The sequence below is a fragment of the Neopsephotus bourkii genome, unplaced genomic scaffold, assembly GCF_033783945.1.
Source record: "Neopsephotus bourkii isolate Nb327-2 ecotype Australia unplaced genomic scaffold, CSIRO-AGI_Nbou_v1 NB_1488, whole genome shotgun sequence".
Taxonomy (NCBI): domain Eukaryota; kingdom Metazoa; phylum Chordata; class Aves; order Psittaciformes; family Psittacidae; genus Neopsephotus; species Neopsephotus bourkii.
The window spans coordinates 562294-706472 of NW_026901964.1; the positions used below are offsets into that span (position 1 = coordinate 562294).

General features: G+C 42.7%; 2 protein-coding genes and 2 long non-coding RNA genes across 5 annotated transcripts; 2 read left to right on the forward strand and 2 right to left on the reverse strand.

The window, feature by feature from the left end:
• Positions 1-1428: 1428 nt before the first annotated feature.
• On the reverse strand, positions 1429-43917 carry UGT8 (UDP glycosyltransferase 8). 2 transcript variants are annotated; one of them, XM_061369264.1, is made up of 6 exons: positions 43810-43917; positions 24063-24886; positions 9098-9240; positions 6551-6627; positions 5357-5576; positions 1429-3770 (listed from the first exon to the last, which is right to left on the reverse strand). In XM_061369264.1, the coding sequence occupies exons 2-6, from the start codon at positions 24882-24884 to the stop codon at positions 3407-3409; spliced, it is 1626 nt and encodes a 541-aa protein (XP_061225248.1). In that variant the 5' UTR covers positions 24885-24886; positions 43810-43917; the 3' UTR covers positions 1429-3406. The 2 variants fall into 2 exon arrangements, with proteins under 2 accessions (XP_061225248.1, XP_061225246.1); XM_061369262.1 differs by lacking the exon at positions 43810-43917 and adding an exon at positions 42894-42992.
• On the forward strand, positions 43154-44965 carry LOC133220860 (uncharacterized). The gene is made up of 2 exons (XR_009727795.1): positions 43154-43242; positions 44839-44965. It is a non-coding gene; the product is annotated as an uncharacterized LOC133220860 (long non-coding RNA).
• Positions 44966-59595: 14630 nt separating this feature from the next.
• On the reverse strand, positions 59596-94384 carry LOC133220857 (uncharacterized). The gene is made up of 3 exons (XM_061369261.1): positions 94296-94384; positions 68310-69416; positions 59596-59672 (listed from the first exon to the last, which is right to left on the reverse strand). Exons 2-3 carry the CDS (start codon positions 69139-69141, stop codon positions 59596-59598), a joined length of 909 nt encoding a protein of 302 aa, XP_061225245.1. The 5' UTR covers positions 69142-69416; positions 94296-94384.
• Positions 94385-98610: 4226 nt separating this feature from the next.
• On the forward strand, positions 98611-112522 carry LOC133220861 (uncharacterized). The gene is made up of 2 exons (XR_009727796.1): positions 98611-100032; positions 112172-112522. It is a non-coding gene; the product is annotated as an uncharacterized LOC133220861 (long non-coding RNA).
• The last annotated feature ends 31657 nt before the right edge of the window (positions 112523-144179 follow it).

Sequence of the window (144179 nt, forward strand, 5' to 3'; positions counted from 1 at the left end):
TGTTCTATATACACCCTAAACATTTAGTAATATCTACACTTTTAATATAAAGAGTGGCAACATGACTTCAGAGACTCTTCTATCATATTTACATAACTGAACCTTAAAGAATGGCTGAGCTTCAGAAGGAATCAAATGCCTTCTGCATGCATACACTATTTTGTGTCTCTTCACTACAGGTGTACAGAACTGCAGAAAATACCACATATTTGCCATGCCATAGAATAAAATCAAAACATAATCAGCTTGATGAAAAGTGGTATCTTTCAAGAACATAAAAAAGATTAACACAGAATAGTAGTAAAAATCTGATTTTGCAAGTAATCTGGCGAATATAAAAAAAACGGCTAGCACATTTGCTGATTTCCTTAAACTCCAAACTCTTGATAACCATTTCCAAAACTTATTTCTGTAGGTGATAATTAAGCAGCTTTCTTCTTGAATCATTGAGCTACTCAAAGGAAATCAGAACACCAAAACCTATGGCAAGTGCCCAACTGTCTCAACTCCCTGAAAATCTTTATTCAAGTGGCAGTTCTTTTCTCCTGTGGGTATTTCCTGTCTGTTAATTTTGCCCAGAGAGTGTTTGATCAAAGTTGCTCCCATTACCTTTCCTCTTATAGTTGGGAGAGTGGTGAAGCCCGTTCACAAAGCTGTGTGAGGGCTGCAGGTTCCGCAGCTGGGCTGCGCTGCCCAGGGAGTTGTGCACACCTGCCCAGGAGCAGCTAAGAAGTGACTAATTTTGTACCAGTTTTGCTCTCTTCCTGTCAGACATGTTTTGTGGAAATGTTCCCCCACACAAACCATTATCCACCCACTTAGTCTAAGACAGGTTTCTTTATTACTGCAGGGGGGCTAAAATGAAAAGTAACTACATTATCAGATCATATCTGAACTTACAAGAAAGAAACTTTGAACACAACAGACATTTCTATAGATTTAGTGGATCAGGCCCATCTGGAAGTTTGGTAATACAATTAAGTAACAGCAACTTCCTCTTTTTGCAGCTGAATTGCAGCATGTTTATATCTACAGAGACTACTGAGAAATCAATCATCCCATCTAATATCAATGTGAAAAGTCTTTTAAGTTTTGCTTTCAAAGAAACAGGTATAAATCAACACATAAGAGATAAAACACACTTTACCAGGAATGTTCATGCAAAGTTCCCAATATTTAAAGTGATGTTAAGAAAGAACTCAGGTTAAGCATTCCGTCTTTCAATTGATTCAACTGATGTGGAAAACAGATCCCCATTCACAAAATATATTCATTTTAATTTCAAGTATATTGTGCATCATGGTATACACAGAGAAGAAAGAATCTGTATATCCTAGTAAGTATCCACGCTTACGTACACTCTCACACACTGGGCACCTGAAAATAAACAGCATTCATTTGAACAAAAATATACTTCCAACAACAGAATTTCTCTATTAAATCCATGTTTATTGCTTAGATTTTATCACAGTGGAGATTAAATTATGCTTAATCATCCGGTCAGTGCTTTTTTACCTTCTTCAATGCCAAAAAAAAAAAACATTTAAACCAAGTCATTCATACACTCTAAGTCTTATTACCATCCCACCATTCATTGCCTCTGTGTGCTCCTTTAGTTGCCACAGACTTCAAGATTGTAAAAAGGTATAGCTAATAGGCTTATTTATAATACCATTTTCTTCAAGTATTCAGAAAGCAGTACAAGTAGCTGTACTGTATATAAGAAACATATCTGTACTGTTATTTATTGCTATAGGATAGAGGCTCCTGATGGAATGATAGTGAAATACTGCATCACTGTGTATGAAGATGATCTCAGCATCCTGTAATCATCACAACTCCTCCCATGTTAGTGAACAACACTAGATAGATGGATTTCTTTCCTTTCTCCTTCAGGCACGGGATTTCAAACTACAAATAAATAAAGCATACACTCACAACATGTGTAGTGCAAATTCCAAGTAAACAGAATGACATGGAAATAAACTCATAGTTGCCAACTTTAGTACAGCAGGGCAGTGATTATTTTACACTCAGTGCCCTGTATCTCCGCCCTTGGTGCACACCACCACCAGCATCCTGTGTCGGCAACAGTGGTTGAAAGAGATTGTTGCAGGGGAAGGAGGAGATGACCACTTCTGCAAACCTTGTTCTGGGGCAGCCAGGCTTCACCCCACGTGTTCCACCAGCCCTTGGAAGGAAGGTGAGCAGGCAGGCTAGTCAACCACACAGCAAGCAGCCCCACATCAAAGAATGTGGATTGGCAACTATGTGAAACATGGATTGCGTGGCCCAGACTAATAGAAGGTAGTATTTTTCCAGATACAACCATTGAAAGAGAACATCTACAACACTGTGATTTAGAAAGAACTTAATAATAATAATGAGAATTAAAAAGAAGAGGCATTCAGCTCTGGGGTGGGGGGATGTTTGTTGGTTTTTTAAACAAATCCCAAGTATCAGTTTGATTCTTCAGAGCTCTGGGCCATTACAAAACTATCTGCATTAAGCACAGGGATAGCTTTCTTTTTGTTGTTGTTTCATTTATTTGTCTTAACTATGCAAATCTACTTCCCACACAGCCATATTTTAAACTGAAATAAAACTCCCTAATATTTTGATGGCATAAATTATATATGCAGAGAAAGGCAACAAATATTTTTGTTTTATAAATTTAAAATTAGGACATATTGTAGACTCGCTCAAGACCCTTTTCTCCAAAGTACTAGTAGTGAGCAGAAGAGTCATGCAGTTTATCAGTAAACAGAGTACCTATTTTTGCCATTTTTCTTCCGTGCTCATTTTAAGTTTGTTGGCTTTTTGGTTGATTGTTGGGTTTTTTTAAATGTCTGTGTTTTCAGTCCAGAACTTGCTATTGCTTGCACAAAGACTGGAAAAAAAATGGGGTTTTTAAACAGCATTTTTACATAACACATTGAGCTTTCAACAAAGGAAACACAGAACTAGCACTAAAGTTCTGTCAACTAAAAGATGGATATCTTAGAATAATAATAAAAAAAAAAACCAAACAGAAAACACCTCTGCAAATAAAAAGAACCCTCTCCTCATTTTGGACACACACATTTAGCTTTTAAAAACTGAAAATTCATAAATACGGTCACTATTATAACTGTAGAGAATTAAGGCTTCTAAAAACTTCAGTGCCAAAATAACTTCTCTGCATCAGCATTAAGAATAAAATAATTTTCCATTTTAAGTTGTGCTTGCCTTTGTTGTTCTTTTTAAAGCCTTTTCTTAGTTCCATTGAATTTTGTCACATAGTATTACATACCAAAGGGGAGTGTTAGAATTGCTTACTGAGGTTTTAAGTATTTGTTAGACTAAGTTACAGCGATAAAATTTGATTACCAATCTGACTCATTACTACTTGACATGGGCAGTTGGCTCATTTCACCTTTTTTTCATGCCTAATGTGGCCATTTCTTCTATACTTGCCATTTGGTATCCCATTTTGGTAATGTCCATTAACAGTACTATGTTCACCATTTGACCAAAGAAGTTTGCTGTGTTTGCACATAAATTTTGTTATCCTGGCCAAAATGTAATAAAGTAAGGCAGCACTCACTAGTACAACAAAGGCAATATCCAGTAAGAAATACTGATAGAAAGAGATGCTGTAAACAGCGGCACGTAGATGCTGGGCTCCGTTGTGACGGAGGATGTAATTAATCCAGTATACAGTCCGGTTAACAGGATGACCAGGTTGGTCTTTGTGAATCTCAGACAGCCTCTGGGCCCGCTGTCGGTAGCTGCGGGGAAGAAAAAAGACAGACAAGGGAAGAAAGGAAAAAACATCGTCAGCACTTTGAGCAATGCAAGCCCGGGAACACTTGAAGATACTTAAAGCCTCTTCAGATCAAACCGCCCATTACCATGGGACTCCTGCAACCACCAGCATACAGAAGGCTAGACACAGCAGATAAACTGCCTTTAAATCAGTCCTTGTAGCTTCTTGATGAAGAAAGACTAGAAAAGCAGACCGATGTGTGATGAAAGGCAGAAATCCACCCTCCAGCAAAGCGATAAAGAGCCAAGCTGCCAGAGGGAACTCTTATCTAATCCAAAATGAATCCTATCAAGTGAGACACATTTGTCCTTCCCACTGTAAACTGACAACGTACCCTGCCTAATACACCACTCATTTATGTTATTGTGCAACTGAATTACTACAGAAAGGCAAGAAATTTGGTTTTGACTGCAACAGACTACTTCCACTTGGGGCTAGAGCTCAGCCTAAAACTGCTTGTTCTTCTAAACCAGCTCACCCAGCAGCTGATCACATCAAATTACTTCTCTTTTCCCTCATTGAAGCTGCACGGTCGACAGGTTATTTATGCAGGACTTGCCTTTAAACCAAGGGTAATTGCACAAGGGAAAGGTGATGCAACTGCTGTTACCGAGATCTCTTTAACGACATTCCCTCTTGCTGCAGTTTTGCTGCTTGCTCCTTACAGGTTTCTCTTTTGCCAAGGCAAACACCACTTCCAATACTTTGCTCCCATGAAAGCAAGAGACACTGTCAGCACCATACTCCAAATCTACGGCTAGCTGGACACAATAAACCACCAGCTAAGGGGTCATTATTTTTAATCTGGAGGTGGTCTGAACATCACAGATGCTTAAAACAGAGCAGTTTGGAACAAACTTCAGATTACTCTCCTTACACTTCAATATCCCTGAGCAAATTTGTTGGCTGGAATTAGAAGGAGTTATGAAAGCCAGCTCATGGGCTTTTACTTATTCCACCTGAGTAACAAAAATAATTTTACAAAAACCAGACTGGACTTCTCATAATCATAATAATTTATTAGAATACGGTCATTGCAACAAATGACCTTCTTGACCTTAACAGAGGTATTACTGCCCAACAGGAAATACTTTTTAAATGGGACTTTGGAAGAGTCACACTTTTTGAATACCTCTGTATTTTTAGTTACATTGCAAACATGCCACCCTACCATCATGTAAGTCTAGTTTGCTCCAGCCCCCACAGGCAGCACACCAGACTGCTAGATATGGAGAAACTTTAGTCTGCAATAAGGAATAAAGCAGGATAGGTTTGTTTCTGTAACCTTTCTGCCCTTAACAAGGCAACTGCACAAACAGCAAATAAGACAATTGGGTTTTGGTACACTGAACAATAAGCTTAGTATCTACACAGAAACCTGATCAAGTGAGTGAAACTGTGAAGTGGCACAATCATCCAAAGACTTGCCCCCACTATATAGACAATTAGATCTCAACATGCATTTTTTTCCCCTTGCACGAAGGCTCTGTACATGTATATTTAGCCCATAGCAATAGCAAAAGCATGAAACAAGCACTCATTCCATACCTGGGATCATTAATAACTTTTACTAGAGCTTCATACAATTCATTCTCAGTGACAGTCTTCCAGTTCAACAATATTCCCATGCCTTTGGCCTGCACACGAGTCATAGTATCATAATGGTCTCCAAAAAGTGGAATCCCCACCACCGGAACCCCATGGTACATGGTTTCAAAAATGCTGTTCAAACCTCCATGACTAAGAAAAGCTTTAATGTTAGAGTGACCTGAAAACAGAAGAGGCATGAAGATTAAAGAAAAGATTTAAATCTCCTTAAAGTTACTGAATGTTGCTTCAACTGTGTACAACACATTCATCATCACGTTTCTATGTCTGCAACTGAGGAAGGAAAAATGAATGCAACTTGTTCTAAAGTTCTCCTTAAACTCACTCCACTGACCTATCACATGCATTCGGTGATTTCATCAATGGGGTAATTAATTTACATTGTTTACTCCTGAGTAGCTGCAGGTGGTGACTACAACCAGTGTGACAGTACAAATGAGGCAGGGTGAGAGCATTTTTCCTCATTATTCATATGAAATACATGCCATTTAATAACAGAAGAACTGATGTTACATTCTCTAAAGCTTCACGTGCTTTACTTCAGGCTAGCAAGATCTGACAATAATGATAAAACCTTATGTAATGGAAAAATGAGACTGCCTCAGAGCAATTCAGTAACCAAAACAAATCTACCTGCTCTAGAAGTCATTTGCCTAATAACTACACGATGACAAATACTCCAGCTGAAATGCACCCTCAATGATGCATATGCATGCTTAACACATCCAACAGCACCCACTGTAGTGCTGGAACTGGCTTGTGAACACACAAACATCCAGATATCCCAGAGACAACCATATATATTCTCTGGCTCCTCAGATCTGCAGTGTGTTCAACTAGCCTCTAACATAGAAGGAAGGAAAATAAAATTCACAGACTCTTAATACTGCCTTCACCAAAAGATGGAAGAATATAAAATTTTGTCTATGCACCTGAGAACATGGAGTAACTTAGGTTAGTTACACAGAAAGGTTATTATCAGCTTGCAATACATGCCAAAGTTCTGTTAGAGCTTTCTTTGGAGAAAAATAAATAAATGTGTATATATACAGCCAGTATTCAGTAGAATATAGCTGGAAAAGCAACCTGAACGGGAGCGAGAATAAGCAACATATGATCAAAATAGATACCCACCAAGGAGATCGTTTTGTGGTAACCATTCTATAAGCTTCGTATTGTTGCCTAAATTCCTTGGTTTGTTTCCTGAAAACCTAGAACAATAAATCAAATGGAAGCTGAGTTAAAAAACTCCAAAAGCAATAAACCAGAGAATTGAACCAAACGATCCATGAGCCCTGAGCAGACATAACATGGGGATACTCTTTACTCAGTATTACAAGAAAACAAAATAAGCTCAAATAAAATGCTATAAATAGCTAGTAACTTCCAACTTTATGTTTTCATCCTTCATTTTCCTTGTGCTCTGGCTTGAAATGCAATGTTTTCTGTTAACATAATGACACTGTAGCTCCTTCTCAAAGCATATAAAACTTTCACTACGGCAACCACAAGGAGGTTTTATAACCTCTCTATGGTTTTAAGTTCATTGCTTTATTAAAAACCGTAGCTGGTAGTAGCTGAGAACAACCCATTGGCACAAAAATAATAATCCCTTACCATCAACACAACTGGCCAGTTTCCTGTAGCTTCTGATAATTGACACAGTCTTATTTTAAAAGGAGTTACTAATACCAGGAAAGGAAAGGCTGATATCTCATCTTACAAGTTTGGAATGAAAAGTTTGGGATCAAGCTATGAGAAAAGCGTGGTTTTCTTACTTTCTCAACTGCCTGAAACCCAACAGCAACATCCTGCTCACTTGAAGTTGCTGGACAAGTTTAGCCCATAAAATATGGGCTCAAAGTACAAACTGACTTACATATTAATCTTATGTACAATTAATAAAGAAAGCTAAATATATTCTAAACAGAAAAGAGAGAAGAAGCTATTACTAAGTACTAGAAGATAAAGCTGTTTTGTGACAGCTCCATTAAACAACTTAAAAATACTCTCGTTATTACGAGAGCTTTAGAACTGTAGCTTCACAAAAATACACCTGCATATTCCCAATGAAGCAAGCCTAGATCTTTACAACTATCTTATACAATCTGCATGTTGAGAAAAGCCTGTTATTTAGGCTCAGTTACATAAAAGAAAATGTTACTGGGTTTGGCTCTAACTAGTATTCCATCATCAGAAGTGGAGAAAGAACTACAAAGATTTCCTTGATTTGCCATTCTAACATAAGACTGCCAAGCAGTACTACCAACTTTCTCATTTTCAGAAAAGTCTAGCATAAAAACCACCTGTGTCTAACACAGGACACAGGTCTGAAGAATATCAACAACAAAAACAAAAAACAAAGTTGGACTTTTAATTTCGTTTTAGGATTTAATTATGGATCTCAGATTCCCACTTGACTCCAAGCCACTTGCTCAGCCCTCCCAAAGACTATGTCATACAGCTCATCACACCAACATCTTCCCATTCCACAAATAATGATGGAAAAAAACAGCAGGTGAGTTCCCTTATCCAAAAAGCTATTCAGCATTGCAGATAAAATCAGAACAAACCAACAGAAAAAAGAATTACAAAAAAACATCAGTAAGGAAATACTAATGAGGAAGGGCTTCAACTGAAATTGTTGCTTTTGCATTAATTAGCTATCCCAAGTAAAAATAATTTACTGATTACAGAAAAATAGATACTTCCTACAGAAAAAAATGTTTCAGGGACAACATTTTAAAGGGTAAAACAATAGCCAAACAGTAAGATCAACAGGGATTAATAACTAATTACAAGCCAAGCAGCACTGCAGGTTTCATTAAAGGCAAACGTAAAGCCTTGCCTCTACCTCAAAGAAAACCTGATGAGATCTTTACTACAACTACCAAAGGTTCTGTGCCGTGAAGAATTCCCATTTTCCTGTTCATTAGTGGGATTCACTTTTTCAATTATACACAGCACTGAAAATGGTCTCTAAGAGATGGCAGGGTATAGGCTGCTAAATGAACTGCTAATCCAACTCTGAGTGCAGCAAGGACAGCAGTCATAAATTTTAAGACACTAATTATTACTTGGAAACCAATGGTTCATATGAATTCCTATGAATCATATTCCAGAGCAACACACCATGTGAAGCAGAGCTGACTAAACAAGTTCTTGAATTTTTACAGTAAGTTGACTAGGCAACTTAAGATGTTTTTAGAGCAGAGAAAGTTTATTACTGATTTTTATACTCCTGCAGATTTTTCCTCTTCTAATTTCCTCACAAAAAAAAAAAAAAGACAAGTGAGAAGAGCAATTATGAAAGTCTATGTTTACAGATAAAGAGAAGGGTCCCCAAAACACAAGAAAAGAGAACAGAAAGAAGAAAATTAAGGATTAAATCAGCACAATGCCATTCTTGCTTCCTAAGGTGGCTTCTTCATCAGGAATTATGACAGTATGCCACAAATGTTATAACCTCAGACTCTCTTTTCACTGTCCCCAGTCCTTCTAGGATATGAATTCATCACAGAAACATAACCTAAGCCTTATTCTGCCATACAATCATTGTATCTTTCAAAAGCATCAGGTTCCCTGTGCCACCCAGACGATCTCTATTTCAGCTTCTACAACTCAAGATCAAGATGGCACAACAGGCAATAAGCGTGCACGTACATCTACCATCGCACTTACCTCCAAATAACTCTCTGAGGCAGTCTTGCCAGAGCATGTGCCAACTTATTCGCTATATCTTCAGACAGATATTTCACTCCAGCTCCAAAGGAGACAAGGACAAAGCCATTTTCACTAGCACCATTCACCCATGTCTGGAGATCCTGTTAAAGTAAAAATTTATACTGAGCAACACAGAAGCACAGGTAAGCCACAACAGGTTAAATAAACATTGCTTAGGAAGAACAGTTGTTGGTCCCTATGTTACATCACAAGCCACAATTCCAAAGTCATACACGTTTTAGAAATCACTGAGCATGATGACTCAATGATACAGAATCCACAGTACAGGCTATGAACAGCCAAATTATTCCAGATTTGTTTTAGCTTCTGTATTAACAAGCAGTTTCACAAGACAAGTTTTCCTTTCCTAACTGACACACAGTCACAAGTTAACACATTATATTTTAACTCAGCAAAATGTAACTAGATCTCGTAGTATCAGCGTGGAAGTACAACACAGGAAATACATGAATGAAGCCTGGGACTGTGGTTTAAAGAAAGTGAAAGTACTTCCAAAGGGTTGGTTCTGGGGCTTTGCTGGGGTTTTATTTTTTCATTCATATAAAAATAATAAACCTGAAAAAAAGTCAGAGCTTTAAAAAACACCAACAGTTCCCACTGCTCTAGTATTTTAAGGAGTAAGGAACAGTATCACACAGAATCATACAATCATAGAATAGTTAGGGTGGAAAGAACCTTAAGATCAGTACAGGGGTGGATGTCCCTTTTTCTTGAACCTACATCCTTTATCTTACTTGGACCTGCATGCCTTTTCCACAGCAAATTACCAATATTATATTAAACACACACAAGTATAACACAGGCAAAGCCCTTTATACCCTTAAGCTCGTCCATCTCTTGTAATTATTCTAAAATTGAGTTTCTTGCAACCCATTTTTTGATGACTCTCTTGATTCAAGGGCTGCCTCAACTTACGCAAGGAAGGCAACAGTGCAGAAAGCAGTATTGCACTGCTCAGAAGCACTCCAAAAAGCAGAACCAACATCAATCAACATGAGGGCCACACCATGAGATTCAAGTTCAGAGGTAGCAGCTTTTACAGCAGGACACCCTGTGATGCAGGTATTTCTTTCCAAGTTGATGCTTCAAGCAAGTCACAGTGAAGTTGTGAAGACGACTACATCATCCAAAGGCTGGGGCTGACTTGGTGTAAGTGGGATCTGTATCACTGATGACAAGGCAAGCCAGCAGATACCACTACCCACCGCCATATGATGTTCATTGACTTGGAGGGGGAAGGAGGCTGGGAAAGCGATGGAAAAAGTAAAAGTTGCAATGCACCCTCTGCTTTTGGAAGTATATATGTAAATTCTATTTTTTTCCAAAGCAACTGTTGGCAGTGGGGACTAAAAAACTGTACCACTGAAATACAGGTATATCAGTCTGCCAAAGAATATCTTGTTTCCCAGGATATGGCTTAATTCTGGTCTCACCAAATTTAAGTATAAGCCTGCTCAACACCTGTACAGCAATACAAAATGAGTAAAAGGAATATTCAGAGCCCTGTTCACAATCTGCATCTTGTCCTGGCAATAAATATCAGGCCAGACAGTAATAGAACAATGTTGTTCTATCCTGTCCGAGCACAAAACCACACAAGTTACCACAAAAACCAGCAGGTGTAACACAGACCTGCACATTAGACTTGAGGTTGTATGCTAGTCTCTGTTACACAGTGAAACAGGGATTTCCATTTTCTCTAGAATCCACACTTTCTCATTTTTCTTCATCCTTTTCCAGCACACTTTCTTATCCTTTCTTTTCCCCCCAACATCCACGGAGAGGGAAGAAAGATTAAGGGGGAGAAGTGCCTACAATATGCCTCAAAGCTGAATCATTTATTATGGGCTGAGCTTCTGACATAAAAGTCTCCAAGTGGTTTTGTGATTTATTTAAAGCTTGTGCTTGAATTTTACTTAAGGACCTAAGGCGTGCTACAAGTGGAATCATATTATAGTCACTTAGTGGTTCAGCTAGTCACATCTTGAACTATTTTCTATGTGTTATTTAAAGCTAACCAGAAAATAACCTTTTGTAGTTTCTAGGACAAACGATTCTGGAAAGCAATCAAGTGCCATGCTGTAAAAGACAGCTCTCTGCCCATTTGTGACATCCGATCAAGTTAGATTCTGAAAGCTGCAATCACCCATTACAAGGTGGTTTTCTTCTGACAACCAGAAGCAGCCCAGCATTCACAGGCTCTGGTCTTCATAGGGCACTCTTCCATCGCTGCAGTAACCTGGATGCTTCTGGAGTGTCTTCTTGATGACAACTCCATGACAGAGATGCTCAAGAAGCCAACAAGAGGCGAGACTCTGCTGGACCTCAAATGTAGAAACAAGGAAGACCTTGTCTGGAATGCCAATGTCGAGAGCAGCCTTGGCTACAGTGACCATGAGGAGTTCAAGATACTAAGAGTATAAGGAAGACAACAGCAGCATCTCTTGGACTTAAAGAGAACCAAGTCTGGCCTCTTTAGATACCTGCTTAGAAGATGCCCTTGGAATACAGCCCTGGAGAGAAGAGGGGGTCAGGAGAGGCAGCAGATATTCAGCAAATCACCTGCTCGAAGCTCAGGCACAGTACATGCTGATGAGCAGGAAGTTAAGCAAAAGTGACAGGACGATGAATAAAGGACTCCTGTCAAGGCTCACAGGCAAAAAGGAAGCATATATGAAGTAGAAACAGGGACAGGCTGCCTGGGAGGAATATACAGAAACATGGATGAGGTACTAGCTACACAAATAGGAAGTGAGATAGAACTGATAACTAGTAAAACTGTGGGGCCCCAACAGTTGTTATCAGTGGCACAAAGTCAGTGGAGGCATGTTTGCTTTTTAATAAGAAAGAAAACTGGACAGCTGTCACTACTGCTGAAATTCTCTCATTCAGCATCAGGAAGTTCTACCTGTGACTACTTAATATTTGGTCAGACATGTGGTTTCTGCTGCTAGAGATCATTCTGTTCTAGCTGTGGAACAGCTCCCAAAGCTACTGCTCTTCCTCTGTGCTTCATTACAGATTCGGTAAAACTCCACAAATCTGATGTATTCATTATGGGTCCTGCACTTGGGCCACAACAACCTCATGCAATGCTTCTGTCATGGGGAAGCATGCCTGGAAAGATTCTCAGGGGAAAAGCACCTGCGGGTGCTGACTAACGGCTGAACATGAGCAGCTTGTGCCCAGGCAGCTAAGAAGGCCAATGGCATCCTGGCTTGTATCAGCACCAGTGTGGCAGCTGCTGGCAGTGACTCTCCTGCCGTACTTGGCATGGGTGAGGCCATACCTCAAATCCTGTGTTCAGTTCTGGGCCCCTCACTACAGGAAAGACACTGAGGGTCCAGAGAAGGGCAATGGAGCTGGTGGAAGGGCCTGGAGCACAAGTCTGGTGGGGAATGGCTGAGGGAACTGGGGTGGGGGGGGGTTTAGACTGGAGAAGAGAAGGCTCAAGGGGGACCTTATCGCTCTATACAACTAGCTGAAAGGAGGTCATCATGAAGTGAGGTCAGTTTCTTCTCCCCAAAAACAAGAGGAAATGGCCTCAAGCTGCACCAGGAAAGGTTTAGATTGGATATTGGGAACAATTTCTTCACTAAGAGGGTGATGAGGCATTGGAACAAGCTGCCCAGGGCAGTGTGGAATCACCATCCCTGGAAGTGTTCACAAACCATGAAGATGAGGCCCTCAGTGACATAGTTTAGTGCTGGCCTTGGAAGTGCTGGGGTCATGGTTGGGCTTGATGATCTTATAGCTCTTTTCTAATCTAGTTGATTCTACGATTCAATGTAGTAAGAATTATACATCATTAGGTAAACATAGAGGAGGCATAAAATATTTCCTATCAGTGGAACTGCCATGAATAATAACAAATAGCTATTGAGCACTTAGAAATTTATTTATTTTTTTCTTTTGGGGAGGTGGGGGTGAGGGGAAAGAAAGGAACTTCACTACATACCACAGAATTAAGAATCACCCTAGAAACAGGCTTTTGAATTTTATTGTTGTGCAACAGCAAAGCAACCTGCTTTGTGTTTTTATAGCTGATTTCACACCCAAAGCTTCGTAACCCTAATCCCAGTGCTTCACTGGAACACAGCACATACAACAGGAAGCATAAAATCCTGTCAGGCCAGACAAAATCCTGCCCACAGGTTCAAAAGATGGATTTTTTTTTTCTTTTTCCATTCACACATATACATTCCTAATATTTACTTTAGGAAGTGCACCACAGAAACTGTGACACAGGACAAGCTATGAAAAAACACAAGCTCTGAGTGATTCTGAACACCTGAATTGTGTCACAGCACACACTGATGCTACAGGACAATTTTGTTTGCCTACAATTTTAGCATATCTAGCCACTGTAGCCTTTACTCACCTTCCTACATTCATTAAGGCAATACAGGTATTAGCCCCAACACCCTGAGTACCAGTCTAAATGAAATCGCCACTCCAACACCATACACTAAAAAGTTTCAGACACCTTGGCCTCACCCCCTGTAAATTCACCCGTTATTTTCCTTAGTTTCACTTACACTTTTGACCTCCATCGTTTTGTCTTCCCCTTCTAATGACACACCATATAAAAACGCTCTGAGTCACTACGAGTCATTAGAGCTGCCTTCATTAGAAGCAGAGTTCCCTGTTTAGGAAGCATTTTACAGCTCCTTCCTCACAACAGTAAAGTGACCTCCTTTCGTCCACTTTAAATGATGTTCAGGTACACTGTAAATTCAGTGCCTTTTTTTTAATGCAAGACAATGATGTTTATTAGTTGAAATTACACTTTCTAAACTCTAAACCTACAATAAAGGTCTGTTACATGACAGGTTGCATTACTGAGCCTTTCTCAAATTTCAAACGAATGCAGAAGTGAAATGGAAACAGCACTGACTTTTGCAGTTAATTCAACTTTAACATACATAACCATTTTAAAAAGTGCTTGACTTCGCAATATCTCTTTCAGTGACTGTAACTGATCACCTGATCACTTCCCCCCACCCCAATGTAAGTATTTTCAGGTTTTGGTGTGCAGAAAGAAAAACTCTTGCCTCATTTACTTGAAGTCCTAGCATAGCAGATGAAAACTGGCAGAACTGTGAACTACATTTACTAACTGAATATCATCTAATACATATAGTAATTAATTATCATTTTCACTGAAATGATTTTAAAGTTATGCATGCTAAGGTATAAAATGCTTAAAAGGAGTCCCAGTTACAGCATTGTGCCAAAACCATTTTCATGTTAACTTCTGTGCAAATGACTGTTCTTGGGCAAAGACTGAAATGATAAACTTTGTTTTGAAGCTCCCTACCTGTCCATTCAGATATCCAGTTTCACTTATGCTAACTGACTGATCTCAGCACAGAGTTCCAAAGAAAGTACCAATTCTTCTTTGACAATATTCCACAATAGATGTGCTTTCCAATCCCTTTTAATAAGTGATAATTAAACACACATACAGGTCTCACAGAGAGGTATGGGACTTGCACAGACCAGACAAAGGCACTCAGCAGCTCCTATTCCCTTCCTTCCCTAGGCAGGGAGCCTTCATACGGTAGCAGACTGGCTTTGTGACCATTTCGTCTCTCTCAGAAGTTGCATGCTTGCCTTTAAAACACTGCCTCAGGTCTGTCACATACACTGTCTACAGACTGCCTAAGCAAGCTTCTCTTTTTTCGATCTGGGTAATATTTATTGCAGTCAGAGCTTTGCCCTTGCACAAGAACAGTCACTACAACCTTGCCTTCTCTTCTCTGAGTTTGATTTGTAAAAGTAATGATTTGTGTGCAACACTGTTACTGAGAAGTGAAGGTTTTTCAGTATGTACTGTCCTCTTACAGAGGCTTGTATAGGAAGAATAAGCACTTACTGATCTATGCTGTACTACAGACACGAGGGGGGAGCAGAAGAAATAAAATAAAAAAATAAAGTAAAATAACTCTTTTGACTATTCTCAGACAGGAATGCTATTGTGTTAACCCTACTATGCGAGCTTTGTTCTGTTTGATTTTCTAATTAGCTATTCATAGCAGGCTTAGATGCTAAATGCACAGCTGTGACTATAGAGTGAGGACCCAGCTGGCAGTAACCAGTGGTGCCTAATACTGAGCTTTGTTTCAGATAAACAAAGTATACAAATACAAACATAACTTGGTTTAATATCCGAAGCTTTCCCTGTTCAGCTGCTGGATTCAAATGCGCACAAGTGTCTGTTCTTTGAATATGGTTGCAAACCTCCATTCCCCGATGGACAGCACAGGCATACTATGAAACTTTTACAAAATGCTACTTAGACAAAACCAGACCTATTTCAAAATAAATAAATTAGAAACCATATGAAGTGATCTACAGAAATAAGATACCCACTGATAAATAAACTGAAAAGTACACAGACCATTTGTATTAGAGTCCTAACTTCTCTGGCATCTTCTAAACAGTACTTCTCTCATGTGAAATACTTAGATGCTATATTAACACATTTTTTAACTTCATTTCAAATTCTACTAAAAAAACAATCTTGCAGCACAGGCGGTTGAAGGTCATATAAATGCCATTATACCTTTACTATCACTGAACAGAGACCTATCTTACAATCTGAAAGTTGTAAAGTATCATCTTATAAACCCAGAGAAACTCCATTACTCAAGGCAAGGCTGTCTATATTTACTTGCCATGAATTTGTAAATCAGTGTACAATCAAAGACAGGCTTTTTTTAACTTGCTCTAAGGAGCACAGGACATACGACACCGCAACAAACACCCGACTGCACCTAGCAGATGACTCACCTCTCCTGACTCAATACATCCAGCTGCCTTCTGCTAGCTCAGCTCAACATCTCTGCATCAGCCAGTGCATATGTCACACTCTGAAGGTTATTTTTCCACTAAGTCAAGTCCTGCCTTTTAAAAGCAATGGCCATAAGGCTAATGTGTTCAGCCCATTTTCTCAGGGTTTGTTCCTTTCCATAACATCAGGCTCAGTCAGTTCAATTAAGAGCAGTCACACTGCCCCCAACCAGGACAAGAAACTTCCCCACACCATTTCCCTCTGGAGTAATTGCAAGTTGATTTTCCTCTTTCGCCAAGTACAAGCTGCTGTCACGCACCAGCCTCCTTTCTTTTGCAAGCTTATAACTAAAGATATTTTCTTCTAGTTTCTCCCCTTCTCCTCTCCATTTTTTCTGCTGTCTTAAGTCAAAATGAAACTTCTAAAAATGAAACAGAAAAGGTGGGATATTTGTAAAGTCTCAGTAAGTTTGTATCTTTTCTTCCCTGGATACACTGATGTTGGCTGAGCTGCACCATACACTATTAAGATGCTGATAAATCTCACTGTTTTAGTAAGATCTACCATATATGAAGTCCACAGAGTTAATATTGAATCATAGGATCAACTAGGTTGGAAAAGACCTTTAAGATCAAGTCCAATCATAATACTGATGTTATTACTTCTTATTTTATTGTTCATATTAGCAGAGTGAGCTAATTCCAAAACCAATACTTTATAGACATTAAAAAAGCATACTCAGATTATAGCATTAGACTAAATTTCTCTATTTTCTTGCCAGATAAAGTCATGCTAACAGTCTTGGTTGGGAAACAAACTAAAATCTGAGCTGTTTTCTCCCTGGATCCCAAGCCCTGAACTGTCAACACATATCCACCTCCCAATGCTGTTGTTAAAGTCCTTCTTCAATAATATTACACACAGATTCAGCCCTGCTGAAATACAGACTTTTTCCTTTTATGTTACTCACTGATTATTTAGTATATTGATACTGCATATTTATCAAAATGCACTGGTGGGGAAGGTGTCTTTAAAGCTTTTTTCAGTGTTTAAAATGCATTTTCTCATGCCTGAACTCTGCTGCGTTTTCCTATTTAAGAACCAACACTGACAGAATTTAACTGCATTTAACTTTAAAGAAAAATAAAATTCAGACTCAAAAACACAGGTAAGAAACAGTACCACATGCCTTTGTCTTTTCTCCTGTATCTCAGGCCTCTCTAGAGTTACAGATATAACCAATGATGCCTCTGAGAACACGGACTACAAAAAACTAGAGGTCAACCAGAAAGCTGCCATGCAAGTATTTCCCTGATGCAACACACTCCATCAAAAAATTCATTACTCACTGGACCTTTGGCAAGCATCCTGGGAAAGCAGCCTTGCCTTCGAAATGAATGGGAGGTACTCAAAGAAGCTTGCCCTTCAAGAGAGGTTATTAAAATCACTGCATTAAGGAGCAAGTGCAGCAGAGGTATCCTCAAAACCAGGATTTAATAAAAACATTGTTGATGATACCCCAGAGGCAATATTCTGTTAAAAATATCTAAAACCCATTAACTTTCCTAAACATAAAGCCCTGTCATGTAATTTGCAAGCATACACAGAACAAGTTTCCAATTATTACATGTAAATGCAAATCAAGGTTTTGACAATCTTCCCACAATATCAATAGCTGCTTATGTAGTAGAAAAGCTGTGCAAGTAACAGTAAGGAAAAGACAGTTTTAAGTATGGAGGCTGCTTTTACTTACTCCTTCTATAGAACACTGGGCCAAATTAAATTTCAGCAAATACAGCAGAAAGGAAACTGCAAAGAAGTTGAATTTTACATTCAAACCTCAACATTACAGATACCAACATACAGCCCCACCCATAAATCCCCATTATAAACTAATTTAGGTGGAAAATTGTGTCTTTGATTGTTACAGTACAATGTCTGTGCTCTGTGGATTGTAGGAGAAATGGTAGGTAGCTCTCAGCTGAAGCTTGGATTCAATAACAGCAAGTTTTCTTAATTTCCTCTTCAGATTAAATAGCTTTTCTTTCTCCCTGGAGTTTACCTCCCCCCTTCTCTCTTAAGTTCTTATTAATATATATATGCACACACACATATATATGCCAGTGCAAATGTATAAACACACAAGTAGCTATAGACACAAGATACATATATTTTATTCTAATATTTATATATTTTAAACAGTCTGCCAGTCACCACCCATTCTTTAACAAACTTAGTTGGCTTCTAAGCCTGTGTTTAAGCAAGATGATCTCACATAATTCAATCAGACTGCCCTGATCTCTTCTGTTCCTCCACATAGTCAGGGTGGCCAAAACTGCACTCTAAGGGGGGGCCCTTGTGAGGCCCCACTTGGAGTACTGTGTGCAGTTCTGGGTGTCCTCAGCGTAGGAAGGACACGAAGCTTTTGGAGCAAGTCCAGAGCAGGCCACAAGGATGATGAGGGCCTGGAGCACCTCCCATATGAAGGCAAGCTAAGAAAACTGTTTAGCCTGGAGAAGGGAAGCTGTGTGGAGACCTCATAGCAGCCTTCCAATATCTGAAGTGGGCCTACAAGGATGCTGGAGGGGCACTCTTCATCACAGACTGTAGTGATAGAACAAGGGGTGATGGGTTTAAACTGAAACAGGGGAAGTTTACGTTAGATATAAGGAAGAAGTTCTTTACTGTGAGAGTGGTGAGGTACTGGCACAGGCTGCCCAAAGAAGTGGTGAATGCTTCATCCCTGGCAGTGTTCGAGAGCAGGCTGGACAGAACCTAGCATGACATGGTCTACTGTAGGGTGTCCCTGCCCACAGCAGGGGTGTTGGAACTAGATGATGTTAAGGTCCTTTCCAACCTGAATCATTCTATGATTCTATGAATAAAAGATCAATTTTTGAGGGGGGAAGAAGCTTTATGTGGAAATAATTTGCACCAAAATACATGATCATATGGTTCAGCACAGAATTTACACAGTACTCAAACTCTTTTCATCCTTAAAGGAGTTTTTGCCTCCTCAGCCTATGATCACATGCATTTTAAAACAGCTCTAGAATTGCTTCACATCACCAGAAATTTTCTGTAAGAAGTAGCTCTATAATACCTATTTCCCAGACTTTAAAAAAAAAAAAAAAAAAAAAAATTAGCAAAATGATGGTGTTATGACACACACAGAAAACATGCTGCTACAGCCTGCAAGAGCTTAGAGACAGCATCCTTGAATTGGACTGAAAGAGAAAAATCTGATCTAAGGAGTAAAACATCACTACATTCTTCCACTTTATTTTAAATAATAAATACTGTTACCAGCTAACACACTCCTAGTGAACACAACTGTCTGCAAGACTCAGGAAAAAAAAACAAACACAACTTCTTAGTGAAGGTATTTCAAAGCCACCAACTTCTTACATAGATCCAGACCTATGTAGTAACAAGGTTAGATAGGAGATCTACAGGGAGGAGAGACTATGTTACTGTAATTACTATTTGTTGACAGCGATGGTTGAAAGGACAGCTTCTAATTCTGCAACATGAACACCCTTCTTGGAGGCACAGAATTAGTTTATTCAAGTATGGAAGAATTTAAAATAATAAAGCTGTCATTGGCTTCTCTCTTCCTGTGAATGACAAAGGGTATTCAGTCCTAAATACCACCTCAAAATCAGCGAGGAAAAGTGCAGTGTTACACAGAGGTAGTTACAAGAACAACTTTATGAACTGTGCAGATGTGTAAAAGGAGTGGCTCAACTTAAACTACAGGGTATGGGGCATTTTAGTTTGTGATTAACTGGAGGTTTTTTTAAACTGACACAGATAGTTCAAGTACAACCATATCCAAAATGCAGGATCCAACTTATGTCCAAATATGTCTACATCATCAACTAGTTGATGAAAAGAAGTCCTTATGAAACACTTTACACTTGCATTTTGCAGCAAAGATAATTTCCAGTGCCCTCTGTCCCCTTCTCACCAGGGGCCAGGTATTTCCCAAGGTAGCTGCTCATAGTACCTGTTGGGTTTCTAACCCAATTCAAGGACATATCAGACTTATCATTGCCCAACTACTTATCAACTAAGACGCAAGATATAAATGCCATTGCAGAGGGTTTCCCCATTGTCTAAGATGTATGTTACTTGAAAAAGCCAGCTTTGTTCAGCTTTGCAAGATCCCTCTGAAGAAATATAGTAAGGAAGGGAGAGGAGCCCTTTGTTTCCTAATGGTCACTGCCAGTTATCTGGGAAATATGACAGGTAGCATCACATATGTAAGTCAGTGATGACCTTAATGGCTTGATATTCGGCCTGCCTTTAACTTTTGATCTTTTAAGGCTAATTCTGCTCACACTGTCCTCTATGCAATTCAAAACCTACTCTTTTTGGAGTTAACTGTACAAACCCTGGGGCCTTTCTCACAGCCATGTAAGATTTTATTCACTTATGGGTGATGGGTGCAGCCACATTAACCATCTCCTCGTCTTTCACACAGCACACTATGCAAGAAGCACCTTCCAAATACACATTCTTTAACCAGTGAAAATAGCACACTAACTACCACAGAAGATTAACTGTGCAGTGTCCATTGCCTACGCTACTAACTGTGCTGAGCTTTGTGAAGCTATCATCAGCCCTCCCACCACTATGAAATAAAGTTCCTCAGGTAACACTCAGCTTCATCCACCTGCAGCAGGGATTAGAAGAGCACAGGAGGAAACGTGACACCATTGTGAATTTCAGTCACTGCCTCTCTGTAAAGGGCAAGACTAACCCTGCTAAAGCGAGAAGAAACCTCCCGGCTGCCCACACCATGCTGTGCTGCATGGTGCCGCAGGGAGCCAGGCAGAGCCGTTATCTCCAAAGGAGCTGCTGCTTTCCTCATTGGCTCTTGGCTCCCGCTCCTCAGCATGCTGATCACTGCAACCGCACTGAAGGACACTACACCAAGCACAGCCAACATAAGGCCAGTGCCACAGAGGGATAGTAGAAAGGACTGCAGCCTGGCAAAGGCTTCCCAAGGCAACTGTTCCTAAACACATTTGCAGTTTGCGTACTGCAGCTGGGAGCTGCAGCTAAAACTGCCACAGAGTTGAGCAGCTGCTAAAAATCATGCATGCCACACGAGCTACTGCTGTTTCCTAGCCTATGCAGGGCAGTAAAGATACATCCCAGTAAAACCAGTTCACAGGTGATATGCAAGTTGCACAGCCAACATATAGGCCCCCGGGGCCTGCAGCCTGTTCCTACCACAGCATCATGCTAGCACAGCAGAGGCTCTGCACATACACTGTGCACACTCCAGCAGCTTAACTTTGACTACATCTACTGTGAACCCTGATCAGCGCATTCCTTCCCTCCCCCCCCCCCCCCCAAACACATCACTTAAACCATCCAAAAAGCCAAATGCTGCTACAGACCTCAACTTGAAAATAACAAACTTCCTCTGCTGATGAGGCATCAGTGGCACTGCTGAAGTACCTGGGTATTTTGTGTTTCAGCAAGTATTCTGACTTGAAAATAAAAAAAAACCCACAGATTTTTCTCCTAATCCTTCTCTACCAAAAAAGTAGACTAGGCTACTCAGAAGCAGTTTTAGAGAATGTAAGAGACGTGAAGGGCTTGTACTAGTAGCTTAAATTCACCTGTTAATTTCCAGGTAATCACCTGGCTGTTAATTTCCAGCCACATGCCCCTCTTCTTTGATGATCATCTCTAGACAGGAAGAACACTTTTGTTTACAAGACCAAGCACCTGAAGAGTCGCCATTTCCAGGCTAAAAGCTGCAAAAATAAATTAGCAAAGGATCCTACCTCAGAGATGCAGCACTAGCTGTCTAATTTTAACCTGTCACAATAAAATGACAGTTAGGAATTTTATCTAACTGTTCAGTAAAAGCAAACTGATTGCCTAACAATTTACCTACAATATATATTGTAGTGGATTATGCATAACAGTTTCAGCATGGACAAATTCTGTGCTAAAAGATGAACACACACACTTTGTCTCTTCTGCATTCAATCAAACCCCACACTTGGAACAGTGTAAGAATGAATTGCCCAATAAAACTGAAGAGAAGGTAAATAATGTCTTAGTTCACAATTATAGGTTGGGTTCCCCCCCACACTGTAAAAAGTGCTTGCCAGCATGTATTCTACCTGCAGGTCTATTTCAAGGTCACTGTCAGTCTGGTTATATTAAACATTTTACTAACTCTTCAACCTTCTTAAGTAGTAAGATATTTTAACAGGTTAACATCTGTGGTTCCAGAGTAAATTTAGAAAGTACACAGAAGTATATTCTTAAAAGGCTCCAAATATACATATGTGTGTACAAATATCTATCTATATACACACACCCCTTATCACAACACTGAGAGAAAACTGCTCCTTTTGTTCTGTCCACTCCATTTTATAAGAAGAAAGTACCTACTTTGAGGACAGGTAATTTTTTACCCTGTCTACAGAGAGAATCATAGCCAATATTAACAGAGTGACCAAATTTATCAGGTAACGAAGACATTTTTCTTCTCACTCAACAAAACATTGTTTTGGAAAACAAAGAGCTGAAATTCAATCCAACCTACAAGGTTTTGCTGAAGAGAACAGGCTTGTATTTTGTTTAGACAGCACAAGGCTACCTTTAGTCTGTTTACTTAGGGTATCTGTGCAGCCTGACACTTTCTAAACACAATCACATTAACATACACACAGGAAAAACATGTTACAAGCAATACTGTTATGGTCATCTCTGATGGCACCTTGGAGAACAGACAATAGTGTGTATTGGGATATAAGCCACTTGCATGTTCAGAGTGCAATGCAAGTGCCTGGTCCCACTCAGCTCAGATGCATTTCAAGTTGAGAAGGGAATTGGCTCAGTGCTCCACATCCTGCAGCCTGAATCAGAGAATCGTCTGATGTGTGCTGAACTGGTGACAAAAGGTACTGCTAAGTCAAGACTACCAACAGTGCAAAGAAGAAAAAAAAAACAAAAACAAACAAACAAAAAAAACCCACACACAAGCATACAAAGAAAAAAACCCACAAAAAACATCCACCCAAAAAAAACACATCCCAAACAAAATAAAATCAAACCACCAAAAACCTCAACCTTCTATGACCATTTTTCAAGCCAAAACAGATAAAAAGTAGGCCTGGCAGTTCCCATACAAAAAGCAAAGGGTGAACAAGGCATTTTTACAAGCAAATTGTTGAGTACTGCAGGTCTAGCTATCTATTTATTGCCCAGCCAGAAGTGTCCTTTAATAATCACCTCAAGATTTCTGTATGTGCACATAAACAAAAGTGTGACATGGTTTCTGTGAAATTTTTTTCTGCCTGTCACTCACCACTGTGCTGCTCTACAGAGACTTTCTTCCATATCAGGTACCAAAGATCACATGGTATATTGAAGTAATCACATGGTATATTGAATTAATTATTAATCTCCATCCAGAATTTCTGGAATCAATCCAGTCACTATCACTATTTCAGTCTGAAGTTTGGTACGTGATGCCAGTAAGTGCACAGTAGAACTCAAGTACAGAAGTGGTGCCATTTGTGCCAACTCACATAATCTCCATTTCCTGGCCTATACAGTTTCTTTCTGCTTATGTACACCTAGTTTAAAAGACATTTTTACATATCAAACTAAGGGAAGCAAACTCTGTATAAAAACACTAAGAGCAACAAATTATAGTGTAACATATCTGCAGGCTTCTTTAAGCCTAAGCAGTATTCATCCTATTCTTCCTTCTTCCCATTTGAACCCACACTTGGTTAGAAGCTACAGATGTAATTTTTAAGACAGCATGCACTTGTTTTCCTCTACTGTATCATTAAGACCTTACTTATGAGCAAAATACTTCCTGCAACCACAATAAGATCACATGGTGATCTTTCTGATGACATCATTCATTATGATGAGTTTGTGTCTGATAGCTCCCTTCACCACCACGCCAAGATCCCTCCAATGACTTCAAGGGGATATTTCACCAAGCAACAGTAAGAAAAACTAGATCCCATTTGAAATTCACTGTTTAAAAACTGACACTCATCATATGAGGTTAAATAAGATACCACAGAAATTACTGTAAAGCTCAGCAAACCTTACTTCTGGCAGAGGGCTGGCTGGTTTGGTTAGGATTCCTCCCACATAAACAACATTGGGTAGCGTAGGTCTTGGAAACTCCAGTGCTACATCAGTGCAAAGCATCCACAGGCTGGATCCATGAACCAAGTCATACATGGACCGCTCTGGCAGAACCTTGTATTTCTGCATTATTCTTTCATATTTTGGCAGAACCAAAAAACTGACTCCAAATCTTGAAATAAGATAAACGACAGTATTTTTAATCCTCTCAAACAGGTTCATGTGATCTGTAAGCAGCGAGTTAAATTCGGGGACGTAAGACAGGGGAGCTGGAGCACCCACTTCTGCTGGATACCAGAGGCCAGTGGAAAAAACAGCATATTTAACTCCTAAAAGATGAGCTATAACAAATCCACACATCTCATTGGGATCTACCAGCAGCAGGTCAAATTTTTCCTGTTTCAGAGCATGCATGAGGTTTTGGTTGCCAACAATCATGTCGCAGTTCTTGGAATAGTGGTCCAGGATGTCAAAGAGTTCAAGGGCTGTCAGTCTGCCAGAGAAGATACTCCTCATCTTGGACTGGAGAAAATCATCTGAGGTGCTGCTGTTAAAGATCCCTGGATAGCGCTGAAGTCTATAGTGATTAGATGGAGGAATCTCTCTGCCCTCAGAGAGGAGAAACACTGTCTGGTGACCTTGGTCATGCAAGGCTGATGCGAGAGTCTTGAAAATATAAAGATGGCTTTCAAACATAATTGGCGGCACAACCACAATTTTGGCAGCCCTTGCTATCCCAACAGCGCTCCACAGGAGAATGAAAGCTGGAGCGTACGGCTTCATAGCTGAAATGAGAAATCAAAGCATTACATCAACAGGAAACACATCTGTTTGCTACCTGGGAATTTCAAACAAGTTATTATGTGGCTGTCCCATGAAAGCTAATCACATCTCCACATTTCAAAGTGGTCAGGGGGTAGCAACAGAGCCATTGTGCTTCAGAACACAATTGGTATTTCTCAGTTTCCAGCAAGATCTGTGTTTTCTCCTCCTCTCCCTTTCCATCTGGCATTAAGGGTAAAGAAGAGACTTCTTTCTGCACAGATACCAATATGGTACCTGCATTACAAGGCAGGAAAAGCAACTGAGACAATGAAGTTGGTACTCTCCATGGTGACACTACATGCACCACTTCAGGATAATATATGCCATCCAACAGCTGTAAGGTTTTTAAGGCAGTTCTCAAAGTTAGATCCTGCTACATTTGGGATATATTTAAAAGGACAAGTGCATTACTGTTGCAATTTATTAAGCAATTAAGAAACTTGCTAAGTTCACCAATGCAAAAGCTGAAATCCTGTGTTCACATATAGAGCCAAAGGATGTACTGGTGATTTTCAGTGCATAGGATATGACTGTCTTAGAAAAACAATTCAGTCTTGTTCCCTTAACTGGAACTTCTAATACATCCATTCCAATTTTATAGTTTGGGAGTACCACACTTCACACTACTGTTAACATGGTTATGACTGTTTCTATCACAAGGTCTTGTTTGATAGTCACCCTCAGCTTTTGAGCTGTGGGTGACTCCTTCAAGCTGCAACTCTCAACTCTAAGAGTGACATTCTCCCCTGTTTTGTTTTCACAGAAGCCAGTGGCAATAGAAAAACACAAATTCATGCAATATTTTTCTTTAGTATCAACACTTATCAGAGACATGGGGTAGAAAGTCAGTCTGGCAGGAAGACGTTACTTTGAGCTTTCAGAAACTACGCTTTGTGTATGAGAACAAGTGAAATAACAGGAGTTAGAACTACATACATGAACATCACAACTTCTACTGAAGCACTTTTAGAAGTATTTACTTACATCAGTACTCTAGCACAAACTAATCTACGTTGGAAACCTCACTGCCATCCTAAATACGCACAGTTCCTGACAGTAGCAGGCTGCTGCAGAAAGGGAAGATACTTTCCCCTCACTCCTGTGTTTTAGTAAGTAAAGCCTGCAAAATTCTGTATGCACCAGATTAAAGTACATTAGAAGCATGAAGAAGGGATGGCAAAAAGCTCCTCAGTCACATTAACCCTCCTAGGACAGATAAACAAGCAGAAGACAAATTAAACAATCTGCTCTTTCCTCATACCAAAACAATCCATGTGGAAACTCGAGTTTGTTGCACTGTCCTTTTTAAGTAAGCACAACAGAAATGGGTAACACTGCTACTCAGTGCTTGTTATCTCCTTACAGTGTAGTCTTATAACCCTCCTTCAACAGATTGCTCAGGAGTTTATTTTTTTTAATGTTATATGGGTTACTAGCTCACGGACAGAGCATCTCGTATTTTTACTGTTAATACGTAATATTGAGCCTTCTGAAAGATTCTCCAGCTTCTGGAATTGGTTTGACTTGGAAACACTTACACTTGTGTTTGGTGCATACTTAAAGCTGAAACATCACCACAAGATGCACTGACTATTTAAAACAAGTTTCCCATGTGGAAAGTTTCTTTACTGAATTTGAAGCCGCCTTCACACTTGCCTTCAGAAGCATTAGCCACTGCCTAGGAGATTACCAACCATCATATAGAGAACTCTATCAGTTTTAAATTATCACCGTCAGCAGTGTGTACAGACACACATATGTACACATAAAAAAGTTCATTTAGGCAGATGCACCGGTGTTGGTGGGTTTTGGTTTTTCACTTTCCCAAGACAAAGCCCACAGCATGAAGATGCACAAGAAAACCTCCCAGTACCCATGAAACACAGAATGTATTGAGATCTCCACACCACTGCCACATTCACAGGCTGACATAGCATTCTGGGAAGTACTCAGAGATTTCACTGTTTCTAGGCACAAAGCTCTATTTTACAGAGATAACACTTCAAGGAAAGAGGCAGGTAATTACTTGCTGCAAATATCACCAGATATTTGAGATGTTCTCTATACCGCACCACTGCCATGGACATCAGGAGAGATATATTTGGGGTTTTTTAAGTTGCTTCAATTACGGTGTTGGAGCTTACCCTAAAATATGTCCTCCTTGGCAAACAGTAGTAAATTCAAACTAAACAGCAATCTTATTCGCTCTCCAGTGAAGCTGGAAAAAGCATTCTTACTGCATTAGAAACAGCCTACCTGCCAGCATGAAGGCCTGACCTGCCATAGAGCTTAAGGTATTAAAAATTGCCTTTTTAGTTTCAGCCTTGGATTTCACTGGAGGCTTTCTTGAAAACCACAGGATCCCACAGAGCTCAGCTGCCCTTCCAAGAGCTCCTGTTTGAAGGATGCGCCAGCACTGAACCCCGCTCACCATCCCACTTCATTCCCTCCCATCCAACTCGCAGGCTTCAAGCCACAGCAAAAGGCTGTGCAAGTGCAGAAGTCCATAGGCTTGGCAGAATGCTCAATGTAAATCCCAGCAAGCCATGCTCAGCTGTCCTCAACAGGGCCCCAGTGGAGGGTAACACTCAAAAGAGAAGTGTGGTCTTAAAATAATTAAGTAATGGTTGATCAGTGAAATATCCAAGAAAAATGATTCATCAAACCTGGAAAAAAAACCCTTACTGATTACATTCCCCATGCTATAAGCATTCCCACGGTATTAAGTTACTGCTCTTGTCAACAATAGCAATATTACAAAACCATGACTGGAGGTGTAGGATTGGGAAACTCAGAAACATTAACTGTTTCTACTAGCAGCATAAATCAAAGGTACCAGAAGCCTAAGGGCTAGTCATGATCCAGCAGGTTGCCAGATGCAGACATGCTGTACTTTGATCTCCTGACCCAACACAGGCCTGGAGCACAGCACAGGAAGATACAGTCCTCAGCCCTAAGGCATTATTTTGCACAGCCAGGGTTACGCACATACCACCAAGAGCCATGGGAACTACAGCTGTACTGCCATGCAATTATGACACTCCAGCTCTACTGTTTTCTATCCCCTCCCTCCCAAAGCAGCAACATTTTACGTAGAAATACCATTGGACATTTTACTTTTTATGAAGGTGGTATCAAGCACTATCCAACATGAAAATCTGTCACTAAAGCTACAAGCAATTTACCAAACATTAGTTTTTCTCCTACTCCTAGCTATCAGCACCAAGAGATGACCCATTATGCTGCCCCAAGAGTCTGTAGCTTGCACTATCTTCAGAACTGAGAAAAAAAATAATCCTGTCTCAAAAACATATTATTCAACTTTCCTTTTCAATGCAAGCATCTTAAACAGAGACAAGACAATGTATGTACAGGACCTGACAAGCCATGAAGATATTAAACACATAGTGCATTTAGAGAAATGCCAATTAAATGACATTTTTACTGGAAAAATAGCATTGGCCTTATACTGAACTTTTGGCAGAAACCTGCAGCCTCATCACTTCATCCCCTGGCTCAACAGAAGCAGGGAGCTTGGAAGGTTTGTATTTAGCAGGAATGAGGGCAATAAATAACAGCACTTTGCAAGCCAAATAATCTCAAACATAATTCCCACTGGGAGTGGGGAAGAGGTAGGTTCTTAGTGCCATCAGCAGGGTGACAACATGCAACAATGCAAGCTCAGGCTCAGGCTCCATCCCAGACACTCCTTCACTCCAAGGGTCCTCAGCAGTGAGCTCCTCCAGCACATCAGATATTTCCACCAAGACAGGGATTGCTGCAGAGGCTTGCCTGTTTCTGTGGGAATTTCTGATTCCGCTTATCTCCAAAAGCAATAAGCAGTGCCTAGGCAGAGGAAGCTATACAGGGGTCAGGAGACCTGAGGTGGTGCTCAGCTGTTAAGTCAGATAATCACAATCAGAGTACAGGGACTTCCCACTAACTTCCAGTCATATTACAACAATGAACTCCCAGAATCACTTGCCAAAATAAAAAGTATTAACATGCAATGCAACTGCTTCCTGTTTCTGAATACCAGGAGCATGAAAAATTGCCAAGCATGCTGCCAGAAAAAAGGAAAGAACACCCAGAGCCAGAGAATGGTGCATTTCTCCAAGATAGCTGACAGCATAAACAGTTTCTTCCCTCTATTTTAAGCCCTTCTACTTAGGATTTAATGGAGATTAAGACAGATTATTTTGGTGTCTTACCTGGTATACAACATCCTTTTATAAGACAGGGTGAAAAGAAAAATCCAAATTTTCCAACGTTTATTAAAAATCCAAAACCAAAGACAACCCACCAACACCCGACAAAAATATCACCAATTTGAAGCCATTACTACTTTCAGCCAAAGCCCTATAAGGAATGGTATAGAGGGACTAAAAGTGATGCAGAGTGACTTTATATGAGTGAAACCAATCACCAAGTGTAAAGAGCTCACGTACTGGAGTACAGCAAGAAAGAGTTAAATATTAAAGAAATACCAAGAGGTTAAACATTAAACCTATTCCAACAGCTTCTCCTAAAGTTAATGACCTACATGTGGGTTTTACTCAAATGAAAGAAATTCCAAGTTTGAAAGTGCATTACAGAAAACCAAGCACACCCACAGCAAACGGCTGAAGGGATTTTTTTAGCTGACCAGGACAGTTCTAAAATCCTGATTTTATTTTTTAATTTTAAAGAAGTATTTTTCCGTTCACCCAGAAAGACTAAGCAGGATCTAGAACCATAAGTGTGACTATACAGAAACTGGTGACTTCCAGAGGAAAATACAATGCAAAGGATCCTCCCCTCATTCACAAAGCCTGATACTTCAAAATTTGGCAATGTGGGAAGAAACAGAATGAGATTAATAGAAATTATATATAAACTTCTTAATATTTAATTATTACAATACTAATAGTACAGTAATATTCCAATCTAAAAATAGTTTTTAAATCATTCTAATTTATAATTTACATTAACAGTCAACTACAGTACTGGAATACATACTGAAGGTTTCATTCACTGCCAATCCTTAATAATAAGCAAATCACCCTGTAATTAAAACTTACAGGCATATTTCAGGGTTTCTTTTGTACTTTATACTACTCTGCCTACCTACTAATTTTTATTCTCACAGAAATAATCATTTTCAAGCCAGCCGTACCACTGTCAGTGTTTTCCTCTACTGTAACAAGATCTAGAAGCAAAAGCTCTTATGCACCTCCATACACAGCACATCTTGAATTCAAACTGCACAAATGTTTATCACTACTCAAAAAAAGTAAACAGCTCTTATGCACTTACACATACCATAACAATACAAAGAGTCCTTTTTATTCACTAGCAACACAACGCTCCTGACTTCTAAAACAGCAAATGGAAGTTTCACAGAGACCAAGTCCAGTGATGCTATTAGCTTTCTCAGATTCTTCCCTTCCTTCCAGCCTTTCTTAAGATTTGCTACTGCTGGTTGAGTTTACCTGGGCAACTTGGTGAGAAGACCACGACCTCTTCCTCAAAGGGTGCCATTCATACTGAACAGCAGCCTGCACTGACAGCAGAAGAGCAATCTTTCTAGCTGCTGCTCACTCTCACCTTACACAACAAGCTCAAATTACTTATTACAATTTAACAGATACCAGTACACATTAAAAAGGGCAGGGTTACCAACTAGACTTCTACCTCTGCAAACCCAAGAGTGGATGCTAGCTAACACTGAATGTTCAAACACAAAGATAATGATATATATCATGAGTACAATTATTCAAAAAGGGGGAAAATTTGAGATTTGTGCACATTTCAGCAAATCCAGCCTACCCAAGTTTGGGTAACATGCAGATTTATTACTTAACCTTGCTCACAGTATTATCCTCTCTTCATTGTCAGTTCATTACACAAAACTGAGTATTTTAGAAGGGAGAAGGCAAACCCTGCTTTTAAGGGCTTCAAACTCTCCAACATTTTATGTGATCTGAGTCAACTGCAATCAAAGGCAAAAAAACAACAGAAAATTGAGAGGGTGTGGAGGGAAGGAAGGAGAAGGAAGGAGAGAGAGAAGGTGTATTTTACCATCAATGAAACTGTTAATACAAGTTGCAAATCTGATGCAGTTTCTGCATAGGGAGAGCGAATCTACCACGCTGCCCACGGCAGGCTCCAGGCCAAGCTGCTGCAGTCGTCTCCTTCTCTTTCTCCAAATCCAACTCCAGAACAGTAATCCCAGCCACTCCTATCTTTGTGTAAGGCCAAAATCCAGAACCGTAAGTAGTGCAGAGTCACCTCAACAGCCAATCCCACCTTACCATGCCCAAAAGGAGCATTTACCACTGGTAAACATATATAGCACATTTCTTTCTTTTAAGATAGTATGTATTGTAGCCCTAAGAGACATAGAATCATAGAACAGTTAGGGTTGGAAAGGTCCTTAAGACCACCTAGTTCCAACACCCCTGGCATGGGCAGGGACACCTCCCACTAAACCGTGGCACCCAAGGCTCTATCCAGCCTGGCCTTGGACACTGACAGGGACTGGAGCATTCACAACTTACCTAGGTAACTCATTTCCAGTGCCTCACCACCCTAACAGGAAAGAATTTCTTCCTTATATCCAATCTAAACTTCCCTTGTTTAAGTTTTAACCAGTTACCTCCTTGTCCTATCAATACAGTCCCTAATGAATAGTCTATCCCCAGCATCCCCATAGCCCCTCTTCAGACACTGGTTGAAAGCTTGATCAGAAAACGCTAAGTTGTGACTGAAAGACCACTGGTTACTGAGAGCACTGACAACTCCCTCTGAAGAGCACATAAGCAGCTGCTGGCTGTGGTTTACTACTGCTTTTAATAAAAAAAGGAAGCATTGATGAGGAGAAAGAAAAGAGCACAGATCTCTGATTGTTACCTGATGGGTTACCTGTTTTACTGAAGCTCCACTTCTACCCTGCATATCCAAAATCCCATTAACTTATTTTACATGCAAATCTGTTTGCTTTAGCTGTTATTAAACAGTTTTACAGATAAATCATGGTATCCAGCCTTCACAGACCTGTAAACATTTCAGTTAAACAAATACAGAACCAAGCCCTACAATGCTAGTTGCATGATAGTTTGCCCTGTAAGCAAAGTATTTTATCAAGCCTAAGATAGCAAGGAATGACTAACAAAGAGCACTTACAGCTAAGTATAAAGCTAAAAGAGGAAGAAAATATTCCAAGACAAATAAAAGGTCCTCTAACGCTAATTATGGGGAGACTGAGTTCTTAAAAAAAGAAAAAACAGCTAAGATTTGGTTTGGGTATATGCATCAGCCACATGCAAGCAGCTGATATTAAAGACAAATATATATACGTACACACAAGCATGAATACATTGCATTGATTCAAAACTGGGGAAGGATGAACAGAGAAAAGAAGAGGTCTTTCTTTCTATCTGTGACATCCTCCAAGACATCTCCTGAAACAGTATCAAGCCACATCAGTTTGGGTTCTTTTTTTCCCAAGCACCAGAGTAAGGAATGCTACCCATGTGAGGAAAAGCACTGACCAAATTATGTGTAACAGCAAGTCTCAGAAGATGATCAAATTACAATAGACACAGGAAGATTTTAATTAGTGGCTTAACAAACAGTAAGACCATGTTCTTCAAGCTGGAAGTACAGCTTGACTCCTAAACCCTTTAATCTGGCAACTGTAAAATATGTTCCTAACTTACAGTATCACTTACTGTACTGTGCATATTCTGTAGGTAATAGGAAATATTACTACATAATCCTTTAGGAGCATTAAAGTAAATCAGGGCATAAGATGACTTCAGGCAGCAAACTGCAGTTTAAGAAGCAATTGCTACTAAGCAACCCTTGTGCTGTGAAGCAGAGGAGAGCATCAGAAATGTGTGAAAACACAGAGCCTTGTAGGGGCAAACCATTATATTATCTCGGAAGAGTCTCTGATAGAAGGCACTGCACAACCTTTGATTTGTCTAAGTTTTTCCTATCACACATCTTGTTACCAATTCTGAGGTAGTGCATGCTGTGATTGATGTGCTGCAATGTTTTAGATAAGTGGTAAGATTTGGCTTCTAATCACATGCTCTCATTTCATTCGAATGAATAAATTAACAAATTAGTAGAAATGATTAGTCAAATGTGCGTAAGCAAGGGTTGGTTTTGCATTTATTTTGTAGTTTCTTGAACTACAACTACATCATTCTATTCAACGACTAAAAAATTTCAGTGAGTCCCATCTACAGATAAAAGAGAGAGCAAGATTTACAGGCATTGCCATGTCATCTGTGAGAGTTATTCTGTGTCAGTTATTCAAACATCAAAAGAGTTAAGAGAGAATCAAAAGGATATGCAATTTATTAAACCCCTTCTAGTCAAAACCTCTTATGTGTGCAACAGGTTTTATCACACACTGATGGATTTTACCTAAGCCTTTGTACTTGAGAGTTGCAGAAAAATGATTTTCAAAGTCCTCACTCAAAAGGTAGCAAGGTAGACAGAGGAGGTAGTTCTCTTTAGAAGTACAGGTTTTACAGTTAGTACATGACATATATTCAATAGACAAGCTAGCAGACAGATCTTTCAAGAGGTTACATGGAAACAGAAAAGAGTTGTGCAAGGAATAATGTCCTATTAAGATGAATTTGTAGCAAATGACCAAGTTGTAACATTTTCTGTGGCACTTTGCCCCTGGCTTTCTGAAAGAACAGCTTTAACTTGATGATCTTAAGGTCCTTTCCAACCCTAACTATTCTATGATTCTATAAATGAGTCCTCAGAAGTTTCGGATTGTTTCCCGTAAGTATGAAAAGACTGATCATATCTAGAAAGATTAAAGATCTACAAAAGTTATCTGTATTAGTCTATGAATCTAGAACTAGATTCTAAAGTTATAACATTAATACATTCAACCTTTTCAACAAAGGTCACTTATAAGCCATAGCAAGGCCCACATACTTTCAGATGATAGTAATGCAGTACTAACAGCATCAGTCAAGAAGAGACTTACCTAAGAATAAAAGATTAAAGTCTAATTAAATGTTTTCATAATGTGAAGTATGCTACAACAGGGCCAAGGTACATCCCCCTTCACAGGACTTGCATTTCTACATACTTTATGCACTAGAACTAAGCAAACATTATTCAATTGAAAATCCAATAAATACTTCACTGAACGACACTATTATACCGGTATCCATTTTCAAAACTGAGCCCAACTAACTGCATGAAACTAAATTTCATGAAGATTTTACGCCCTGTGAAACACTGAGGTTCACAGACCTACCAGACAGGCATGTGAAAACAATTCAAAATGCCTCAAGAATACGTTTTCATAAGGCAAACCAAGAGAGCAAGAAGAGCAAGTTCTCTTCTATCCTGCTGTGCATTAGGCAATTTAAACAGGGTATTTTAAAATCCTTATAATCTATAAATCTTTTACTTTACATAGCTAAGCATTTGCAAATACTGTATCCACCTGTCAATGTTTTGTTAAAACTGAGAGCTACTGCAAATTCTTCTGTGAGGCTTAGCCAGAAGCACTGCATGAAGAAAAAAAACTATCCTTTCTGCTACTGGCCTAGGTCCAAAGCAGTACAGTGAGACCAGAGCAGGCTCCTAGCCCTAGCACCTCTGCAGCTGCACTGCATCCCCAGAACCAGAAGGGATGAAGGCAGAGAGATATACATCAGCAGGGCAGCTCAAATTGGGCTGTGCTTACTGCTTCAGGCCCTGCACCATAGCAAACTTCACCATGTATACACATGGTGCTGTGACTGAGCTGATGTGCTGTCCTGGACCTCAGGAGGCACAGTGCAGCAACCTGAGAAACAAAAAGCCTTCTCCAAAACCTATGTGGCCTTCAACCAAATGTAATTTTACTCAGTGTGCGACTCATATTCCTCTGCATTGGCATTATTATGCAGTTTCTTCCTTGCTGTCCATGGTTACTCCACCCCCAGCACCTTGGAAATATAAATGCTGACTACATATAGTGAAAAAGCCAGCTATTTGAAAGCAAAACACGTTTATTCCTTGTGGAGAGATTTATCTACTTCATCCAAAACAATGCAAATATTTTTTCTGACTAATTATGCATCCTCTTCACTTCTACTGTGGTTTCAGAGAAGATGCAGTATTTTGGCACCAACATACAAGCCCCTTGAGAGCGAGTCCCCTCAACATCTGGAGACCTTTCCTCCAAGTACCAAGAGCTAAAAGCAGTGTTTCACAACCTGCTGCAGCCATGCTGCACCAGAAAGAAACCAACCAGAAATATTGTTGTGGCATCAAGGGGTCAGGGTATTAACACAGAGAAGTCCATAAGCCTGCACCACATTCCTTACAGACACCAACGTTATACAACATGTCATTCACTGGCTCACGAACTGCAGCACTACCCTTGCTGTGTGACAGTGCACTGCGCAGAAGAGTCCAGTAACAGTAACTTCCTCCAATGTGTTTCATGCTGCAGGGTCACGAACAACAGAAGTTAAGTGCACACAGAAAAACTTCACCTGAAGAGAGCGGGGGGCATTGAGTACCACAGCAACTGATGGAGACAAAGATGTCTGCACTGAGGGGTCAAAGCTGCCCAGGAATCCTTCTCTTTCAAAGTGGCATCAAAAAACAGGTTGAAATACTGGCTGAATGAAGAATCAAAGAGGAAAAAAGGAAAAAGAAAACCAACCTGACTCTGCCTGATTTTAAACCAATTTTTAAACATCAGTGTCAGATTCTCCTTTGATAAAGGATTCCAAAGAAGGGGCTGGAAGAGCTTTGTTGTAGTCTTAATTTGCTGGTGCAACAAATACAGCATAATAGTTTGTCCTGGGTTTAGCAGCAGCATTCCTCCCCCCAGTTTCCCCCTCGGCATGACGTGCTGTGGTATGGAATACCTCTTTGGTCAGTTTGGGTCAGGTGTCCTGTCTCTGCTTCCTCCCGGCCTCCCCTCCTCCCTGGCAGAGCATGAGACTCACAAAGTCCTTGGCCAAACCAAAACATCACCTCTATCAGCTTTGTTCCCAGCCCGAAAGTCAAAACACAGCACTGCACCAGCTACCAAGAAGGAGAAAAAATGACTGCTGCTGCTAAACCCAGGACATAGTTCTATGCTACCATCACACAAGCATGAATTTTGCCTTATGAACAAGCCTCAGGATCTTAAATGACATGAGTTTTAAGCTTAAAAACATTTTACTGGGATTTTATTTGAACTTTAGTAATTGTTTGGAGGGATGCTTCATTTTCCACTACTAGCTTCAGCTTGGTACAAGCTCTCCCTGGTCACACCATCAGATGACACCTACAAGCACTGAATGAATTTCTTTGTTCGGTTTCTGACTTCATCTTATAGCAAATAACTACAAGCCACACAAACAGAATCACAAGGGAAACTATAAGAGGCTTGCTTCTGCAATGGGAAACGCAACTTTAAATAAAGTTACAATACTTGATTTAATAGTGTTTTTTGCGCTTATTCAGCTCAATTAAAATACTGAATTGCTCAAGACCGTATGCAGCAACCACACTCACCAACAACATTCAGCTTCTTCAGCCTGGTTTTGAAATTTACAGGTAGGGTTTTCTTGAAGCTAATTATTGTCCTTGGCTTTCAGATGTGTTTCATAGCATCTGCTTCAAACTACCTCCTAGAAGAACTCAATTGTCAGATTAAGGGTAAGACTAATGTATGTAGCAACTTTACCATGTAGTTTATTCCTCAGACACAGATTTTAAGAGCAAAACCACGTAAGAGTCATAGGGGACAGAAATCAACTCACAAACCTTCCAGAACTTGCAGATTGCTCTCCAGTAAAGGGTAAGAAAGATGGGGTTTGCAGTACCTGAATAAAGATTATTAAATACACAGAAACTTCCTGTCAGTTTCCACAATCAGTAGTTGACTACGACTGGATTACAACTTCAGAAAGGGTCTAAAGATAGGTCTGGAGATTTTCAAAGACAATATGAGACTCAGGTACTACCTGTTAATTTACAAATATTAAAAAAGAGACAAATCAAGAGTTGCAGAGGGTCAAGATAAAGATGATTCACAGCTCAAGACTACAATTCATGGAGGATGATCTGGGTGTTATCAAAACAAATCCACAATAAACCATCCAAATGCACATCAAGTACTGTTTCTACATGTGCACACTGTGTCTGTTCCTACCCACCGAAACCGCACTTCCTAAGAAATGAGAATATCTTCCCCCCCACTTCTGGAAAGCAACCAGAACTTTTTGAACACTATCACTACATAATAACAAATATCCGATGGGGTTTTATAACAGAAACGTGTTCTCTCAATTACAGCCCTGCTATAGGCTAGCAAGTTATTTCACTAGTGAATAGTTTAATGCAAGACTGCCTGTTTAATAACAACTGTAGTCTGACATTAATTTGAAGTACTCTAATCTTCTTGAGTATACTTTCACGAAAATAAGCTAACTGATAATAAACAAAAAACCAAAGTATCACAAAGCAGATTACTTAAAGGTTCATCACTACGAATGGTTAAAGAAATATTGCAGCTTTAAGTTACACTCCTAAAACAGACATGGTGTACACAAGATTCTCAGCTCGTGAAAGAAAAATTTGCATAGTCAACTATCCTTGGGTGGGTTTCCCTGCAAGTCTTCACAAGATTTACCCAAGAGCTCAATTTACAAACTTCCAGTCCCCACAGGCAATGGATGCCCCAGTCATTAGAATGACCCATCTAGTCATGTTACAAAAACACACCTGAAATTTTCCACTTTAGCATTCTGGGAATAAAAACATGTAATCAAAGCTTCCCACAAGCATTTCATGCTCCATTTCTTGTGAGAGACTTCTGTGCCCGAACACCATACATACCAAAACACACCTCTTGAAGTTCAGCTTCTTTGAACCCAGGGACAGAATGTAACATTCTTCCACAGACCAGTAAAACTTAATCAAGGGTGTAAGTTGCAAACAAACCTGTCTCAGTATCTACAGTACACTGGCATATAAGTTTTATTTAGACTACCATGACAATCTTCTCCAAGCTCACTCAGGTGTAAGAGGCTTAGTGGAAGAGAACCCTAGAAGAAAGCAGAAGAGATTGAGATCTTTTTTGCCTGCAAGGTATGGAGCAGCAGCAGGATTCCCATGGCCCGTAGCTCACTTCAAGGAATATCAGCACAGTAGGCTTCCTGTATAAAACTGACCCACCTCATACACCACAAAAGCATTTGCAGCCAACACAACCTATGGCTTACAAACAGTAAACACCTTTTCAGCTAGTGGCCTGAGGACCATCAGGAACAGATGCAAGCCTGACTTGGCAACCAGGCAGCAACCTGATCAAAACAACAGTTTTTAGAAAAAGTATTTGTTTCCAGTTTAGCCAATCCACCTTGTCAGATCTTCACATAAAAGCCAAATTCCCTGGTTATCAGTGTGCCATTACTGGAGGCAATGGTAATCGCAGCTTAAAAAGTCTGGACTGGCACTATAAAATCTTTTCCTTTGGAAGAGCTGTGTGGCACTAGAAGAGGTTACCGGAGAGGATGGGGAACCTCTGTTCAGTACTTGGATGAAAAGGAGCCACAGATAACCAGCTCTTATGTTGCCAAGAATTCTGTATTGAGCAGAAAGTTTTACAAGACCTTCCAGAGACCCTTCAAGCCAACATTTCTGAGTCAGTTAACCCTTTCATTCTGCCAAGGGCAACCTCTGCAGAGGCAGCACTGCCTGCAGCACATGCTCTATCCCGAGTACTGCCAATGCCAGACCTCATCTGCAAGCTCATCACTGGCAGCAACCTTCTAGTCAAGAATGCTGCAGTCAACATACTGCTACCAAAGTCCAAGCTTAACATCCAGCACATCCATGCTATAAAAAAAAAAAAAAGTACTTTTCAGCACTTGTTTGCGTTATGATAAATTGGCAGAACTGGCTTCCCAAGCAAACTTACAAAATAAACATCTAACTACTCACATACAGTGTCTACATTCTCTAACTACTCCATTTTAAAAGCACAAAAGCACTGCATCTTATCTGAAACAAATACCTAGGAAACTACTATGACAGCTTCCTAACAGCTATTAAAGTGAGAAGGGAGAAACCAAGTTAAGTGCTCACTTGAAAAAAATAATTTATTACTGAATAACCAAGAGTATGAGAAGTTTCATGTATTTGGCACGATAACTCTGATGTTGCATTCTTATTCCTACATATATTTCACATTTCATCTTAAATAAAAATGTTTAGTCATAGAAACATAGCATAGAATATTAGAATGGTCTGGGTTGGAAAGGACCTTAAAACCACCTAGTTCCAGCCCCCCTGCCATGGGTAAGGACACCTCACACTACACCATGTCACCCAAGGCTCTGTCCAACCTGGCCTTAATCACTGCCAGGGATTAAGCATTTACTGCTCCTTTGGGCAACCTATGCCAGTGCCTCACCACCCTCACAGTAAAGAACTTCCTTCTTATATCTAACCTGAACTTCCTCTTTTTCAGTTTAAACCCATCACCCTTTGTCCTATCACTACAGTCCCTGATGAAGAACCTCTCTCTGGCATCCTTGTAGGCCCCCTTCAAATACTGGAAGGTTGTAGAGGACTCAGTAGAGGCTGAGGTCTCCACACAGCTTCTCTTCTCCAGGCTAAACAGCCCAAATTTTCTCAGCCTATCCTTATTACGAGAGGTACTCCAGCCCCGGATCATCCTCATGGCTTCCTCTGGACTTCCTCCAACAGCTCCATGTCCTTCTTATGCTGAGGACACCAGAACTGCAGCAAGTACTCGAAGTGGGGTCTCACAAGAGCAGAGTAGTGGGGCAGGATCACCTCCTTCAACCTGCTGGGAAAAGAGAGACCATTTTCCACAAAACAAACCAAATTAATGTTAACTAAATCTGCATTCTCAATTGGTTCATGGTCAGATGTAGCCAAGAGGAGATGTACAACTGCATTCAGATGAGTAGATTCCCCCTCCAAGCACTGCATGTTGCAAAAAGTACATCCCAGTATGCTGCCGAGTTTGTCAGCTGCAGTGGGCCCCTCAGCTGTACTTCCCGCCTCATCTCAAAGCTGCACATCTACATGCCATTTAAATTATTCTAATGTTTAGAGCAATATTCTGGCCAGGAGTCCTGTTCCTAAGATAGGTTTCATTCAGAGAGAGATGTGCTTCTTTGTTCCCATTAATAGCATATGCTAGAAAATACACAACTTTGCTCTGAAGCAGGAAGCTTCTCATTTTAAATGTGAAACTGGGAGGACAACAATGATGTCCTGAGAAGTAACAATATGCGAGTACCTGCCATGGGCTTTTTAATTGTAGTACCTCACTTCTGTTGAAAGTTTTTACAATTCCTTTTTCTAATCCTTTATTTTATGAATTGGTGCTCTTACCATTATATTATAAAGCCTTATTCATTTGACTTATATCAAGTAACTTACAAAGGAGGTGGAGGGAGGCTCAGAGCCAAATCAAATTTACTGTATGTAACTGCGTATGAATAAAACACTTCAACTGAAACCCTGAATGTCATATTTTAATGTTTGAAGTTTGTAGGACAGCTACACACTCAATTCTTATGTGTAAGAAGTATATAAAATAACTTCTTAGAGACTGGTGTTGATGCATGCATGGAAAAATTTCTATAACGAAATAGAGTCTTAATTTAATTAACTCAGTCCTCCACCTTTTATGTTCACACTATTGTGTTCAGCTCTGGGTACCTCACTACAAGAAAGACATTTTGGTGCCAGAGAAGGTCCAGAGAAGGGCAATGGAGCTGAGAATGGGTCTGAAGCACAAGTCTGATGGGGGGGAATGGCTGAGGGAACTAGGAGGGTTTAGTCTGGAGAAGAAAAGGCTCATGGTGGACCTTATCGCACTCCATAATTACCTGAAAGGTGGTTGTCATGAGGTGGGGGTCAGTCTCTTCTTCCAAGTAACAAGCAACAGGACAAGAAAAAACGGCCACAAGCTGCACCAGGGGAGGTTTAGGCTGGGTATTAGGAAAAATTTCTTCCCCAAGAGCATGATCAGGCATTGGAATAGGCTGCCCATGGCAGCCGTGAAGTCACCATCCCTGAAGTGTTCACAGACTGTGTAGATGAGGCCCCCAGTGATGTGGTTTAGTGATGGCCCTAGCAGTGCTGGGGCAAAAGCTGGACTTTGATGACCTTTTCCAATCTAGTTGATTCTATGATTCTATTACTCTACCAGCTCCTCTTAAATACACAGAGGGAACCTTCATAATTTTCTGTTTCTTTTTTTAAAAAGGAAATTGTTTCACCAGAGCATAATGGCTCATTTTCAATTCAGTTCAGAATCTGACCCAAGACTGCCCATTAACTCTCCCTTTAGCAATTAATATGATTTTCACTTACTACTAATGTCACTTATTTTCCATGAAGCTAAACCATCAATTCAGAGGAGTAAACAACAGCACAGAGCAAGGAAGAATGCTATACCTACTCCCTTATACAAATTATGTTCATGACAATTGTGCTACTTCAGCTAACTGCCTTTCACAACCCTGAACTTTATAATTTAGAAATTACCTACATTGTCTTCCAACATCCTTAAATCATACGTGTTATCTACAGTTTATAAAAATGCAAAATTTGGTGGTATTTTTTCCATTTACCATCACTACTTCTCAAAAGCCCAAACTGTAGCTGCAATGACTGTCAACAAACTATAACAGCTAGTAGCCACTTGCCAAGCTGAAGTTGTCACATCAGAGTATAAAACCAACCCACTGCTCCATGACCACTTCCTTAGCAAGTCAGCTGCCCTCCACTCACAGGTAAGGAGAGGACTCTCACAAAGCCCAGGTGACACTGCCCTGCGCAGAACAACAATGTACAGATTGTCTGACACCCTCTCTTCAAGCCCTGATTAGTTGCAGAGGCTTCTCCATCCAGATCCAGCTTCAAAAAAAACCCCACTGCTTAGAGCACTCTAAGAATATAAAATAAAGTTTGCAAGAATATAAAAAATACAAGAACATAAAAATGTTTGTAAAGTACCATGACTCTCACCAACATACTTAAGACACACATGACTAAAGAAGTACATCATTTTCTTTTCTTGCTTCTTGCAAACAGCTGCTGTTTATGGCAAATATAGTGCAAAATTAAAAAACAAAATGCAAGCATTTCAGGCCAAGTACACATTTCCTCCTATTTCAACAAAAATATTTTCAGAATGGCACGAAAGCCGCCTGAAAAAGTCTAAGACTTCAGCATGAACTGATTAGTAGTTTTGGAAGAGCAGGCACTGCAGTGGTGTTCAGCCTAGACTGATGACTGAAACAAAAGAACAAAAAAAAAAGAAAGTGTGAAGTAAAGGTTAATTGTACACTATGTTGTGTTGGTGCTATAAAACTAGCTCAGCTAAAATATGTAAGTGACCTTGTGTGAGAACTGCTTGGAGAAGCAGGCAGCTTCAGATGGGAGACTCAACCAAGACAATTTTAGAATAAATATCTACAAACTGGTAAGTATGGGAATTATTCCCAAAACAAAAATACTACTTTCAAAGTGTCTGCTTTAGGGAGGGTGCCTACTATTAAAGTTACCCACTGTTGCTCACCCTGGCAATTCTGATAGGCATGCTAAACAGGTTATTTTTTAATGATTTCTTATCATTCCAGGGCTTACATACTCGCTTTAGTACTGGTAAGTCATAAAAGAGATAGATAGTCAATGGTATCCTCTAAATACCACAACCTTATTGACATATTGCTAGAGAAGTTTGTGCTTAACCATTTTACATCTTTTAAAACCCACAAGGGAGGCACGGCACTAGTTATGCCATGTCCTTCCTTCAAAAGCAAGGAAGTTTTGACCAAACCTAAGGTAATATTCACAGAAAGCACAGCACACTCCAGAGGCGTCCCAGACAAAATACAGGGAGGTCCCTCACACCAACGCCTTCAAGTTCGCACCCGGGTGATAAAACCTTTCCTAAAGACCCACAACAAAATGTGGCTGCTCGATTTAACATCACTTCGGGGCGACTGTCGGCCACAGCCCCTCATGGCGATACCAAGGGTCAGGTGGCCACGCAGACGGGGCGCGGCGCATCTCCCGGCTGAGGTAAAGCCGCAGCCGGTGATCCCACACACCGCCCCCCCTGCCGGCTCCTTGAGACCGCCAGGTAACGCGCGCGCGCCAACGGCTCCTCTTTGCCATCAACTTCCTCAAGGAGCAGAGCGGGCACCTTGTATCCCCCCCCTCCCCGGCGTCTCTCCCCGCTGCGGCACTGGAGGGCGGCCGGCCAAAGAGACCGCCTGACTGCCGCTCACCCCGCACAGGTGCCGTGCTGGTACGATGAAACCCACTACAAGGGGCCCCCCGCCAGCCCCGACCCCCCTCAGCAGCAGCCCAAGCTTACCTCAGGGGAAGGCGCTTTTTTCTGGCGTCCCTTAGCACCCAGGCAAGGACACGGACCTCCCCCTCCCGCACTCTCAGTTCACGCCGTCCCCTTGCTCAGGGACACCGCATCGCCACGTCCTCCCGCTCCCCTGCGGCTTCTTTCTGATCAGTTTACAGCTCTTCCCGCTTCCCTCCTCCTCCCTGCTATTGCTCTTCCTCCTCCCACACACACACCCCCCCTTTCTTCCAGACCCTCCGGCACGGGGTGATGCAGGGCTCCCCGGGCTTCCTCTTGCATTACGGGAGGGAGGAAAGGAGGAAGGAAAGAAAGCAGAAGGGGGAACTCAACAAAGCATCAAGGTGAAACGAGAGCCGACCTCCATCCCGCCCTGACAGGGGCCCTCCGTCCCCCGCCAGCGTCGCCACTTCAGAGCGCGGCGCCGGAGCCAGGACCCTCTGGCCCTCCTTCCTCACCGTCCTCCCGCTGCCCCCGAGGGATACTCCCCGCCTCCCTCACCGCTCTCACTTCAGCGCCGTTTCTCCGAGCCTCTGCCTTTGGTAACGAGCCGAAGACCGGAGGTAGCCTCTCGCAGGCGCTCGGAGCTCCGCTTGCCGGGCTTTTCCTTAAGTCGAGTGGACGCGAGGGGTGCGTGGCTCCGTCTGGCCCGGCCAGAGGCCCTGCTTCTGCCGAAGCCCCACCGCTGCGGCGCCGGGTCCGCCTGTCGCCTCCGCCCGGGCTCTGCTTCACCTGCTGCGGGGCTGGGCCGAGGAGGGGGCACCTTCGCTCCTTCCTCCCTCAACTTCTCATCACTTTGCCCCCGCGCCTCTCCGCTGTGCTGCCGCGCCGGCACCTGGCCGCCCGCATACACCGGCACTGCTGTCGTTCCCCCTCAGCAGCGATGCTGCCCTAAGGTCCCTCGGCTAGACGAGGAAAGGCTCCCCTAGTCCCTTCCCCCTTGTCGGCGCGGATTGTTGCCGTCCTGGTTCCCAGGTACCCTCCAGTCCCATGCACCGCCTCACCTCCCAAGACGCTGAGAAGCTGCCGTCGGGGCAGGTTCCCTGTGCCCGCCTCTGTACGCGCTCCGCCAATTAGTCCGGGCCCGGCCGCGGGAGGCTCCGCCAGAGGGGCAGGCCCTGCCTCCGAGGGAGCGGCCGTACCTAACACGACCACGGCCGCTCCCTATCGCTGGGTTTCTGCCTGGCTTCGCGAACCGTTTACCGTGCTCTACCGCAGCTGAGCACGCTGTTAACTCGTGCCTTGAAGTGAGCTCTGAAAAGCGCGGAGGATTGACGAGGGGCAAGCCGGCACCCTGGGTAAATCGTAATCACAGCTTGTCGTAACCACGAGGAGTATCTCGACAGAAGCCTGCCCTAATGTTGGTCGTATTTTTTTAATTTTCAGTTGGTTTGGTTAAAAAGAAAACATACGATAAAAGCTTCCTAAGCCTTTTCTTCCCCACATCCCTTTCATTAGACCTAAGTGCAGTTGTCTAATTAGTGCTGGGTACTTGAGCGGTACACCATCCTTTATTTTCTCCTTCTGCAGGAAACGGTGCTTGAGGAAGGCTGACTGAAAGGGATGTAATGCTCCTGTATTTCCAGACCTCTGTGATCTTGGGAAAGACCTACAGTAACCTTCTAAGCCATTCGCTGAGGAAACTTAGATACTAACGGTAATTCTTCAATTAGTTTTGTGTGTGTGGTTTGGATGTGGGGTGGGTTTGTTTTTTTTTTTGTTTTGTTTTGTTTTGTTCCCCCCCCCTTTGTTATATAATAAAAATGTAATTTCATAGCTGGCAGGTTATTAATAAAGTCATTTGAAAGAACAAGATTTGTCCCACTGTCTGCCACACACTTTTCGAAATTGAAACACTTGGGCTGCTTGTTTTAAGTTATAAATTTTCCAAGGTTAATGCTTTTTTTCATTGAACTTTAAGGAAAAAGAAGTTTTGGATAGCCTTCATGTTGCTCCTTCAATAAAAGTGAAGGTTTAGGTTTCATCAGACAAAACAAGAAAGGTAATGAAATGCATAATAAGAAAACTGAACGTAAGCTTCAAACTGATCTCCATTCTAGTAAAGATGGCTTGAAAAAATATGAAACTTTACTTTCATTCAAGCTAATCAAATTTATTTGGAATACAGAATTTCTCATGATATTCATTATAGAGCCTTTTAAAAGCTCTTCTGTTTCTTGCATATAAAACAAATCATTAAAGTTCCTCAAATCATGTGACCTGTATGAGATCTAGTTAACATTAAATGAGGTGTTAAGGTTTAATGAGTGATACTCAAATCCCATGAAGTAATAGTGGCCTCTGGCTTTGAGGTAAGTATTGAGCTTCTAAAAATGAGGTTCTGAGCTTAAATGTCCCAGAATCAAGCATACAGAGCCACTGTTGTGTTGAAAGTTTTAGTTACTTTCAGGCAAAAGAAATTTTAAACTGTAATGCCAATTGAAGACAGTACGTTGGATAAATCTGTCTCCTTTGCATATCTAAAGTACCCGCTGCTAACTGTTTTAGTAAATTCCAAATAAACCAGAGGCGTTCTTAGGTTCACAGTGGGCTTAAGTCTAATTTGAACCAAATGTAGATTTTGTTCACGTTTCTCTGAGGTATGTTGGAATCCCCTCCATATTTATGAGGATTGTTTTTGTTTCTTGGGTAGCAGCTTTAGTAAAGCTATTCTTACTGTGGAAGTAGCAGAGCTTAAAGTAGCAACTGGTGCAATGACCTGGAGAATTTTATTAAAATTACTTAGAAGACCTTGGTAAAAAATTGATTTGATAGTTTTCATGGAATGTTGTCCTGAAAAATGTCTCATGGTGAGACATTTTCATACGGTGGTAGTATTTTAAATTTAATTACTGTATACTATTTAATAGCAATGCAGGAGAGATTTTTACTTCCAGACAATTTAATTCATCCCCACGCCTTCTACCTCTCTAGTCAGCAAGTGAAAGTTACTGGATTTTATAAACCTTCTCCTTTTCTGGTTTCCTCTCTTCTGCAGGCTGGCATGGGTCAAATAATTTTATTCAAAAATTAGTGTATTCAAAGTTAGTGATTGCATTGCAGCGTGATGCAGTGATCTTTCTTTGGTGAAAATATTTCAACACAAAGTACATGGTATTGTACTGTCTTCACCTGTTATGGTTACATGCTATTGCAAATTTGTTTGTATTTCAAGCTCCGGATATTATGCATATAAATTTGTATTTAAAAATTCTGGTTTCCTTTCAAAGATGATCTTTTCTTCATTTGAGGGTAATACTGATATACATGGTATCTACTGTTACCATAGCACCTGTTCTCTGAGTGACTGACTTTTGGATTGGAAGAGAATCTTCAAACGTGAACATTGACTATAATCTCAGTTTACTATTTCCTAAACTAATCCTGTAATGATTTTCTTTTCTTTGACTAGTCCAAATAGTCCAAATAGCAACTTCAAATAGTGACAGTACTTGGATATCTCTTCAGTGGTTTCCTGGTATAGAAGACTCCAAATATACTAAATGTTGATTATCTTTCCTTCAGTGTAGATTTTAATCATAGAATCATAGAATAGTTAGGGTTGGAAAGGACATTAAGATCATCCACTTCCAACCGCCCTGCCATGGGCAGGGACACCTCACACTAAACCATGCCACCCAAGGCTCTGTCCAGCCTGGCCTTTAACTCTGCCAGGGATGGAGCATTCACAGCTTCCCTGGGCAACCTATTCCAGTGCCTCAACACCCTAACAGGGAAGAATTTCCTCCTTAGATACAATCTAAACTTCCCCTGCTTAAGTTTGAACCCATTGCCCCTTGTCCTATCACTACAGTCCCTAATGAAGAGTCCATCCCCAGCATCCCTATAGGCCCCCTTCAGATACTGGAAGGCTGCTATGGGGTCTCCACGCAGCCTTCTCTTCTCCAGGCTGAACAGCCCCAACTTTCTCAGCCTATCTTCATACGGGAGGTGCTCCAGTCCCCTGACCATCCTTGTGGCCCTCCTCTGGACTTGTTCCAACAGTTCCATGTACTTCTTATGTTGAGGACACCAGAACTGCACACAATACTCCAAGTGAGGTCTCACAAGAGCAGAGTAGAGGGGCAGGATGATCTCCTTCAACCTGCTGGTCACGCTCCTTTTGATGCAGCCCAGGATACGGTTGGCTTTCTGGGCTGCAAGCGCACACTGAAGCAAGCTCATGTTCATTTTCTCATTGACCAGCACCCCCAAGTCCTTTTCCACAGGGCTTCCCTGAATCTCTTCTTTTCCCCAACCTGTAACTGTGCCTGGGATTGCTCTGACCCAGGTGTAGGAACTTGTGCTTGTCATGGTTAAACTTCATAAGGTTGACATCAGCCCACCTCACAGGCGTGTCAAGGTCCCTCTGGATGGCATTCCTTCCCTCAAGCGTATCAACCGAACCACACAGCTTGGTGTCATCGGCAAACTTGCTGAGGGCGCACTCAATCCCACTGTCCATGTCACCAACAAACATGTTGAACAAGACCAGTCCCAACACCGATCCCTGAGGGACACCACTCATTACTGGTCTCCAACCAGACTGAGCCATTGACCACAACTCTTTGTGTGCGGCCATCAAGCCAGTTCTTTATCCACAGAGTGGTCCACCCATCAAATTGATGTCTCTCCAATTCAGAGACAAGGATGTTGTGTGGGACAGTGTCAAACACTTTGCACAAGTCCAGGTTGATGATCTCTACTGCTCTACCCCGTCCATCAGTTCTATAGCCACATCCTGGTCAGGCAGGATTTCCCCTTAGTGAAGCCATGCTTGCTGTCACCAATCACCTTGTTGTATTTCATGTGCCTTAGCATGTCTTCCAGGAGAATCTGCTCCAAGATTTTGCCAGGCACAGAGGTGAGACTGACTTGTCTGTAGTTCCCTGGGTCATCCATTTTCCCCTTCTTGAAAATGGGGGTTATATTTCCCTTTTTCCAGTCATCAGTAACTTCACTGACTGCCAATTTACCAGCTCCTTAGGACCCACAGATGGATTTCATCAGGTCCTGTGGACTTGTGTACATTCAGGTTCGAATGGTCTCAGATCAGATCCTCTCCTACAGTGGGCCTAGGATATTCATTCTCACAGTCCCTGCATCTGCCTTCCGAGGCTCGGGTGGTGTGATCAGAGCCTTTGCCAGTGAAGACCGAGGCAAAGAAGCCATTAAGAACCTCAGCCTTCTCCAAATCCAGGGTAGCCAGTTCTCCTGGTAGCTTCCAGAGGTGGCCTGCGCTGTCCCTAGTCTGTCCATCCAAGGAGGTCTCATGGCCCTCTTGCTGCACTTCCTTCTAGTTGGGATGCAACACTCCTGAGCTTGTAGCAGGTGATCCTTGAATATCAACCAACAGTCTTGGGCCTCCCTGCCCTCTAGGGCTATATCCCATGGAGCCTTACTAAGCAGATTCCTGAACAGGCCAAAGTCTGCTCTCTTGAAGTCCAGGTCAGTGAGCTTGCTGCATGCTCTTCTCACTGTCCTGAGGATCTCAAATTCGACCACCTCACAATCGCTACAACCAAGGCTGCACTGGAGCGCCCCATTTCCAACAAGCCCTTCCCTGTTGGTGAGCACACGGTCAAGCATGGCACCTCTCCTCGTCGGCTCCTCTATTACATGCAGAAGGAAATTGTCTTCCACACAATCGAGGAACCTCCTGGATTGCTTGTGCCAGGCCATACCATTGCTCCAGCAGATGTCAGGGTGCTTGAAGTCACCCGTGAGAACAAGGGCCTGCGATCATGAGGCTGTTCCTATCTGTCTGTAGAGTGCTTCATCCACAGATTCCTCTTAATCAGGTGGTCTGTAACAGATCCCCACAATAATGTCTCCCATCTCTGTTCTCCCTTTAACCCTGACCCACAAACTCTCTGTTGACTGCTCACCTGTCCCCAGATAGGGGGGGATAGTCTCCAGCCTATCCCTAACATAAACAGCAACTCCCCCTCCCCACCTGCCAGGCCTGTCTTTTCTAAAGAGCCCGTAACTTTCCATTCCAACACTCCAGTCATAGGAACCATCCCACCGTGTTTCTATGATGCCTATTATATCATACCCCTGTAGATATGCACACATCTAATTCCTTGTTTGTTCCCCATGCTACAGGCTTTTGTATAGAGGCATCTGAGCCGAGCTCCAAATGAAGACAGCTCATTGGCTGGAGCAGCTGAAATATCTCTACATTGCTCCAAGCATTTATTATAGGTGCTGGCAACTGACTGGGTGTGTTGGGATGGGATGATGCCCCCTCTCCCCCAACACATCTAGTTTAAAGCGTCTTTGACCAGTCTGGCAAGCCTCCTACCAATATGGAGATAAAGCGCAGTTGGGGTGAAACCTTCAAGCGTTCCCTATCACAATAATTTTCCAAAGTAATTCAAACCATTATTAACTTGTGTGATGTGGTTATTAGTTTGTAATACCAAGTTTCAACTTGTCACAGTTTAACATCTCTCAGAAATACTAGGCACTCCTGGAGACTCAAATTAGTGTCTTGGCACATAAAAGTAGTGTTTACTCTGAAATATCAGTGTCTTGTACATGACAGCTCCGATATTTTATTGCCTTTTTATTTCGATAAACAATATAGTGATGTTCATATACTTCATCATTGAAGAGAAGCAAGTAACCTCTAGATTGTTTTCAGAACAAAAAGTGTGCTTAATGCACCCTTGATTTGGGGTTTTTTCTGTGTTTAACTCTTTGTTCTGTTTGTTACTGACATACTTACAGCTATCAGAATAAATGTAAGGTATCAATTATTAATTAAGCTATTATTATAAGTCTAAGGTATAAGGTATATAGCACAATACTGAAACATGAGATTTTTGTACTCCCGTAAATTCCAAAATGTAACACAGAAGTTCTGCATTGCAAAAATTCCAGAATCTTGGAATTCAAACTTGTGATATGGAAATTAGATTAAAATAAAATAATAAAAAGTCACAAAATGCTATAAATATGATGTCGACACGGGAGTCATGGACAACGCAGGAACGATCAATGTGATCAGCGAATGCCAATTTATTACAAAGCTTTAACTCCTTATATACCATTTCTTACAGGCACAGTGATTTGGCATATTATGTTTGGATACATGTCTTGAAGACCCTTAGCGACTAACACACAATCGGTTAAGCACAGGTGTGAGAACTTAACCTCGAAAGCTTGCCAACAGTCCACAGTTCTCATTAACTCAGTGAATTACAGCTTCTTATCTTGCTTGCTTAAGCTTCCTCGGGCCTCTCACGGCCTTGCTGTATCTTTCAGGATTATTCAGTTTTTGCACCAATTATGTGTTCTCCTGTGAGAAAACTGTCTCCACATCTCCCCCTTTTTTGTTTTATGTATCTTTTGGATGACACTACTTGAGCAGGGGATTTGGGCTAGATCATATTTTCAACATATGCCAACTACAGGTTGTTGGGCCTGCCCCTTTTTTCTGCTGTGTGGTTCTCTGGTAACAGGGGAGGCCATCCTTCACATCAAGGTCTGGCATGGCATGTGTCCTCACCACTCCACGCCTGCTGGGTTGCAGCCAGCAGCGGAGCTAAAGGTTCTTCTTGGTGGCAAACACAGAGGCCAACCCAGTCTTGCCCTTGATTGTGGTAGCAGGCATTTGGTCAGTCTCAGTCCTTGCACCTTGTTGTCAGTGCAGTTTCACCTGCTTCATCCAATAACAAGCTGTTATTATGGCAAGGCACACACACAGATTTACATTAGCAGAGTAACTATTACAGGGTGCAGCAGCATGTTGAAGATGCTGATGCCAGCAAGGGACTAGCCAAAGAAATTTCTTACCAGTGGAATTCTCTCACCCTCTTAATTTGTTCCATTACCTGCTTTATAACACTACCATTGTATTAGAATATTTCTATCTTTTGCTTTAGCATTTTCTAGCAGCTACTACAAATTTGCATACTCTAACATTTCTTTTACAGGTGACAAATCCGTATAATACAAGGTGTAGTTTCTTATCAGCAACTGGCTAGTAAATACAGGTGGTTTCATACACAAAATCAAAGCTTCCAACAATAGCTACTTTACAAACACACATATTCAAGCTGTTACTTTTCAGTTGCTCCCAAATGATGTTTAGCAATCATTGTTTTTTTTCTCTTCCTCTATCTCATTCTGCTTGGGGTATTCACATTCAGCTCCTGCAGCTGAGGCATCAGGTTCCTCCATTTGTCTGTCCAGCTCACGGCAAGGCTTGACAAACTTTGCAGGCATTCGCCATGGACCTGTAGGCAGGAGGACACAAATATACCCCCTCCTCCAGGTTATCAGTTCTTGAGAAGTAGATAGGTTCTGTATCTGCCACCCTGATGCTGCTTAGGTGACGGCTCGTAAGGCTTGTGGTTGCACTACCCCTCTCGCCTTTTCAGTTAGCAGTTCTTGTTTCAACCGATCTATCTGTTCCTCCAAGTCTTGGATTCATCCCCAGGTTACTTTAAACATATTAAGCTTGGCTTTGCTTTATTTTGTTTTGTTTTGTTTTTTCTCTCCTCGGCTCTGGTGTCCATCCTGGTCCTTCCACCGGTGGAGCACCGGGAGCCGAATCGGAGGGCAGCTTTTCAAAACCTTTTTTTTTTTTTTTATTGCTCACCCCACACAAATACAGCTGCCTGCCTGCTTCAGCAGCAACCATAAATATCTGCCGGCAACCGCACTTTTGCATTAACCCTTTCTTGTCTGAAATGTTAAACTACTATCTATTAGAAACTTTTACATGAACCCAACAACAAAAAATACACAGAACACCGTCTGCCCTCAACACACACACACACACGTATGGGATCCCACAAGCACACTCCACACAACTACAATATTTGAAGCACAAAATCCCAACAATCATTACTTCCACTACACAATCCCACGTACAGAACGTGGCACAAGGACCCTGTGGAGACTAACAAGAAACCAGCTCCGAGAAGCATCATCGCAGTGCGAGGTGGCAGGCTTAACCCTGGCGGGCGTCCCCGCAGAGGCTCTGCCTCCCCCACATCGCATGAGGCTTGGGCTTTTATACTGACAAAAATGCACACTCATTCCAACACAGGTGGCCAGCCTATGTTGGAAGAAGTAGCCAGCAGTATTTATAAAGGTCTCCAAAGGTCGATAGAAACCTGGACATACTTATTTTTACCAGCTTCTAGTACATGAGTATCACAGAGAGAATGTATTAAATGAGTTGTATATAAGTCCACAGTCCATCACAGACCTTTCCACTGCAGGTCTTGATGCAGAACTTTTACTTTAACGTAAAAAAGGTTGCTCCCTTCACCTTAAGAAGGACTGAAAACATCCATAAAACGGATGTCCTAAGCTCAAATTTCAATTCATTCAATCACTGACAAGGGGGGTGTCCTGGGGCAGTGCTGACTCTTTCCAGTGTTTCACCCATCGAGCTGGCACCCACTGCAGACCAGAATCTGTAATTACACACATATTACCTTGACCAGTTAGTTTTACTTCCGCAGGACCTTTCCAAATGCCAGTTTCCAAATCCTTGTACTGGACCAGAATACCCAGAGTTTTAGTCATATAACCTGAACCTAATGCCTGACCATGTATTATAGCAGGGGGGGTCATTAAAGTCTCCTGTCAATCGCAAAAAATTCATAACATATACAGCTTTCTGTATCCTTGCTATTGGTGTAAGTCCTTCTTCCCTCATTTTTTGTTTTTCCAAAAACTGTTTCAAAGTTTGATGTGTTCGTTCAATAATAGCTTGTCCTGTAGGAGAATGAGGAATACCAGTGATATGAGAAATACCCCAAGTATTCAAAAATCTAGAAAGTGTAGCTAGATGCATTGTCTGTTTTTAGCTGTAAAGGTACTCCCATAGCTGCAAAACAACCATGTAGATGTATGATTACATGGCGCACAGTCTCACCAGCCAGGGGAGTGGCCCAGACAAAGTGAGAAAAAGTGTCAATAGTAGACAATACTAAGAGGGGTGTCAGGCCATCGTTGAAATACTGCAATAACAGCACTTAGCTCTAGTGTTTGTAGCAAATTGCAAAAATGACCAAATATCTTCTGCTCTTTCCAACCATCGTCTGTTTGTCAAACATATCCAGCTGTGTGATTGATTTTGCTTGCATCTGTAAAGACAGTTAATCCTACAACAGGTTTACTAGGATAAAAGGTAACATCTTGAAACTGATTATTCCTTAGCATTGTAAACATATTATGAGGTGGAAAATGTATATTAAGAGGACCAACAAAACCTTTCAGAGCAAACTGAACAGCAGAGCTAGATTGTTGTGCCCAGTCTAACCATACCCTGGTAAGTGTCAAACAAATTTGTGATGGATCACAGCCCATAATTTCCTGACAACATGAACAACCTCGTATAATCAAAAGAGCAAATACTACTAACCGAGTAGTTACAGTAGTTACAGTTTTACGTAGGAAAATCCATTCTAAAATGCATAAAGAATCAGTCTTTTGAAGATCCCACTGTACTAGTAGACTAAATGGATAATACTGAATAACCTGTAAATCTGGATTCCATTGAGCAGCCTAAGAGGCGGTGATTTTTGTCATGATGTGATCTAAGGCCTCATTCTGAGCTTTTAATAGAACTTTGGTGGGGTTTTTTTTGTTTTTTGTTTTTTTTGACTCACCCTTTAGAAGGGGCATGAGATCAGTCAGATCATCATTTGTGATTCCACACAAAGGGCAGATCTATTGAATATCATCCATCAATTTCTGTACATCAGACAAAGTTTCTACCTGTGTGGTAATTTTAACTTTTTGAGGCCTAATTTCAGTTCTGGAAATGATCCACCCGAGATATTTCCAAGGCCTTCACACTGCTCTGTCTGGTGCAATTACCAGTCCTGCTTTCGCTAATTCTGATTGTAGCAGGTAGAGCAGATGGTCCTTGTTTAAATCTTTGCCTGTAATTAGGATATCATACATATAGTGATAACACGTTTTTGCAGTTTTTATCGGATCGGTTGCAATACTCAGGCAACATACAGTTGACAAAGAACAGGAGAATTTTTCATACCTTGAAGCAAAACAACCCATTCACATCTCTTAGCAGGCTCTCCTTTGTTAATTGCTGGGACAGAGAAACCAAATTTTTCACAATCGCTTGGGTGTAGAGGAATTGTGAAAAAACAGTCTTTTAAATCAATTACTATTAAATCCCAACCCTGAGGTATCATTAAAGGGCTAGGCAAGCTAGGTTGCAAAGCAACGACATTCAATTGTCTTGTGTCCAAATTTGTCATATCTAATACATTTATCTGCAAAACCAGTAACACTACTGGGGGGGGGAGGGGGGGTGGCGGCGGGCTGCTGGACTAATTGTCTTTACAGTACACTGTTTCTTTTTACAATGCCCTGTCCGTCCACAATTATAACATCTCATACCTTTAGCACCCCCACGATTGCCCTAACCTGATTGTAAAAGGGGTTTAACAGCAGCAGAAAAGGCAGTAGCCTTGTATCCAGCCTTTTCCTCTGCTGTGCTCACTTTAAATCATATCTGAAGGTGGGGAGTAAGCAACAGTTGAGCTATCATACAGATATCATATGGTGCTAAGATATATGCAGAAAAAAGATGTGCAATAATTGCCTGAGTATACGATGATTTTAACCTGTAGGATGTTACCGGTTGACGTGCCTCCTTTACTGCCTTTAAATTCAATGCCTCCCACTCCTTTCCCCCCTGTGGAGTGTTAAACACCAGGAATGCCAAGGGACCCATAGCCGAAAATTCCCCCATAACAATTGCATCTTTGACCATCCCTCGCCAACCTTTAGCAGGGTGATTACAGTAATCCCCTACCCTGTGCCCAACACCCCCCTCCCACTCCCCTCTCTTTACTACTGGATTGTAGGAGGGTGGGGCAGAGGGTTCGGAGGTTTCTTTTGTCTCCAATACTTTAATTTCTTCAGCAGCTGTCGCAGTTGACCATCACTGAGGCTGGTTCGCATCTGCTGACGAGCCGAACTGTCTGAACCGTCTGAGTCTGTGTCAGGATCAGGAAGGGGAGGGTACAAGTCCGGTTCTGCCGGAGACTCTGGGTCTGGTTCCAGTTCTGATCTGGGGTCTTCTTCCTCTAGGTCGAAGGTGACCGGATTTGCATTTTCTGCTAGCACTCTTCTCTACCTCTGACTGACTTTGTGAAGGAGCAGTGGCCAGGAAAACAGATGCCTGTTCTGATTTCATTTCCTTTAAAGTTTCAATTATCAATCTCTATAACGAATACTTCAGGGCTTCCTTTGTCCCTTTACTAATCTCATCCCACAACGCCTGACCTATACGTTCCCATTCAGAAACTTCAAAGGTGGCTTGCTCTGTGGGGATAAAGCCACTATCCCGGTCCCACTTTAACAGCCTCTGTAAGGCAGCACTATCATGTTGCAGTCCTCTCTTAGAGAGAATTATGTGGAGGAGCTCCATCACTGCCTGTTCCTCTTTGGAAGGCGAGTGCCCCATGTCCTCCCCAGCCGCTCACCTAATCAGGGCGAGATCCCACAGTTACTCCACTGTTTGCAGACGTCTGACTTTCACAGCGCCGGGGCAGCGCTGACTTTCGGCCGGCTCTCCGCCCCCTCTTCTTTTGATCGGACCTTCAAACTTGATGCCACAAGTTACCGATCTGAGGGTCCCTGTTCGGGTGCCATTTGTCGACACGGGAGTCACGGACAGCGCAGGAATGATCAATGTGATCAGTGAATGCCAATTTATTACAAAGCTTTAACTCCTTATATACCATTTCTTACAGGCACAGTGATTTGGCATATTATGATTGGATACATGTCTTGAAGACCCTTAGCGACTAACACACAATTGGTTAAGCACAGGTGTGAGAACTTGACCTCAAAAGCTTGCCAACAGTCCACAGTTCTCATTAACTCAGTGAATTACAGCTTCTTCTTATCTTGCTTGCTTAAGCTTCCTCGGGCCTCTCACGGCCTTGCTGTATCTTTCAGGATTATTCAGTTTATGTACCAATTATGCGTTCTCCTGTGAGAACACTGTCTCCACATTCTTTTATCATTATTATTATTGCTGATAGCAGTAGTGATTTGTGTTATACCTTATTTACTAAACTGTTCTTATCTCAACCCATGGGAGTTGCCTTCTTTGGGTTCTCCTCCCCATCCCTCCGGGAGCAGGGGAAGGGCAAGAAGGGGGGGGGGGGGGTGTGTGAGATAGAGACTGTGTGGTTGATTTATGGCTGACTGCGTTTAAACCACGATAGGCTCCTTGGCCCAAATATCTATAAGGTTGTTCTAGAAATGAATCTCATTGTCTGACTCAGTTCTCTCTGGGGTGCCATGTCACCACAAGACTTGTTTTCAAGGCCCAGGACAGTGATCTGATCAGTGGCGTGGGGCACAGCGTATATTTCCAGCCATCTGGTGCTTGCTTTCACCATGGCAAGCACATAGTGCTTGCCTTGGCAGGTTGGCGGGAGTGTGATATAGCCAATCTATCAGGCCTGCCCATATTTGTGCTTCAGCCATGGTCCTCCATTCCAAAGGGGATTTAAATGCTTGGCTTGCTTAACTGCAGCATACGCTTCACAGTCATGAATAACCTGATCATATAGTAATAGAGTCCATTTCTATGTCCACCCCTCGATCACAAGCCCATCTGTATGTTACATCTCTTCCCTGATGGCCTGAGGTGTCATGGGCCCACCAGGCTAAAAATAATTCACTCTTATTGTTGTAAATCTAAGTCCATCTGAATAGCTTCAATCTCAGCAGCTTTATCCATTTGTTGGTTGTTCTGGTATTCCTCAGTGTGAGAGACTGATTTGAAATCAGACTCCACTATCCATTGTCTCAATGATTGGTATGAGAAGCTGAGATGGAGTTCCATCTATCTTTTGTCTCAGAGATGGGTGTGAGGAGTGGAGAAAAGACTCCAATATCCATTTTCTGAAAGATGGGCGTGAGGAGCTGAACTGAGACTCCACTGTCCACTGCCTGAGGAATGAGTGGGAAAGAGCTGAGATAAGACTCTTCCATCCATTACCTCGAGGACTGGTGTGAAGCTGTCCATTATCCCAGGAATTGCTGCAGACGTGTAGTTGAAAAGCTGGCTGCAAGACCATTGAAACTGGTCCACCAGGAACGTGTAATACATGACCTGAAGAACATAAGTACTCCCCCCAACTCATTATAAAAGGGGGGAGTAAAACATCACCAAAATGGGGTACCTTCACGGGTACGTCCTTCTGGACGACTCCAGAAGGACACCTCCATGAGGACAACCATCTCCAATGACTACTACAGACTCCTGGGGGACACTCTGCTCTGATACTGTCTACAAACTCCCACCACCAACAATGACGACAGCATAACCCTGGGACACCACTGGATCCAAGGTGGTGACTATCTCTCTCTCTCTGCACCCCAAATCCTTGCTTCATTTTCTGTCTTTTTTCCATTATTTTTCCTATCACTATCCCCTTTATTACAATAATTTCTCTTTTTATAACTGTCTATTTGTAATAAACTTACTAAATTGATTACAGTACTTGACCTCGTTTGATTCTTAAATTTGAATCTTAATTTTACTCTTGGGATCATGAACTGAAACATGGTCCAGCACTGGGGTTTTCTCCCATCAGTCCCTGTCATTAAGTTGGCATCACGGACAGGATCCCTTGCAGTGAGAAGTACTGTACTGTCACATAAAGTGTAAGTTATTACGTGTGTACTTCTCAGGGATGTAAGGGCTAGATTTTGTTGAAAAAAAGTGCTGTCTCCCTGAGATGACTACCCCAACCTGTTGCTGAATTTCACTTGCTTTGCATTACGTGCGTAGCTCTCAGGGACATAAGGGTTGTTTGTTGAAACAAAACCTGTTGCTTTCCTGAGAAGACTGTCCCATTCAGACTATTTTCAATCAACCCCATTCTTCAATTTTCTCTTTTCTTGTCCTATTGCAAATTCTTTAGCAACTGAGTTATTTCATTCTTATTTAAAGTTTCCTGAAGTATTTCCCCATTTCTACTTGATGCTTAATTTTCTCTTCCATTCTTCATAGTTTATCATGGATTGTTTGCAACACCAGAAAAAACATTGTACCATGTAAGAAGTGCCACAAGATTAAGATTATAATAATTAACATCAATATTCCTACAGTTGTCTTAAAGAGGAAAGATTATCTCACCAAGTTACTTTTTTCCGAATCGCCTCAAAACCCCAAGAAGAGTCATCTTAGGCTATTTCATGAAGCACTCTAACTCACTTCCAAATTTCTTCTAAATTGGTTTTGATTCTTCCACTTTGATCTATATAAGAGCAACTACTGTCACTGATTACATAGCAAACTCCCCCTTGTGATGTTAATAACATATCTAAGGCCATTCGGTTCTGCAATACTACTTTGGATAAACTGGTTATTTCTCTTTGTTCTGCTTGAATTGCATCAGTATGCTAACTTTTGTTGTTTTGTTCTTTGTTTTTTATTTACTTTGAGGATGATGAATTCTGCTTTAGTTGACCCTCCTTGAGCAGGGGATTTGGACTAGATCATCTCTCATGCCAACCACAGGCTGCTTGGCCTGCTCAGCCTGCTCTTTCCACCTGGATGGCCCTCTTATAACAGGGGGGGGGTATCCCTCACATCAAGGTCTGGCATGGCATGTCTCTCCACCGCTCAACACCTGCTAGGTTGCAGCCAACAGCGGAGCTAAAGGTTCTTGGTGGCAAATGCAGAGGCCAACCCAGTCTTGCCTTTGACTATGGTAGGAGGCATTTGGCCAACCTCAGTCCTTGCACCTTGATGTCAATGCAGCTTCACCTGCCGCATTCAATAACAGGTCACTACTGTGGCAAAGCACACACACATTTACATTAGCAGTATAACTACTACAGGGTGCAGCAGCATGTTGGAGATGCTGGTGGCAGTGGGGGACCAGCCAAAGAAAATTTGACACCAGTAGGGTTCTCCCACCCTCTTAATTTGTTCCATTACCTGCTTTACAACACTGCCATCGTACTAGAATTTTTCTGGCTTCTGCCTTAGCATTTTCTAGCAGCTGCTGTAAATTTGCATGCTCCAACATCTTTGTTGCAACTGACAAATCCATGTAATACAAGGTGTAGTTTCTTATTAGCAACTTTCTAGTAAGTACAGGTGGTTTACACACAAAATCACAGCCTCTAATAACAGCTACATTGCAAGTACACATACTCAAATTGTTACTTTTCAGTTGTCCTCAAGATATGTTTTGCATTCCTTTTCCTCTTCCTCTGTCTCATTCCACTCGGGGCCTTCAAGGTCAGCTACTGCAGCTAGGCATTGGGTAATTCAACTTGTCTGTCCAGCTCATGGTTTGGCTTGACAAGCTTTGCAGGCAGCCACCATGGACCTGTAGGACACAAACATACCCTGTCCTCCAGGTCATCAGTGCCACTGACCCTTCCCATTTCTGCGGGCCCAAAGGATCACAGTACCACATTTGCTTTTAAGCCATGAGGATTTACACAGATGGCAAATGAGGACTGAGCTGTTGACTGACAGTCAGGGCAAGACCTGAGAATTTTCTTTGCTTGAGAAAAAGACAGGTTCAAGTGTTTCTTTAAAACAGAAAGCCAGAGCAAGAGACAGAGCCTTGGGTGACATGGTTTAGTGTGAGGTGTCCCTGCCCCATGGCAGGGGGGTTGGAACTAGATGATCTTAAGGGCCTTTCCAACCCTTATGATTCTATGATTCTATGATTCTATGACATCACAGTATCACAGTATCACATTATGTTAGAGATTGGAAGGGACCTCAAAAGATCATCTAGTCCAATCCCCCTGCCGGAGCAGGAACACCTAGATAAGGTTACACAGGAACGTGTCCAGGCGGGTCTTGAATGTCTCCAGAGAAGGAGACTCCACAACCCCCCTGGGCAGCCTGTTCCAGTGTTCCGTCACCCTCACTGAGAAGAAGTTTCTTCTCAAGTTTAAGTGGAACCTCTTGTGTTCCAGTTTGTACCCATTGCCCCTTGTCCTATCATTGTTTGCCACTGAGAAGAGCCTGGCTCCATCCTCGTGACACTCCCCCTTTATATATTTATATACACTAATAAGGTCACCCCTCAATCTCCTCTTCTCCAAACTATAGAGACCCAGCTCCCTCAGTCTTTCCTCATAAGGGAGATGCTCCACTCCCTTAATCATCTTAGTTGCCCTGCGCTGGACTCTCTCCAGCAGGTCCCTGTCCTTCTTAAACTGAGGGGCCCAGAACTGGACACAATATTCCAGATGAGGTCTCACCAGGGCTGAGTAGAGGGGAAGGAGGACCTCTCTCGACCTACTAACCAACCCCCTTCTAATACAACCCAGGATGCCATTGGCCTTCTTGGCCACAAGGGCACAGTGTCGGCTCATGGTCACCCTGTCGTCCACCAGGACCCCCAGGTCCCTCTCCCCTACACTGCTCTCTAACAGGTCGTTCCCCAACCTATACTGGAACCTGGGGTTGTTCCTGCCCAGATGCAGGACTCTACACTTTCCCTTGTTATATTTCATCAAGTTATTCCCCGCCCAACTCTCCAGCCTGTCCAGGTCTCGCTGGATGGCAGCACAGCCTTCTGGCGTGTCGGCCACCCCTCCCAGCTTAGTGTCATCAGCAAACTTGCTGATAGTACACTCAATTCCCTCATCTAAATCGTTGATGAATATATTAAATAATACTGGTCCCAGTACCGACCCTTGAGGCACTCCACTAGATACAGGCCTCCAACTAGACTCCGCCCCATAGACTACAACTCTCTGGCTTCTCTCCTTCAGCCAGTTCACAGTCCACCTCACTACCTGATCATCCAGACCACACTTCCTCAATTTAGCTGCGAGGATGCTGTGGGAGACCGTGTCAAACGCTTTGCTGAAGTCAAGGTAGACCACATCCACCGCTCTGCCATCATCCATCCACCGTGTTATTTCCTCATAAAAGGCTACGAGATTGGTCAAGCACGACTTCCCCTTGGTGAAGCCATGTTGACTGCTCCTCATAACCCTCTTATCCTTGATATGCCTTAAGATGGCACCAAGGATAAGGTGTTCCATCACTTTCCCAGGAATGGAGGTGAGGCTGACCGGTCTATAGTTACCCGGGTCCTCCTTCTTGCCCTTTTTGAAGACAGGAGTGACATTTGCTTTCCTCCAGTCCTCAGGCACCTCTCCCGTTTCCCAAGACTTGGTAAAGATGATGGAGAGCGGTCTAGCAATGACCTCAGCCAGTTCCCTCAGCACCCGCGGGTGCATCCCATCTGGACCCATGGATTTATGGATGTCCAGATTGCTCAACTGGTCTTTAACCCATTCCTCATCGACTAAGGCAAACCGCTCCGTTGACCTATCTTCATCCGAGGTCTCAGCGGTACAGGGCTCTTCAGGACTGCCTCCGGCAGAGTAGACAGAGACAAAGAAGGCATTCAGTAACTCTGCCATCTCTGTATCTTCTGTCACCAGGGCACCCGTCCCGTTCATCAGCTGGCCTACATTGCCTCTGGTGTTAGTTTTACCTGCCATGTATTTGAAAAAGCTCATTCTGCTGTCCTTGACCCCTCTCGCCAGCTTTAATTCCAAGGAGGCCTTAGCCATCCTAGCAGCTTTCCTACATCCTCTAGCAGCAGCCTTATATTCTTCCCAAGTGGCCAGCCCTTCCTTCCATGACCTGTAAACTCTCCTCTTCCACTTCAGCATACCCAGCAATTCCCTATTTAGCCATGCAGGTCTCCTGACCCTCTTCCTTGACTTCCTACATGTCGGGATGCTCTGATCTTGAGCTCGGAAAAAGCAGTCCTTGAACGTCAACCAACTATCTTGGGCCCCTTTACCTTCAAGCAGTCTAGCCCATGTGATTTCCCCTAGCAATTGCTTGAAGAGGCCAAAGTTTGCCCTGCTAAAGTCCAGGGTTGCAATTCTACTTGCTATTCTACTGACCCTACCACACAAGATCCTGAATTCTACCATCTCGTGGTTGCTGCATTGTCTATTTGGACCAAAGTATAGCGTTTGACACAGTCTCCCACAGCATTCTCCTGGACAAATTGGCTGCTCATGTCCTAAATAGGAGGATTCTTTGCTGGTTTGGAAAATGGCTGGATAGCAGATCCCAAGGAGTTAGAAATAGGTTATCAACACATTTTCAATTATGCATGGATAATAGTGCATGCAGTTATGTACAGGTGATGCACAGGTTAATAACTGAAGATACAGAATTCCAAGTAAGGAGACCTAACTTCTGCTTCTGTCTATAATTATTCCTGTACTCCTACTACTTTGCATTGGAAAGATACTTAAAATGCTGCAGAAAGCAAAGCTGAAGAGCGGCTCATGATGCTGAACTAAATCAGTAAAGTGTAAAGAGATTTTAATTACTGCTACAGGGCAGCAAATATAGCCTGCTTGTGCCTATTTGTCTTGGTAATCTTTAAACTTTCTATCTTCTCTTCCACATGAAAGAAATTTTAGGTCTGAGATAGTGAAGAACATGAAATTGGTAAGAGCTTCCATCCTTTCCTAATATCTAATAATTGTCTTTTAGTCTCTTGGTTTTCCAAGGTGTTGGTTTGTTGGGTTTTTTTTTGAGGATGCAGTAAATTCATCTGGCAGGCTGTAAAATCTGTTAGCAAGTTTGAATCCACTTTCAGTATTGACCAAAATTAATAAATACTGTTGATAGTCACTTCAGCTGCCATTAGCCATCTGTTTGCTGAAGATACCTGGTGCTCTGTAATACCGGTTCCAGTAGCTTTGTCACATAAAACTTTCAGTTACAGCACTTAAATGTGGTTTGCAATTCTATGATTAAGTCTTTAAAAAAACCCCAGACAAACAACTGTCAATTTGCATTGGGAAGCTACTTAAAATGCTGCTGAAAGCCTTTGACTAAGCTCCTCTATGTATCATTTTTATTAAAGTAAAATAAAAATTAGGTTATCTGGAGCTTACAATAATTGTGGATTTCAGATTAACTGTGAAATCTTTCTGCTTGTAATCAGTACACCCCACTTGCTTGGAAAGATTTTTTTAAAAGGGGAAAAGGAAAACAAACACAAGTGATTCACAATGCAATTGCTCACCACGTGCTGACTGATACCCAGCCCAACCTGAGCAGCTATCTGGCCTTCCGGGTAACTCCCTGTCCTGGGTTCACCTGTAGCAGTCATTTTTATCCTTCCTAGTACCTGGTGCAACGCTGTGCTTTCAACTTTAGACTGAGAACAACGCTGAGTCCAAAAAGTTCACATAAAAAAACATGACAACATACAAAACGTGACATTATACAATGTGCAGTCTCTCCCAACTGCTCTCATTAACGTGCACTCTTTGCACAGCTGGAGATCGGAAGTGTCCCTTCATTTTCCCCCTGTCACGTGCTTGAAATGTAGCTAGCGAAGTGTCGTGGTTTAAACCCAGCCAGACAGCTCATGCACTCACCCCCAGTGAGTGGTGCCGGGCTGGAAGCAGTCGAGGCCCACGTCCCCCCCCCGGGGGCTCCCCCCTTCCCCACTCCCAGAGGGATGGGGAGGAGAATCGAAAGAATGCAACTCCCATGGGTTGAGATAAGAACAGTCCAGCAACCGATGTACAACACAAATCCCCACTGCTACCACCAACGACAACAATGATAAGAGAAAATAACAAGGGAAAAGAATACGATGCCACCTGCCAAAAGACGAGTCCGACCCAGAAGACCCCGTGTCCTTCCAGGTAACTCCCAGTTATACCCTGGGCATGACATGCTGTGGCATGGAAGACCTCCCTGGTCAGCCTGGGTCAGGTGTCCCGCCTCCTCCCCCTCCCGGTCCCCCCCTCCTCCCCGGGAGAGCATGAGGCCCACAAAGTCCTTGGCCAAACCAAAACATCATTGTCATCAGCTCTGTTCCCAGCCCGAAAGTCAAAACACAGAACTGCACCAGCCACCAAGAAAGAGAAAAATGACTGCTACTGCTAAACTCAGGACATTATCCACCCCTTATTCCATACCATTCACGTCATGCTCAGATCCCACATTTTCAATATACCATCACTCTTATCTCAGTGTACTCCTATCTTAGCGCATGGACCAATCCCTATAAAGCTGCTGAGTCCATCTGGTCCATGATGTCAGGCTCCATCTCTTGTAACAGTCTTTCAGAGCAGGAGAGACTGTGTGCAATATTGGATCGCCGGCTGCTGATGCTGATCGTTCCCTTACTTCAGAACTCGTCTGGTTCTATCAAACCTCATTCTCTGTTGGGATGATGGTTGGAGGGAAGTCGGGGCTAGTCGCTGGTGACCTGAAGAAATCTGGTTGATGGGCTATAAAAGTATTACACAGCAGGCAACAGCATACAATTAAGTTCATTGGCTGTTTTCCCCTAAAATCAAATCCCCTTGAGGTATACATCGGACTTCCCCCTCCTCCCGCATTACCCACCAAGTATATCCAGGTCTCTGAGCAAAATCAATCCCATGAGTGGGTTTGTCTTTACCTGACGCAGGAATAACCCAGACTGTCTTCCCCAGCAAATTCTTCATATGCACCACAGGAACTTTGTCCCCCTCTACAATATGTAGAAGTTCTGATTGGGCTGGGCCAGCCCTGTTGGCAGATCCTCTGGTGTTGACCAACCTGGTGGCCTTAGGTGTGTATCCCAATGCTTGAAAGTTCCCCCACCCATTGCCCTCAGTGTAGTTTTTAACAGCCCATTGTACCTTTCAATTTTCCCAGAGGCTGGTGCATGGTAGGGGATGTGATATACCAAATCAACGCCATGCTCTTTGGCCCAAGTGTCTATAAGATTATTCTGGAAATGAGTCCCATTGTCTGGCTCAATTCTCTCTGGGGTGCCGTGTCACCACAAAATGTGTTTCTCAAGGCCCAGGATAATGTTCCAGGCAGTGGCGTGGGGCACACCATATGTTTCCAGCCATCCGGTGGTTGCTTCCACCATGGTAAGCACATGGCGCTTGCCTTGGCGGGTTGGTGGCAGTGTGATATAGTCAGTCTGCCAGACCTCCCCATATTTATACTTCAGCCATTGTCCTCCATACCGAAGAGGCTTTAACCGTTTGGCTTGTTTAATTGAAGCACATGCTTCACACTCATGAATAACCTGGGCAATAGTGTCCATTTTTAAGTCCACACCTCGATCATGAGCCCATCTATATGTTGCATCTCTGCCCTGATGGCCTGAAGTGTCACGGGCCCACCGGGCCAAAAATAATTCACCTTCACATTGCCAATCTAAGTCCATCTGAGCCACTTCAATCTTAGCAGCTTTATCCACTTGTTGGTTGTTCTGGTGTTCCTCAGTGGCCCGAGTCTTGGGTACATGGGCATCTACATGACGTAACTTCACCACCAGGTTCTGCAGCAATATCTTTCCACAGTGCAGCAGCCCAGATGAGTTTACCTCTGTATTGCCAGTTGCTCTGCTTCCATTGCTGCAACCACCCAACAGGGCATTTGCCACCATCCATCAGTCAGTATAGAGATAAAGTACTGGCCACTTTTCTCGTTCAGCAATGTACAGGGACAGCTGGATGGCTTTCACCTCGGCAAACTGACTCGATTCACCCTCTCCTTCAGCAGTTTCTGCAACTTGTCGTCGAGGACTCCATACAGCTGCCTTCCATCTCCAATGTTTTCCCACAATACGGCAGGACCCATCAGTAAACAAGGCATACTGCTTTTCACTTTCTGACAGCTGATTATATGCTGGGGCCTCTTCAGCACGCATCACCACCTCCTCTGGCGACATTCCGAAATCTTTGCCCTCTGGCCAGTCCATGATGACTTCTAGAATGCCTGGACGACTGGGATTTCCTATTCGAGCTCATTCTGCAATTAGTGTAGCCCATTTACTCCATGTAGCATCAGTTTCATGATGTGTAGAGGAGACCCTGCCTTTGAACATCCAGCCTAGCATGGGCAACCGGGGTGCCAGGAGGAGCTGTGCCAATAACTTCCGAAGCAGCTCGAACCCCTTCATAGGCTGCCAGTATCTCTTTCTCAGTTGGGGTATAGCTTGCCTCAGACCCTTTGTATCCAACACTCCAAAAGCCAAGGGGTCGAACTCGAATCTCCCCTGGAGCTTTTTCCAGAGGCTCCAGGTAGGACCATTCTCCCCACCTGAGGTGTGCAGTACAGTTTTTACACCTGGCCCTGTCCGAACTGGTCCAAGGGCTACTGCATGAACTATCTTGCGTTTAATTTGCTCAAAGGCTTGTTGTTGCTCAGGTCCCCATTTAAAATCATTCTTCTTACGGGTCACGTAATAGAGAGGGCTTACAATCAAACTGTAATTTGGGATGTGCAGTCTCCAGAATCCCACTGCACCCAAGAAAGCTTGTGTTTCTTTCTTACTGGGGGAGACATTGCTGTTATCTTGTTGATTACATCTGTGGGGATCTGGTGATGCCCATCTTGCCATTTTAATCCCAAAAATTGAATCTCCTGTGCAGGTCCCTTGACCTTACTTTGTTTTATGGCAAAACCGGCTTTCAGCAAGATTTGGATTATTTTCCTCCTTTCTCAAAGACTTCTTCTGCTGTATCACCCTACACAATAATGTCATCAATGTATTGCAGGTGTTCTGGAGATTGCCCCTGTTCCAGTGCAGTCTGAATCAGTCCATGGCAAATGGTAGGGCTGTGTTTCCAGCCCTGGGGCAGTCGGTTCCAAGTGAACTGGACACCCTTCCAAGTAAAAGAAAACTGTGGCCTGTAGTCTGCTGCCAAGGGAATTGAGAAAAATGCATTGGCAATATCAGTCGTGGCATACCACTTGGCTGCCTTTGACTCTAATTCATACTGAAGTTCTAGCATATCTGGTACAGCAGCACTCAATAGTGTTGTGACTTCATTGAGGCCACGATAGTCTACTGTTAGTCTCCACTCTCCGTTAGACATTCACACTGGCCATATGGGGCTATTAAAGGGCGAGCGGGTCCTGCTGATCACTCCCTGACTCTGCAGTCTACGGATTAGCTGATGGATGGGAATCAGGGAGTCTCAGTTGGTGCGATATTGCCGCCAGTGCACTGTTGTGGTCGCAATTGGCACTTGTTGTTCTTCGACTTTCAGCAACCCCACAACAGAAGGATCCTCTGAGAGGTCAGGCAAGGTGGACAGCTGTTTAATTTCCTCAGTCTCTAAAGCAGCAATACCAAAAGCCCATTGGTACCCTTTTGGGTCTTTGAAGTACCCTCTCCTGAGGTAGTCTATGCCAAGGATGCATGGAGCCTCTGGACCAGTCACAATAGGGTGCTTTTGCCATTCCCTCCCAGTTAGGCTGATTTCAGCCTCCAGTACAGTCTTGGGATTCTCTTGTCACTCCAGAAATATAGATGGGTTCCACCCCTTGACAGCTTGATGGCATCAGGGTACACTGTGCACCAATATCTACCAGAGCCTTATAGTTCTGTGGGACTGATGTGCCAGAACATCTGATCCACACAGTCCAGTAAATCCAATTGTCCCCTACCTCCACCTGGCTGGAGGCAGGGCCCCTCTAATAGTCATCACAACGTTAGACACTTAAGTCATGTTGAAAGGGATTATTTTCAGTTATCACAGGAGCTGGAGAAAAATCAGCTCTTCTGTCAGAGGAGCGACCCGAATCAAGAAGACAATCTCAATATGAGTTATGCTTCTTGTTCCATTTATTGCACAGGCTCACCTAATTTAATTTGGTGATAGTTTACGTGACAGCTGTACATCTTTCATTGGCTACATAAATCTGTCCACACGCCTGTCTATACATTGCTATTGGCTAAGCTAAGTTTTACACACATACCTCTGCAACAGGAGGGTGCATGCCTTGCGATAAGCGGTGCATTCCTTGTGGCCAGCAAGCTCCTGTTTCAATGTTCTGCGTACATTTCTTCGACTCCAGGCCTCCTCGGCTAAGCTGAGTCAGAGAGAGTTCAAGGCTGTCTCACTTGGCTCTAATCCTGGGTTGTGCAGGCCCTCATGAGAATAACCATTGCTCCACACTCTTCCACTCCACCTGGGAAACCGCTCACCAGAGACTGAAGCCGTAGTTCTCATGGGACGATCAGTCTTGGCCCTTGCTCCCCTCTTTAATTCACTCACCCATTCCTCCAAAACTGAAGTAGGTTTTCCATCCCACTTCGTCATATCTTCTCCGTGATCCCACAGGTAAAACTGTAGGGTGGCCCGTGGCGTATACCTCTTGTATCTCCTTTCTCGAACAGTAGGACGCCTTTTGTTAATAGCTGAGATGTGTGTTGGTACATGTGAGGAGCGGGATAAGTCAGATATATTGTCCCTCAGTTGTTTGAGATCCTGGGACAGTTTTTCCACAGCTGAGATGATGGAAGGGGTGAGATTGTCTTCGAACTCGTGGAGTTTATGAACCATTTCATCCACTGTTAGTGGTACTACGTCATTCCAGGTTACTGTTGCCAATGAATGGGCATATGATGATGGTGCATTCCGTGTAAGTTTTCGCCACATGGGTCGTGTACATTCAACTTCATCTGGATCTATGGGTATATCTCCGTTATTCGGCTTGATGTGATAGATCATCTCTACGATGGCTGATTCCCTCAGAGACTGGATGCCTTTGTCTATAGTAGTCCACTTGGCCGAACGACTCATAACATTGTCCTTGTATGGAAACCTTTCTTTGACAGCTGCCAAGAGCCGCCTCCAAAGACTGAGGGACTTTTTCTCTCTTGCAATTGCTTTGTCAATTCCCCCTTCTCTAGCAAGTGATCCCAACTGCTTGGCTTCTGTACCTTCTAGTTCGTGACCATCAGCTCCATTGTCCCAGCATCGGAGCAACCAGGTGATGATGTGCTCCCCTGGTTGACGGGTAAATTTTTTTCGCATATTCCGTAGCTCGGTTGAGGTCTGAGGTCAAGAAGTCACCTCTCCTTCTTCTTCTTCATCATGTGATGATGACTCCTGATCAGATGCTGGACCGGGTGGTGAATACATTGTTTCTTCATCTTGCTTCACCCTTCTTGCCTCTGTTTTGCTTTTTCTCTTGTGTACAGGGGCAACTGATATTGGTACGAATTGGTCCTCTGGTTTAGCTGCAGTGATTATCACTGTGGTTTGAGTAGCGACTGTACTTGTTGCTGGGGTTTGAGTAGCTGCTGTACCTGCCACTGGGGTAGCTGCACTGTTCATTGCAGCCAAAGTTTGAGTAGTGACTGTACTGATAAAGCTCTGTGCTCTTATCTCACTTCTTTTCTGTAGCTTAGAGGAAATAATTTGTGCATGATACTGGGGATAAGAACTATGAAGTGTGAAGCCTGATCCTGGTTCTGCCACTTGGTAACTCATAGGAAATTGGTTCACTGCATTTTTTCAGTTTTCTTGTCTGCATGATAGGTAAATGCTAGACTCATCTGTCTTCCAAGGTGTTCTGCAGCTCTTTGTTTAATACCAATACCAAGCCTTTGACTAAGCTCCTCTATGTATCATTTTTATTGAAGTAAAATAAAAATTAGGTTATCTGGAGCTTACAATAATTGTGAATTTCAGATTAACTGTGAAATCTTTCTGCTTGAAATCAGTACATCCCACTTGCTTGGAAAGATTTTTCTATTCCATTATTCATTACAGGGGCCTTAAAATTATACTCCTGTGACAAAGCATCTATTTATTTTTAGACGATTGTCATCCAGTCTTGACTGACCTATAATGTTTCTTTGATGACAGTGTCTGTGGTCCAGCTGTGTTTGCTGAATGGTTGAATAAACAAAGTAATATGGGGAAAAGAAAAAGGCTTTTTTTATTATATTAGAGAATGTGTCTAGCCAAATCCAGGTCTGATTCTAAATGTTGTAACACTACAGTTAAGTGTCCTTGTGGTCTCCATCATATCTCTGGAATTTTGTCATTATTGGATTTCGAGGTTTTGAGAAGTCTAAGATCAGAAAGTTCAGAATGGAGGTGATTCACAAAAAAAAAGAAGGCAATCAGTTTGTTATCTAGCCTCTTCTTTCCTCATGTATGTAATTAAATACATGGAAGAGGATGAATCTAAGCTTGTTTTCTCCCTTACTGTTTTTCATTGTTTTCTCCTTTGCTGGCCATTTATGTTGTATTGCAACAGCTTAAGAATTAACTTAATTTTTGGATGATAATGCTGCCTGTAGGCAAAGAACTCCAAGTAGTACAAAAACCAGAAGTCTCTTGTTTTGACTAAAATCAAAAGGATTTTTCACTAGACAGTATTGTGATCTGAATTTGTCTCTTGTTTAAAAGAAGAGCCTGAACCAGTTACTGGTTACCATGCAAGGTGTTAGGGGGCAAAATTTGGTCATGATTCAAATTCTACTGTAAATTTAAGGGAAATTTATCCATTACGTGAGACTTAAGACCAAGTGGCAAATAACTTTCTTGTACGTATTCAAGTCTAGTTTCTACTTTACAAATAGTAGATATTGATTAAAAGAACATACTGATACTTTAGTTCTGATATCTCAGTTGTTAGTTAGAGCCTTTGCACCAAATGCAGCTCACAGCAGCTTCAGACTCACTAGAGCTGCTAGCAGAGGAGGAGACCCAGCAACCTCTATCATCCTATGGGGTGTAGTAGCAGCTCAGGCCAATTAAAACCATTACTTCCACTGTAAAAAGCAGTGACACAGCTCAAAAGAGTTCTAGCATGAATACCGTAAAAATATTTTAACAGGGAAAATATTTGGTTTCACAATTTTTCTTTTAGTAGTCATTGCATGTCTGAATAAGAAGCCATTTTTAGTATGTGTAAAATAACCAGGTATGCTCTAGTTTTTCACTACGGCTCCTGTGCTATCAAGAGAGGACTTGTTTCTACTATATGAAATAATTAAAGCACCTGACAAACGCTCCACAGAAGCATTCAACAATCATAATCATCATGTTTGTCCTGGATTAGGAGCTTTAAAGGATTCATTTAGAAGTCTTTCTATCTGTTTCCAGAATGTAAAAAATGGCCTTTCACATATGATATGCTAAGCTTGTTGGCTTCAGTGTAATTTTCCATGGTTAATACTTTCTGCAGTAATAAATAAAATCTAATAACAATAAAATATAAATATTTATAAGACCATTTTTGTCTTTTATTAGGTTCTTATAATTTAGACTTTAATATCCCAGCCAAAGCTTCAGTCAGAGCTCTTCTCTTTAACATCAGAATGACTGCTCAGAGTTTTACAGTTGAAGACTGATCTAGATGACTACAAAAAAACCCCTCACTTGTATCAATGCCAAGGAAAGCATCTACTGAGATAGACCAAAGTCAGCAAACCTTAGACATCTCAATTGGGGTTAGGAAGTTCATATGACCTAAGCATATTCCAGCTTGCATCCTTGTGCCCCTGTCTCCCCATTAGTCACTCTTATGGATTTGGTATTTTTGTGAAATATTAAAAGAAAAAGAAAAAAAGAAAAAGTCTCTAGAAGAGCTGCTTTTTATAAATTAGTAACTTCCTATGCTTAAATTCATATTGCAGATAATTCTGGACAATTTACTTTTAACAAATATTTTCTAAATGTTTTTATTGTAAAATTTGGACTTAATTTATATGGAAAAGAATGTGGTTGGTGGTGCTAGAAAAGAAATAAGCGCAGTTGTCTTTCAGTTTCTGCAATATATTTAGTCCTTCTTAGTTTGTGACCAGACTTGAAACTGAAATATCTCCTTAATTTGGCTTATGCTGCTATACAACAGTTTTGTTTTCCATTTCCCTTGTAAAACATGTTGTTCTCATGAAAATACACTCGTATGTTCCTCTCTGGTTGTTCGTATGCTTCAGACTCCCAAATTATGAGCTGTATTTTGTATCAGTTCTGTCATTTTATATGCCTCACGCTGAGGGCTCTTCTTTTCACCCCTCATGTGAAGGTGCAGCATACAGAGGTTTTTCTGCAGTTTTAATCACTTTTTTGATTTAGGTACTTTTGTATATCAGGGCAATTAAATTAGGGTTTTCAGTTGTCACTGACAACTTCTAAGATTCTTTTAAAGCCAGGGGGGAAAAAATTTGTGTGCCCACAATGGCTTTCCCATTGTCTTTTGGATTCAGATTGCGACTTTGAACATGAAAAAGCAAAGCAGTAGGTAAAAGGCTGTGAGTACTTTTACTCATCTAGAGAGAGCTTTGAATTCTGGGAAGGCCTCTATCTGCAGATATTTCACTTGACAAACCTGCAGCAACAGGATGGTAGACTAGCAAATCGCTCTCTTGATGATGCTAACTTCAAACCCAGATGCCGAGGACATCCCCAGAAGATTCTGAGAAACCCAGCAACTCTTAGGTGGCTCACCTGCATGCAGTTCTTCAGCATTGAACAAAGAAATGCCGTTCAATGAGATAAAGGACTAAGCATGCTCAAGAGGTAGATTTGCTTTTCCTTCCACCCACGTAGTCCTCTTCCTCTTATTAAATATTGGCAGGGTTACAGTGAGATGGCAGCAAAACACTGAGTCAGGAAAATGATGTGTAGAAGACTGCAAATCCCATCTGCATTTTCCCATACTTTACTGAAATCTCAGTATCTTTGGAAAAGTTTCCCATTCAGTCCTTCTTTTGGCATCGTTTGTTACTACTGATGTTATAATGTGTTTGCTGTTACCTGCCTCTTTGTTGGTGTACATGTTCACTGTGGCGGTCACATCGCGGTAAGGCCAGATGCTTGCGTCAAGGTCTTCAAGCAAAAAACAAGTGCTGTGAACCTCATGGTGGAACTGCCCTGCTGTGTTTTGTAACTGAGAAGGTCTTGAGACAACTGTTGTTGGCAAGGCTGTGTATGGTCTGGTGAAGTCATTTAGCGACTTTCTAAAGTGATCACTTAATTAACAGTGGGCTTTTTTGTTAACTCAAAGCATCTTATTTTCTTAGCCATCTGAAGACAGGCTGAGAGAATTGAGGCTGTTCAGCCTGGAGAAGAGAAGCTGTGTGGAGACCTCATAGCAGCCTTCCAATATCTGAAGGGGGCTTACAAGGATGCTGGAGAAGGACTCTTCATCAGGGACTGTAGCAATAGGACAAAGGGTAATTGGATAAAACTTAAACAGGGGAGATTCAGGTTAGATATAAGGAAGAAGTTTTTTACTGTGAGGGTGGTGAGGTGCTGGCACAGGTTGCCTAGAGAAGCTGTGGCTGCCCCATCCCTGGCAACGTTCAAGGCCAGGTTGTACAGGGCTTGGAGCAACCTGGTCTAGTGGGAGATGTCCCTGCCCATGGCAGGGGGGTTGGAACTAGATGATCTTAAGGTCCTTTCCAACCCTAACTATTCTATGTTTCTATGGAGAACAGAGTATGTAAGATATGCAGTTGGAATTTTCTAGGTGTACAGGGAAGTTTAAGAATGGACTGAGCACAACGTAAAGGAGTATGTATATATCTTAAAGTCCTTTCCAACCCAAACCATTCTATCTCCAGTGCTGAAAAGCTCATCAGCTCAACACATTTAATGCTGTATTCAGTAAATGAAAGCTAAAATGGATTTTTTATTTTAAATTTCAAGAACTGAAGTCCAAGTGTCACTAGTGTTTACAGCACTTGCACCATTACTGCAGAGAAATGACTTATTAATATATAAATGAATTTATATATGCAATAATTTATTAATATCCTGTATAAAAAAATTTAAGCCCATATGGGTGGAGGTAGGATTGTACTGGATTGGTAAAATACACGGGCTTACACAAAAATGCTCTTTAATTTACTATGACTGTTTTTACTGCTACATCTAGGATGAAGGATGTAAAAAAAAATCTTATTTTCTTCATGTCAAACATGTAAAATAAGTATTTCTTTTTAATATTTTCTGCAGATTTTACAGATAAAGGGGAAAATTCCTTCTACTGACTGCGTTGGTGATTTTATCCGATAGTGATGTTTGTAGAATATGCAGGTTATGGGGTTTTGAAAAGGTATTATTGCACGTTTGTATAAGAGATCTTAATCTATCGGAAGAATAGGGTAATTTTTTATTAAACTTCAAGATGAATGTTTTCTAAACTTTTTCTATTTAGAGAGTGATTAGAAAATCACATTTTCTTCTATACCTGCTTGGCAAGGAGAGCCTTATTAACTTAATAGAAACTTTGCATGCTAAATGTTTGAGTATATAATGCCTTTGTTTTCTTTGAGTTGCATTTCCAGCTGTGTCTGCTTTATTTCAGTTGACAGAGTTTAACTGTTTAGCAGAGTAGTAAGAAATATGTATTTGGAATGAGCATCCTGACAGTTCTAGCTAGCAGATAGTGAATTGCCGTAAAGAGGGCGCTCGTGTTTCAGGAGGAATGTTAAAGATGAGCCGTTTGCAAGCGAGGTATTCATCCTGACACGTAGTTTAGATTCTGCATCACTCCCTGAGATAGTGAAGAACATGAAATTGGTAAGAGCTTCCATCCTTTCCTAATATCTAATGATTGTCTTTTAGTCTCTTGGTTTTCCAAGGTGTTAGCTTGTTGGGTTTTTTTTGAGGATGCAGTAAATTCATCTGGCAGGCTGTAAAATCTGCTAGCAGGTTTGAATCAAGTTTCAGTATTGACCAAAATTAATAAATACTGTTGATAGTCACTTCAGCTGCCATTAGCCATCTGTTTGCTGAAGATACATGGTGCTCTGTAATACCAGTTCCAGTAGCTTTGTCGCACATAACTTTCAGTTACAGCACATAAATGTGGTTTGCAATTCTATGATTAAGTCTTTAAAAAAAAACCCCAAACAAACAACTGTCAATTTGCATTGGGAAGCTACTTAAAATGCTGCAGAAAGCAAAGCTGAAGAGCATCTCATGATGCTGAACCAAATCAGTAAAGTGTAAAGAGATTTTAATTCACTGCTACAGGGCAGCAAATATAGCCTGCTTGTGCCTATTTGTCTTGGTAATCTTTAAACTTTCCATCTTCTCTTCCACATGAAAGAAATTTTATGTCTTCGATATCTTTTATTACTACCCTGGGCCACTTTCTCTATTTTCTTGGTTTGTTTCTAAGATTGAGAAGCTTAACTGAATGCATACTTAAAGGTGTAGTACTATTTTACAAAATGTCATGATATTACCAATTTTCTTGTTTCGCGTGCCTTTCACATCTGTTTAGCTTGCATAACTTCTGTTAAACTGTGTTTCTTTTTCATGAATGTACATAGTTTATAAGTCTATGCAGCATTAACTTGTACTTGGTGGGGATGAATTTCACCTCCAGTTATGCTGCTTTAAGTGCTGCTGAGTTGGTTAGAATTCTCTTGCAGAATTTTCTGCTGTATGTTATTCTGCTGTCATCAGAATGGTTTGCTATCTCCCAGGATGTGCACACTTCACTGTCATGCACCTTTCTGAATGTTAAGGTTAAAAATTATTCCTGACAATTTAAAAATCCCATAGTGTTTCTCATAATAAGAAATTGATACAGGGTTATTGGCTAAAGATTTGCCCTTTCACAGGTAAGCTGACTAAATTGCATTCACAACAGAAGTTGTATTTATACTGTCATTAAGGTACATTTGCAAAGAAAAGCATCCTGTAAGCAGTATATTTTGAGTAAAAGTATTGTGAACTATTTAAACATATTCTTGTTTTCACTAATAAATATGACTACAACTGAAACGGGGACTGTTTCCCCTTTTAAGTTGTTTACAGATGTTGTGGTTTAAGCCCAGCTGGTAACTCAGAACCAAGCAGCTGCTCGCTCACTATCCCACTTCTTCCCCCCCTGGCTCCCAGAGGGCTGGGGAGGAGAATCGAAAGAATGTAAATCCCACGGGTTGAGATAAGAACAGTTCAGTAACTAAGATATAATACAAAACTACTACTACCACCAATAATAATAAGGGAAAAAACAAGGGGAGAGAATATGAAACTAAAAGGCGAAAAGGAAAAGAAAACAATAAACACAAGTGATGCACAATACAATTGCTCACCACCTGCTGAGCAGTACTCAGCTCGACCTTAGCAGGAATCTGGGCCTTCTGGATGACTCACCCCAGTTTATATACTAGGCATGATGTGCCATGGTATGGAATACCCCTTGGCTAGTTTGGGTCAGGTGTCCTGCCTCTGCTTCCTCCCAGCTTCCTGTGCCCCTCCTCACTGGCAGAGCATGAGAGGCTGAAAAGAGGCTGAAAAGTCCTTGATCTGAGTAAACATTATTTAGCAATAACTAAAACCATTGGTGTGTTATCACCACTGTTCTCAGGCTAAAGTTGAAAACACAGCACTGCACCAGTTACTAGGAAGGGGAAAAATAACTTATAGCTGAACCCAGGACAACAGGCAGTCTGTTACTGCTAAGTTGTCTGTAATTTCTTAATTTCTGAAATCTCTTTTTTTCTTTTTTTTTTTTTTTTTTTTGGGTGGGGGAAGTAACTTGAAACACTTGAGTATCTACTTAGGTAGTTAAGTCTTTCTAAGTTGTATTAAATGCTCTTAAACAAGAAAAGCTCCATGTCCAGCTGCCGTGTGTCACCTCTCTGTAGTTAGAAATAGGTTATCAACACATTTTCAATTATGCATGGATAGTAGTGCATGCAGTTATGTACAGGTGATGCACAGGTTAATAACTGAAGATACAGAATTCCAAGTAAGGAGACCTAACTTCTGCTTGTGTCTGTAATTATTCCTGTACTCCTACTAAAACAGGAATAAAAAAATATAGCCACCTATTTGTTTAATCCATCTTATATCAAACATAGAGTTGAAACAAAATTAAGTTTCTTGAGCTACAGCTGAACCCAGAGGGTTTGTTGATACAGAACTAGGACTGAATCCTTTCAAAATACTTTGTGTTGTTAGTTCAAAATGATGAGCCTTCTTGAAAATTTTTTTATATATATATAGCCTCTGCACCAGCCATCCTTTCAGGTGCAAGACTGTTTTCACCCAAGAGGTCTGTAAAGCACTGGCATGCCATTGCTTCTCCCTCCCTTTCCCCTGTGAGCCCTTGCTTCTGCACTCCAACACTGTACAGACTACAAATGCTAATAGGGACTTTTTATTTACTAATACAAGAATCTGGTCAGCAGATACCAAGAAGGTTTAGTCAGTATCTTTAACCCATACTTGTTTTCTTAAGAACAACGCTTGGGTCATTCCTACTTGCTAAACCCCACAATGGTACAAGAAGGTAGGACTTTGGGAGTTAAAGGTTCCCTTTGGCTGAGGCCCCATCCTGTGAGTCTTTTTATCAGTTTACATTTTCAGCACAAGACAACTTCTACTCAAATGAAGTTACCAATTAAATCACTGTTAGCCTGAAACATCACTGCAGAAATGCAATGAAAATTTATCCAAAAATGCAGTGGTTTCATGTCCAAATTTTAAGGCCTAATTAACTAATGTTTGCAGGGGGGGTTAAGATTCTTTGGTTGCAGCTGGATTTAGAAGGGCAAAATAACAGTAGCAGGGTGCTAAAGAACTGCTGAAGAAATTTTTTTCATTGTGTGTCTGCTTTACTGATGTTGTGGTTTAAGCCCAGCTGGCAACCCAGAAGCACACAGCCGCTCGCTCACTCCCCCCCATTCCTCCCTCCGCTCCCAGACTAATGTTTGCAGGGTGTGGTGGTTTAAACCCAGCCAGACAGCTTTTTCACTCACTGCCCCCCTTCTTGCCCTCCCCCTACTCCCAGAGGGACGGAGAGGAGAATCAAAAAGAATGCAACTCCCACGGGTTGAGATAAGAACAGTTTAGTAACTAAGGCATAACACAAACCACTACTGCTACCACCAATAATAATAATGATAAAGGGAATAACAAGGGAAGAGGATACAACACCTCAGCACCAGCTGACCGATAACTCGCCCCCCCCAGCCTGACCAAGCACCAACCAATACCTCCTCCAGCCCTTCAGTCCCTAGCCTTTCCAGGTAACTCTCCGTTATATCCTGGGCATGATGTGCTGTGGTATGGAATAACTCTTTGGTCAGTTTGGGTCAGGTGTCCTGTCTCTGCTTCCTCCCGGCTTTCCCTCCTCCCTGGCAGAGCATGAGGCTCACAAAGTCCTTGGCCAAACCAAAACATCATTGTTTACAGCTCTGTTCCCAGGCCGAAAGTCAAAACACAGCACTGCACCAGCTACCAAGAAGGAGAAAAATGACTGCTCCTGCTGAACCCAGGACATTATCCACCCCTTATTCCATACCACTCACGTCATGCTCAAATCCCACATTTTCAATATACCATCACTCTTATCTTAGTGCATGGACCAGTCCCTATAAAGCTGCTGAGTCCATCTGGTCCATGATGTCAGGCTCCATCTCTTGTAACAGTCTTTCAGAGCAGGAGAGGCTGTGTACAGTGTTCACACTCGTGAATAACCTGGACAATAGTGTCCATTGCTAAGTCCACCCCTCGATCATGAGTCCATCTCTATGTTGCATCTCTGCTCTGTTGGCCTGAAGTGCCATAGGCCCATCAGGCTCAAAATAATTCACTGTCCCCTTCAGCAGTTTCTGAAGCTTGTTGCTGGGGACTCCATACAGCTGCCTTCCATCTCCGACGCTTCCAGAGCACCGGAGGGGCCCATTGGACTACATACTTGCCCATACTGTCCCACAGACTCTGCCACTCATGACTGTCCTGCCTTGGGGAAAACCTCTTGGTCCTCCTGTATTGTTGTCTAACCCCAGACAAGACCCAAACCTGACTCTGCTTAACTTTTGAAGTCAGACAAAATGGTCGTTGGTAAAACACAGTCTGTGTGTGTGCCAACATGCTCATCCCCATCACAATCAGCAGGCAGGTCCCGAGGATACACAAAGGCCATTCAAAACCTTCAGAACTCTCAAACGATGCTGCTGTACTTGTCACTGGGGCTGAGAATCAAAAGAATGTAACTCCCACGGGTTGGGATAAGAACAGTCCAGTAAGTAAGGTATAACATAAAACCATTGCTGCTACCACCAATAATAATAATGATAAGGGGAATAACAAGGGGGGAGAATACAACCGCTCGCCACCCACCAACCGATACCCAGCCCGACCCGAGGAGTGATATAGCCCTTCCAGGTAACTGCACCCAGTTCTACATCCTGGGCATGACGTGCTGTGGTATGGAATACTTCTTTGGCTAGTTTGGGTCAGGTGTCCTGTCTCTGCTTCCTGCTGGCTTCCCCTCCTCCCTGGCAGAGCATGGGATTGAGAAAGTCCTTGGTCAGAGTAGACATTACTGAGCGACAACTGAAAACACCGGTGTTATCAGCGCTGTTCCCAGGCTGAAAGTCAAAAACACAGCACTGCACCAGCTACTAAGCAGGAGAAAAATGACTGCTACTGCTGAACCCAGGTCAAATGAATTGATGGATCAAAACATGGCTTTAAATGAAAAGATGAGCTTTGGACTCTGTCCAGAGTCATCAAAGTCACTGGGTTCAGACCTTGAATCCAAGTACCTCCTCAAAGGTACATGTTAAAAAGGGCTACATAGGAGCTAAGGGGACTTTAATTTATCTGTGGCAGAATTTCTTTTAGTTTGTTTTTTTTTTGTTTTCAGAATTGTTGAATTTGGTTTTCTTTCTTACATATAGACTTTTACAGAGTTATTTCTGGTTTTAGTTCGTGTCTTTGTATGGGAAAAAAAAATCATATGTAAAGATTTTTCCTGTGAAAACACTTGCCAAGTAAATCTTTATTACAGTTATCCAAATGAAAGGCCATTCTTGCAGAGAAACTTCATATATATTTTCAGACAGCTCACAAGCAGCCAGCCAACAATAGCAGTGGCATCTCTCAACTTTAACCTTGTGTTCTTTAAATTTTTTTAACAACAAAAAAAAAAAAACATTCTAAGAAATTCCATCTTTTCCATGGAGTGATTCATTTGAAAACTCGGATAACAAAGGACTGGGAGAAATGCAAATGTTCAACTCTTTATTTTGAATGCATGAAAAAAAAAATCCTATAGCAAAAATATTTTGCGTAGCAGTTTCCAGGTGAGTTTTACTATCAGTAATAGTTTATCATGGAAAGCAGAATAACACGAACTCAATCTCCAGGGTAATTTATTTCTTTTCTAATGACTGTTCCTTTCAGGCAAAAATGTTCTTATCTTAGCATGCAAAACAAACAGAAATCTTGGAGAGACAAGGTAGTGCCGGGACCCTTACGGAAAAAACTCATCCCTACCAGAATTAGTGGAAAAGGAAATTTAAGCCATAATGAGTGAAGAAAAAGGGTTTGGTGTTTGCTAGTTCCAAGAAACACCCTAATAAAGTCTCATAAACTCCTGTACATCAATTGCAAGTCTGGCAAAGGTGAAGTGTGGCCAGAAGAGGCCCAGGACAGCAAGAGCACGACAAATATCCTCTGTCAGAACGATATCAGTAGGCGGCTGTGCTTTGTCTGTCCTGGCTTTTTGGGTGCTGGACATGGAATTGTTCTCATTGCTTTCATACTCACAATCCTACGATATTTTAAATGATGTTAATATCTCTCCCATAAAAAATATTAGCGACTACATTGAAAGTTTTGGTTAAAAGGTAACAGTTAACTCCAGTTTTGAGCTATTTGCCTTTCCAGGCACAGACCTTATTGCAGCTACAGTGCAAGTGCTCACAAGGGAGAAAGAATAAAGGAGAGCCTTGGCTTGCTGGGTTTTTACCTTTTTGTAAAATTAATGAAAATCCCTCAGACACAGCTATCAAAGCAAGCACAGGTATCAGCAGTCTATAACTTGCTTATGTTTTTTTTAACCTATGTGACTTTAATTGGTGTGTATTTGTATAGATTGATACATTAAAATTGTAGAAGGTTTTGTTCCAGGTTCTGTGTAACAGACTGTATTGAAATGAAGCCATAATGTGTTTGAGTGAAGCTTTTCTTGTGAAGATTTTTCATGGAGTTATTTCTTGCTGCCATTAGCTACACGTATTTGAAACTAGAAACAGAGCCCAGGAATGTCTTAGAAAATAATTCTTCATCAGGGACACGCATCAACTTCCTCAGAGAAAGGGAAACCTTAAACATTTAATGAATCAAATTTGCAGTAATTCCTCGGATAGCTGAAAATGTGCTTGATGGATACATTAGGATATTCACTGCAGGAGGCTTCTAAGTGAGAGGTTTTTTGGATTTTGCTTTGGCAGCATTTCAAAAGGGATTATAAGTAGATAAATGGAAAATGTGAGTAGTTATCACAAAATGTGCTTATAGGCTACTCTGCTACACAAGATCTGAGGGCTCTTGGGTTTCTTGGCTTTTAACACATGAAAAGCTGCATTGTGCTTTAGATGCTAGTAATTAAAGAGTAGATTTGGGATCTGTGTTCTAATATTATGCTGCTGTATATTGTCATGCAAGTAAGGATTTACGCACTCCAGTCATATGGTGATTTATAGAGCAGTGGGCTGTTTGTTTGTGGCTTAGTAAAGATGCAGGACGTGGCCAAACTCTGCAATAATTAAAGGGTAACATCAAGATTGGAAGTTATCATTTGAATGTTAATCTTTCCAGAATGCCTCGGGACATTCCCTTCTCTTTTTGATGAAACTTCATATATTAGAGGTGTGAAAGACAAAGGAAGCAAGAGATATGTCCCTGGTGGATTTTGGGGATCGTCCACCTGCACGGTGATCTCAGGAGCATTTCTAGTCTATTGTTTTAATAAAGCAGAGGGTGCTGGTTCTCACTCCAGACTTGGACTTGGTACTGGCAGCAGATCCCCCATTTCAGGAATATTTGCCTCCCAGAGTGAGTGGAATACTGTCCTGCTTTAAGCCCAGCCAGTAACTCAGAACCACACAGCCACTCGCTCACTACCCCATTTCTTCCCCCCTCCGCTTCGGGAGGGATGGGGAGGAAAATTGAAAGAATGTAAATCCCATGGCTTGAGATAAGAACAGTCCAGTAAGTAAGGTATAATATAAAACTACTACTACCACCACCAATAATAATAATGGTAAGGGGAATAACAAGGGGAGAGAATATAAAACTAACAGAGGAAAAGGAAAAGAAAGCAATAAACACAAGTGATGTCGTTGATTGGAGTAAGCGTTACTTAGCAACAACTAAAAACACTGGTGTGTTATCAGCTTTGTTCTCAGACTAAAGTCAAAAACAGAGCACTGCACCAGCTACTAGGAAGGAAAAAAATAACTGCTAAAGCTGAATCCAGGGCACTTTGAGACTGTAGCATTTTTCTCTGAACTATCGAGCCATTTCTTGATAGCGCTCAGTTCTATGTTTAATAGAGATCAAAAATAATGTTCTGTTGGAAAAAAAAATTAAGCGAAAGGCTTCTTTCTTATTGCTCAAAATAGCTCCCTTTTTTGGAAGTAGTTCCATCAATTTTACCATACTTACTGTTAACAGTAAGCCACTTCATCACAAAATGTTGCAATTTCATAGATTTGAATAATATTTGCTGTTCCTAAAGTAAATTAACTCAAAAGGTTTTGAAAGCTGTAACAGAATATCAAAGGCTGATTCCCTCAGTGTCGTGGTTTAAGCGAGCTGCTAACTCAGAACTGTGCAGCCACTCTCTCACTCCCCCCCCCCCTTCTTCCTCCCTCTGCTCCTGAAAGAATCAAAAGAATGTTACTCCCACAGGTTGAGATAAGAAGTGCAGTAACTAAGGTATAATACAAAACTACTACTACCACCACCAATAATAATGACAAGGGAAGTAACAAGGGGAGAGAGAGTACAATTGCTCACTACCTGCCGACCAATACCCAGCCCGACCCAAGAAGTGATCTGGGCCTTCTGGGTAACTCCCTCCAGTTTATATACTGGGCATGATGTGCTGTGGTATGGAATACCCCTTTGGCTAGTTTGGGTCAGGTGTCCTGCCTCTGCTTCCTCCCAGATTCCTTTGCTCCTCCTCACTGGCAGATCATGAGACTGAAAAGTTCTTGATGCGTATAAACATTACTTAGCAACAACTAAAAACATTGGTGTGTTATCAGCATTGTTCTCAGACTAAAACCAAAAACACAGCACTGCAGCAGCTACTAAGGAGGAGAAAAATGACTGCTACAGCTGAACCCAGTACAAGCTGAAATGCTGTTTTTCTTTCTTGCCAAAAAGTTATTGAGGCATATGAAATAATTTCTGGTGGGTTGATTGGCCGGCAGTCACATTTCCACATGTGCGCATGCAGCTCGTATGATGTAAAACATTGGTTCACCAGAAAACCGATACAGAAAAGATTATTAACCAGGGCTTTGCCTTCAGAGAAGGTGGGCACGAAATCCCCAAAGTACCTGATTTAGGGAACTCTAAAGGAGGTACAGGTACATTAAACTAGCTTTTGTGTAACAGCTTCAATGAAATTGTAGGTTACTGTTTAGGAAGTGCAACGTCTGAGAAGAGCCACCAGTTGACCACAAAGTTGTTCTGTGAAGTTTCCCTTGGTGGGTAATTTGCTAAGAGTATCTTCATACAAAAGATAAATCAGATGTACTGTACAAATGAGGTAACTCTTCCTTCTGTAACCAAGTAATTTTTACTGAAATCACATCTGCAGTCAAACTGCCAGTTAATTATAATTAAGTGCTAAAGTGTATTTTCAGTGGAAGTCTGTATCTTGTTTTGGTGTATTGTACATTGTTTTACAGGGCCTGAGCCCATCTCTACTTAAAGTCAAAGGAGAAGGACCCCACTTGGCTTCCATGGGACATGACCCCAAAACATCTTGACAATACCTCTTTCTTTGCTTTGTTATCCATTGATAACAGATGCATCGCTATCTGTGACCTGTAATACTGAGTCAAAATAAAATCCTGCTGATGTGAAGGTGAACCGCTTACATAAAGGATTTCCTATAATCTCATTGTATTTAGATCACATGATACAAAGCTTGCTTTGGGCATTTATTTTGTCGTAATTAACTCTGCATCCCTTTCAGCCAGCATAATAGTTCACAGATAAAGTTTTAATTACACTGGTTACCTTTTTGTGTTCAAGTACCAACCGCTTCTCCAAGGAGCTGTTAGGCTGTTGAGGGACCCCCAGCTCTCCATGTAAGGGTACATGAGCTGACCCAGTGAAAGCATGAGATACTTTTAAGAACTGCACCTTTGTCCACAGGTGTTCATTTAAATTGAGGCTGGATGAGAGAGACCAGAAGCCTCATGGGGTTTTCGTAGATTAGGTGTATGAAGAGAAAAAAAAAAAAAAGGTCAGATATTACTTACTTTAGTTGGACTAAAGTTGGATTTGGAGAAGTTAGTTGGACTTGGAGAGGGCTGAAGTTCTTAATGACTTCTTTGCCTCGATCTTCACTGGCAAAAGTTCTGACCACATTACCGAGGACTTGGAAAGCAGACGCAGGGGCTGTGAGAATGAAGACCCTAGGCCCACTGTAGGAGAGGATCTAGTTCGAGACCATCTTAAGAACCTGGACGTACACAGTTCCATGGGACCTGATTAAATCCATCTGCGGGTCCTGAAGGAGCTGGAAAATGAAGTTGCTAAGCCACTGGACATCATATTTGAAAAATCATGGCAGTCAGGTGAAGTTCCCGACGACTGGAAAAAGGAAAATATAACCCCCATTTTCAAGAAGCAGAAAATGGATGACCCAGGGAACTACAGACCAGTCTGTCTCACCTCTGCGCCTGGCAAAATCTTGGGAGCAGATTCTCCTGGAAGGCATGATAAGGCACATGAAAAACAACAAGGTGGTTGGTGACAGCCAGCATGGCTTCACTAAGGGGAAATCCTGCCTGACCAATTTGGTGGCCTTCTATGATGGGGCTAAAGAGAACTGACGGACAGGGGTAGAGCAGTTGGCGTCATCTACCTGGACTTGTGCAAAGCGTTTGACACTGTCCCACATGACATCCTTGTCTCTAAATTGGAGAGACATCAATTTGATAGGTGGACGACTCGGTGGATAAAGAACTGGCTGGATGGCTGCCCGCAAAGAGTTGTGGTCTATGGCTCAATGTCCAAAGCTGGAGACCAGTAACGAGTGGTGTCCCTCAGGGGTCGGTGCTGGGACCGGTTCAATATCTTTGTTGGTGACATGGACAGTGGGATTGAGTGCGCCCTCACCAAGTTTCCCAATGACACCAAGCTGTGTGATTCAGGTGATACTCTGCAGGGAAAGGATGCCATCCAGTGGGACCTTGACACGCTAGTAAGGTGGGCTGATGCCAACCTTGTGAAGATTAACCATGCCAAGTGGAAGGTCCTACACCTGGGTTGGAGCAATCCCCGGCACAGCTACAGGTTGGGCAGAAAATAGATTCAGAGCAGCCCTGCGGAGAAGGACTTGGGGGTGTTGTTGATGAGAAACTTAACATGAGGTAGTTTCAGTGTGTGCTCGCAGCCCAAAAAGCCAACCGTATCCTGGGCTGCATCATTAAACAGGGGAAGTTGAGATTGGATATAAGGAGGAAGTTCTTTACTGTAAGGGTGGTGAGGCACTGGAATGGGTTGCCCAGGGAAGTTCTAAATGTTCCATCCCTGGCAACGTTCAAGGACAGGTTGGACAGAGCCTTAGGTGACATTGTTTAGTGTGAGGTGTCCCTGCTCCATGGCAGGGGGTTTGGAACTAGATGATCTTAAGGGCCTGCATCAGCATTGCCGATTTGGACCTAAGTACAGCATTTGACACTGCCTCCCACAGCATTCTCCTGGACAAATTGGCCACTCGTGAGCAGGAGGATTCTTTGCTGGTTTAGAAACTGGCTGGATAGCAGATCCCAAGGAGTGGTGGTAAATGGTATCACATCTAGTTGGAGATCAGTCACTGACTGGTGGTGTCCCTCAGGGGTCAGTGTTAGAGCCAGTGTTGTTTAATATCTTCACTGATGATGTGGATGAGGGGATTGAGTGCGCCCTCAATAAATTTGCAGATGACACCAAGTTGGGTGGGAGTGTTGATCTGCTGGAGGAGAGGAAGACAGATCCAGAGGGATCTGGACAGGCTGGATCAGTGGGCTGTGGCCAGTGGTATGAGGTTCAACAAGGCAAAGTGCCGGGTCCTGCATTTGTGCCACAACAACCCCATGCAACACTACAGGCTTTGGGAAGAGTGTCTGGAAAGCTGCTCATGGAAAAGGACCTGGGGGTGCTGACTGACCGAGCTGAACATGAGCCAGCTCGTGCCCAGACAGCCAAGAAGGCCAACAGCATCTTGGCCTGTATCAGAAATAGCGTAGCCAGCAGGGCCAGGGAAGTGATCATCCTCCTGTACTGGGCACTGGTGAGGCCACATCTCAAATCCTGTGTTCAGTTCTGGGCCACTCACTAAAAGAAAGACATTGAGGTGGTGGAGTGCATCCAGAAAAGGACACAAAGCTGGTGAAGGCTCTGGAGAATCAGTCTTATGAGGAACAGCTGAGGGAACTGGGATTGTTTAGTCTGGAGAAGAGAAGGCTCAGGGGGGACCTTATCACCCTCTACAACTACCTGAAAGGAGGGTGTAGTGAGGTGGGGGTCGGTCTCTTCTCTCAAGTGACATGCGATAGGACAAGAAGTAATGGCCTCAAGCTGCACCAGGGGAGGTTTAGACTGGATTTTGGGAAAAACTTCTTCACAGAGAGGGTAATCAGGTGTTGGAATAGGCTTCCCAGGGCAGTGGTGCAATCACCATCCCTGGAAGTGTTAGATGCTCTGTGCTATTCCATCAACTGATGTATTTACAATAAAGATGGGATGGCCTCTAAAGGAGATGTTATACTTCAGAAAGTAGCTGTGCATTTCATGGGAATTGTGTTGTGTAAGGGTCTATACTTTGTGCCGTGTAAGACAAACTAGCCTTTGTAACAGTAAAATAGAAAAACCTGTGAATTTCTGGGAACTCTGTGGTGGCTGGATATGAAACACATTATTGGAGTACACATTATGGCCTAGAGGGTTTTTTCTCTTGTGGTGATGATGGTAACGATGAAATGATCAGAAGAAGTTCAGCTTGAAAAATAAGAAATTACTGTATGTAATTATTTCAGAAAAATGTGGGTGCTATATATTTTGGCTTTTTGCTTCACTTTAGTGTGATCTTAGTAGTTTGAAGTCAGACATGAAGCAGCCATAAAAATGCACCGTAAAAAGAAGAGACACCTCATATTTTGGAGGCTTCTGCTTAAGAAAAGGTTGCCAATAAATGATCTAAAGGATGGGTTACATTTTCCATGTGCTTACTCGTACCTCTATGCTTCTCATCACTAGGTACTGAGAGAGAAAAGCTGCAGATGGTCTCTGCAACACTGCAAGTCATCTGTCTTCCTTATCTTTTTGGAAGAGAAACTCCCAGTCTTTTATTGCTGTTAATATTTTGAAAAGTTTGGAAGATAAAACTTAGTCCTTAAAACTGTCTTATAATTCCATCAAAATACTTATTGCTTTGTTTCAAATAGAGCGTAGGAAGTATGCAGCGATATGTGGTGATCCTTGGTCCATACTGTCAGCTGTGCATTTGTTCTGAAGAATTACAGGTTGAATGGGAATTTATTTCTCTGGAAAGATAACGCATCATCCGGCTATATGCATTCTGACTTTATATACATATGGGAAAGATAAAAACCATGTAAGGGTTACTGTGGTTTTCAATGAATACTGTTTTATTTTAGCATGAAAATGACTGCTTCTTTGAGAACAGCAAGGTCACTCCGTCCTTTGCTGTTGTTCCTTTTTGTCATGTTAACACTTTAATTGTATTGGAACTGGACTGTAAAATCACCAAAATAACTTTGCATCATCAGCCATCAGATATGAGCTTGTCAATACAGTTGACCTGGGTTAAATTGAACCAATGGCTTAAAGACAAAGGGATGCAAAATAATTCATGTTACAGATTTTCCTTTGTACTTTAGTATCCTCCATACTGGGCTTGTTTACTAGTGCTGGGTCTTGCTCTGCTTCATCAAGTGTAATGAAGAGCTACAAAAGACAATCTTGTGGAAGAAAATATTGGTTTGGTTTGCTTTCTTTTTCCTTACTGCTCCATTCTTTTGGCATTCTGCATTGCCTGTTCCAGATTCCTTAGTAAATGCCAAGGTGATGGAGATCTTGGTTAGTTTAAGCCTCTGATGTTTTCAAGGAACTCATTAATTTCTGATACTAAAAAGTTTTGAGTTCTGGACCTAAATATAGTCTCGTTACCCCAGATGAAGTCATCTATAAGCCTGTAAATCCACTAAATAAATGCTTTGTTGCCATTAAATACAGTGGATATTTTTGGTCTTCGGGCTTCATGAAACAAACTTTAAGACTGAAAAGAATCAGCTAGAGGGAGTTATCTTTTTTTAAGTTAACGTGCTTATCAGCAGAGCTTCCTGTCAGTTGAAGGAGCTGTGTCTTCTGTTCAAATGTATTCATGCTATTTCACCATCAGTGATGAATGACAGCGTAAGAGGATAATAGGCAGGTATTTTCTTAAATGTTTTGTTTTCTAGGAATCCTCTAACTCCATAACCATCCTTACACTTTGGGGCCCAAAACTGCCCTTTTAACCAATATTTTAGCTAGAGCATGTCACCAAGATCTTTCTTTGTTCCTATGCACAACTAATTTCTTTTGTGCCGCATTTGCTGGAATGGTTACTTGCTGGCTCTGAGTGTTACAGGATTGTCAGATGTGAACCTTCTATAAACAACCACTCTTTCAGTGACTCAAAACCTCATTTTTTAAAAGAAACGTCATCTTTTATTGCATTCCTGCACTAGAAATGGGAAGAAATGTGTCGTGGTTTAACCCAACCAAACAGCTTGTTCACTTACTCCCAGTGAGTGGTGCCAGGCTGGAAGCAATCGAGGCCCACGTTAGTCCGCCCCCCCCCTTCCCCAGGGGCTGCCGCCCCCTTTCCCCGCTCCCAGAGGGGTGGGGAGGAGAATCGAAGGAATGCAACTCCCACGGGCTGAGATAAGAACAGTCTAGCAACTAGTGTACAATACGAATCACCACCGCTACCACCAACGACAACAATGATAAGAGAAAATAGCAAAGGAAAGGAGTACAATACCACGCGCCGAACCACCAGTCCGACCCGGCCGACCCCCTCTCCTTCCGGGTACCTCCCAGTTCCCCCCTGGGCATGACGTGCTGTGGTATGGAATACCTCTTTGGTCAGTTTGGGTCAGGTGTCCTGTCTCTGCTTCCTCCCGGCCTCCCCTCCTCCCTGGCAGAGCATGAGACTCACAAAGTCCTTGGCCAAACCAAAACATCACCTCTATCAGCTTTGTTCCCAGCCCGAAAGTCAAAACACAGCCCTGCACCAGCTACCAAGAAGGAGAAAAAATGACTGCTGCTGCTAAACCCAGGACATTATCCACCCCTTATTCCATACCATTCACGTCATGCTCAGATCCTACATTTTCAATATACCATCACTCCGATCTCAGTGCACTTCTATCTTAGTGCAAAGACTAGTCCCTATAAAGCTGCTGAGTCCATCTGGTCCATGATGTCAGGCTCCATCTCTTGTAACAGTCTTTCAGAACAGGAGAGGCCGTGTGCAGTATTGGGTCGTTGCCTGCTGATGCTGATCATTCCCTTACTTCAGGACTCGTCTGGTTCTGTCAAAGTTTGCTCTCTGTTGGGATGATGGTTGAAGGGAAGTCAGGGCTAGTCGCTGGTGGCCTGAAGACATCTGGTTGATGGGCTATTAAAGTATTACACAGCAGGCAACAACATACAATTAAGTTCATTGGCTGTTTTCCCCTAAAATTAAATCCCCTTGAGGTACACATCGGACTTCCCCATTGTCCCGCATTACCCACCAAGTATATCCAGGTCCCTGAGAAAAAGCAATCCCACAAGTGGGTTTGCCTTTACTTGAAGCAGGAATAACCCAGACTGTCTTCCCCAGCAAATTCTTCATATGCACCACAGGAACTTTGTCCCCCTCTACAATATGTAAAAGTTCCGATTGGGCTGGGCCAGCTCTGTTGGGAGATCCTCTGGTGTTGACCAACCAGGTGGCCTTTGGTAAGTGTGTATCCCAATGCTTGAAAGTTCCCCCACCCATTGCCCTCAGTGTAGTTTTTAACAGCCCATTGTACCTTTCGATTTTCCCAGAGGCTGGTGCATGGTAGGGGATGTGATATACCCACTCAATGCCATGCTCTTTGGCCCAAGTGTCTATAAGGTTATTCCGGAAATGAGTCCCGTTGTCTGACTCAATCCTCTCTGGGGTGCCGTGTCGCCACAAAATGTGTTTCTCAAGGCCCAGGATAGTGTTCCGGGCAGTGGCGTGGGGCACAGTGTACGTTTCCAGCCATCCGGTGGTTGCTTCCACCATGGTAAGCACATGGCGCTTACCTTGGCGGGTTGGTGGCAGTGTGATATAGTCAATCTGCCAGGCCTCCCCATATTTATACTTCAGCCATCGTCCTCCATACCAAAGAGGTTTTAACCATTTGGCTTGTGTAATGGCAGCACATGTTTCACACTCATGAATAACCTGGGCAATAGTGTCCATTGTTAAGTCTACCCCTCGATCACGGGCCCATCTATATGTTGCATCTCTGCCCTGATGGCCTGAAGTGTCACGGGCCCACCGGGCCAAAAATAATTCACTTTTATGTTGCCAATCTAAGTCCATCTGAGCCACTTCAATCTTAGCAGCTTTATCCACTTGTTGGTTGTTCTGGTGTTACTCAGTGGCCCAACTCTTGGGTACATGGGCATCTACATGACGTACCTTCACCACCAGGTTTTGCACCCGGGCAGCAATATCTTTCCACAGTGCAGCAGCCCAGATAGGTTTACCTCTGCGTTGCCAGTTGCTCTGCTTCCATTGCTGCAACCACCCCCACAGGGCATTTGCCACCATCCATGAGTCAGTATAGAGATAAAGTACTGGCCACTTTTCTCGTTCAGCAATGTCTAGGGCCAGCTGGATGGCTTTCACCTCTGCAAACTGACTCGATTCACCCTCTCCTTCAGCAGTTTCTGCAACTTGTCGTCGAGGTTTCCATACAGCTGCCTTCCATCTCCGATGTTTTCCCACAATACAGCAGGACCCATCAGTAAATAAGGCATATTGCTTTTCACTTTCTGACAGCTGATTATATGGTGGGGCCTCTTCAGCACGCATCACCTCCTCCTCTGGTGACATTCCAAAATCTTTGCCCTCTGGCCAGTCCATGATGACTTCTAGAATGCCTGGACGACTGGGATTTCCTATTCGAGCTCATTCTGCAATTAGTGTAGCCCATTTACTCCATGTAGCATCAGTTTCATGATGTGTAGAGGAGACCCTGCCTTTGAACATCCAGCCCAGCATGGGCAACCGGGGTGCCAGGAGGAGTTGTGCTTCGGTGCCAATCACTTCCGAAGCAGCTCGAACCCCTTCATAGGCTGCCAGTATCTCTTTCTCAGTTGGGGTATAGCTTGCCTCAGATCCTTTGTATCCCCGACTCCAAAAAACAAGGGGTCGACCTCGAGTCTCTCCTGGAGCTTTCTGCCAGAGGCTCCAGGTAGGGCCATTCTCCCCAGCTGTGGTATACAATACATTTTTTACATCTGGCCCAGTCCGAACTGGTCCAAGGGCCACTGCATGAACTGTCTCTTGTTTAATTTGCTCAAAGGCTTGCTGTTGCTCAGGTCCCCATTTAAAATCATTCTTCTTACGGGTCACGTAATAGAGAGGGCTTACAATCAAACTGTAATTTGGGATGTGCAGTCTCCAGAACCCCACTGCACCCAAGAAAGCTTGTGTTTCTTTCTTATTAGTTGGTGGAGACATTGCTGTTATCTTGTTGATTACGTCTGTGGGGATCTGTCTACGTCCATCTTGCCATTTTATTCCCAGAAATTGAATCTCCTGTGCAGGTCCCTTGACCTTACTTCGATTTATGGCAAAACCGGCTTTCAGCAGGATTTGGATTATTTTCCTCCCTTTCTCAAAGACTTCTTCTGCTGTATCGCCCCACACTATAATGTCATCAATGTATTGCAGGTGTTCTGGCGCTTGCCCCTGTTCCAGTGCAGTCTGAATCAGTCCATGGCAAATGGTAGGGCTATGTTTCCAGCCCTGGGGCAGTCGGTTCCAAGTGAACTGGACACCCCTCCAAGTAAAAGCAAACTGTGGCCTGCACTCTGTTGACAAAGGAATTGAGAAAAACGCATTGGCAATATCAGTCGTGGCATACCACTTGGCTGCTTTTGACTCCAGTTCACACTGAAGTTCTAGCATGTCTGGTACGGCAGCACTCAATGGTGGTGTGACTTCATTCAGGCCACGATAGTCTATTGTTAGTCTCCACTCTCCGTTAGACTTTCGCACTGGCCACATGGGGCTATTAAAGGGCGAGCGGGTCCTGCTGATCACTCCCTGACTCTCCAGTCTACGGATCAGCTGATGGATAGGAATCGGGGAGTCTCGGTTGGGGCGATATTGCCGCCGGTGCACTGTTGTGGTCGCAATTGGCACTTGTTGTTCTTCGACTTTCAGCAGCCCCACAACAGAAGGATCCTCTGAGAGGTCAGGCAAGGTGGACAGCTGCTCAATTTCTTCAGTCTCTAAAGCAGCAATACCAAAAGCCCATCGGTACCCTTTTGGGTCTTTGAAGTACCCTCTCTTGAGGTAGTCTATGCCGAGGATGCATGGAGCCTCTGGGCCAGTCACAATACGGTGCTTTTGCCATTCTCTCCCAGTCAGGCTGATTTCAGCCTCCAGTACAGTCAACTCTTGGGATCCTCCTGTCACTCCAGAAATATAGATGGGTTCCACCCCTTGACAGCTCGATGACATCAGGGTACACTGTGCACCGGTATCTACTAGAGCCTTATACTTCTGCGGGACTGATGTGCCAGGCCATCTGATCCACACAGTCCAGTAAATCCGATTGTCCCCTACCTCCACCTGGCTGGAGGCAGGGCCCCTCTAATAGTCATCACAGGATTGGACACTTAAGTCATGTTGAAAGGGATTATTCTTAGTTATCACAGGAGCTTGAGTAAAATCAGCTCTTCCACTCCACCTGGGAAACCGCTCACCAGAGACTGAAGCCATAGCTCTCATGGGACGATCAGTCTTGGCCTTTGCTCCTCTTTTCAATTCACTCACCCGTTCCTCCAAAACTGAAGTAGGTTTTCCATCCCACTTTGTCATGTCTTCTCCGTGATCACGCAGGTAAAACCATAGGGTAGACCGTGGCGTATACCTCTTGTATCTCCTTTCTCGAACAGTGGGACGCCTTTTGTTAATAGCTGAAATGTGTGTTGGTACACGCAAGGAGTTGGATAAGTCAGATATATCGTCCCTCAATTGTTTGAGATCCTGGGACAGTTTTTCCACAGCTGAGATGATGGAAGGGGTGAGATTGTCTTCGAACTCGTGGAGTTTATGAACCATTTCATCCACTGTTAGTGGTACTATGTCATTCCAGGTTACTGTTGCCAATGAATGGGCGTATGATGATGGTGCATTCCGTGTAAGTTTTCGCCACATGGGTCGTGTACATTCGACTTCATCTGGATCTATGGGTATATTCCCATTATTCAGCTTGATGTGATAGATCATCTCCACGATGGCTGATTCTCTCAGAGACTGGATGCCTTTGTCTATAGTAGTCCACTTGGCCGAACGACTCATAACATCGTCCTTGTATGGAAACCTTTCTTTGACAGCTGCCAAGAGCCTCCTCCAAAGACTGAGGGACTTTTTCTCTCTTGCAATTGCTTTGTCAATTCCCCCTTCTCTAGCAAGTGATCCCAACTGCTTGGCTTCTGTACCTTCTAGTTCGTGACCATCGGCCCCATTGTCCCAGCATTGGAGCAACCAGGTGATGATGTGCTCCCCTGGTTGACGGGTAAAATCTTTTCGCATATTCCGTAGCTTGGTTGATGTCCGAAGTCGAGAAGTCACCTCTCCTTCTTCTTCTTCATCATGTGATGATGACTCCTGATCATGTTCTGGATCGAGTAGTGAATGCATTGTTTCTTCATCTCGCTTTAACCTTCCTGCCTCCTTTTTGCTTTTTCTCTTGTGGACAGGGGCAACCGATATTGGTACGAATTGGTCCTCTGGTTTAGTTGCAGTGGTTATCACTGTGGTTTGAGTAGCGACTGTACTTGTTGCTGGGGGTGATGTGGCTGCTGTACTTGGAGCTGGGATAGCTGCGCCAAAGTTTGAGTAGCGACTGTACTTGTTGCTGGGGGTGGTGTAGCTGCTGTACTTGGAGCTGGAGTAACTGTACTGGCTGTTGCTTTGCCCTCAGATCCAGCGACATTTTTTTCCTTTTGAAGGTGCTGGAAAGCATTGAACATGGCCCTGTAAGCATAGGCCAAGCCCCAGCACATTGCCATGATTTGTCCGTCTCTGGTATGGCCAGACTGACCACACACCTCATTTAAGTGTTTTACTAATTCTTCTGGATTTTGCAGTTGTTCGGTGGTGAAATTCCAAAGTACTGGAGGGGCCCACTGACCTAGGTACTTGCCCATACTGTCCCACACACCCTGCCACTCATGGCTGTCCAGCCTCAGAGAAAATCTCTTGGTCCTCCTACTTCATCGTTTAACCCCAGACAAGACCCAAACCTGACTCTGCTTAACTTTTGAAAACAGATGAAATAGTTGTGGCCAAAATACACTCTGTATACGTGCCAACATGGTGATCCCCATCACAATCAGCAAACAAGTCTCAATAGCATTAAAAGGCCATTCAGAACTCTCAAATGATGCTGTAAATGCTCTGGGGGGAGGACTGGGAGGGTAAAAGAATGCCTCCTTCACAGGTTGACCACCTGAGAAGGAGAAAGAATATGTGTAATTACTAAGCACTTCTATTATATACCTCCCAAAGTATAAAGGTGGTGACCATACTGAGAACATAAACCAGATAAGTTTCATGATCAATAATTCTATTGCATTACAAGTCATCATCATAAAGTACACTGAGACAAGAACTTTAGCCCAAGCCCCACACTTGAAAAACACTAATACAGCAAATACCAGATCTAAGTAAGTTACAACATTCTGAAGCTGTGAGATCAAGAGGAACAACTTTGAGAGCCAATAAATCAGCATTGTGATGAGTGACTATTAATCCGGTCAGATCTGTTGTTATCTCAACCCCTTCGTGCCCCACGTTGGGCACCAAAAAGAACTGTCGTGGTTTAACCCAACCAAACAGCTTGTTCACTTACTCCCAGTGAGTGGTGCCAGGCTGGAAGCAATCGAGGCCCACATTAGTCCGCCCCCCCCCCCTTCCCCAGGGGTTGCCGCCCCTTTTCCCCGCTTCCAGAGGGGTGGGGAGGAGAATCGAAGGAATGCAACTCCCACGGGCTGAGGTAAGAACAGTCTAGCAACTAATGTACAATACGAATCACCACCGCTACCACCAACGACAACAATGATAAGAGAAAATAGCAAAGGAAAGGAGTACAGTACCACGCGCCGAACCACCAGTCCGACCCGGCCGACCCCCTCTCCCTCCGGGTACCTCCCAGTTCCCCCCTGGGCATGACGTGCTGTGGTATGGAATACCTCTTTGGTCAGTTTGGGTCAGGTGTCCTGTCTCTGCTTCCTCCCGGCTTCCCCTCCTCCCTGGCAGAGCATGAGACTCACAAAGTCCTTGGCCAAACCAAAACATCATTTTTATCAGCTTTGTTCCCAGCCCGAAAGTCAAAACACAGCACTGCACCAGCTACCAAGAAGGAGAAAAAATGACTGCTGCTGCTAAACCCAGGACATTATGATAGGAAAAAAGACACCAAAATCCCAGTGTGTCTTATTTTTGAGCTTTTTATAGGTAGGCAAATATATGCGCTTGCCCGGATTAATAAAATATCTTGCAACAGTAGCAAGAATGTGTTTTAGAAGGCTCAGTCTGGCAAGGACCAGCCTGAGGAATGGGCTTTTTTGTTAAACAAGTGTCAGCTATCCCAAAACAGTTACCTCTTTTTGAAGGTTGGGGTCTAGAGAAATGTTTTAAGTTATGGGTTTAAGTTAAGGCTTCTAGAAGAATAAATTTTTAGTGATGAGTAAAATCAGCAGAGGATGTGACATGAATTGAACCATGGTTGGAAACTTTGCTTGAATAACTTTGGGAGAAACTGAAGGGAAACCTATTACATTTTAACTTTTTAATTTTATCTCCTGCCCTGGCAGTTGAACATTAAATGGGAACTATTAGTTATAGACTAAAATGGTCTTTAAATGGAAAGGAAGGGAGCAGAGAAAGTAGTTGGTTTTCATTATTAATACTAATTTTATTATTATGTTTTATATGGCAAGCATTTTATTGAAGAAGGGATGAAAAGTAGAAATCCAGGACCTTCAGACTCAGTAGCTTGCATGTCCCAAATCATCAAGACTTTGACAAGAGAATGACAGAGGAAGAAAAAGGGGGAAAGGAGAGGAAAAAGAAACAAAGGAAAAGGCAAAGATTCAGGTCTATGGGATGCCAGTCCCCGGGTTTGTGCTGGTGCTGCGGTTCTCAGGAAGCCTGGGATTGTGTTAATGCTGCTGCAAGGAGGGACAGAGAACATGTGTGGGAACAATATCCTCTGAGTGGATAGGAGGGAGCTGTCAGTCCCTTAGCTCATATCAGATCTGTCAGCTCCTGTATCTCTCATAGAAAGCTTATAGAGCTTTAAAGAAAAATTAATGTTTGATCAGAGACTGGTTCTGTATTCACGAACAATGCCAAGAGTTCACACTTCATTTTAAACATCCAAACAAAATACTTTTCCTTCTGGCATTTTTAGGACTATGTAAACCCAAAACTAATAAAAATGCATTTATATTTCTGTCTGGAGGTGTTAGGGAACATTTTCTTATTCTAAAAGGTGGCAAAAGAGTGAGAGAATTATTCATATTTCCTTTTTAATTTAGGCAAGTTGTCTTCACTAGGGTCACCATGCAATGTGGTAATCTTTGAGACACCGAGGTTTGGGACATGAAGGCTTGGAAAAAAAAAAACCAAAACAAGAAAACCAACAAAAACCAAAACTTTTGGGGTGGTCTTTTTTGGGTTTTTTTTTTCTTTTCCTGCTTGATAAATTTAAAGACGCTCTTTTTTAGGATCATTTTCATCCTTGAACTCTCACTAGCCCAAGTTAGCTTGAGGAACACTCCGTGTTCGATACTTCCCTGCTTTTGTGCTGAAGTGAAAGGGAAGGGTGACTTCAACCTTCTTATTCTGTGTGTGCATTAAGAGCATGAATTAATCCTTTTTGTTGGAAGTGAAGTTTATTATTTTTCAGTTTAACCATATTCTGTTACCTGTGTTGGAACAGAAAGGCAGGATGTTAGAGAAGCCCAGTGGAAGTGAGAAGACAAGTTCGTTTTCAGGGTGGATTGCGCTTTTTTTTTTTTTGGTATAATTTGTTTATTTTAAGGTTGAGGGCAGGTAAGAATTACAAAGATAAAGGGTAGTTTTGGAAGTCAAGGGAGAAGCCAAAGAAAAGCCATATAGGATCATAGAATTGTTAGGGTTGGAAAGGACCTTAAGATCATCTAGTTCCAACTCCCCTGCCATGGGCAGGGACACCACACACTAAACCATGTCACCCAAGACTCCGTCCAACCTGGCCTTGAACACTGCCAGGGATGGAGTATTCACAACTTCCCTGGGCAACCCATTCCAGTACCTCACCACCCTTACAGTAAAGAACTTCTTCCTTATATCCAATCTAAACTTCCCCTGTTTAAGTTTGAACTCATTACCCCTTGTCCTATCACTGCAGTCCCTAGTGAAGAATCCTCCAGCATCCCTGTAGGCCCCCTTCCGATACTGGAAGGCTGCTATGAGGTCTCCACACAGCCTTCTCTTCTCCAGGCTGAACAGCCTCAACTTTCTCAGCCTGTCTTCATGCGAGAGGTGCTCCAACTACCTGATCACCCTCGTGGGCCTCCTCTGGACTCGCTCCAACATCTCCATGTCCTTCTTATGTTGAGGACACTAGAACTGTGCACATTACTCCAAGTGAGGTCTCACAAGAGCACGGTAGAGGGGCAGGATCACCTCCTTCGACCTGCTGGTCACACTTCTTTTGATGCAGCTCAGGATACAGTTTGTTTCTGGGCCGCAAGTGCACACTGCTGACTCCCCCAAGTCCTTCTCTGCAGAGCCTATAATCTTCCATTCCAGCACTCCAGTCATAGGAGCCACCCCACCATGTTTCCGTGACGCTAATGATATCATATCCCTGTAGCCATGTACACATCTCTAATTCCTCTTGTTTATTCCCCATATACTACAGGCATTTGTATAGAGGCATCTGAGCCGAGCTCCAAATGAAGCCAACTCATTGGCTGGAGCGGCTGAAGTAGCTCTGCATCGCTCCAAGCATTTATTACAGGTGCTGGCAACTGTCTGGGAGTGTTGGGAATATATAAGTGCACCTGCCCCATTTGCAAAAAGCTCTGCTACCCAGCTCCTCTACACACTGAATTATTTGATCTTCTCCAGAGTGTCTGCTATAAAAGGGAGTTCTTTTGAAGTACACTGGGAGGTGTGCGGTTGAGAACATAAAATAAAGCAGGGAAGTTGATAATGTTATAAATTTTAGGCTTCTTTATTGTAAAACACTTTTTTTGTGAGAATGATGGCCTTGTTCAGTCACTTACAGTCGTTCTGAAGTTTTTAGTTCAGAAATAAAAGAAAAAAAAACAACATTGAAACGTGCAGGTAATCAATAGGGCAGACTGTTATGTGGTTTCGACAGCATGTGTAGTATAGTTCCAAAATTAATATCGTGGGATGAGAGAATTTTTGCTTACTCCTATAAAAACAAAACGTAGTCTGCTTTTGCACCCAAGATCCCCATAAAACCCTGACAACACCCTTAAAGGTCATTTATGGAGGTGACCTCTTTTTGCTTCCCACACTCCCTAGGAGCATTTCTGGTCTACCCACTCTTTCATGGCCACCCACGCGCAGATCGGTTGAGAAATCATACTTCGTTAAGAAAAAACTTTGATAAGAATGTTACTTTTCTTCTTTGTTCACTTTTCTTTGTTTGAAAGATATCTTTTGTTCTCTGTACTTCAAAGGCAGTACTTAAAAATACATCATTTGCTGCATATAGAAATTTAAATGGAATATGTCAATTTTAGATGAGGGGACTTGTCATTGTTCCATAAAGTACATACATATATTTTATTCTCATTTGTGGGTCAAGAAGTAAATTAAAATTAATCTAATCACAGGAACATTTTTAAGCAAACACATTTAGATGGATGGGCTGTTCTTTGTTTTTTAAAACCTGTAGCAGACTTACAGTCTTCACCAGTCAAATGTATTTAGAGTAACCATTAATTAGCAGTAGTTCTTATATCTGTACCTTCATGTATGATAGGAATATAAATATTACTGGAGTAAATTGTCACAAGTTGAATGCCTTTGGATGTGAGGAAGAGTATCTTGGATCTGTGTCTTTTTCTGTGGCAGTAAAAGCATTACTCAGTGATGGTGCAACATGCTACTGACAACGTCACGCTCATTGCAACCTGCACAGTCTGTCCCTGTTAGTCTTTGCAATAATCATGAACAGAGTTATGAATCTCATAAGGCAAAATGTGGCAAGCATCTAGTATGGGAATCTTTCCATCTGCACACCACATCCTCTCAGAAATCTACATGATTTAAAGCAACTCTTATTGATAGAAAAGTTTTCTTGTGTTTCTTTTTAATGGGTTTTGATTTTTGCATCTGTTTTAAGTTAGATGGTTCTTCATGCAATTCTGATTGTGGTTGTTCACAAGCTGCTTTCTCTGTTGCTTTTCCTGTAGGTGTTGCAGGGTGCTCAGCTGATAGCTATTGCTTCTGCTGAGCCTGCCTCAGGGGGTGTTGATGGTTCCCTGCTCCAAGGGAGTGATATCCAAGTCCAGTATGTGCAGCTGACACCAGTGACAGACCACTCTGTGACTAATCAAGTATGTATATATTATCTTTTCTCCGTTTGAGTGTACTTAACTTGATTGAAACCTCTGTCAGATGAACTCTATATCTACCCACAAATACTGAGATACCAATGAGTTTATGATCCTGTTTCCAAACAGTAAACCCCCCCAAAAAACATCTATAATAAGAAACATAATTTTGTTAAAGCTATAAATAGGCTTTAACTATTGCTGCTTCAATGTTCTTGCTCAGTGCTCTAGAGAATAGTTATTTTGGTCATCACTGTTTTTCTGCATTCTTGAAGGCTGAGAGCCATGTTAAAAAGGACAACGCAAAAAACTTGCTTGGAATCTATAAAAAAAAAAAGTATTTTTCAGACTGAAGTTTCTCTTAAAAAAGTTATTCCCTTTCTTTCAACATTTTTCCAGTTATTTTGATCAACAACCTGGATTTCCCACAGGAGTCGCAATGTTAGCAATTATAAGTGAATACTGATCTTCTCATGTTATGATGAAGGAGTGTTGTGGTTTAAACAAAGTCAGCCATAAATCACACAGTCGCTCTCTCACTCCCCCCCTTTTTGCCCTCCCCCTGCTCCTGGAGGGATGGGAAGTAGAATCAAAAGAATGCAACTCCCACGGGTTGAGATAAGAACAGTTTAGTAACTAAGCTATAACACAAATCACTACTGCTACCACCAATAGTAATAATAGTAAAGGAAATAACAAGGGAAGAGAATACAACACCTCACCACCCACCGACCGATAACTCAGCCCCCCCCAGCCCGACCAAGCACCTAGTCCAATCTCGCAGTCCTCGCCCTTCCGGGTAACTCTCAGTTACATCCTGGGCCTGACGTGCTGTGGTGTGGAATACCTCTTTGGCTAGTTTGGGTCAGGTGTCCTGTCTCTGCTTCCTTCTGGCTTCCCCTCCTCCCTGGCAGAGCATGAGACTCACAAAGTCCTTGGTCAGAGTAAACGTTACTTAGCAACAACTAAAAACATCAGTGTTATCAGCTCTGTTCCCAGGCTGAAAGTCAAAACACAGCGCTGCACCAGATACTAAGGAGGAGAAAAATTGACTGCTACTGCTAAACCCAGGACAAGGAGTTATCTTTTGTTTTCCCTTTTAAGAACAGTCATGTATCTGAGTCTAGAAAAAGCTCCTCATCAGCTTGACAATATGACTGGTGACAACACAAGTGATGACTTAAAACATTTATGTTTTCTGAAGATGGTTACACATTCTTCTGTGTACCCCACTTAGTGGGCTTCTTATCTAGAGAATGCCAAGTGGTTGTGAAAAATAAGCTGTTGCTTGCTAGCCAAAATATAATGGTATCCTTAGCAGCAAATATTAGAGTGGATTTTTGTCCAATGCATACACATTTTTGTAGAGAATTCTGATCTGGCTATAAATGTTTGATTATTGAGTCTCTTGGGGGGGGGGGGGAATTGCATAAGAAATCGAGGGAATTATGTACAGACTTTGCATGCACAAAGCTTCTTCCTTGGACAAGGCAATCTGCAGATCCGTTCAATGAAGTCAGAGCACATCAGTTATCCCAGTGGCGAACAGGACCTCAGACAAAAGCTGGAACTGTGGTGTATATTGCCAACATGCTATCTGTGCCAGTTGGTGCTGGGAAGGAAGCTGGAGCTCCGAGCTCTCTGAGCTGCTCCCCAGCTGGATGCTACAAAGTGCTTTTCAGAATAATGATGCATCCTGGCAAAAAGTATCAGCCTGTCTGGTGTGTGAGCACGCTGTGCTGCAAGATTACAATCTAGTTTACTGTACACTGATCTTCCTATGTAGATGAGCCCTGAGTAGTCATTTTCCATCTTTTCTAGATTAGCCTCTGCATTAAACCATCTCAGCATTTTATTCATAGTCATTTGTAATAGTACACTGGACAACAAGTGCGTTGCTACAGGGATCATGCCTTGTTTCTTACAAATCCTGAAGTACTGCTGGTCCCATGCAGTTAATAAAGCATATAGGCATCAGATAGTGAGAGATGTTTCTCATGCTGCTGTCCTCACTCCAGGCTTGGGAAATTCTCAGATTTCCCTCCCACGGACTTTCTCCTGGGTGTGTTCCTCGTGCCTGTCCTCCCTTCTCTGCTAGCACCTCTGGTAGGGAGGAAGGAGGTTACGGAGTGCAGTTCTACACGTCAGCATCCGTCTCTCGCACAACTGGCAGCTACCAGAGGAGTCACTTTTCAGGGACACTTTGCACTGTGTTAAGTTTCAATATTCCGCTTAACCACGGGGATTTATACAAAGCTGAAGAGAAGCAGAAAAGGAATGTCGTGTAAAAGGAAAAACAGACAATATGAAAAATAAGTTTGCCATAAGTATTTCCTCAGTTTACACAAACTCAAAACTAAGGATCTGTTAATGATTTGGAGAAACCAACTTGGTATTTGCATTGCAGTCAGTTACTGAGGTGAGTAGCTCAAGAGAGGACGCCTTCGACACTTTATCGGGGGAAAGCTCAGCGTCCAGGAGCCTCAATTCAGAGTGGCAAGAAGCCACAGAGGGAGCCTTAAGTCCTCAACAGGACTTGCCCAGGAGCTGGCAGCTCAGCTGATGCGAGCAGCTGACTCACAGGAGGCGGTGCCAGGAGGGAGAGCGGCATTTTAAACCGGTCATCATCGACCATCACCGGTCAATTGCTGAGGTGAGTAGCTCGAGAGAGGACACCTTCAACACCTGAGCAGGGAGAAAGATCAGCATCCAGGAGCCTCAATTCAGAGCAGCAAAAAGCTACCGTGGGACCCTCCAGTCCTCAACAGGACTTGCCCAAGAGCTGGGCAGTTGAGAACATAAAATAAAGCAGGGAAGCTTTTAACAAGCAGTTAATGCCTTAAATTTTCAATGCTTAAATAATTAGGATGTCAGAAGAAATACTTATTGGCAACAGAAGTTTGTGCAGAGTGAGGTTCTCCTATGATTTTAGAGGATTTTTTAGATATCGGTTTTCTCACTGTATTTTCTAACATTAAATTCCATAGCAGTTCTGTGAAGCAGATAATAAAGTACAGGGCCACCAGAGCATACCTTGCCAGGATCTCCATGATGGAGACAAGCACCAGAGCAACATTTTAGCCAGCACTCTTTGCTTTATAGGCAATCTGTCAGTACTGAAATACCTAAAAATGCATCTAATGAAGGCATTTCTGTTTATTACGGTTACAGAAGGGTGCTCCTTTTTATAGTTTTGTTTTGCAAGACAAAATGTGTAAAACTAACAAGGAATGAAAGAAAGAAATGCAGAAAAGAAAGTACCTGGATCCTTCACTTTTTTTTTTTTTTGACCAATATCTAGTTGTACAATTCATCAAACCATAACATTTTGATTAGTATTTGCATCAGGACCACAAAAGCCCTTAAGAATTCATGAGATGGATGCTCTTTCAGGTGGGATTCAAGATTAAATTATATGGTAGGTCATTCTAATGGTATTGTAGTGCCTGCACATCCACAATGACACGTCAAGAAACTTAGTACATCAAGATATACATTGAACTCCTGGCTATAGTGAACTTAATATCAAAAATAACCAAGGGAGCCAAGTAGGGTAAGCAGAGACTCTCCTCCCCTGAAGCCTTTAAACATTATTGCACAAAACAAAATCAAACCCATGAAAACAGTATTCTGCACGTCACAGGATTCTACAGGCTTCTGGGCCTGCCCCTTTTTCTCCTGTATGGTTCTCTAATAACAGGGGAGACCGTCCTTCACATCAAGGTCTGGCACGGCATGTGTCCCCACCATAAAACGGATGTCCTAAGCTCAAATTTCAATTCATTCAATCACTGACAAGGGGGGTGTCAGGCCATCGCTGAAATACTGCAATAACAGCACTTAGCTCTAGTGTTTGTAGTGAATCGGAAAAATGACCAAGTATCTTCTGCTCTTTCCAAACATCATCTCTTTGCCAAACATATCCGGCTGTGTGATTGATTCTGCTTGCATCTGTAAAGACAGTTAATCCTACAACAGGTTTACTAGAATAAAAGGTAACATCTTGAAACGGATTATTCTTTAGCACTGTAAACATCTTATGAGGTGGAAAATGTATATTAAGAGGACCAATGAAACCTATCAGAGCAAACTGAAAAGCAGAGCTAGATTGTTGTGCCCAGTCTAACCATACCCTGGTAAGTGGCAAACAAATTTGTGATGGATCACAGCCCATAATTTCCTGACGTGAACAACCTCGTACAATCAAAAGAGCAAATACTTCTAACCGAGTAGTTACAGTAGTTAACAGTTTTATGTAGGAAAATCCATTCTAAAATGCATAAAGAATCAGTCTTTTGGAGATCCCACTGTGCTAGTAGACTAAATGGATGATACTCACTGTTGACAATAAACAGAATAACCTGTAAATCTGGATTCCATTGAGAAGCATAAGAGGTAGTGATTTTTGTCATGATGTGATCTAAGGTCTCATACTGAGCTTTTGATAGAACTCTTATTTATTTTTTTTTTTGCCTTTGACTCGCCCTTTAAAAGGGGCATGAGATCAGTCAAATCATCATTTGTGATTCCACACAAAGGGCAGATCTATCGAATATCACCCATCAATTTCTGCACGTCAGACAAGGTTTTTATCTGTGTGGTAATTTAAACTTTTTGAGGCCTAATTTCAGTTCCGGGAATGATCCACCCCATGTATTTCCAAGGAGCTTCACATTGCACCTTGTCTGGTGCAATTACCAGTCCTGCTTTTGCTAATGCTGATTGTAGCAGGCAGAGCAGATGGTCCTTGTTTAAATCTTTGCCTGCAATTAGGATATCATCCATATAGTGATAGATTACACATTTTTGCAGTTTTTGTTGAATCGGTTGCAATGCCCAGGCAACATACAGTTGACAAATAACAGGAGAATTTTTCATACCTTGAGGTAAAACAACCTATTCATATCTCTTAGCAGGCTCTCCTTTGTTAATTGCTGGGACAGAGAAAGCAAGTTTTTCACTATCGCTTGGGTGTAGAGTGAAAAAACAGTCCTTTAAATCAATTATTGTTAAATCCCAACCCTGAGTTAACATTGAAGGGCTAGACAAGCCAGGTTGTAAAGCTCCCATGTCTTTCATAACTGCATTGATAGCTCTGAGGTCATGTAACAGTCTCCATTTTCCATTTTTCTTAGGAATGGTAAATACTGGAGTATTCCACGGACTAGTGGATGGCAAAATATGGCCTGCTTCTAAGTGTTCATTGATCAGTTGGTGAATATGGGACAGCTTTTCTTTTGTCAGCGGCCATTGATCAACCCATACAGGTGTTTCAGTAAGCCATTGCAATTTATAGGTTGGCCATCCCTCAATGGCCGCCACTAAAAATTTTTTGTTGTCAGTTTCATCCCCATTTGACTGAGAGCATCTTCTCCTAGCAATGCAATAGGAGAAGACATAAGTCTACAAGTCCAGAGGAGGGCCATGAGAATGATCAGGGGACTGGAGCACCTCCCATATGAAGATCGGCTGAGAAAGTTGCGGCTGTTCAGCCTGGAGAAGAGAAGGCTGCGTGGAGACCTCATAGCAGCCTTCCAGTATCTGAAGGGGGCCTATAAGGATGCTGGGGATGGACTCTTCATTAGGGACTGTAGTGGTAGGACAAGGGGTAATGGGTTAAAACTTAAACAGGGGAAGTTTACATTGGATATAAGGAGGAAATTCTTTCCTGTTAGGGTGGTGAGGCACTGGAATAGGTTGTCCAAGGAGGTTGTGAATGCTTCATCCCTGGCAGTGTTCAAGGCCAGGTTGGAAGAGGCCTTGGGTAATATGGTTTAGAGCGAGGTGTCACTGCCCATGGCAGGGGGGTTGGAACTTGATGATCTTAAGGTCCTTTCCAACCCTAACTATTCTATGATTCTATGATTCTATTAATTTGGGTATGACTTCCATCAGACATTTACACATCCACCAATTCTTTACTGATTTGAGTTGATTGAATTCCCCATATTCCAACAACTCCTGCTGTGGCAAGTTCCAAAGGCCAGGTCTTTGGCCATTGATGATATGGTATAATAGTGACATCAGCTCCTGTATCAATTAACATAGACAGCTTAATTGTTTGATTATCACAACCTCTTATAGAGACTTGGTCTTCAGGTTTGTGCTTTGCTATGTCTAAAGCAAATAAAATTTGTGGTGTTCCCATGGAACCCCAGGCCTGATTTCCTCTAATTTTCTGCCCCGTCTGAGGGACTTTTACCTCAAATGGGATTAATTGAGCTATTTTTGAATTTTCAGGGATGTTGACCGGAGGAGCATGCGTTTGCACCATGATCCCAATATTTCCAGTATAGTCAGCATCAATTTCACCTGGTAATACAAAGATTCCTTTCCTTGATGTTGATGATCGTCCTAATAGTAAGTCACATAACCCATGACCAAGGGGCCCATTTAATTTAGATGGAATACAATGAACAGAAGTATCAGTTATGGTAAAATCTATTGCTGTTGCCACGTCCACTCTGGCACTCCCTGCAGTGGCGGAGGGGACGCAGTCCAGACACCCTGATTTAGTGTCGTCGCGTGGGGTGGCATTGTGCTCACATTCAAGTTTCCCAACAGGGTTCCATCTTTTTTAAACTTTGAACGACATTCAATTGTCTTGTGGCCAAATTTGCCACATTTAATACATTTGTCTGCAAAACCAGTAACACTACCTGAGGAGGGCGGGTTGCTGAACTAATTTTCTTTACAGTACACTGCTTTTTAAAATGTCCCATCCATCCACAATTATAACATCTCATACCTTTAGTACCCCCACGATCACCCTGACCATGCTGTAGAAGGGGTTTAACAGCAGCGGCGAAGGCAGTAGCCATGTATCCAGCCTTTTCCTCTGGTGTGCCCACTTTAGAACATGCATCCATCATTTCCTGAAGACCAGCAGATTTTGGCAAAACCTGCAAAATATGCTTACAAGCGGGGTTAGCATTTTCCATAGCCAGAGACATAAGCATCGATTCTTTAGCATTAGATGCCAGATCAATAGCCTCTGTCAATCTGTCAATAAATTGCATATATGGCTCAGTAGGTCCCTGCTTTACTGATGTATAGGAAGGATTAGGTTTTCCTGCTTCTGGCACAGCTTTCAGAGCAGCTAAAGCCAATTGCTGTGCTTGCTGTAAAACTTCAATTTTCATAGGAGCTTGTACTTCATCAGGGTGAAATTGTCCCTTTCCCAGTAACATTTCAGATGAAACACCGTGCAAAGGGTGATGAGGATTACACTCTGAATTCTCATCTGCAGCTTTTGCAGCAAGCTCCTCAAACCCACTTTTAAAATATAAGAGCTGTGAAGGAGTTAATAAAATTGCAGCCACTCTGAGACAATCATTTGGAGTTAGAACAGTAATAGAAAAGAAAGCAGATAACATTTGCTGTGTATAAGGGGAAGACAACCCATACTGAGTAATTGCTCCCTTAATTTCTTTTATAGCTTTCCAGTCCATAGGAGTCCAGACAGGCTGTCCCTGAGTATTTATAATAATGGGAAATGCAGCGGGAACATCTATCTGTAAAATAGTACCATCTATGATTGCATCCTGAATGCAGCCTTGCCATCTCACGGCACTCGGATTAACTTTATTAGATGTAGGAGTCGGTGGTAACAGCACATCATAAGGCCTGATCTTATACTTTTTTTACGTTTTTTCTGGGGCTTGCTCCCTCTCCTCCCCCAATTTGTCCAGACTGTCTCACAAGTCCTGTAATTGTTTATCTAAGGATTTTGTCTATTGTCCCCAGTCCAACTCATTTTGCGGCTCCAGTGGGAGCGATGTAGGTGGCGGAGGTGGGTATTTATTTGGAGTTACACTCTCCTCCTTAGGAGACTCCCACCCTGGCAAAAAATCTTGGAGATTAAGTTTAGGGGCAGTAGCAACACGAAGAGGGTTGACATCTATTTGTTTCAGTTGCTCAGTAGCTGCTACTGGCTCCCGAGTATCCGCTAGAGCTGCCACCCAATAAAGGCATTGTCAACACAGGATAGTTGAAAGGCACAGGGTCCTTAAACATTTGTACCTTACGGCGCGCCGGTTTTCGGCCAGAATATTTTATGCCCGAAACAGATGACACTACCATGGCTGTAACGCCGGGTGCTGAATCTAATGTAGGTGCCGAACCCTGCTGTTGTGAAGGAGATTCAGAGACAGCTGTAAAAGCGGATTTTTCCACCTGTTTTGCAGCCTTCATTGCGGCTAGAGTCTCTTTCAGTAGTAGCCAGGGGACAGCAAGAGACTTTGCCTCCTTAGACCCACAAGTAACTTCATCCCACAGGTGTGTCCCAATTTTTTCTCAAGTCCCAAGATCAAAAGCTTCATTAACCCCCTTGGTCAGCTCTTTTTCTTTACTCCAGAGCAATAGCCTTTTTAACAGATTATCATCATACTCTATCCCTCTCACTGAGAGGATATGCTGGAAGAGCTTAACGATGACCATTCCTTCTTTACTTAATTGATTCCCCATCCTAACCCTCTTCCAGACCCATCGGCTGTTACCTTATTTGCACTGCTCAGTGTCTTCCGGGCTCACAAGGCTCCGTTCCGAGGCGCCTACCTCCCGATCCTGGTCCTGTCGGTTCGAACCCAGCCGACGTCCCTGCAGCTCTGCGTTTTCCACTTTCTTCGGTTCCACGTGTTTAATTCCTTCAGTTTCAATATGAAAAATAGGGGTGGCCCCTGTTTGGGTGCCATTTGCCACAGAAAATATATGGACCCAGTCAGAGATCAATATGATCAGACAAAAGCCGTTTATTACAAAGCCTTAACCCCTTACATACTATTTCGTACATGCACTTACAGTGATTTGGCATATTATGTTTGGATACATGTCTTGAAGACCCTTAGTGACTAACATGTAATTGGTTAAGCACAGGTGTGAGAACTTGACCTCGAAAGCTTGCCAACAGTCCACAGTTCTCATAACTCAGTGAATACCAGCTTCTTATCTTGCTTGCTTAAGCTTCCTTGGGCCTCTCAGGGCCTTGCTGTATCTTTCAGGATTATTCAGAGTTTATGTACCAATTATCCATTCTCCTGTGAGAACATTGTCTCCACAGGGAAGTTTAGATTGGATGTAAGGAGGAAGTTCTTTACTGTAAGGGTGGTGAGGCAGTTGCCCAGTGAAGTTGTGAATGCTCCATCCCTGGCAGTGTTCAAGGCCAGGTTGGACGGAGTCTTGGGTGACTTGATTTAGTGTGCACTGTCCCTGCCCACGGCAGTGGGTTTGGAACTAGGTGATCTTAAGGTCCTTTCCAACCCTGTCTGTTCTATGATTCTATGATTACTCTGATTTATATGAATAGTTCAATAAATTTGGGGGGACTAAAATTATGAATATTGAGATGGTATTTGCATTATTCTGAGTTGTGTAGATAGTTCATTACCTTTTTATTTTCTAAAATTAGGGATATTAATCTGCATCATTTTAGATAGATATCTTATCTGAAAAGAAAGATGTTATATAAAGGGAAAGCCCTCTCATGGAGTCTGTAGTGACACTTTCATCTGTTTTCCTATGGTTCTTTGTCAAGGTACTGAGATGTTCTCAATGATTTTGTATCTATTTTACCAATCAAAGCGGGATAGATGCTATGCTCTACTCAAATTCCGTGCTTGAAACATCTGAAGTGTGAACTTATTTAATGACAGAAAACAAGATACTAGTTTTCTGACCTTTCTTGAAAGCTGTGTCTTTGGAAGCAGTTGCACTTGGAAGCTGAAGGTTGGAGTGAGGGTATTTCAAACAAATCCTCTTACCACAGCTGAATATTTTTTTCATGTCTTGATAGCATTATTACTCACAGCAGCTTGCAAAATTTTGAAATTTGGATTAATACTATGCTGAAACTCATATGCTGTTAGTAAGTGTTGTTAGATTTGGAAAAATAGCTTTCCAGACCCAAAGTGTGTTTCTAATCCTTTTGGGCAGTCTTCTACTTCTGGTCTAAATGTTGGATTCTGTATTGCTGTTGTTGTTATTATTTGATAATTATAGTCCTTCAATACAGTTTTCCTCTAATGAGAAAGAAAAATTCGGTCACTTAAAAACTTACCTGCTGTTAAATTTAGTATTCTCATAGAATTATTCACCACTTTGGCATTAATGTATTGCACAGTTAAGTAAACACCAAGTAACCTATGAATTTAACAGGAAAATGTCTTCTACCTGTGTGCAATTCCTGGCAGCAAGGCAAAGGTGAAGGGAAATAATTTGACAACAAAACCTGGGTTCAGCTGTAGCAATCATTTTTTTCCTTAGTAGCTGGTGCAATGCCGTGTTTTCGACTTTAGTCTGAGAACAGTGTTGATAGCACATTGATGTTTATAGTTGTTGCTAAGTAACGTTTATACCAATCAAGGACTTTTCAGTCTCATGCTCTGCCAGGAAGGAGGAGCACAGGAAGCTGGGAGGAAGCAGAGGCAGGACACCTGACCCAAACTAGCCAAAGGGGTATTCCATACCACAGCACATCATGCCCAGTATATAAACTGGGGGGAGTTACCCAGAAGGCCCAGATTGCTTCTTGGGTCGGGCTGGGTATCGGTCGGCAGGTAGTGAGCAATTGTACTCTCTCTCCCCTTGTTAGTTCCCTTATCATTATTATTATTGGTGGTGGTAGTAGTAGCTTTGTATTATACCTTAGTTACCTTATCTCAGCCCGTGGGAGTTACATGCTTTCGATTCTCTTCCCCATCACTCCACGAGAAGCAGGGGGAGTGAGTGAGCAGCAGTGTGGTTATGAGTTACCGGCTGGGCTTAAACCATGACGCCTTAATTTAGGAGCAATGCTTTATAATTTTGAAACTCCAGTGTTTTCTTTTGCATAAATATGTTTGGACTGTAGAGTGAGACCTAAAGGTGGTGAAATTTTGTTGGGTTTCCACCCTTGTGGTGTTGTGGATCATCCTACATATCCTAGGCTGAGAGTATAAAGCAGGGCTTCAAGTAAGACTTTTTCATAACAGAAGTACTGCCACAGAAATAATTCTGTATTCAGGGTGTTACATAAAGCATCCATTAGATGTTTTTATGGAGGGAAAATCCATCAAGGGCAGATCTCTGAAATCTGTGGGAGTGAATGGGAAAATATCATTAAATGCTTGCCCTTTCCTTGGAATTTATCTGTGCTTGTGATGCTCGCTGCTGTCAGGGGAAAGCTTATTGGGTGTGATGGGCTTTATCCAAGCCAATACAGCTGCTCTTAAATGCTATTCATCTTACAGCTCTAAGGATGTAGTTTGTGTCATAATCTAGTTCTCCTTACTCTAACTAACTTGGCCAAAAAAACAGTTTGCTATGGGATTATCCTTTCACAGCCTTGTCAGACTTGTGGTAGGAAGTAATTTGATTTTTAAGGAGACTTCCTCTGAGAGCTGAAGTCAATTGTTTTTGCTTTAAATTCCTTCTTGGGGGACAGTGTTTGCTTGGAAAGTGAATAGAATCAGGGCTGTAGGAAGAATTTTATTTGGTAAAGAAGTTCACTATAGTAGCACTATTTTCATTTTACACAAAATAGAGAAACACTGCAGTGGGTAAAGTCAGCAGTTTTAGACTGTATCCTGCACCAGCTGGGGAAATTCCAAGCACAGGCCAAACAGGTAAATTTACTTCCATTACCTACAGTAGCTCTGTCACTCAGGGGCATTCTACTGTATTTTCTATGATCACCTTTGGTGGACTTTCTGTCCATAACACTCCATACCCCTGAGATGTTAGCATGTGCATCATGCTGGGACAAGTCCTTCTACAGCTTTGGCATATATTGTGCCAGATATGAGTTTTATTTTGTTTCTTTTTAGAGCTGGTTCTGTTTTGGGAAGAGAGAGGGAATAATTGTTTTCTATTTGCTCTCTTTGTGCTACTCATGATTTTATAGATCCTTATCGTGGTTTTATTATTTCAGCCTTCTCTTTCCAGCCTGAAGGGCATTAGTCTACCTAGTCTTCAGGTGGATTCTTTGTTATTTTTGGTGTCTTCGTAAGTGTATTCTCATTTTAACTCTCTGAAACAGCTGATATCCATGCAGTTTTTTCACTGGTTTATCTATGAAAACTTTGTGTTGATGTAATATGTTCACATTCCCTTTGCTACACCAGTGGAAAGCACTGTTGTAATGATTTACTGATGTTTCCTTTTGCAGGGCACTGATACCCTTCAATCAACAATCCAGACAGAAATGCAGATAGAACATGGAGCAATCCAAATCCAATAAGAACTGTGAAAAGCTGCATCAACTGACATGTGAATGACCCACACCAGAAGTCAAGTGTTGTCATCTTCGTGCAATGACAGGAGAATGGAAATGCCCTTTACACTAACGGTCACACCTTGAACATCTCCTTCAAATCACAGTGTTCTGATGATCTGGTTGTCCTCACCTGGAATAAATGACATCCATTTGCTTAAATTGGAGCTATGTCATTACATCAGTTGAGGATCTGGCCTTCAGAAAAATTAAATGGCCTGCCCTTACATACACTTAAGGGGGGGGGGGGGGGGGAAGGAATCTTTCAGAAAGAGGGAAAGTAATGAATCAAAACTGTGAGACTAAATCAGTATTTCATTCTGTTCATTTCTTCAGTGAAATACACTGTCTGAATGTCTTCAGATATATTAGGAAGTGTATTGCTCCTTTGCAATACTTGCTTTACCACATATAGAAGCTCAAGAGCTCAAATATTTTTCACTATTTAAACAGCTTTTTTATTTGCTATGGTGTTTATAACAAAAACGGAAAATATTTTTAAAAAGAAAAAACATAACTACAAGTATTAGCCTTTTGCTGGTGTTTTCTGTTCAGCGTAATGAAAACTATTTGCAGAAAGCTAACAATTTTGTTTGTACTGTTGCTTAACTACTTTTTTTACGGGAAAAGGCTTTTATATGCTGTAATTATGCATTTCTCATGAAAAATAAATGTGTATTTATGAATAGTGCAGCTTTAAGTTGCTCATTGCCATAGGATTTAATATGGTTTGCCTGGACTGTGCTGTAAGAGCATAGCTCTGGAGTATTTGAAGATTGATGCTATTTGGCAAGCTCTGCTGTCAACCTGAGAAGCAAGATTAAGCCTTTAAAGAAGATATCTATCTTTGATTGTGTTGTTATCTAAATTTCCAGTACAAGAAAAAATGTGGTAGTTGAGCTTTTGAGTCTGCAAATCCTATTTTATGCAGTGAATTTATGAAATAATTCTTTTTTAAAATGTGAACAATTCTGAGCTCTCCCTTTTTGTTCTCCCTAAGTCCTTTTTCCAGCCATTTGAATGAATTGAAATTTGAGCTTAGGACATCCGTTTTATGGTGGGGACACATGCCATGCCAGACCTTGATGTGAAGGACGGTCTCCCCTGTTATTAGAGAGCCGTACAGGAGAAAAAGGGGCAGGCCCAGAAGCCTTTAGTTGGCGTATGTTGGAGATATGATCTAGCCCAAATCCCCTACTCAAGTAGGGTCATCCCAAAGATACAAAAAACTAAAAGGGGGAGATGTGGAGACAGTGTTCTCACAGGAGAATGGATAATTGGTACATAAACTCTGAATAATCCTGAAAGATACAGCAAGGCCCTGAGAGGCCCGAGGAAGCTTAAGCAAGCAAGACTAGAAGAAGCTGGAATTCACTGAGTTATGAGAACTGTGGACTGTTGGCAAGCTTTCGAGGTCAAGTTCTCACTCCTGCGCATTACCAATTATGTGTTAGTCACTAAGGGTCTTCAAGATATGTATCCAATCATAATATGCCAAATCATTGTAAGTTCATGTAAGAAATAGCATATAAGGAGTTAAGGCTTTGTGATAAACAGCTTTTGTCTGATCATATTGATCTCTGAATGGGTCCATATATTCTGCAGCAGTTCCCCTCTTTAAGTTTTAACCCATTGCCCGTTGTCCTATCACTACAGTCTCTAATGAAGAGTCCCTCCCCAGCATCCCTATAGGCCCCCTTCAAATACTGAAAGGCTGCTATAAGGTCTCCACGCAGCCTTCTCTTCTCCAGTCTGAACAGCCCCAACTTTCTCAGCCTGTCTTCATACAGGAGGTGCTCCAGTCCCCTGATCACCCTCAGGGCCTTCCTCTGGCCTTCCAACTGTTCCCTGTCCTTTTTATGTTGAGGACACCAGAACTGTACACAATACTCCAAGTGAGGTCTCACAAGAGCAGACAGGTAGGATCACCTCCTTCAACCTGCTGTTCACGCTCCTTTTGATGCAGCCCAGGGTACGGTTGGCTTTCTGGGCTGCAAGCGCACACTGCCAGCTCATGTTCATTTTCTCATCGACCAACACCCCTAAGTCCTTCTCCACAGGGCTGCTCTGAATCTCTTCTCTGCCCAGCCTGTAGCTCTGCCTGGGATTGCCCCGAACCAGGTGTAGGACCTTGCAATTGGCATGGTTTAACTTCATAAGGTTGGCATCGGCATCAGCCCGCCTCACAGGCGTGTCAATGTCCCTCTGGATGGCATTCCTTCCCTCCAGCATACAAACCAAACCACACAGCCTGGTGTCATTGGCAAACTTGCTGAGGGTGCACTCAATCCCATTGTCCATGTCACCAACAAAGATACTGAACAAGGCCACGCCCAACACCGACCCCTAAGGGACACCACTCGTTACTGGTCTCTAGCTGAACATCGAGCCATTGACCACAACCCTTTGCATACTGCCATGCAGGCAGTTCTTTATCCACCGAGTGGTCCATCCATCAAACTGATGTCTCTCCAATTTAGAGACAGTGTCAAAGGCTTTGCACAAGTCCAGTTAGATGATGTCAACTGCTCTTCCCCTGTCCATCAGTTCTCTGTAGCCTCATCAGAGAAGGCCACCATGCTGGCTGTCACCAAGCACCTTGTTGTTTTTCATGTGCCTTAGCATGCCTTCCAGGATAATCTGCTCCCAAGATTTTGCCAGGCGCAGAGGTGAAACTGACTGGTCTGTAATTCCCCGGGTCATCCATTTTCCCCTTCTTGAAAATGGGGGTTATATTTCCTTTTTTCCAGTAGTCAGTAATGCAGAGGGTTGACCAATGTACAGGGGGGGTTGTACAGGGGGGTTAGAGGAATTCACTTGCTTAAGCAAAGGTATTGTCTGTACCTATCATGCCTACTAAGCAGAACAAAGGCACTAACTATTGACAAGGAAAAGCAGACACTTGGTTCTATTGACAAGGAAAAGCAGACGCCTGATTCTACTGATAAGCACCTATTGATAAGGAAAAGCAGACCCCTGAATCTACTGTTAAGGGGGAGAAGCAGATGGTTTATGGCTGGGACCAAACCCTAAGGCCATACGTGAAGACTAAAAGGTGAAAAGTTCAAGAAGAGGAAGACTCATTTACTTCATCTTGAAGACCCCTACCCACAGGAGGAAGTCTCATTTACTTCATCTTGAGACCACTGCCCGTGATCAGAGGGGGAACTGCGCAGGCGCAAAGGACCTTCTAGCTCATTGTAATACGAAGCGGGGATAGGACATGAATATGCATAGCCGTGTGGTGCAACCTTATAAATGTAGAGGGAAACAACAATGAGGCACGCATGACTTTGAGGAATTATCCCCGTGTGTCTCATTTTCATTTCATCATCTCTTGACTTTGTGAACGAAGATTTGGGAAGGGCTTTACCCACACTTACTACAAGCGCGCTGATGACTAAGAAGGCCAATGTGGGATAGGCAATTCCAGCTACAAAAAGCACAGCAGAAGGTCTTCTTGGGTGGAACAGGTGGGGCACGATCCTTCCTGCGTTGTCTTTTCTCCTCGAGACTAATTCTTTGTGAGCTCTCAAAGGAGTCAGCGACATTATGTATGGTGTGCCTCCAAGTCTCCCGATTGGAGGCCAAGTTGGACCACTGATGGTAGTCAATATGGCCAAGGCTAAGGTATTGTTTCAGGGAGTCCTTATGTCTCTTCTTTGGGGCACCTCTCTTGCGGCTACCGGTGGCAAGTTCACTGTAAAACACGACCTTGGGGAGGCGGTGATCCTTCACTCTAGAGACCTGCCCTGCCCAGCACAGCTGCAATTTCAGCAATATGGCCTCGATGCTGGTGACCCCTGCCTGTTCGAGGACAGTGACATTAGACACATAGTCAGTCCAATGGATGTTTAGAATCGTACGGAGGCAGCGCTGATGAAAGCGTTCCAGGAGTCGCAGGTGATGACGGTAGATGACCCATGATTCAGACCCATATAAAAGAGTAGATAATACAATGGCTCTATAGACACTGATCTTTGTACTTTTCTTCAGGTGTTTACTGCACCAGACTCTTTTATGGAGTTTTCCGAAGGCTCTATATGCCTTTGCTATTCTGTTGTCTATCTCTTTGTCGATTGTGGCATCCGAGGAAATGATGCTTCCCAGATAGCTGAACTGCTGAACTGTCTTAAGGTCTTACTTGCCGATGGTAATAAGGGGGTGGCGATAATCTTCTTGCGGTGCAGGTTGGTAGAGGACTACTGTCTTCTTCAAGCTGACTTCCAGCCCAAAAACCTCAGCCGCCTCCGCAAAGCAAGATGTTAAACGCTGCAGAGCTGCTTCTGTGTGGGCAACAAGGGCGACATCATCAGCAAAGAGCAGTTCACGGACAAGATGATTTAGGGTCTTAGTGTGGGCCTTCAGTCGCCTTAGATTGAATAGGCTACCATCGGTACGATATCGAATATAAATGCTGTCTTGTTCGTCGAGGTCTGCCGTAGCCCTTTGGAGCATCATGCTGAAGAAGATTGTGAATAAGGTCGGTGCGAGAATGCGACCTTGTTTCACACCATTGGTTATTGGGAAAGGCTCAGAGAGTGCATCACCATACCTGACTTGGCCTTCCTGATCCTCATGTAACAGAATAATCATTTAGAGGAACTTGGGAGGACAACCTAATAGTTCCAAGATCAGCCACAAGCCTTTTCTGCTCACAGTATCGAAAGCTTTGGTGAGGTCAACGAAAGTTACGTATAACCCCTAATTCTGTTCTCTACACTTTTCTTGCAGTTGTCTGAGAACAAATACCATGTCTGTGGTACTTCTATTAGCCCTGAAGCCACACTGACTTTCAGGTAGAAGTTCTTCTGTGATAGCAGGTACTAGTCTGTTCAATAGTATTCTTGGAAGAATTTTACCATCAATGGAGAGCAGAGTTATACCACGGTAGCTTGAGCAGTCTGACTTGGCACCTTTTTTCTTATACAGAGTGACGATAATTGCATCACGAAAGTCTGACGGTATTTTGCCTTGTTCCCAGCAGCACACAACTAGCTCATGAAATTTAGCATGAAGTGCTTGGCCTTCATGCTTCCATATTTCAGGTGGGACTCCGTCAACCCCAGCTGCCTTGACAGTTTTCACCTGCTGTATGCCCTTAAGAGACTCTCCCATGGTAGGGGCTAAATCCAATTTGTTTTTCACTGGATGTTGCAGAATGTGCTGGATTCCTTCGCCTTGGACTACACGATTTGCACTAAAGAGGGTTTGAAAATGTTCAGATCAACGATTCAGGATGGAGATTTTATCTGTAAGAAGCGTTTGGCCATCTGCACCAAGTAAGGGGCTTTGAACCTGGAATGTGGGTCCATACACTGCCTTCAGAGCCTCATAGAATCCTCTGTGGTCAACCAAACCTGCACATAGTTGAGTCTTTTCTGCTAGGTTGAGCCACCACTTGTTCTGGATGTCTCTAAGTTTCTGTTGGAGTTTGCTACATGCAAGACGAAAGGCTGCTTTTCTTACGTGGCAGAGTGGATGAGTGAGGTGTGCTTGATGAGCAGATCTCTTTTTTGTCAGCAGTTCCTGGACCTATTGTCAAACCAGTCTTTGTTTTTCTTTGAGGAGAACCCAATGGATTCTACAGAGGACTGCAGGATGCTATTTTTGATATGTTGCCAAAGCGCTTCAGGAGAAGAATCTATAAGTTGGTCTTCAAGCCTAGTTTGAAGGTTAGCCTGAAAGTTGTCCCTCACTGCAGCTATTTGAAGTTTATCAACATTGAGCCTCTTCCTCGGAATGCCACTCCTCTTAGGTTTGGGCTTGAAGTGGTAATTGAGTTTGCAATGCACAAGGTGGTGGTCTGTTTGGCATTCTGCACTAGGCATCACTCTGGTCTGGCAGACATCACGAGTATTTCTCTGGCACACTAAAACATAATTAATAAGGTGCCAATGTTTAGATCAAGGATGCATCCAGGTTGTCTTCCATCTGTCTTTCTGCTGGAAAATAGTGTTGGTGATGGTAAGCTGTTGCTCTGCACAGAACTCTAGTAAGAGGTGACCGTTATCATTGCAGCTGCCAACACCGTGCTTGCCTAGTAATCCTTTCCAGGCTTCAAAGTTCTTTCCTACTCGGGCGTTGAAGTCACCAAGAATTATGATCTTATCTTATATAGGAACCTTTTGAGTGAGGTGACGCAGGTCGGAGTAGAATTTTTCTTTTTCTGCAGGGTCAGCTTGCAGAGTTGGAGCATATATGCTGAAAAGAGCAACGTGTTGCTTGTTGTGTAGTGGAAGACGTAAGGAGATAATATGGTCGGAATGACCTATCGGCAAATTTTCAAGTTTAGAGATGATGGAGTTTTTAATCATGAAGCCGACTCCAGAAAGATGACTTTCAGTTTTGGGTTTGCCTGACCAGTAGAGTGTATAGCCAGCACCATGTTCTTTGAGGCTACCTTCCTCATGAAGGCGAACTTCACTGAGAGCAGCGATATCGATGTTAAGTCGTGACAATTCATGGGCAATTAGTGCAGAACAGCGCTCAGGACGCCCACTGTTCACTGTATCAAGTATGGTTCTGATGTTCCAACATGGGAGTGTCAATCTGGACACACCTTTGGAGGCAGGTGTATGCCTTTGTCTCTTTGTCTTTAATTGACCGCAATAGAAGATGCCCGGTGGCTGCGGCTAGCCAACCAGGTGGAGGGGGAGATGAGCTTTGGTTAGGCCACCTTTTCTAGGCCTCTCTCCATATGGAGCAAGCAGTGCTGTCCTTGAAAAAGGCTGCTTGGTCATTCAGGATGCTGCCAAACAAGACTGTCATCTCCCGGGTCAGACTTGAGTGACCAGTGTCCTGAACCGCCTGCATGCAGGGTTGGGTCTGCGACTTCCAGTGCACCTTATCACCTGCCTTTACGTCCCTCGCCTGTCGCTACAGGACTTTGCAAGTGTGGGTAAACCCTTCGGGCCTGCGCAGTGGATTTATTTTAGGTGAGGCACAGCGTGCGCAGAACTGGCCTCACCCTTTACACCTGAGGTTTATCTGCCAGGGCCTAGCGACCTTGGACAGTGACAGCAAAGTCCTCTGGTCGTAGGTTTGATTAGAGTATCCTTCTCTTAGATGGATGGCCTTACAGAGCTACACGAGCTCCATCTGCCCGGGTTTGAAGTTGAAGTTGTCCTTCTCCTAGGATGGTTGCCTGAAGGCTAGTGAGCCCATCCTGCCCATGGACACACTTTGTCTGACCCTTCATTTGAGAGCTGACTGGCATGGGAGACCCTACCGGAAGCATAAGCCACCACCAGCATAACTCCCAACTTCACAAGGGCACGCAAGCTCTTTCCCCACGACAAGGGGGTGTCCGTGCATCTCAGCGCTGAATAAAAAGCATACCTACTTTACAACTTTAACGAGTTGTGGAGTCAATCCGCGCATCAATTTGGCGAGCCATCCAGGAGGCCTCTGTTCGGCTGCAGGATCGGCTGAGGGGCAGACATCCTAGGCGCCCCAGGCCGCTTGCCTGGAGGAGCTCCGCTTCTCGTCCGCTCACTGCAGGGACAGACAACAACCTGTGTCGGCTGCGGAAAAATGGTATGTTTGAAATTTAGGTAATTTATGGAGCCTGTAAGGCGTACGCGTGGCCCGGGGCTGCTGGTAAGGCGTGCAGAGACGTCTGGCGCACAGCGTAGTTCCCCTTGGTAGGTAGGGCTTGCAAGCAGGGAACTCGCCGACCGATGGAGCGGCTGCTAGCGACCCTGAGAGTGCATCTGGTGAGTCCGGGTTTTCACTGCATCCCAGGTTTTGGGAAGCAGGACGGACCTGCTACCATAAGAAGCAGGAGAAGGGTAAGCGGAACCATAGTGTGGGTGTGTGGTATCCCATGTGTGTGTTTGTGTTTCTGTGTGACTGAGACGTAGCATAGCTACGAGGCGAGTGTGGAGTCCTGATCCGCAGTTCCGTGTTCTCCGCGGTTCCGTGTTCTCCGCGAGGAAAGCGGCAGGAGAAGGACTAAGCTTTGTTTTGTGTTGTGTCTAAGTGCTTTGTGTGTATATGTCTGTCGTTAGTGTTAAAGATTACAGTGCTTAAGCGGTGGGGGAGAAGTAGACAAAAGTAAACTGTTGCTGTGTGTGTGTGTGGGGGGGGTGTTAAGAAGATTTCCCTCTGCGCCCCAGTGGCTGTATAACAGAAGTATAACCTCTAATAGCTGTAGTCCTACCCTTGAGACCTGGACTTTACACTCAGTACCAGAGGCTTGTAGCCTCACATATGGGTGCATAATAACTTTTGAACAGTGGAACCTGCCGTGGATACTAGGACAGTGTAAATTTTGATGGAACCGAAACTATGATCTAACAACAGGGGAGTTGATCTGCAGAACCCAGAGATATTATTTTACTGAACCCCCTGGGAATATCATAAAACTCGTGTGTAGGTGCGCTCATATTTGTTAAGTGCATTTGTAGAGCACTGGGAAAGAGAAGCTATAGAGATTTGTAAAAGACTGTTTGAAATGGGAGCTGGTCAAAACAAGGGGATTCTGAAGAAAAGCCCGTTGGGTTACATTTTGGCACATTGGAAAGAACTGGGAGGGTTTTCTGGGGGCTCGGTAAACAAGAAAACATTGGTAAAATATTGTAATTAATGGTGGCCTTTATATACTTTGGAAGGTCAGGAAAATGGCCTAAAAATGGAACTCTGAATTATAATACATTGTTACAATGAATGTTGGTTTTGAGGTGGCCAGGAAAATGGGATTAAGTACTATATGCAGATATGTTTTTCACTCTAAGAAACCACCCGGAGTGGCAGGCAGAATGTGAAATTAATATAGCTCTGCCAGATCCCTAATTTTGGCTTTGGAAAAGGACAGGGGAAAACTGAAAGCTAAGCTGGAGAGATGTTGTTCGGCCTGTTATATTGGGGAATGATGTTTAAAAGTTATAAATAGGAAAATTATATATCACAGATACCTCTGAGAGGAGCACCCTCTATATCTGTTCTATCAGATATTGATAAGGAGGAGGAGATTGCTGTCACCTGCAACAAGCAACATTAAACCAGAAGTGCTGTTGCAGCGGCAGGCATCTGAAACCTCTGCAGAGCAGGGTGAGCAACTGTGAGAAGAAAAAAAGGGGAAACCAAGTGGAAAGGAGGGGAGCTCGCGCAGCTTCTGTGTTTGAGCACGGGATGAGTGCTGGGGCAGGCAAACAAGTGGGAACAGGCATGCTGACAGACGGGACTGAGGGGTTGTTGAATAAATGTGGACAGAAGTGCTTTGAAACTGATGGAAGAGGAATGTTGGGCAAAGGTGGGGGACGTGGGTTCTTCTCCTATGGGACTGGATCGGTGTGTGTGTGCTGTAGGGAGTTTTGAACGTTGGAAGTGAGACTGTCCTGCGGGGGAGGGAGTGCCATGGGGTGGCTCTGGTGGCTGAATTGGAACTAGACTGACAAGGGACCTGGGGAATCTACCCTAGCAGATCCACTGGTTAAATTAAAACTCTGGACTAGAGGAAATAAAGTGGAATTTTAGTGGATACAGAAGCAACTTATTCTGCGTTAAATCAGAGGGAAAAGAATTTGTTACAGATGTGGGAGCTACTGGCCACCAGGGAAAGAAAAAAAAAAAAAAAAGAAAAGAAAAAAACTGCAAAACGACACAACCCTTCAGGTACAAATTGGGATAACAAATAGGAATGCATAAAATTTTTATGCATGCTAAATTCTCCGAAATCTTCATTAGGGCAAGAAGCAACATTTAAAGAAGGCAAAATGGAATTAAGAGTTAAAAATCAATTAATTGCAGTTTTGAGTATATCTTTAATTCAACAGAAAAAGCAAACAGGAGGACCTCCCTGAAATAGAAGAAATCCTTAATCCAGGTATATCTGGGAGTATGGGCATCTGAAGTTCCAGGTAAGGCGAAAAATGCTTTGCCTGTTAAAGTAGAAATAAAAAGGGGGACCTGCCCAATTAGAATAAAACAATATCCCCTAAAATTGCAGTAAAGGGAATTAAAAAAAACAAAACAAAACAACAAACCATATTTATTTTAATTGAATGTGAATTGGAATATAATTCTCCTATCTTGCCAGTAAAGAAATAAAGTTGCAGATTGGTTCAAGAACTCATGAATCACCAAATTTATAGAGGATATTCATCCAGTAATAGCTAATCCGTGTACCTTATGGGCTATATTGAATCAGAAATGATTTGCCGTCTTGGATTTAAGGACTCTTTCTTTTGCTTACCATTGGCCAAACAAAACCAGAATTTATTTGCTTTTGAATGGGAAAATCCTGACACAGTAAGGAAAACCCAATTAACTTGGACAGTATTATCTCAAGGGTTTTAAGACAGTCCTTTCAAAATCAGCACTGGAACTAGAATCATGGAAACCACCCACTCAGATGGGGACTCTGTTACAATATGTGGATGACCTATGAATTGCTACTGAAACAAAGGAAGAATGTGTTCAGTAAATGGTGGGATTATTGAATTTTCTGGGACTGAATGGTTATTGGGTAACCAGACAAAGACCCGACTAATCCAAACCCGAGTTTCCTACCTAGGATATGAAATAACAGGAGGACAGAGAGAACTTGGAACTGCTAGAGGAGAAGCCATTTGCCAAACTCCACGACTGTCGACCGTCAAGTTGCTCCGGACATCCCTGGGAATGACTGGATGATGCAGACTTTGGATCCATGATTATGGTGTTCTGGTAAGACCACTATATGAACTGTTGAAAGGAAACTCTCCCTCTTTGGAATGGACTGATCCAGCAGAGGAGGGCTTTAGAAATTACAAACCAGAGCTAATGAGAGCTGCAGCTCTGACTTCTGGATATGACTAAATCCTTTTGCCTATATTCCTATGAAGAACAGGGAATAGCTTTGGTGGTCCTTACTCAGAAACTAGGACCCTATAAGAGGGCAGTGGTGTATTTTTCAAAACAGCTGAATGAAGCGAGCAAAGAATGGCCTGGGTGCCTAAGGGCTGTGACAGCAGTTGTCATATATATTGAAGAGGTTCGCAAATTCACCTTGGGACAAAGGATTACTGTGCTAGTGTCCCATGTGGTATCAGCAGTCCTGGAACAGAAAGGAGCCCACTGGTTATCTCCTTCATGTTTTTTTAAAATACCAGGCCACCATTGTAGAAAAGGATGATACAGAAATTGTGGTCACTCATGTTGTCAGTCCAGTATCCTTTTGCAGAACAACCAACAGAACTATTAACACCCGACTGCTTGGCCACTATGTGAAACTGTATATTCAAGCCAACCAGATTTGAAAGAAACCTCTGGAACATGCCCTGGAATTGGCTAAAGACAAAAGGATAAATATTTGGACTGATTCTAAATATGCATTTGGTGTGGTCCATGCACAGCGTGCCATCTGGAAAGAATGAGGACCTTTGAACACACAGGAGAAGCAGATTAAACATGCTACAGAAATTCTATGACTACTAAAATCTGTTCAGCTACCTGAGGAAGTAGCTATTATGTATTGTTGAGGGCATCAACAAGGTGAATCTGATCAAGAAATTGGAAATAATTTGGCCAATTTTGAAGCCAAACGAGCAGCTGAACAATCTAAACTCATTCCCTTAATCCCTGACGGCAAACTAACAATTGAGAAATCTAAACCTAGATATTCAAAGGAGGACTGAAAATTGGAGATCTCAAAGGAGAGGAAAACAAAGAAGATTAGATTCAGATACCTGATGGGCAAATTATAATCCCCTATAACCAACTGTGGAAGCTAGTTCAGGAAGAACATAATAAAACTCATTGAGGTAGCAACTCTTTGTATAAATACTTAGATGAACAAATTGGTAACATAGTTCAGTTAGTGACAACGTCAACTCTGCTTCAAGAATAACCCTAAAATTGAAAGTAGAAATCAAATTGGTACAACTGAGGAGGAAGTTATCTGGGACAGCACTGACAAATAATTTTTTCTGAATGATCAAGACCAATATTTGTTGGTGTTAACGAATACTTTTTCAGGGTGGCCAGAAGCATTCCCTTGTAGAATAAATAATGCAAGACAAGTAATTGGAACATTGTTAAACAGTGTAATACCTTGTTCTGGAGTACCAGAGGTAATTTCTTCTGACCGAGTCTCAACCTTTAGTAGAAATTCATTGGCAACTACATGTTCCATACAGGCCAGTGGGCAAGTTAAAAAGATAATAAAACAACAGATTAGTAAAATACTGATACCAAGCCTTACCACTGGCTCTATTAAGAATTTGGACTAAACCTCGGTCGAAAGAAGAGGCTATCCCATGTAAAATTTTATATGGAAGACAATATCAGTATCAGTCCCAGTTTAAAGGAGAAAGTCTTCTGGAAGTGGGAGAAGGTTATCTCCAAGAGTTTCTGATCAATCTGGGAAAGCAATTAGAAAAAATAAGAAAATACTGAGGACAAGAGCAAGAGGCGTGGATTATCCGACTCACCCTTTTAGATCCAGAGACTGGGTTTATGTTAAGAATTTTTAAGGAGGTCCTCTACGGGAGAAGTGGAGCAGACCGTACCAGATAATATTGACCACCTTTACAGCAGTGAAGATAAGGGAACAACCTGCTTGATACATTATTCAAGAATAAAGAAAGCACCGGAACCAGAGAAGACATGGCAGATCGAACCTTCAGGACCCTCGCATATGAAATTATATCAGTCATAATTTGGATTTATGTGATAACTGACATACCACCTTGGGACTAATACTTATACCTGAAATTAATGCAGAATGTTACTAAAGTTGTTAATTGTAGTGACTGTTGGGTGTGTGCACAGTTGCCTGAATCAGGAGAAGATCAGGACCTTCCATTAATTGGCATTCCAATTTCCAACACTATCTCATGGACAATTTTAAGATTTGGAACAGTTAATCCTAATCCAAATATTATACTTGTATACAAAGATGTATTACACCAGGAACCAGAATAGGAGACTATGTTTGTTTAAATGCCACAGGCGTAGGTTTTTGCATCAGGACCACAAAAGCCCTTAAGAATTCATGAGATGGATGCTCTTTCAGGTGGGATTCAAGATTAAATTATCTGGTAGGTCATTCTAATGGTATTGTAGTGCCTGCACATCCACAATGACATGTCAAGAAACTTAGTACATCAAGATATACATTGAACTCCTGGCTATAGTGAACTTAATATCAAAAATAACCAAGGGAGCCAAGTAGGGTAAGCAGAGACTCTCCTCCCCTGAAGCCTTTAAACATTATTGCACAAAACAAAATCAAACCCATGAAAACAGTATTCTGCACGTCACAGGATGAATTACAAATAAAATATGCAGCTGATACTAGTCAAACCTTACAAAAAACATCCCCCTGAAGAGTTTTTGTCATACATTCCCAATATCTGACTCTTGGACAATAGCAGCATGAGGAGATAAAGAACTGTTAAAACCAAGAATATTAGAAGGCTTGCTGAGGGAAAAAGAACATTATTTAAAAGGCAGAGGCTGTGAATAACAGGAGACATAATGAGAATGCATTTCTAGTTGACCTACTGAATATGGTCAAACAGTCTTCAAAGGCAGAACTGCATCCATGGCAAAACAACACCAACCTACCTGAACAGAGAGCCAGGCAAAATCCTCCGTACTCCTGCAAGATTTTAATTCCTTGAGTTATCTTATAATACTTTCAGGATTTTTTACTGTTATGCTGATATGTTATTGTTACAATAATCTCTGCATGAACATACTCTTCACACTTGCACAGAACTTCACAGACTCTTCACAGTCACAAGCATCTCCTAGAAGGGGAATCATTCCTGAATTACTCTTCTTAGGAATGACTTATTTGTAAGGGCCAAACCCTGTGACCATGTGATGTCTAGAAAACACATTCCTGAAGACATTTCCTCCCCGGACAAGGACATAAATCCTCCAAAAAAGGAAGAGGGACAAGGTTTACTCATAGGAATAGGCTTGGTGTTGAAGTCTCTTTTCTTTGAAATATAAACGTAGTGTGACACAGCTTAGACTAATGTACACATTGGCATAACACTAAGAAACATTCACATCTTGAGTAACATGCAGCCTTAACATCTGAATGCAGTGGAGGATCTCACTATGCTGCTCTCCTTACCTATTTCAATTGATTTATACACTCCCCATTCCACACTGGTGAAGTGGATTTCATTCTCTTGAAATCTAGTGAATGCTACTTCACTGCTTGATACACTTTTACAATCACTTTTAGCAGAAGAGACTTGCACATGCAGCAAATATTATACTTGTATACAAAGATGTATTACACCAGGAACCAGAATAGGAGACTATGTTTGTTTAAATGCCACAGGCGTAGGTCACTATTCACATTGTAATCACGCTATTAATATAGATGGTATTGTGGTTCTGTGGTGGCCTGTTCCTGAAGGGAAAGGATGGTATTGGTTAAGTGGGGGTTTAACCCTATTGCTGACCAGAGTACTGCATTTCATAGTTTTGTGAGATGGCTAATTCCATCATTGGGAATAAGTGAATTAGAGAAGGCAATCATAAATATCTCAGCAATCATAGGAAATAGAAAGTAAAACCATTGATATAATCCCAGTGGAACAAGAATCAATGAAAATTGCTGTTCCTGAAGCAGATCTGGAGGAAATCTCGAAACAAACTAATATATTTACCTCCTGGGGTTTGAAGAAGTTACCTTCATGGTTACCTGATCTCTCCTGGTTAAGGCAACTGGTTGCAGGAACATTGATATTAATTGTTTTAATATTGATTACTTGTGGCATTGTAACACGAAGCGGAGATAGGACATGAATATGTATAGGCGTATGGTGCAACCTTATAAATGTAGAGGGAAACAACACTGAGGCACGCATGACTTTGAGGAATTATCCCCGTGCATCTCAGCGCTGAATAAAAAGCATACCTACTTTACAACTTTAACGAGTTGTGGAGTCAAGGAAGTCATCAGGAACTTTACCTGACTGCCATGATTTTTCAAATATGATGGGCAGTGGCTTAGCAATTTCATTCGCCAGCTCCTTCAGGATCTACGGATGTATTTCTTCAGGTCCCTTGGAACTATGTACGTTCAGGTTCTTAAGAGGGTCTCGGACCAGATCCTCTTCTACGGTGAAGAAACCCCTCTTTGTGATGCCAGTAACATGTCTAGAGCCATTCAGTTTTGTAATATCACCTTAGATAGGCTAGTTATCTCTTGTTGTTCTGCCTGGATTATATCGATGTTTTTACTTTCCATTTCCTCTATGGTTGCCGAGATATTTATAATTGCCTTCTCTAATTCGCTTTCTGCCAAAGATGGAATTAGCCCTTTTACAAAACTATGAAATGAGTTGTGCCGTTCAATAATAGGGTTAAACCCTCTCTTAATCCGTTTCGCAAAACTTCTAATCCAGGTCCCAGAAGGATACCTGTTGATAATATATACAGCACCTAAGGTGCATGCCCCCTTCCAGTTGGGGGGTAGAGTCTTATAAGCATTTTTTCCACATAACCAATACCATCCTTTCCCTTTAGGAACGTGCCACTATTGAACTATAATACCATCTATAGCAATAGTATGATTGCAATTTGAATGGTGGCCTACATCTGTGGCATGTAAACAAGCAAAATTTCTTACCCTGGTTTCTGATGTAATACATCTTTGTGCACAGGTATAATATTTATTACCTGGGTTAGGATTAACTATTCCAAATGTTAACCTTTCCTTCGAATACAGATTGCTAGTGTTCACCCACAAATTTATCCATGAGACAGTGTTAGGAATTGGAACTCCAATTAATGGGAGATCCAGGCTTTCTCCTGATTTAGGCAACTGTGCACACACCCAACAGTCACTACGATTAAAAACATTAGTAACATTCTGCACTAATTTCAGGTATAAGTTCTGGTCCTAAGCTTGTGTGCCAGTTATCATATGAGTCCAAATTATGATCGATGCAATTTCATACGTAAGGGTACTGAAGGTTCGATCCGCCATATCTTCTCTGGCTCTAGCGCTTTCTTTATTCTTGAATAATGTATCCAAGCAGGTTGTTCCTTTATCTTCACTGCTGTAAAGGTTTTCAATAATATCTGGTATAGTCCGCTCCACTTCTCCTGTAGAGGATCTTCCTGAAAAATTCTTAACATAAACCCAGTCTCCAGATCTGAAAGGGTGAATCGGATAATCCAAACCTCTTACTCTTGTCCCTACTATTCTCTTATTTATCTCCTCCAATAGTTTTCCCAGATTGATGAAAAACTATCGGAGATAGTCTTCCCCCACTTCCTGAAGGCTTTCTCCTTTAAACTGGGACTGATATGGTCTTCCATACAAAATTTCAAATGGGCTAACCTCTTCTTTTGACCGAGGTTTAGTTCGAATTCTCAATAGAGCCAGTGGTAAACCTTGGTACCAATATAAATTTGTTTCCTGACATATTCTACTAATTTGTTGTTTAATCAGATGGTTCATCTTTTCTACTTGCCCACTTGCCTGAGGCCTATATGGAACATGTAGTTGTCAATCAATTTCTAATTTTCTGCTAATTTCTTGTAACAATTTTGCACTAAAGTGCAAGCCTCGGTCAGAAGAAATTGCCTCTGGTACCCCAAAATGAGCTTATTATCTCATTAAATAATATTTTAATCACTTGTTTTGCATTATTTATTCTACAAGGGAATGCTTCTGGCCAGCCTGAAAAAGTATCCATTAACACCAATAAATATTGATAACCTCCTTTTCTTGGTAATTCAGAAAAAATCTATTTGCCACTGCTGTCCCTGATAATTTCCTTTCCCAGTTGTCCCAGTATGATTTCTATTTTCAGTCTTAGGATTATTCTTTAGACATAGCCGACATTGTCACTAATTGAACTGTGGTGTATAGATTCCTTCCTACAATTTGTTTGTCTAAATATTTATGCAAAGAGTCGTTACCCCAATGAATTTTATTATGTTCTTCCTGAGCTAACATCCAGAGCTGGTTATAGGGGATTACAATTCGGCCATCAGGTATTTGAGCCCAACCCTCTTTATTTTCCTGTCCCTTTAGATCCTCAATCAATTTTCTATCCTTTTTTGAATATCTAGGTTTAGATTTTTTAATTGTTAGTTTGCCATCAGGGATTAAGGACATGATTCGAAATTGTTCAGCTGTTCGTTTGGGTTCAAAATCAGCCAAATTGTTTCCAATTTCTTGATCAGAGTCACCTTGTTGATGTCCTTTACAGTACATAATAGCTACTTCTTCAGGTAGCTGAACAGCTTCCAGTAATTGTAGAATTTCTGTAGCATGGTTAATCTGTTTCCCTTGTGTGTTCAAAGGTCCACATTCTTTCCAGGTATCACCGTGTGCATGGACCATACCAAATGCGTATTTAGAATCAGTCCTAATATTTATCCTTTTATCTTTAGCCAGTTCCAGGGCTCTTATTAATGCTATTATTTCTGACTTCTGGGCAGAGGTGTTCCCAGGTAAAGGTTTATCTTTTTTTTTTTTTTTTTTTTTTACCTGTGAAGTGGTGGTAACGGCATATCCTGCCTTTCATTTACCATTTTCCATGAAGCTACTGCCATCAGTAAGCCAAGAATCAGCATCTTCAAGAGGTTTTTCTTTCGAGTCTGGTCAGTTTGAATATGCAGTCTCTATGGTGGTCAAGCAGTTGTGTGTTAGTGGTTCTGTCGATTGTTCCTGCAAAAGGACGCTGGATTCACAACGTTAGTGACCACAATTTCTGTATCATCCTTTTCTACAATGGTGGCCTGGTATTTTAAAAAAACATGAAGGAGATAACCAGTGGGCTCCTTTCTGTTCCAGGACTGCTGATACCACATGGGACACTAGTACAGTAATCTTTTGTCCCAAGGTGAATTTGCGAGTCTCTTCAATATTTATGACGACTGCTGCCACAGCCCTTAGGCATCCAGGCCATTCTTTGCTTGCTTCATTCAGCTGTTTTGAAAAACAGGCCACTGCCCTTCTGCAGGGTCCTAGTTTCTGAGCAAGGACCCCCAAAGCTATTCCCTGTTCTTCACAGGAATATAGCCAAAAGGATTTAGTCACATCCAGGAGTCACAGAGCTGCAGCTCTCATTAGCTCTGTTTTTAAATTTCTCAAAACCCCCTCTGCTGTATCAGTCCATTCTAAAGAGGGAGAGTTTCCTTTCAACAGTTCATATAGTGGTCTTACCAGAACACCATAATCATGGATCCAAAGTCTGCATCATCCAGTCATTCCCAGGGATGTCCGGAGCAACTTGACGGTCGACGGTCATGGAGTCTTGCAAATGGCTTCTTTTCTAGCAGTTCCCAGTTCTTTCTGTCCTCCTGTTATTTCATATCCTAGGTAGGAAACTTGGGTTTGGTTTAGTTGGGCCTTTTGTCTGGATACCCGATAACCATTCAGTCCCAGAAAATTTAACAATTTCACTGTCCACTGGATACATTCTTCCTTTGTTTCTGTAGCAATTAACAGGTCATCCACATATTGTAACAGTCTCGTTTGAGTAGGTGGTTTCCATGATTCCAGTTCTCATGCTAGCTGATTTCTAAAAATTGCTGGACTGTTTTTTTTTAACTCTTTAGGTAATACTGTCCAAGTTAATTGAGTTTCCCTTCCTCTGTCAGGATTTTCCCGTTTGAAAGCCAATAATTGTGGCTTTCTTTGGCCAGTGGTAAGCAAAAGAAAGTGTCTTTTAAATCCAAGATGGCAAACCATTTCTGATTAGCTGTTCAGCCTGGAGAAGAGAAGGCAGAGTGGAGACCTTATATAGGATTCTAAATAAGCCACGCACCTAAAGAAAAGCTATCATTGGTCCCCAACAACTGTTCACACGCCTGTCTATACATTGCTATTGGCTAAGCTAAGTTTTACACACATATCTCTGCAACAGCAGGGTGTATGCCTTGTGATAAGCGGTGCATTCCTTGTGGCCAGCAAGCTCCTGTTTCAGCGTTCTGCTTGCATTTCTTCGACTCCAGGCCTCCCCGGCTCAGCTGAGTCAGAGAGAGTTCAAGGCTGTCTCACTCAGCTCTAATCCTGGGTTGTGCAGGCCCTCGTGAGAATAACCATTGCTCCACAATTCCCCCGTTTTTCTTTTGCTCAAACCAGGATGCTTGCTGTCACAAAAGGAAAATTTTGCTAAGTGATCTACTAAGTAAGCTTTGCAAACATTGTAATAAGCAAGGTATCAATAGTAAAACAAAACCAAAAGCAATCAATCCACATATGCATGCCTTAATCACACTACATAGCCAACCACTTAACCCCCAGGTTGTACTGTAGGCCATACAAACTTAGAATACGTATCTACTGTAACATGTACCTAACGCAAATGCCCAAACTCAGAAATATGAGTGACATCCATTTGCCACAGCTTTAGAGCCCTCAAACCCCGAGGGTTGACCCCAAGTCCAAGTCCTGCTCCATGACTGCTTCACTGAGGACAACTTCAAAGAATTCCGGTGGCTTCAGTCCATGTTAGTCGATACTGTCGTTGTAGGCCTCATGCATTTTGATGGAACTGAGCATGCGCCATCGCATGGCATGTGTCCATCACAGTCTGCCCGATACTCCTGATAAGAGCATACGAGAGACCTTCCCACTGCAGGTCTTGATGCAGAACTTTTATTTTAACGTAAAAAAAGGTTACTCCCTTCACTTTAAGAAGGACTGAAAACATCCATAAAACGGATGTCCTAAGACCAAATTTCAATTCATTCAATCACTGACAAGGGGGGTGTTCTGGGGCAGTAATTTGTCACATCTAATACATTTATCTGCAAAACCAGTAACCCCAATGGGGGGGGGGGGGGGGCGAGCTGCTGAACTAATTTTTTTTTTTTACAGTACACTGTTTCTTTTTACAATGTCCCATCCGTCCGCAATTATAACATCTCATAACTTTAGTACTCCCACAATCGCCCTGACCTCATTGTAGAAGGGGTTTAACAGCAGTGGCATAGGCAGTACCATGTATCCAGCCTTTTCCTCTGCTGTGCTCACTTTAAATCATATATGAAGTTGGGGAGTAAACAACAATTGAGCTATCATAATATCATATGGTGCTAGGATATATGCAGAAAAAATATGTGTGATAATTGCCTGAGTATACGATGATTTTAAGCCGTAGGATGTTACCGGTTGACGTGCCTCCTTTACTACCTTTAAATTCAATGCCTCCCACTTCTTTCCCCCCTGTGGAGTGTTAAACACCAGGAATGCTGAGGGACCCATAGCCGAAAATTCCCCCATAACAATTGCATCTTTGACCATCCCTCGCCAACCTTTAGCAGGGTTATTACTCCCCTACCCTGTGCCCAACATCCCCCTCCCACTCCCCTTTCTTTACTACTGGATTGTAGGAGGGTGGGGCAAGAGGGTTCGAAGGTTTCTTTTGTCTCCAATACTCTAATTTCTTCAGCAGCTGTCGCAGTTGACCATCACTGAGGCTGGTTCGCATCTGCCGACGAGCTGAACTGTCTGAACCATCTGAGTCGTGATCAGGAAGGGGAGGGTACGAGTCCGGTTCTGCTGGAGACTCGGGGTCTGGTTCCAATTCCGATTCAGGGTCTTCTTCCTCTAGGTCGAAGGCCAGGAGAACAGATGCCACTGCTGCCTGTTCCGATTTCATTTCCTTTAAAGTCTCAATTATCGATCTCCATAACGTAGAATACTTCAGGGCTTCCTTTGTCCCTTTACTAATCTCATCCCACGACGCCAGGCCTATATGTTCCCAAAGCAAGTATTGAGAGGTTGTTAAAACTAAACGGGCTAGTGACATGCAATCATTAGGTGTTATAACCTCTGACCCAAAAACATAAGACAAAAGATGTCTCTCTGGTTCAGAGTGAAGCCCATACTGAGAGACAGTAGCCCGCAGCTGCTACATTAGCTTCCAGTCGAAAGGACGCCACTGTGCCCCAGGCTGTCCCTGGGGTGTTATGGTCTGAACTGGGAATGCCAATGCCGATGCTGCTTGCCACTCACCCTCCAAAATGGCATCTCTGATAACCCCAGACCAACGACTATTTGTTGCAGTGGGTTTCACTAATACCCCATTATTAGTTGTCACCTGAACATCCCCCACAGGAATTCCACCCATCTCCCTTATTCCCTTTTCAATGTCCATTACAGATCGATCTGAGGGTCCTGACTTTTGAGGGGAGAGGGGTCCCGGGGTGGTCTTAGGGAGTTCTCTTGGTACGCCGTCGTGTTCCGAATCGATGTCAGACTAGTCTGTCGCGTAATGAGGGCGAGTTTCCCGAGGATGAGAGTTGGGGCCCTTTGGTGTGGGTTCGGGGGGGGCTGGAGGGGTCTCCCTTTCCCCCGCCTGTAAGGGCTTCTGCAGAACTTTATCAGTTTCCTTGGCCACTTCTTCAGGTGTGTCTTTAATTGGGATAATAACACCTTTGGCTGTATCGGCCAATAGATGGTCAAAAACATGTGTATCAGGCGGGGGGGGCCCTTCTGATCCCAACAGCTTAGTAGCTGCCATAGACATCCTCTTCTCTGCCACCACCTGCTGCAGCTGATTTATGACCTCCCTCCAGGTGACCCCCAGGTCTTTAGCAGACTTATTCCCCCCCTATGGTAGTGTCCCACAAAGAGTCCCCAATTTCCCTCCATTCAGCAATGCTGAACATTAGCTGTGGGTCCTTAAGATGTCCTTTCTCCTTCGCCCAACGACATAGCTCTCTGAGCTTTTTCGTGCTCACACTAGCACTAGTAATTGTTCTAAAAGTGTGAGTGCCGCCTCTCGATCCATGGTGGATTTTAGAGTGCGGTTTTACCCGTGCAGGTGTGGGTGCGCAGGCCACATCAGCTGTCACTCCTAGCCGAGCTTCATTGATTTGCCAGTAGCCGAGCTGCACCGCTTTTGCCGGTAACTGAGCTTCACTGCTTTTGCCAGTAGCCGAGCTGCGCCGCATTTGTGAGTAGACGCTTCCTGCATTGCCGGCTCCTAGCTTCCCCCGTCTGTGCCTTTGCTGCAACGGCCAGACACAGTTTGGAGAAGTCCGAGTACAACCTCGAGTCCCCGTTCAGGGCTCCAAATGTCGGAGGGGAGACCCGAATCAAGAACACAATCTCAATATGAGTTACGCTTCTTGTTCGATTTATTGCACAGGCTCACCTAATTTATACCATTGGTGATAGTTTACGTGACAGCTCTACATCTTTCATTGGCTACTGAGACAAGGGGGGGCACAAAATTACAAGATGGGATATAGAAATCTTTAGAAGTAGCTTTAAGTAATGTTAAGTTTGATGGCTTTGTAACAATAGCAATGGAAAATTACTGAGGTGCATGATACATAGAGAAAAATATAGAGAGTGCAGCTAGAGAACATACTGAGAATTCTCACAAGATAAATTGTTATAGTTGACATAGCTTTAAGAAAAAACAGCCTAGAAAAACAGGACACAGGGATAAGGGGTATCTGGGAACTGCAGGTGTCCAGGATGGGATACAGTTAAACTAACTGATAAGTAGGAGGATGGGAGGATTATTATGTCTCTGGTGCTAACAAACCAATTAAACTGGTATGAGCATCTACTGCGCGTGCTTCAAAGTCTGCCAGAAGTGATGAAGATTGTTGGAAGAAGTAAACAACCCTCAGAGACCACCACCACAATTCTGTACGCATGCGGAGAACTCTCTGGAAAATGATGTAATCCATACGTAGCCTCATGAATATGTATGTATGCCCAGGGACTATATAAGGATGGCTTGTATAGCAATACGGGGACACACTTTAGGAGGAGTTATCCCCCGTGTCTCCTGGCGCCACAATAAAGAATACCTGCTTGTCAGCTGGAAAACTTTGTTGGCAAGTTTGTTCCTGGAGTTTTCTCCGAATCAATTTGGCACCCCAGATGGGACCCTCTCTGCTCAGCTGCAGGACCTGCTGAGGACAGGGCTCCCTAGGGCCCTGGGGAATTTTTCCTGGAGGGACCCCTCGACTCATTCGGATCGCTGCAGGAGCAGACAAGGACCATCTCATAAAAGGTATTCTATTTTTTGTATAGTCTGTAAGGTGCAGGGGGCACCTCGGTTTGGTAAATTGGTTTGGTAAATTGGTTTGGTAAGCGTACGCATGGTTTGGAAGCCTTCCATAAATCAAGATAAGAAATCTCGTGGGTAAAGGGGTATACCCGGCTGCTAGCGTCCGTTTGGTATACACCCCCAAGAAGCAGGGGGCTTCTTGTGGTTTGGGTCCTGCAGGACACAGGGGGTGTCTTGCAGAAAAGGTTTTGAATTTTACTGGTATACACCCACAAGAAGCATTTGATTTATTTTGTGGCTTGTTATATTAAGGATTTTGGTCTTGTGATTTTGGTATCAGTGACAGACTGTTATAACTAAGCAGGGGGCATCTTGTGATTTAGGTCCTACAAGACGCAGGCTGGTCAACTATAAAGGGTTCAAGGAAACCCCCCTATTAATGTTACAATATGGTCTGAGCCATAGGGGTTAGGAAGTATTGCTTTTGATTCTACTGGTATTCGCCTTATTTTGTGGCTTGTTACAATAATGATTTTGGTCTTGTGATTTTGGTACTGGTGACAGGATGTTATAACTGTGTTATTAACTGTTGTTTGTTTGGTTGAATTTAAGTCTCTGTCTTTGTCTCAAGTGTTGTAACTGTGTGGAGTATGTCTGGGGATCCCGTCTGTGTGTGTGTGTGTGTGAATGTGAGATTGATAATGGAAAATCAGCAGAGTGAAGAGATCTTGAAAAAGAATCCTTTTGGGTGCATTTTGGCACACTGGAAAGAACTTGGAGGGTCTCCTGGGGGCTTGGTAAATAAGAAAATATTGGTAAAATATTGTAACCAATGGTGGCCTTTGTATACTTTGGAAGATCAGGAAAAATGGCCTAAAAATGGAACTCTGAACTATAATACAGTGTTACAATTAATGTTGTTTTAAGGGGGCAAGGAAAATGGGATGAAGTAATGTATGCAGATATGTTTTTCACTTTAAGAAATCACACGGAGTGACAGACTGAATGCAAAATTAATATAGCTCCGCCAGATTCCTTAATTTTGGCTTTGGAAAAGGACAGGGAAAAACTGAAAGTTAAGCTGGAGATGCTCAGCCTGTGATATTGGGGAAAGATGTTTAAAGTTAAAAAACAGTAATCAAGAAGATAGGGTGGAAAATCACGTACCACAGGTACCTCCGAGAGGAGCACCCTCTGCATCTGTCCTATCTGATATTGATAAGGAGGAAGAGATTTCTGTCACTGGCAACAAGCGGCACATTCACATTCAGAGTTAAGAAGGGGTTAAACCAGAAGCGCTGTTGCAGAGGCAGGCATCTGCAGGCCCTGCAGAGCAGGGTGAGCCGCTGTGAGAAAAAGGAAAAAAAAAGGGAAAACCAAGGGGGAAAGGAGGGGAGCTCGAGCAGCTCCTGTGTTTGAGCGTGGGAGGAGGGATGTCGGGAGGAGGTGGGGGAGTGGGCTCTTCTTCTGTGGGACCGGATCGGTGTGCGTGCTATGGGGGGTTTGGACGCTGGAAGTGAGACTGCCCGGGGGGCTGCAGTGCCATGGAGTGGCTCCGGTGACTGAACTGGAGCTAAACTGACAGGGACCTGGGGAATCTACCCTAGCAGATCCACTGGTTACATTAAAACTATGAACTAGGGGAAATAAAGTGGAATTTTAGTGGATACAGGAGCAACTTATTTGGTGTTAAATCAGAGAGAAAAGAATTTGTTACAGATGTGGGAGCTACTGGCCACCAAGAAAAAGAAAAGAAAAAAAAAAAAAGAAAAAAAAAAGGCATTCTTTCTGAAACCTTTAAAGTACAAATTGGGAAAACAAATAGGAATGCATAAATTTTTATGCATGCCAAATTCTCTAAAATCTTTGTTAGGGCGAGAAGCAACATTTAAGGAAGGCAAAATGGAATTCAGAGTTAAAAACAATTAATTGCAGTTTTGAGTTTATCTTTAATTCAACAGAAAAGCAAAAAGGAGGACCTCCCTGAAATAGAAGAAATCCTTAATCAGGTATATGTGGGAGTATGGGCATCTGAAGTTCCAGGTAAGGCGAAAAATGCTTTGCCTGTTAAAGTGGAAATAAAAAGGGGGGCCTACCCAATTAGAATAAAACAGTATCCCTTAAAATTAGAAGATCAAAGGGAATAAAAAAAAATGATAAATTTTAAAATATAGATTATTAATTGAATGTGAATCGGAATATAATACTCCTATCTGGACAGTAAAGAAATATGATGAGAAAAGTTGCAGATTGGTTCACGATCTCAGGGCAATCAACAAAATTGCAGAGGATATTCGTCCAGTAGTAGTTAATTCGTATGACTGACTAAACTGAATAAACATAGAATCATAGAATCATAGAATCATAGAACAGTTAGGGTTGGAAAGGACCTCAAGAGCATCAAGCTCCAACCCCCCTGCCATGGGCAGGGACACCTCGCTCTAAACCATATTACCCAAGGCCTCATCCAACCTGGCCTTGAACACTGCCAGGGATGAAGCATTCACAACCTCCCTGGACAACCTATTCCAGTGCCTCACCACCCTAACAGGAAAGAATTTCCTCCTTATATCCCATCTAAACTTCCCCTGTTTAAGTTTTAACCCATAACCCCTTGTCCTATCATTACAGTCCCTACTGAAGAGTCCATCCCCGGCATCCCTATAGGCCCCCTTCAGGTACTGTGTGGAGCAATGGTTATTCTCACGAGGGCCTGCACAACCCAGGATTAGAGCCGAGTAAGACAGCCTTGAACTCTCTCTGACTCAGCTGGGCCGAGGAGGCCTGGAGTCGAAGAAATGTAAGCAGAACATTGAAACAGGAGCTTGCTGGCCACAAGGAATGCACCGCTTATCGCAAGGCATGCACCCTCCTGTTGCAGAGATATGTGTGCAAAACTCAGCTTAGCCAATAGCAATGTATAGACAGGCGTGTGAACAGTTGTTGGGGACCAATGATAGCTTTGCTTTAGGTGCGTGGCTTATTTAGAATCCTATATAAACACTGTGTATGTAAACAATAGAGAAGAACGATCATACTCATATTGAGGTTGCGTCGTTACTCCGGGCCCGACTCCCACTCCGGCATCTGGTAGCAGAGGATTCCTCAGGAAGATCTCTGAGACTGTGGTAAGCAGCAAGAGGAGGGTCGGAGCAAGAAGAATCAGCTGGGGAAGCCCTGCCAGGGACAAGAGGCCCAGGCAGACGCGGAAAGCCGATGTTAAGAGCTCTCTAACCCCCAGGTGCAAGGACTGTATCTTGAAAGCTGCAGCCAACTTGCTCCAAGGAATCCTCTCCAAGAGAGGGAAAAAGAACGCTGGTGAAGCAGCCGATACGATTACTTAAGTTAGGCCAGAAATGGGGACATGTTGAGAACATTGTTCGTGCATCTTCCGTATCATACGTTCAGATTTTGGGAAACATGTGGGCAAAAACTGTGGAAGGTGATAGTAAGGATGAAAAGGAGGTTAAAGCTGTACGACACCAATGGAACTATGTCCTAGAGACCTTAAAAAATGAGGCAGAGAGGGAAGCCTGCATTGTGCCTAGCACGGCACCGCAGAAGCCTCCTCAGCATAAGGGGGAAGATAAAGTGAAACAGTGCTCACGTCCAAAAGTACAAGTAGAAAGTGAAAACGCGGTCACCTTCGACCTAGAGGAAGAAGACCCCAAATCGGAATTGGAACCAGACCCAGAGTCTCCGGCAGAACCAGACTTGTACCCTTCCCTTCCTGATCCCGACTCAGACTCAGAGGGTTTAGACAGTTTGGCTTATCAGCAGATGCGAACCAGCCTCAGTGACGGTCAACTGCAACAGCTGCTGAAGAAATTAAAGCATTGGAGACAAAAGAAACCTCTGAACCCTCTGCCCCACCCTCCTACAATCCAGTAGTAAAGAAAGGGGAGTGGGAGGGGGGTGTTGGGCACGGGTAGGGGATTACAGTAATAACCCTGCTAAAGGTTGGCCTGGGATGATCAAAGATGCAATTGTTATGGGGGAATATTCGGCTATGGGTCCCTCGGCATTCCTGGTGTTTAACACTCCACAGGGGGGAAAGGAGTGGGAGGCATTGGATTTAAAGGTAGTAAAGGAGGCACGTCAACCGGTAACATCCTACGGGTTAAAATCATTGTATACTGAGGCAATTACTGAACATATTTTTTCTGCATATATCTTAGCACCATATGATATCTGTATAATAGCTCAATTGTTGCTTACTCCCCACCTTCAGATATGATTTAAAGTGATCACAGCAGAGGAAAAGGCTGGATACATGGCTACTGCCTTTGCCAGTGCTGTTAAACCCCTTCTACAATAAGGTTAGGGCGACTGTGGGGGTGCTAAAGGTATGAGGTGTTATAATTGCGGACGGATGGGACATTGTAAAAAGAAACAGTGTACTGTAAAGAAAATTAGTTCAGCAACCCCTCCCCCCGCCCCCCCCCCACGGTGGGGTTACTGGTTTTGCAGATAAATGTGTTAGATGTGACAAATTACTGCCCCAGGACACCCCCCTTGTCAGTGATTGAATGAATTGAAATTTGATCTTAGGACATCCGTTTTATGGATGGTTTCAGTCCTTAAAGTGAAGGGAGCAACCTTTTTTACGTTAAAGTTCTGCATCAAGACCTGCAGTGGGAAGGTCTCTCGTATGCTCTTATCAGGAGTATCGGGCAGACTGTGATGGACTGAGGACTTATGACCCCATATACAATTCATTTAATACATTCTCTCTGTGATACTCATGTAGTAGAAGCTGGTAAAAATAGGTATGTCCAGGTTTCTGGCGACCTTTGGAGACCTTTATAAATACTGCTGGCTACTTCTTCCAACATAGCCTGGCCACCTGTGTCGGAATGAGTGTGCATTTTGGTCAGTATAAAAGCCCAAGCCTCATGCCATGTGGGGGAGGCAGAGCCTCTGCGGGGATGCCTGCTAAGGTTGAGCCTGCCACCTCGCACTGCAATGATGCTTCTCGGAGCTGCTTTTCTTGTTAGTCTTCACAGGGTCCTTGTGCCACGTTCTGTACGTGGGATTGTGTAGTAGAAGTAATGATTGTTGGGATTTTGTGCTTCAAATATTGTAGTTGTGTGGAGTGTGCTTGTGGGATCCCATACATGTGTGTGTGTGTGTGTGTGTGTGTGTGTGTGTGTGTGTTGAGGGCAGACGGTGTTCTGGGTATTTTTTGTTGTTGGGTTCATGTAAAAGTTTCTAATAGATAGTAGTTTAACATTTCAGACAAGAAAGGGTTAATGCAAAAGTGAAGTTGCCGGCAGATATTTATGGTTGCTGCTGAAGCAGGCAGGCGGCTGTAGCTGCTGCCGAGCAGGCTGGCGTTTGTAGCTGTGCAAAGCAGGGTGAGCAACTTCAAAAAAAAAAAAAAAAGTTATTTGATAAGAGTTCAGTCCCCATGTTCAAAAATGGCTGCCCTCCGATTCGGCTCCCGGTGCTCCACTGGTGGAAGGACCAGGACGGACACCAGAGCCGAGGAGAGAAAAAACAAAATAAAACAAAACCAAGCTTAATATGTTTAGAGTAACCTGGGGATGAATCCAAGACTTGGAGGAACAGATCGGTTGAAACAAGAACTGCTAACTGAAAAAGCGAGAGGGGTAATACAACCACAAGCCTGATTCTGTTGTATGGCCTCGAAAAGTAGAATCGCACCTAGAGCTGAGGACGTTGACCGATGTTCAAACCCTAATGGGGGATTTGCAATGGGTCCAGCCTCTTATTTGAATTACTAATGAACAGCTAATGCCTTTACGTCCTTTGCTAAAGGGTGCACAAGCTGACAAACCAGTTGTTGTTTCTGAAGAACAACGGTCGTCTCTCATTCACAGTCAGTGTTTGCTGTGATCTTGCAATGGCAAAAGAAAAACAGGGGAGACATCTTGGCTATTTTGGAATGGTCATTTTTGCCATTGCAAGCTCGCAAGAGCATTCAAACACGCATGGAAGCAGTTGGACAAATCATTAGAAAAGGGAGAACACGCACACTTGCCATTTCAGGAGAAGAGCCAGCCAGCATTCACATTCCTATAGCTGTGGAGGACCTAGAGTGGGTAATGGGGCATTCCGTTAGCCTGCAGATGGCCTTGCTGCAATATGAAGGGAAAGTCTCGGTGGATTTACCTAACGGAAAAGATGCCTCATTGCTATTGTCCAATGCATGGATAACACGACCAAAGTTATCCATGAGACCCATTCAGGGAGGGCTAACTGTGTATAGAGATGCAGGGAAAAAATCGGCTAGTGCAGTGGTCACATGGTGCCAGGGCAATCAATGGAAACGTCACAAGCTTTTGCAAGGTCAGGAGATTCGTTAAAAACTCTAGAGTTAACTGCGGTTGTCTGGGCAATATTGTATTGGTTACATGTCCCGCTGAATGCGGTCACTTATTCGTTATATGTGGTGGGCGTAGTACAACGAATCAAAGATGCATTTATTAGAGAAATGTGGAATGAGCGTCTTATGAGGCTTTTTCAGCAACCTTAACAAGCTATCTGCCAGCGTTCAGCAGAATATTACATCATTCATATTCGGAGCCAAAAAAGTCGCCCTTAGTTTGCTTTTCTTCTTCCTCATAGGGGCAACTGATACTGGCATGGACTGATCCTTTGGTTAAGATGCAATGTCTGTCACTGGGGTTGGAGTGGCTGCAGTGTCTGTTGTCAGGGTTTGAGTAGATGCTGCGCTTCTCGATGGAGCTGAGGGAGCTGCTGTGCTTGGGGTTTGAGTAGCTTCATTGTCTGTTGCTGTCAGGGTTTGAGTGGCTGCTGCGCTTGTCACTGGAGCTGAGGAAGCTGCTGTGCTTGGGGTTTGAGTAGCTGCGTTGTCTGTTGCTTTGTCATGAGATCCGGAGACATCTTTTCCCTGCTCCTCACAGAACAGGGCTCTGTAGGCGTAGGCCACGCCCCAGCACATTGCAGCAAGATGTCCCTCTCTGGTGTTGCCAGGACAACAGCACATCTCGTTTAAGTGTTCTTCTAATTTTTCTGGATCCTGCATTTGTTCAGGAGTGAAATTCCAAAGCACTGGAGGGGCCCACTGGCTTAAGTGCTTGCCCATATGATCCCCCACACACTGCAACTCATGACTGTGCGGACCTGGGGGAGATCTCTTGGAAGTATTCTTAAGTAGTCGTTTAACCCTAGACAAGACCCGAGCCAGACCCTGCTTCGCTTTCGAGATCGGACAAGACTGCATGTTCTCAGGGTGGTTACACCGTAGGCAAAACATAGAGAGCATATGCAGCAACAAGCTGGTTCCCAGCAAAAGGAGCAGGGTGCTTTCAAGGGCATTGAAAGGATATTCAAGATCTCAAACATTTCCAGAATCTACTTCCACTGTAAATAGCCTGGTGGGGGAGAGGGGATTGTGAGGGAATATCTCCTCCATAGGTTGACCACACAAGGGAAGGAAAAAAAAAGATATGTAATTGTCAAAAATTCCCATTACATGCCTCCCATAGTATAAAGGTGATGACCATGCTGAGAATACACACCAGATCAGTTTCATGATCCATGATTCCATTGTATCACAAGTCACTATCACAATGTACAGCAAAACAGAGAGAGGTGGTTAAGGGCTCTGGAGCTCAGACAGTCTTTTCGTCTACTCTCCAGGATACAAGGGAGGACCTAAAAAAAGCCAGGAGGATTAGCCAGGTTAATAAATGGTTAAAAGGGTGGTGTCACAGTCAGGGGTTTGGGTGTCTTGAACATGGGACACAAGTTTATAGGCCAGGTCTAGCAGGGGCTGGTGGAGCTGGTGTGATAAAGAAGGGGAAGAGCAGTTTTGGTAGGAGGCTTGCCAGACTGGTCAAGGAGGCTTTCAACTAGATGTGCTGGGGAAGGGGGGCATAATTCCATCCCAACACACCCAGTCAGTTGCCAGCATTGCTCGGAGCAATGTAGAGATATTCCAGCTGCTCCAGCCAATGAGCCAGTGAGTCTACATCCAGGTGTTTGCTTGGCAGATGTTGAGTCTGGAGCTCACATTAGGACTTAGATCCCATTTGCGTTAATGTATGACAGTAAACAGAGTCTGGCCCCAGACTTGCAGGTATACATGTCTATTGAGGCAAATGGATGGAAATTAATTGTTGAAGTGGCTCAGAAAAGCAGGAGTCCAACAGGTTTGCTGTCACTCAGGGATAAGAGGGACAGAGTTGCCAGGGAAGCTTCAGGCCCCAAGAATGCCTTGGTCAGTGTGGGGAGGGAGCAAAGGGGCTGCTGGCAGAGCCTGGTTCCTTTCTGGTGAACCAGCATAGGGATTTTGTCTGCCTTTGCATAAATGGAGGCTGCCTTAGGAGGATGCTTTGCTTGGATGAAAGAGCTAGGAGTAGCCTATTTATTGTCCCAGGGACAGGGGCAATGGATCTGGCTTTAGTCCCTGCTTCCACTATTTGCCCACCTCCAAGGAGGACATCTTTATTCACACCTTCCTCATGGAAAAATTCAGCAAGGGTTCCAAGCACTGTGGAATCATTTGCTTGAGGGTGTAAATGGGCCATTTAGGGTCTGCCTGCCCTGCAGTATCCTGGGCCCAGCACAGCTCCCAACCCTGCTCCAAGGCAGCCTTAGACACACTTTCAACACACCTTCTAACTCCTCTCCTTCTCTTTCTCTTCCAGGGCTCAGCTCCCATCCTGGTAGTCATGGTGATCTTACTAAATATTGGAGTCGCCATTTTGTTTATTAACTTTTTCATCAAGACTACTTTGTTCGCAAAAATAAGTTACATGTATGAATGGGGGGGAAAACCCAAACAACAAGAAAAAGGGAAAAAACATAAGTCGAACTGTGTGGAGCAATGGTTATTCTCATGAGGGCCTGCACAACCCAGGATTAGAGCTGAGTGAGACAGCCTTGAACTCTCTCTGACTCAGCTGAGCCGAGGAGGCCTGGAGTCGAAGAAATGTAAGCAGAACGCTGAAACAGGAGCT

Bases quoted from the DNA above. Each gene is read 5' to 3' on its own strand.
- UGT8 (XM_061369262.1), bottom strand. From the start codon at position 42,921: ATGTTAAATCGAGCAGCCACATTTTGTT. The intron at 24,887-42,893 runs GTGGGTCTTTAG...TTCTCATTTCAG, and splicing joins TCGAGCAGCCACATTTTGTT to CTATGAAGCCGTACGCTCCA. The intron at 3,771-5,356 runs GTATGGAATGAG...TCTTCCCCGCAG, and splicing joins AAAGTTATTAATGATCCCAG to CTACCGACAGCGGGCCCAGA.
- LOC133220857 (XM_061369261.1), bottom strand. From the start codon at position 69,141: ATGCGAAAAAAATTTACCCGTCAACCAGGGGAGCACATCATCACCTGG. The intron at 59,673-68,309 runs GTGAGCGGTTTC...TGTGTCCTACAG, and splicing joins AACTACGGCTTCAGTCTCTG to GTCCATGGTGGCTGCCTGCA.